The sequence below is a fragment of the Tachysurus vachellii genome, chromosome 1, assembly GCF_030014155.1.
Source record: "Tachysurus vachellii isolate PV-2020 chromosome 1, HZAU_Pvac_v1, whole genome shotgun sequence".
Taxonomy (NCBI): Eukaryota; Metazoa; Chordata; class Actinopteri; order Siluriformes; family Bagridae; genus Tachysurus; species Tachysurus vachellii.
Window position 1 is genome coordinate 22,286,688 of NC_083460.1, and position 144,179 is coordinate 22,430,866.

Here is a 144,179-nt window from a genome sequence, read left to right on the forward strand (position 1 = left end):
ACAGCGGTCAAAGTTTTAAACAGAATTTAATCTCCCAGCAAGTTCAAGCCAAGTCTGTCGGTTAGTGCGTACTGAGGAATTGATAGAAATTGGGTCAAAGGGCAACGGTCATGAATTAGAGGTCAAGGGCCAGAGAGCTGGAAGTCTTTAGGAGGAAGTTTGAGCCCCAGTGAATTTGTTCCAAGCGGATCAATCATGTTTTTATAGCGCTCACCACGATGCTTCATCAGGAAAGGACCCCAGTCAGGCTGAGGAGAACACACAAGCTTCAGTCGCTGTGGAGAGAGGGGGTAGAGAGAGGGGAGGTGTGGGGGGTATGGAGAGAGAAAGAAAGGTGGGGAGAGGGGGGAAGAGGGGAATGGGAGAGAGAAGGATGGGGTGGGAGAGTGGAGGAGGAGGAGGGTGAGAAAGAGAGGGACAGAGAGAGAGAGGGAGAGAGGCAGGGGAGGGTGAGAGAAAGTTGGCAGAGAGAGGGTGGGGTAGGGTGAGAAAGAGTTAGAGAGGGGGGAAAGTGGGAGTGAGATAAAGTGGATGGGGGTGGTAGGGTGAGAAAGAGTTAGAGAGGGGGGGAAGAAGGAGTGAGAGAAAGTGGGGGTGCGAGAGTTGGGGGGTGACACAGGAGTGAGAGAAAGTGGGGGGAAGAGAGTTAGAGAGAAGGGAGACACAGGTGGTGAGAGAAAGTGGGCACAGTGAGAGAGAGAGAGAGAGAGAGAGAGAGATGGGGGGAGGGGTTAGAGGGAGGGAGGAAGGATTCATTTTATTAGTTCCTTGTAAAATATAAAATTCCAAATTGTTCCTTAATTATTATCATCCTATAAATCCCAGATTTCCGAAAATCATATTGTCATTAATGTCAAAACTAAAATTGAGAGAAAGGTTTCAGTTCATGCCTGGCATTTAACTGGTATCATTCATGAACACTGGGTAGATCAGATGGTTTTAAATATACTTTCAGATTCCATCAGTTTACCTGAGATATATGACAGAAGGATGTATATTATACTGACATCCACCCAGCCTTTACCTTCAACTTATAACTTTATATTATACTGAATACATTCTAATGTTTAAGATCCTCCTGTGTTGCTGTACTCACATGTATAATTATTATTGATATTATGATTAGGACTATTGTTACCTCAATGAATGTTCCTGGAGCAATGTACATCTTAATGACAAACATGATGGGGATCCAGATAACGGAGCAGATGACCATGAGCCAGCCGAGCACCATGGACCAGGTGGGGTAGGTGTAGTCCTCATAGGTCATCACCTTCCACTGGTACAAACTCAGTCCCAAAATAAACTACCAGACAAAACAAAATTAAAATAAACTCAACAGAGAATGGAATAAATTGACACTATAATCTAATCAACGCTGTAATGAATACATCGAAAACTAAATCTAAATGATACTCCGCTACTGAACATTTGGACATTTTTACCCTGTAAAAAATCCACACTACAACTGAGTACTGAAGAAATTTAAACTACAACACAGCACTGATGGCTCAAGTGGTTTAGGCTCTGAGTTTCTGATCAGAGGATCAGGTACCAAGCTGCTACTGTTGGGCCCTTGAGCAAGGCCCTTAACCCTCTCTGCTCCAGGGATACTGTATCATGGCTGCCAATGTGCTCTGACCCCAACTTCCAAAGTCAGAATATGTGAAGAAGGAATTTCATTGTGCTGTAATGTATATGTGACGAAATAAAGTCTTCTTAGCAAAAAAATTCACCTGAATCAATCAATCGACAAACCAAACCATGACATGAAAATGTTTTTGTGTCTAAAAACTGAAAATTTTCATCTAATTTCTGGTTTCTGCTTTTCTCATCTTGACCATGTTCACGCTTCATGTTGATCTCCTGACCTTCCCTGCACCTACTGTCTGTTCTTGAATTTTGCATTTGATTGGATTATCACAATTATTAAAAACCCATCACCCCAAGCTTGCGTCCTCGCCTGCTCCTCGCCTGATTCCCTGATCACACATGATTTTTATTTATTATATTTATTTTATCACTTTGCTCTTTAACACAGTTTATGTTGGCTGTATGGGTAAAAATGTAGGACGTTAAAAGACTTTTCTTCTTATTAATATAATCTACTGTTTTAGCCTTTTATTATTATTATTATTATTATTATTATTATTATTATTATTATTATTATTATTATTATATAAATGCAATACAGAACACAAATTTGTCATGTCTTTGCTCTTTTCTTTGTTCTTTCGCAAGAAACTGAAATTCCACTGTCTTCTGTCCTGTAGCTTCAGAAGGCTGCTGTTATGTTCAAACTCACAGCCACCTTGTTTTCTTTCAATCTCAGGCAGTCTCTCTCAGTCAATTTCCAGTCACCAATTTTTTAAAAAAGAATGAAGGATGGGCAAAATGAAGGCAGACAGGTGAGAAAAAAGGAGGGAAATACTGTTATGTGTAGAATCAAACCTACTGTGAGGATAGTAGGTGTTACAAAAGCCCAACAAATCCTCCAGAATCTGTTCGGCTGGAAACCAATCATCATTTCAATGTCCTCACAGAACCGCTGCAAGCCTGCAGAGAGAGAAACAGAGAGAGAGAGAGAGAGAGAGAGAGAGAGAGAGAGAGAGAGAGAGAGAGAAAGGAAATATCGGTTTATTGATGCAGAAGAAAACAACGAATAAAGAACAAAGGAGGAAATAAATTAGGACACTCAAAAACTTTCACTTCAGTAAATTACAGCCACCATTTTTATCTCCTCCAATTTGTGGCCTCAGGCTCCCTCTTTAATTTCAAAGCATAAGCATATTCTTAAGATACCCATTTAATCTTTTCACCAATGATCAGTACAAACAATTTTGAAGGTCTAGATCCACGATAAATAATATATCAAAATCTTAGTCAGAGAAATTATTTCAACCCAATTAGTACAGTGTGGGGGGCACGGTGGCTTAGTGGTTAGCACTTTCGCCTCACACCTCCAGGGTCAGGGTTCGATTCCCGCCTCCACCTTGTGTGTGTGGAGTTTGCATGTTCTCCCCGTGCCTCGGGGGTTTCCTCCGGGTACTCCGGTTTCCTCCCCCGGTCTAAAGACATGCATGGTAGGTTGATTGGCATCTCTGGAAAATTGTCCGTAGTGTGTGAGTGAATGAGAGAGTGTGTGTGCCCTGCGATGGGTTGGCACTCCGTCCAGGGTGTATCCTGCCTTGATGCCCGATGACGCCTGAGGCACAGGCTCCCCGTGACCCGAGGTAGTTGGGATAAGCGGTAGAAGATGAATGAATGAATGAATGAATGAATGAATAGTACAGTCTGTTCAACAGGGAAGGACAAAAGTGACACCTTGTGGCCATAGAAGGGAACGATTGTTTATGTCTCAATAAAAAAAATAGCACAATATTTAAAAAAAAATAAAGAAATAAAGAAATAAAAAAATAATAAGGTGGAAAAGCATTATGGAGCGAGATCGGGTACAGGTATGTTTAAGGAATATTTCATAGTGAAAACTAAAAATACAGAAAAAACTTTATTAATCATTATAAATCTGTTAAGATAGAATGATATATTGAATATATTGAATGAGAAAACAAGACAGAAGATTTAGGGGTTCTGATTATTACAGACTGCGGAGCTGCTTGTTCAAGCGATTATCCAATTAGTGAATCAGACAGATCCAGGTCAAGATCTTGGGTCAATGTTCACAACATCACAACACCAAAATGGGGAAAAGAGATCTCGGGTGACTGTCACGTGCTTTTTGCTGGATTCTTTCTGAATTCTTTCCAGCTAGTGGATGACTTCGATGGGCTGGTCTAGGTATTTCAGAAACTTCTGATCTGCTTGGATTTATCACAAATCAGTGTCTATATTTATATCTTTATATTGCAAAACAAATCCAGTGTGTGACATTTCTATGAGCTGAAATGAATAGAACGGCTGGAGTTCATGTAGTTAATAGGAAGGCTGGAGTAACTTAAAATACCACGCACTCTTGAACACACTCTCACACACTCAGAAAAATCTCAGAATGCACACAATCGAGGTGAAGAATCCACGAAGAGAAGAAAGTGAGAGCAGGGGATGAGTCCGTGTCCAGTGTAGCCTTGTTTCTTTGAACTGAATCACTGAGATGAGGTATTTTCCTCATCTTGATGCCTGAGGTGAACTCTTCATTCGTATCTGCATGAGTTTGTGCAATCTGATGATATATGATTGGCTGATACACAAATGAGGGACGAGCTGCCTGTATTTCCATCTATTCTTAGCTGTACATGAACCTGTTTCCAACTTCTATGACTGTAATGATATTATGATGCAACCTGCTGCAACTTGCACTACGTCCCTTAAGCCAGAATATCCAGGAGAAGTAAAATATAAATAATAATGCACAACAATCACCAGATTAGATTATCCTTGTGTGGTTTGATCTTTATCTCCTTTCTCAACAATACGTGAAAACAGACACCAGCTAATAGTCAGTGAGTGTTGGAAAATAAAGAGAGACGTCAATTAAAGAGACGTCAATTAAATCCTGTATCCAATATTAGTCCATTCACTTAGGCCTAGATGAGTTTACCTCACAATGATAGTACTTTATGTACGAGAAATACTATTATTTATAACTAAACAGTGAATGAAATGAAATGAATAGAATTAAAATTAAGAAAGAAATTAAACTGGCAGGAAGTAGAAATATTTCAAAATGTTCAAAATAATTCTGCTCTTATTTATTTTTTGTTTTTGTCATTCATCTTTGTTAACCATAGGAAGGTCATTTATTCATTTATTCATTCATTCATTGATTCCTCGATTCATTCATGTTTTTGATCCATTAACAAACTCACCGTAGATGTAACTAACTCCAATTAACTCAAAGATGGCGAGTATGACGAGCGAATAAGAGGCTGCATAGGTATCAACCAGCTGAAGCATGTACATGCCACTCTGTAGAGGTAAAATACACACACACACGTACACACACACACACACACACAAAATGCATGAAAAAAATATACAGAATTACAAATGTGACAAACATGTACAGTATACTTTTTTATCGTCTCTGACTTGAAACAAAAGGAAGTCTATTAAAAAAGAAAAGAAAAGTAAAGAAAAGAAAAGAAAAAAAGAAGAGAAGAAAAGAAAAGAAAAGAGTAGAGTAGAGTAGAGTAGAGTAGAGTAGGGGTTGGAGCTTCATTTCTGTGCTTTCTCAATCACCTCACTTTATCCTGCTCAGGTCTGCTGTGGCTCTGGAGCCTATTTCAGGGATGCTGGGTTTAAAGTGGGATTAGACCGTGGATTGGACACCAATTCATCCGGGGGCACGAGGCACACACCTTTACACCTTTACAAGGGCAAGGGGCAATTTAATTTAACCAACCCACCGACTGGTGTGTTTTTATGGAGGGAGTGAAACTGGAGAAAAATCAGGAAAAAAAGCCACACAGACTTGAGGAGGAGGTGCAGAGAAACACCATGAAGCTGGAGAGACCTCAGAGCAGCAATACTGCTGTCTATGGGTTAGGAGAACATTTATAGGTTTTATGTCTTGTCTTGGATATGTTTCTTTTAAGATAACATGCAGGTTTATTCTACATTTAGCCTTTTGGCAGAAGCCTTTTTTTAACGGTCGATAGAAAAAAATCGATGGAGTGATCACAGCCTTACCAAACACTACTCCTACTACCAGCTGTGTTCCAAAGTGGTTCTTAAGCTCATCGACTGCTAAGGCAGGATTCGTTTTGTTGAAGAAATAGCTGTCAATTTCTTGTTATTTCCAGAACAATATTGAAAAGCTTTTCATCACAAATCTTTTAATAATATGACCTAGTGTGCAGCGTTCTCTATTAAAAACACAGCGACTATAACATGTAAGATGTTCCAGTTCAGTGGTCTTTTTTCAAACCTCGTTTATCATTGGAAAGCCCAGGATATAGAAGGACACACAGCATACAAGGGTGAAGAGAGGTTTATGCTTTCGCAGATATTTGGGGAATTCGTCAGCAACAGACGTCACAATAGTCTCGATGGTTGCAAACTGTAGAGGATACAAGAGTGTGTGTGTAAATATAACATACATACTGTATACCAGCATATCTGCAATTCTCTCTCTCTCTCTCGCTCTCTCTCTCTTTCTCTCTCTCTCTCTCTCTCTCTCTCTCTCTCTCTCTCTCTCTCTCTCTCTCTGTCTCACACACACACACACACACACAATAGAGTTTGTTACCATGGTATCCAGCCCAAGCGTGAGGAGCATAAGAAAGAAAATGATGGCCCAAAATGGAGAGATAGGCAGCCTGGTGAGGGCTTCGGGATAAACCACAAATGCAATGCCAGGACCTACACACACACACAGACACAAACAGAATGTAAATATAATTTACATCCTGTCAGTGGCCAAGCAAGAGTTCTTCACAAATACACACAAGTATAAACTGGTGTTCAGATCCACCAGAATACACAGGTAGAAGAGAAGAGTGTTACAGTTTTCACCTGTAATTGTGTCATTTTGTGTCAATGTGATGATTTCAGCGTATAGAAAACAAAAAACTAATCATCGCCATAATTTTTTATCTTTTTTATAAACTCTCCCTATATTGACCTACCCTCATCTGCCACCCTCTCGATCGGCACCTTAAGCTCATGAGCCATGAAGCCGATGACGGAAAAAATCACGAAGCCAGCGAAAATACTGGTAGCACTGTTTGTACATGTCACTATTATAGTGTCCCTGTTGGGAGAAGAATGAGATAAAATGAGACAATGACATAAAATGTTATTTTCTAAACACATTCTGGGTACAAGTCTGTAAAATGATCACAAAAGTTTTACAAACATCTCAAGATAGACGAACTATAGAAGGTGAAAAAAACATCATACAGTAAATGTCTAACATTTATCCACATATGTTTCAATAGTTTGCTAATAAACCTGATGTGATCCCGAACAGCTGTTATGAAAGCACAGATAAATAAATACACAGAATTGAAGGAGGATGTGCTTTCTCTTAGCCATCATAGTATACTGTTCCAAGGAGCAGGTTGAGGATCTTGCAAGCCAGCAGCTCGTCAACTCCATCATTTAGATCCAGCGCACTGCATGATCCTAGAGTGCTATCCTTCATACAGGGACTTTAACTGTATATACTGTAGCAGCTCCTGCATTATGCATGTTATCACCATGGCTAGCATAATAGAAGCAGTTTGGTCTGACTCAGTCTCCCCAGAGGCATACCAAGGACCTCATACTTATACAAAAGTCTCTTTAAATCAATCTCCCAGAGAGCTCAGGTCTCAGAATGGAAATGAGAATCTCTAGCCAGAAGACTGGGAGAACGACATGCAATGGGGATATACTATACTTGGGCATGTTGATGATGAGCTAGGATGACCCAGAGTGGTCATGAGGCAGTGACTTTCATCCAGTGACTTGGGGGGGGAAACCTTGAAATCTCAAAGCAATTTCTTTATAAATGTTAGAGAGTTTTGTTTGCTACCACAGTGAAAAGAAACATCAGAGCTTGATCATTTTCTCTGGCCCCTGAAAAAGTCAAGACTCAATAGCAAGATGTCTTTTAACCCTACTTAATCATGTGGTAAGTATTTATTCCCTCATACTAAGAAGACGTTTCTATAACACTATCACGCTATGAGCTTACTGAAATAACATTCCCTCAATGTTAATCTAACCTTCTTTAATCCTGATCCTCTTATTTCTCCATTGATTGAATCATCTACACAAAATGACTTAGCTGATTAGCATTTTCAGTGGTTCAGTAATTAATTATGTTCATACATTTAAATGGATCAGTGAAGCTTACCTATAACAGTTGTTATGAAATTTATTGTATGAGGAGAGAGTGATTAACCCTCCCCATGCTGCGGAAAGGGAGAAGAAGATCTGAGTGGCAGCATCCTTCCATACCTGAGAGAGAGAGAGAGAGAGAGAGAGAGAGAGAGAGAGAGAGAGAGAGAGAGAGAGAGAGAGAGAGAGAGAGAGTATGCATTAATAAAATTAATAATATACTAATTTCAAACACACACACAAATACTGGAATCTCTACATCACTGAGTCTGAATATGGCACATCAATATGCTAAAATCCTGTATGTGTTTGTCATAATATATTGCAATATTGTACAAAATTGTAAGTATTGCTGCATGCCAGTCTTCATCTTACTTTGGCATCATTGAGTTTTTCCCATTTTGGTGTAATGAAGTAAAGGATCCCGGATCCTGCACCAGGCAGCGTCACGCCACGGATCAACAAAATCACCAAAACCACGTAAGGAAAAGTGGCTGTAAAATACACCACCTATGAAATACAAAAATAAATAAACAAATAAATAAATAGATAAATAAATAGATAAATAAATAGATTAATTAATTAATTACTTAATTAAACACACACAAACAGAAAGAGAAAGAAGAGGAAACTATTTATTTCTCAAGTCTCCACAGTGCGAAATGACCTACATAAGAACACCTACATAAGAATGTTCTGCAAATTTTGCTAATGCTAACACAAAGTTCCTTCAGCAGCTTCCTAACATCGCTTTAAAGAAAATGACATTCCTTAATACAATATTAAATTAACTCAACATTCTCTCAAACACAGTGACATTGGATCAGGAAACTTTTAAACACTCAGGACCCGTCCTGAATGGGATGATGATTATATGTACACACATACATTCACACTAGAGTCATTTATCATAGACAATGGTGTTTTTTTTTTTGGGGGGGGAGCAGAAGGAAACTGAAGAATCTGAAGGAATCCCTTATAGATACTTGGAAATCTTGCACAAAAACTCCACAAAGATGAAGCTCAGGATCAAACTGAGGAAGCTGGAGCTCATCCTGTGCAACCAAATGGGTCAAAATGAGACCGTGAATTAAGGCCTCATCTGCTACCATCAACAAAATTTCCTTATGTGATGCTGAGAAGCAAGAGATATTCCAAAGGCTCTTTTAACAGAAAATCAAAACTAGTCTGTTCATTCATTAGCCTTTTCAAATAAACCTGCTTCATAATATAATATAATATAATATAATATAATATAATATAATATAATATAATATAATATAATATAATATAATATAATATAATATAATATAATATAATATCTCATATTCATCTGTACACGTCTGCATATCCAAATCATTTCATTTCACAACTGATCATTTCAACCATGTCAGCCAAATCAGTTACTACAATGACACCTAATGAACACAAGGGGACAGTGCAGGACACATAAAGAGAAAGTCATTCATTAGTCAATGAAGACATTGTGTTTTTAAACAGAATGAATTAGTCTTTTTTTTACCTTGCCTGATGACTTGATTCCTTTAGCCAGGGAAGCATAGACAATGAGCCATGCTAGAAAAAGGCAAGCAGCCAGAGGCCAGCGGATGTCTCCAGGATACTCAATCCCTTTGGAAATGTGCAACACATTATATCTGATAAGAGAAACAGGATAGAAAAAAAAATCAGCACACTTTTTCATCAATTAAATAAAAACTCTTCTACCATGTATACAAGAATTTAAAATTCTAATTAATTCTATTTTTTTTTTCTTTTTTTTACCTACAAATAATTTGCTTTGAAATACAAAATTGTTTAAAAAAATCCCTCACTTGAAATATTCTTCACTGGGGCTGGCATAGGTTCTGTTATCCGTGGTGAGATTTAGCAGCTTGCTTAAACTCCCAGTGACATTTGCAGACAAACAAAATGTAGTGTTCTTTATAGAGGTGATGTTTCTTTCTCGAAGGATACAGGAATCTGTTACACAGGAAAAAAGCAGATGAATAAGAACCACCAAAGACAGGACAAAAAATTTGTTTTTAAAAAAAAAAAAATGTTTTCATTATTTCTAGGTGACTAAGCAGTGTGTAAAGCAATTCTATATTATAGAATTGAAACTTAAATAATTTCAAAGAGCATTTAGAAACCGAGAAAACAGAAATAGTGAAGGTAAATAACATGAAATAACAAGAAATTCTATAGTGATAATATAATTTAATATTATGACGTCATTATATAGTGAACTAATTACTCATTCACCTGGAGCTGTGAATCCATCCATCTGTTCATTTTTTTTATTTCTTTTACTTCTGTTTTGATAAAACTAACCCAATAATAATAAAGCTGTTAACACTAGATATCAAAATCAAATACTTTCAAGCGAGAGATCATTTTCATGTTGAAGGCTGATATGTAGCAATAGGAACTTATGAGAAGATATATGATGTAGTTATTCATTTAAAATTATATACATTATAAATAAAAATAGCTTAATAACTACCCCTGTCTACTCCTGCCTACAGGTTGAGTACTAATTCTAATCAAAATGTATATTTAATTCAAAACAATTAAATGTTTACTCAAGAAATTGCAAAACAGTTAAAAGCACAACATTAAATATCGAGACAATAGATATTATATATTTAATTCATTAAAAAAACCACAGACATCATTTAAAGATAAAAAACATTACAAATCCAAGTGCAAATTAAAGACCTAAAATATACAGAAAATATAACATAAAAAGTGTGTTTATGTTGATTATGTTTGACATTTTTAGATTTTATACTATTTTATCGATTGTGGATTGTGGTTCTTAAAACAAGTAATAATTCCTGGGTGCACTTTATGTAATAATTCCTATCTGTAAATGATTACATGTTTTATGAATAAATATTCTCAGAGAAAATGAAGCTTTGGCCAAAGATTTAACAACTTGTGTTTCCAGAATAACTACCAGAACGTTATTCTGTTAGCTTTAGAAATAAATCGAAGCAAAAAGGATGTAAAGCTACAAAGCCGGTGCAATTTTCAGGTTTGAAGCCAGATGTCGCCAATGACGCTGATTTTGAGATGCAGTTCTCCGATCTATCGTTAGATGGCGTGTGAGTCTCACTGCAGCTTAACAAAATGTGTCTAGTAAGCAGCATTTACTGCTGAATCCATTAAAACAAAACATACTTAATAGAATATAATCCAATATATATATATATATAAAATAATCTTTTACAGCCAGAACTGTATATTTACTTCCTACATTTCTCATATATATTCCTAATGTGTGCGTGTGTGTGTGTGTGAGTGTGTGTGTGTGTGTGTGTCTGTGTATGTGGACCATAAAAAGAGTGGAGGTTAAAAGGGATAAAAGGTGAACAAAGAAACAATCTTATGACTGTAATTAAGCTTTTTATTAGCCCTTTGTTACAAAAAAGCTTCAGTCCATGTCTTCTATGTCCAATACACGTGTCTGTGTCTTTCCAAAAGCAAAACAAGCTTAAATAGATTATTAAATTCTGATGGGTGGCAAATTGGAGCGAAAGAAAACAGAGGAAAGAGAAACAGAGAGAAAGTATTAGGAAAATGTGAACTGGGTATAAAAAATAAAATAAAAGGCAGAAAAAAGGCAACAGAAATAAAAATATTGCAATGGATAGACAAACTAAAAGAGACAGAGCAAAATAAATGAAGATAAATTCTGTTAAGCAGAAAAACGATAGACAATATTTAAACTGCAATTATTTTGAATTCACTCATTAGAATGAGGCATAGATAGACAGACAGATAGACAGACAGTTAGATAGATAGATAGATAGATAGATAGATAGATAGATAGACAGACAGACAGACAGACAGACAGACTGATGGTCCTTACCTAGCCGCAGCATTTCTTTGTCTTTGCACTCGGCTGTGTTCCATTCGTTTGTACAGTATGTCCATGGCAATAAGCCCTTCAACGAAGTGAACGAAGCGAACAGGTAGTACAGTGTCCAGCACATTATTATATTATAGTATATGGCTATCAAGACTGATATAATCAACATGGCAATCCCGCAACCTAAAATAAATAAACGAGATGAGATACAGTACATTACTGACCGACAGGCAAACAACACTGGAACTCTAAAACATGAAATAATGCAGATTCTGAATATTTACAAGATTGATATACTGATGATATACACACTGATCAGCCATAACATTATAACCTCCTGCATAACAGTGGAGTTCACTTTGTGCTGCCAAAACAGCTCTAAATCTCGAAGGCCTGGTCTCCACAAGGTGTGCTGTGGTATTCACCAGGATGTTAGCAGCAGATCCTTTAAATCCTGTAAGTTGTGAGGTGTTTCCTCCATGGATGAGACTTGTTCGTCCAGCACATCCCACAGACCCTTGATCGGATATGAAGAATTTGAAGGTCGAGTCAACACATTGAACTAATGTGTAATGTTCGTCAAACCTGCTATTTGGCATCACTGTTACAGTGAATGGGTGAACCTCGTCTGTAGAAACATTTAGGAAGGTGATAAGTGTCAAAGAATCATCCACATGAACTCCAGAACCTGAGGTTTCCCCTTCAGAACATTGTACGGGGATCTCATTGTCTCCACCAAGTTGCCTTCTATCTACAGTATAGGCATCCTGTTGCAATCTCTTCCCCCCACACACTTCCTTCACACGATGTAAAATAAAACCTAAGTCATCAGATCAAACATCCTTCTTCCACTGCACCATGGTCCATTGTAGGAGCTTTGGGTGGTGTCCGGGATTCAGCATGGTCACTCTGATGCTCTGCAGCTACACAGCTCCATACACAGCAAGCTGTGATGCTCTGTGTAATCTGACTCCTTTCTATTAGAGCCACCATTCATTTTTCTAGCAGTTTGTGCTGCAGTAGCTCCTCTATGAGATCAGACAAGATGGACTGGACTTCACTCCGCACACATCAGTGAGTTTTGGCTCCACTATGCTGTCACTGGTTCTCTGGTTGTTCTTTTTTGGAGCAGAATCACTGCATACCAGGAATATCACACAAGACCTGGTGTTTTGGTGTTTAAAATTATGGCTCTGATCAGTGTGTATTACAATTTGGTGTGTACCTAATTGTCATGTAAATAAAAGTAAAAGTAATTTTAAATTAGAGGGAAAAGTGAAAAGTAGAAACTTTTAGAGATGCAAAGATTAAATGTGTAAATGTGGTTTGAATATTTGAATTTTTAAAGTTTAAAAGTGTCTAATTAAAAAATAAATATGATTGTAATACACGTGAAATTGTATGTTTTTACCTTGTAAAGCTGGAATAGCTTTCCAAACAGAAACAGGTCCTTGACTGGCAAATTGGCCCAAAGAAACTTCCAGAAGGAAGATGGGAATTCCAGCAAGACCCAACATGATCAGGTATGGGATCAAAAATGCACCTGAACCACACAAACACACACACACACCAGCTTGCTAAATATTAAGTGTTATTTGAAGTGTTTAAATGAACAAATTTCACCTTCTGTTTACGAAAAAAAAAAACATGATCAGGCCTCAGTGCCTTCTGGCTATTGAACTAATTATGCTAATTGTGAATCAAGAATTAACTATGACATAATTTTTATAATTAATGATAATCAATTTGTTAATTGAAATATACATCATGTCAGTTAAGTGACAGTTCAAAAGAACCACAATTTTAAAAACCCTTACTTTTTTTGAGAGATTTTTAGGGTGGAGATTTAATATTTAACAGAAGTATGGCTGCTCAGGTTTGCTGCACAAAAGCAATGTTTTACATAAATATCAATAGTATTGTGTTTGATTTATAGCTGATTGTGTGTCCTGTTCCGTTTATTTGTTCCACTCACCCCCTCCATTTTGAAAGGCGAGGTATGGAAACCTCCAGACGTTTCCTAAACCCACAGCATAACCCACCATAGAAAGAATAAAATCCAGTTTATTGGACCAGTTTCCTCTGGCTTTATTCTCATCACCTTCTTCATCATCGTCTTGCTCTTCCTGTAAGGAGAACAGAGATTTATTTTTAGATATTTCAAGATTAATAGTCACTGTCATTGCTGATGATGAAACCAGTAGGTGTGGTCTCTTCCAGAAAGTCCCCATGGACAGCACACGAGGGCCCAGTGGTGGAAGTTCACCCACAAGTTCACCCACTTGTGAAAGTGATATCTCAGTTGTTAAGGTGTTGGACAGCTAATCGGAAGGTTGTGAGTTCAAATCCCAGGTACACCAATCTGCCACTCCTGGGCTTTAACCCTCAATTGCTCAGCTGTATACATTAGATAAATGTGAGCTGCTCTGGATAAAGGTATCTGTCAAACGCCATAAATGTAAATGGTTTTATAAGGATCAAGACACACAATATTCTTCACAGTCACTCAGTCTCAACACACATGAACACGTTTTGGATCTGGTGGTATTGGATAAGACTGCACTCTCCATCATTCACTCATTAATCTTTATCCTTATGGTTGTTGTAGAGGTTCTGCAGCTTGTACCAGGAACACTAGGTACTATATGATGGTGGAACACACCATAAATGGGACACCAGTCCATATCTTTGCAGAACACCAAGAAGAACCCACATTCCAGCATGTTCTTAAGGAAACCTTAGAGGAAAGGGAAAACATGAAGAATCTGTAGAGTCGGTAATCCAGGCTCAGGTTTTTAAAAAAATGCTGTTCTACCTTGCTGTTGTCTTCATAAACCTCCTCTATCATTGTCAAAACCCAAGGGAAAATTCCATCCATTTCACTAAAAATCTGAGATGTTCAAAAATATTTTCACCAGAATTTAAAAATGGAAATTTCATTTTCACTGAATGGACAGTTGATATTCACAGTCTGTAATGGAGACGTCTTCAGGGTCTGCAGGTATCTCCAGGAGAGACCAACTGGACCAGTTTTGGAAAACAGCAAAGTTCAATCTTTTGGAGGCTAGAAAAGACCTGGAATCATCATCAATCTGTAAGAGAGTTTTAATCTGGTCACAATCTGCTTTTGATGTTGCCATCATTGTCCCAGTATAAGTCTGGTTAAGTGGTAAGTTCCAAGCTGATAATGGTAAAGATGGGCTTTACAACTTAGGCAAGTTCAAAGGACAAATATATTTCTGTAAAGCTTTCAAAAGCTTGTAGGAACACTGAGAGGAACATGGAAGCCTGATTCTAGAATAGGAAGGTAAAATTTGAGGGCAATTTAGAATAAAGTAAAACTAAACTAAGCTGAATTTTCCATCTGACTATAAAGAAGAACCCTGTATTACAGTGTTCCATAAAGTTCTCAAAGAGATCAGCAAATGATGTTGGGAGGAAACAGGAATAAGCAAATAAATAAATAAATAAATCCTTATAAATAAGTCCTTATTTTTTGATTAACTCAATTTGGAGATGAATTTATTTAAAATTTAAATTAAAAAAATCTTTAAATATAAAAAATATATTTAAATTAGAAATATAAAATAAATTAGATACATTTAGATATGACTATTAAGCAACTTTTTAGTAGCAACAATGAAAATAAATAGGAATGATCCGAGGTGAGGAATTAAAAGAAAAACTTAGATAAATGGTGTAGTGTAGTCACGTCTAGTCAGATGTTCTGCATGCTGCAGCTCAGCAGTACCGTGCTCTGTTTGATGCATCAGAACTTTGAGCAGGTCTGGATCACTTGACCTTTAGACCATGTTGCCAAGAGGAAAGTCAAACATGGTTCATTATTGGACTCGTGTAAGTCATGCTTCACTATATTCTCAATAAGTGTCAAGTGCTCAAATGTCGTACACTAAGTGATCTACAGTAAATGCTTGACCCTTACGGTGAAGATGGGTCCAGTGGGGCTGCAATGCTGTGGGACACATTTGTTTTCTGGAAAAATCACATCAATCAGAACAAAGTTATTCTGACTCCACATCTTTATGCCATTCCTTTCCTAAAAGGAGGTCCTTGCCTTCATCCACAAGACACAACGACTCACTAAGAATGAAAATCATCTAGTCAAATCACATGCTGTGGTGTTGCCTCCACAGCCACCAGCAACTCTCAACTGAACTCGATGTGAACACCAGCATATTCTTAGAGACTGTGATTCTTAGAGACTTAGATTCTTCACCAGCTAATGAAATTTACAAGAAGGTTCTGGTAGAGTTTTTTTTTACAAGGATCAATGAAGCTATTCTTGATTGAACACCTTCTAAAAACACTATATGTTGTTTTTTTTTCTCTTTAATTTCTCAGTTGTCTGTATGTAATCATGATAGAGATGATGAGAGGATGGACACATTGCTATGATTTTAATGGATTCATGGACAGAGGTATAAACTGGAAATACAGGAAACTATCTTCTTGAGTTAGCTTCTAGTCTCAGATCAAATCCTTTATAGCTTTATATCCTAGTTATAAAACATGTTTTATCATGTTTTAATGATTTTTACTGCCTCAATTCTCAAACAGCTTGTGCCTTACATGCTAAAACAGATGCTAACGTTTCTGATGAAAGCCTGTCTAGATTTAAGCAGGATATAAATCTTTGGTGAAAAATCTTTATGTACTATTAAATCTGAAGCTTAAATCTAGATCGGGCAAATGGAAATTTATAGAGAAGTCAACTAATAGATTTAACCTACGCCGACACTGCAGGACTAACATCCAGGTGAATAAAGAAGACAAATTTGTGATAGATTTCAGAGTAGAAAGAGAGAAAACACACAATGAAGTAGAACTTAGAGCTGCACAGCTTTTTGTTAGGCAGAAAAACACAATAAAGCCTGGTTATAAATCATATGACACAAGATGCAAAACTTTGACTAAATAACCTGCATCTTGGAGGAAACAACGCTATTTGAAAATCGACACACAGACACACAATCCAAAGTAATCACATATTCCAAAATTACAGAGCGATGTACAGCATGGTTTACATATGAAATCACACACTGCAAATCACTTCAATCTTCAATCAACGGAATCACCCAGAGCTGCTTTTGTGTGTGTTTGTGTGTGTGTGTGTGCATGTTTGTGTGTGTGTGTGTGTACAGCATAAGTGTATTTCCTCTGTATAAAGACAATAGTAATTATACTGCAGTGTCACACAAGCACCGTCACAAATGGTTGGCTCTGTCCCAAACCGCAGTGCACTAAACTGCAGCACTGTAATGTAGTGTTAAACCTGCAGTGCAGTGTTAAGGCTGCTGTACGCTATGTGCCGTGCCTTATTAAAGGTGCAATATAGTACAGCGTTGCAGCTTTACAGTCCGGTACATTGTTTTAGCCTTAACAAAGTAGCACAGTGTTAGTAACACAGTACAGTAGTGCAAATTTAAAGTTAAAGCATTATGAATTTAGTGTTAAACCTGATGCGGTGCAGTGTAGCAATGAGCTGTCGTGTTTATTACTGTAAAACAGTAATGCAGAATTGAGGTACAGTAGTGAAGTGTTTAGATTTCGGTACAGTTGTGCAGTGTTGAGGCTGCAGTATTGTAGTGCAGTCCAGAGGTTATGGTACGATACTGCAGTGTTAAAGCTGCAGTGCAATTATACAGTGTTAAAGCTGCAGTACAGTAGTGTGGAGTAAGAGCACAGGCTTTCACCAGGTCCGGTGCCACAAACTGCATCTATTTCCAAACGCAGTACTAAATATTGTTCAGATATTCAAGATTTATAATCCCCTAAGGCTAAACACACACAAACACACACACACACACAACTTCCACTACCTTCTGCTGACATAATTATTAATGCAGGTAATTAAAGCTGTGCTCCACCTAGATCTAACCCATCAGCAAGCAAATAGAGAGCTATATATAATAATAATAATAATAATAATAATAATAATAATAATAATAATAATAATAATAATAATAATAATAAAAGCTGCTTGTCTTTTTATAAAAGGGCACTTTTTCTTATGGGTCCCCAAAAGGACTAACAGATATAAAAAAAATCTCAATCTCTCTCACTCTCTCTCTCTCTCTCTCTCTCTCTCTCTCTCTCACACACACACACACACACACACACACACACTCCTTGTATAAGAATAATTTTTGTTTAAGTCTCTAAAACAGAGACATGGTTTTACTTCAATGCAGAGAAACAGAATCAGTTGTAGACTGCAGGTGCTAATTAATCACTGTGGGCATGAATTCAATGCTGACAGAATTCATTAAACACTAAGTGTTCATTCAACACTAAACGTTTTTGAATTAATACCCTTTGTGTGTAGATTTTGTCCTCGAGTCACGAACGTACAAGTCAGCTCATGACTGAAGGTGAGATTTTTCTGTATAGTTGCTGAGCTCAGCAGTACTGAACATACTGTACAGCCAGGCATCAATGTCCTACCTCAATTCTGTAGATGTTAATTCTCTAAACTAAGTGTTAATCAGTGCTGTAGGAGTTAATTCAACACTGCATTTTCATTACTGTGAATTAAAACTCTATTATCTACTCTCTCTCTCTCTCTCTCTCTCTCTCTCTCATTCTCTCTCTCTCTCTCTCTCTCTCTCTCTCTCTCTCTCTCTCTCACTCACTTTCTCTCTCTCTCTCTTAAGTACAGATGCTGACCTCAGCACTACAGAAATTATTTCATTAAAATTGTTGTTACCTGAACACTGTAGGATTTCATTCACTGTTGTAAATGTTCAGTTTCACCTCAGAGGGTTTCCGGTTTTGTGAATAAACTCTGGGGATTTTCTTTCCATATGCTGAGCTCAGCAGTGACGAACAGTCTGCAGGTGTAACTCAACATTAACACTAGGAATGTTCATGTGTTAGTGAAGCAAATAATGCATCACTGTAGGTGTTAATTTTGTGACAATAGTTTGAGATTGAAAAAAGGATCCATTTATTTTCCAGTAAACAAAAAACTCTACAGGAAGCTGAGATTTTTTTTTTGGCTGATCTCAGCACTACTTATCACACTTGACAGATACATTATAACAACATCTAGCTTGTGTTGATTCAATTCTAAAGGTGATTCAACAAATTCCCTCCTTTACTGCATGAGCAAAATCTCAGCACTTTGTTTTCATTTTAAATTTCATTTCGATGTTTCATTTTCTGATTCTACTTTAATGCTAATGTTCCATTTTTTCCATTCAGCATTGTAGGTGTTAGTTTGAGACCTCACATTTGTCTTCCTGCGCACACACACACACACATACACACACCTAACAATTATCTTTTATCTCTGTGTTATATATGTTATTTTTGTCTCATATGTTTTGTTTGATGTTGTATTTGCAATTCACATCCTTGCACTTGCATTTGCTGATCTCAGCAGTACAGAACAGATCGCCAGGTGTAGCTGACTTTCCTAATTTTGTATCAGTTAATTTCTTTGTGTGTTAATTCAGTATGTTAAGAGCTTGTGCTACATTACAGCAGTACTTGTAGGTCTGGGGGAAAAACAATAGTGTCGATGAACAGAGTGCAGGTGTATCTGACCACCTCAGTGTCACCACGACTCAAGATCTTATCATCCATGTTCATCCTTAACACTTAATCATGTGTTAATTCTACACTGTATGAATTGTCTTGCCATTCTTATCTCAGCAGTACACAACAGATTGTCAAGGTGTAGTTTTACCACCTCTAATGCCCCTAAAGCTTTGTTCTAGCCCTACATGCTTATAGCCAACCCCTTTTCCCGAGAGGTTAATTCGGGCTTAATTGTCCATAAATGCCTCTCTTTTCAGATACAAAAAGTGAATTTGACATCCACTTACCCGGTTGAGCTGAACAGACGCAGTACCATCTGTGCCCAGAACCACCATTGCCCCCTGTTTCGCGGAGGAGGGGCAGTTATTCTGCGACATGGCTTTATCCGTTTGGGGTAAAAACGGCCCGGAGGCATCCTTAAGAGGGGCAGGAACCGGGGGAGGAACGGGCGCACCGCTCGAAAACGTCCCGTACACTTTATTGGAATCTGTTTCTCCGGATTTCTTTTCCGCGGGGCAGAACATTTTGCGCTCGGTGGCATCAAGGGGCAACTGAACCGCGTCCCCTGGGACACGAGGGGCAACTCCGACCGCGCCTTCGTGCAGCTGCCTCTGCATGTCTCTCTGCTCGGAGAAATCCTGAAAAAAACGTCGGAAATACAGCGTTAATGAACCCAAATACACGTGAGAGCTAAATAAGAATTATTATTATTAGTAGTAGTAGTATTAGTATTATTATAATTATATAATCCAACTGAGATCCTATAATAATAATAATAATAATAATAATAATAATAATAATAATAATAATGATAACGCCAATCGAAATATTAGTCTTTAAAAGATTTTAAGAAACCATTATTTAATCTTTACGGATTTATTTTCGTTTTTTTTTTTTTTTGTATCGCTTCTGAGCTTTCCGTGCGTAATAGTAGGCATATAAAATATTTATATATAAATAAAAATAACAGAATATTAAGAGAAACGCAGAGCTGCAGCCTGGAAAAAAAATCTATCGATTTTTTTGTGATATATCTGCTAGATTTTAGCTCGTTTTCAGAGCACGTGTTCCTCTCGTTTCTCTTTCGCTTCTCGTTTTTTTACCCCTTAGCGAAAGATGCTTTAATTTTCCGCCCCATTTGCGCTGCTGTCACTCAGCAGGCGCTGCGTTTTATGGGCAGCAGAGGAGCGAGAGCGCGCGGGGATCTCGGGGTCTCCTCACCCCCCACACCGGCATTAATGCACCACGAAAAAAGAAAGAAAAAATAACAAAGAAAAAAAAAACACGCAAAAAACATACAAATAATTACAACGCCAGGAGATCAAACGGAATCTCAGTCATCACAACGCACAGTGGTTTAAAACTTTATCTATAAAGCAGCTGGCTTTCGGCTGAACTTATTTCAAATAATTAACAGCTAAAAAACAAATTAAGTTTTAATAATAAAAGCATTAAATAAAAGAAGTTTTACATAAAGACTAAAAGTAAATATTTCTAAAGAGCAGAAGGAAAAAACCTAGATCTTTAAAGACTGGAGGGAAAAGTGATAACATTGACATTAAAGTTACACGTTAAAATGCTATCATACAGACTTTCTTTTTACGAAATAAATCAACTACAAAATAACAACATGCACTTAGGAGCAAGAAGAAGCAAAGGAAAAGAGGACAGTGCACGCGCTCTACTCACCATGTGTGAACCAATGCAGGCGAAATGCGGAGCTAGAATAAAAAAATAAATAATAAAAGGCCGGCCGGTTGGGGAGCAGCACGCGCGCGGGCAGGCAGAAGTGAATTTGGTTTGTGCAAAGTGTGCAAAGCTTTCTATAAGTGTGTGGGTTTGCGTCAGTGAACAGCAAGGTGCCCTTCACCTCGTCATACATTTCCTTCAGCACAGAGTTTAATAAATCATCAGCCTTCAGTGCGCTTTTTTTTTTAAAGGGAACTGTAGTAACTGTTGGAACTAGACTTTGTTCACTGTTTGACAAATAAACCTTTTAATGTGCAACATCTTCACCTGTTCCTTTATTACTTTTCTGTTTAAGCTTTGCCCTTTTCATTAGGTGTAGGATGTAGTAAAAAAAAGAAAAAAGAAAAAAGAAGAAAGGAGAGCAGGGATGAAACCATTTGAGCATGAAAACTAACCCCTGCATTGCGCACCATGTCCATGGCTATCATGTCCACTCTTAAAACCATGCAAATCCACAAAATGAATCAACGCCGATTTGTTTAACGTGTCACTTCCGGGTCTCTAGTGAGTCTAAGTTTTATATATATATATATATATATATATATATATATATATATATATATATATATATATATATATATATATATGCATGCACAACTGCATTGTATTCACTACTGATGAATAAACTGTAATCTTTTCTTTGAAAAAACATTCATCTGGTGCGTTTTTGTTTCTTTGTTTATTTTAACTCCACGTTCATCTACCATTACCTACAATGGAAAGTGACTGTTGTGCACCTTTAAACCTCATTTAGGTGTTTAATTGCATTTTTGGCACATAAACACCTTGGGGCGGAATAAGAACTGTACAGTGTAATCATTCTGATAGCACAAATAGCTAAATAAGTAAATAACTGGATGTGTGGTGCGCCATGGCTATCCTGCAGACCTTGACAGCAATGCAGCATCATAAATGGAACATTGCACTAGCAAATGTCTTGATAGGATTTCCGGCTTTCACAGACTTTTACTCTGTGGGTCTATATTTGGGACCACGGTTGTAGTTCTAATACGGGGTGTAATCTATCCATCAGAACTGGACCTTATTCGTTTTAAGAATAAACTTGATTTTACGCACTTCTCTGTTTGTTAGCTTCAGCGAGCTACAATTCCTCAAGTGTATAAAAACTAACAACTAATAATAAACTAACTAACTGCTACTACTACTACTACTACTACGAATAATAATAATAGTAATAATAATATAATAATAATAATAATAACCTCTGCATCGCACATAATGTTGTTAATAGCCACACCTAAGATTAAAAAACATTAAAAAAATTATACAACTCCATATAAAATAAATTAATATTCAGCTGTGCGTCACTTTTCTCATATATCTGTTTACGCACGTTACATTAAACCAGTAAAGAATCAAATAAATAAAGAAATAAATAAACAAATAAATAAAAATAATAATAATAGCTGGATTCTTTTTATGGCCAGTACATTTTATTGCGATACACTTTATTGATTATTTAAAAGTATACGAACAACCTCGGTACTAAAATTAGTTAAGGCCCGATATCTAAAAAAATATATATTTGCCTCATATTGAAAGATTTGAAAAATTTGAAAAAAAAATTTTAAAGCAATTTTTTTCATCCAATTTTCCTTTTTAAATGGCTAGTGTATCTGCTACCTTAATACTCCTGCTTTGTATATAAACTGTATTAATAAGATCACTTAATCATTTAAAAACTATTGTTCCGAGGTAAAAAAAAAAAAAAAAGTGATACCTCACTGTCTCCAAGAGTATAGAACAAAGTGACTGGGAAGAGAATGAATTTACTGGTTTACGCACGAGTCTGAACAGCCGCAGTAATCCGGCCCCATTCATTGGTTAAGCACATAAAAGCGTGTAAGACTAAAACGTAACTAAAACGCTTGCTTGTACACGGCGTCACGTACAGACACAACGCAACGCATCACTGTAAACTTAATTTATTCTTTGTGCGTCATTCTGTATGTTATTCAGTAGTGTGACGTGTGTAGAGGATTGTGCTTCATTCCCCTCCCTGGACTGCAGTGTGTGAAGGCTATAGGTGCGTTATGAGTGGACTGCGTCTACGCGTGTGTTTGAGAGAGAGAGTTTATGTTCTTCGGGTCTGTGGTCCCATCTGAAAGTGTGTGTCATAGAGGATTCATGTGGGATAGTGTGTCAAGGTCCTGTATTAGTTGCACACGTGCCTTTGTGTGTTTTAGGTCTATTGCTGCAATGTGTGTGTGTAGTGAGGATGATAATCACTCAGGCAGTACATGTCGTAAATCAGAGATAAAGCCACTCCGCCTTTAATTACACTGTCAACACAGAATAATCGTAATTGATTTCTGCTTCTCCATCCCTCCATCCGTCCTTCTAGTCATGCTTCTAGCAGCCCCTATATTCATCCCTCTAATATGTATTCATCTGTCTTTCTAAACTGTGCTTCTATTTATTCCATTACTCCTCTCCCTAGAACTCCTAGCAAATCTTTCTTATCCATATACAATGGATATAATGAAGTTTTTGTGATGTAAAAAAAAAGAAATAATGTATATAAATCATGTCATATACAGTAACCAAAAACATTCAAGAGAAAAAACAAATCATTCCATGAGTATTCTATAGGATTTAGACCTGTGCTCTTTCTGGACCAGAATCTTTAGCATCTTCTTCCAAGTCATTCCTTTGTTGTCTTGAATTTGTGCTGTGGGACATTATTATGCTGGAAGGTGATTTTTTCCCCACAGAACAGATATTTACGTTTCCCTCTATCACAGTCCCAGCTGAAGAGAAGCAGCTCCTTCACATGATGCTGCCACCACCATGCTTCACCTTGGATGTGGTATGTGTGTTTTTTTTAGGTGTTAAGCTGTTTTGTTGTTTAGCATTATGACCTAAAAAGTTATTTTGTGGTCTCATCAGATGAGACACATTTTGCCACATGGTTTGGGGTGATGTGGGTGGACCTGTGATTTTTTCTTTATTTTATAAAAGAAAAAAAACTTTAAATTTTTTTATAAAAAGGTGCTTATGTCTAGCTATCCTACTGTCTGTAGGCTGGACATATGTAGAATATGAGAGATTGTTGTCACATCCAGTGCGTTATCAGTAGTGTCAGATATCCTTACAGTTCCTTTAATGTTGCTCCAGGGCTTTTTGGCAGCCTTTCTTGTATGTTTATTTTCTTGGCCTGTCTTCAGTTTTAGAGGGACATAATGTTTTGTCTCTGTGCTGTCCCATTTTCTCCACAGTGTTGCGTCTAATAATACATAATGTTTTGTATTTTTGACAAGGAGATCTCAGACATACCATGTAAGATCTTTGTGAACCATGGCTTCAGCGCTTGAATGAAAAAAAATGGCAAGAAAATTCTATAAACAGTTGATCTTTATAAGGAGTTAATATGAATCACTTCCTTCATGGCAGGTGTGAGATACTCACTTTTTGAGCACTGTCACAACCCCCATTACAAACTAACCAACCAACCAGATTATTGTGACCAAATAAAATACCTGACATGATTATTTAGCTTGTTTTACTATGATAATTGGCATTAAGCTGCACTGACATCACCTAATGCATGCAAGGAAACACAATCCTGAACCAATTCCAGTAGAAGACCATTTACTGCTTTGACCAGTGCTTTCCCAGTACTTGTGATTGAGCACAAACTTAAATAGTTTAAAAAGTAAATGTATGTAATTCCTATGCAAGTATAAGTTATTCTGTTGGGCAAGTTTTTGATCTAGGAAGAAATCAGAAAGTTTACATTTTACATTTAAGGCATTTGGCAGATGCCCTTATCAAGAGTGACTTTAAAGTGCTTTAAAGTCTTTAGCAATAAGTACTGTATATTCTGATGCTGGTTCACTAGGATACAACCTAAGAATTCCATCAATCTAAAAACTCTGTCAGGAGGCACCTATTTGCCAGTAAAGACAAGAGTCTTAATGGGGGTCTACCTTCATTAGAAGTAGTGCTCAGTCGAACAGTGCTAGAGGATTGGAGGTAGTGATAAAAGCTTTGAGATAGTTGGGGTCTGGTCCGTTTTTGCAAGCGTCTTATGCAGACAGCTACAATAAAGGAAGTTTGTGGATGGACTGCAGCAGTGGGGTGTTGTGGGAGAACTTAGGCAGGTTGAAAACAACTCATGCAGCTGCATCTTTCTTGATCAGGTTGAATGATGGTCAGATGTAAACCTGCCCAGCTGCAGTAGTCCTCAAAATGACAATGGACTAAACAAGCACCTGAGCAACCAGTGTGACTAGAAATGAAGAAACACTTTCAAAAGATGTAAAAGAGGAATCTGCATTTATCCATGATTACCTCCAGGTTGCGTGCAGTCATTTGAAGGTGAGATCAGCGAGTTGTCCAGGAAGATCCTGACACAGGAAAGAATCACCTGGAATGAACAGCAGTCCAGTTTGTTTTATATTGGTCTAAATTCTGACAAATGAATTCAGTCAAGGTCAATTTTTTAATCAGTGGTTTGATAACTGCTAGGGTTTAAAAGATATACTGTAGGTACATGGACCTAAGGGAGGAGTATCACAGGATTAAATTATTCTGGTAATATTTGTTCCAGAAAACAGCTAGATCCAGTGTAGATCCAAACTTTAAAAAGAAAATCAGTGAGATTAATTCAGACTGTTAGATGGAACTAAAGGCTTCGATTTGCACTCATGTGGTATTATTATTGATCTCTAGGTATTAAACTGACACTTTTCTATCAATGCTCTGAATTTTCAGTCCAATGCTATAATTTTTCTCATATCATGCTACTACATACTATTAGTTACTACATACTATTTGTTCTTCTGTGGTGGTCTACTTCTTAGCAATCTTTCCTACTGTATTCTACTGAGAAATTAGGATTATTGAAGTTGTTTTTGATTAGGGTGGAGAGTTATGTCGTTCTAAGATCCTTTCTATAGTTACAGAGGCTCTTCTACCATGAAATCTTGAACATCACCTGTTTATTTGGATGTTATTTCCATTCTAACGTTAAACGGTGCTTATTTTTGTCAATTTATTTTTAATAAAAAATTTTATTTTTTAACTGGGTCTCCATTATCTAGAGTTAAGCAAAATAAGCTTGCAATTTGTCAGCATGATTATTAAAGTCTTACTGCCTTTTATACTAAAACAAATAGATTTCAATGCAAATCTTCAAATTCCTTTAGAAATTCAGAATATGGCCCTGGGGATGTTAACGTGTGTTAATGTTAACTAGCCTTTTATATGGTTTCATAAATTTGTCAAACAAAGTGAATTAAATTCTAATAACGTGTAGTTTCATTCAAGTGTAAAGCTAAAGTATGTAATATTTAGCAGTCCTAGCTTTAGCCTATTTGTCTGCTGTTCCTCATTGGGTCTTAATTATTCCTCTTAGAAGACTATAAGGAATAAGAGCAGCTAGCTTCTCAAGTGAGATTTACATTTCATTATAAGTCTTAACATCCATAAACCCCACATTGTTTTAAAAAAAACACACCCACGTGTTTGTTGAGCGTTCCGTCTAGTGCCTTCTTGGAGGCTTTAGGCGTTTAGGTGGGGTAGAGTCATGGCTCTGTGCAGGACACTCAAGTTCATACATACCATGGAAGGTGCTTCGAGCCTCTTAAACCCAGTGAAAATCGTAACGAATCGAAAAATCGAATCGTAACACTAAAGCGTACAAAGACATTCAATACCGTTGTGTGAACCGGTGTATATCTACAAACATTTAATTTACACACCAACAGAAATGGCGCACAAATGCAGTTCAGGGATTTATGTAAAAGACTTGGCCACAGGGTTTTCTGGTGTATCTACCTGGTGTGAAGTCTGTAGTGTGAATGTTATTAATGTGCTTAGTTTACAATGAGCTATTACTCAATTGTCTAAAATGTGTCGAGGTGCTGTTTTATAGAATGAACAGATTTATTGTGTGTGTGCGTGTGTGAGAAAAGTTTTATCCCTTTTCAAATGATATTAACCTAATAGAAATATATTGCATCCTGCACACAGAATAAAGGAAAAAAGAGGTTAATCTAAAAGCATGCTAATTTAAGCAAACTATCTAGTTGATGGTTCATCTAATCTGAAATAAATCATTGGATACCAAGAAAAAAAACCTTTGGAGGACACTGACCCTCATTAAAATGAGATAATAATCTTAGTGATCAGTTGGTCATTAATTACACACTAAGCCAGTTTAATTTATTTGTCCCACCACCTCTTCATTCTTCACAAGATAAGAGGAAGATATTGAACAGGCAGTGAGACACAAAAACAACTATATTTTAACTGTAGAGAACTTGTGTATCTGTAGCGTGATACTTTCTCTGTATAACGTGTTAATATCTGGAGGTAAATTAACTGTTATCATCATGTTCAAGCTGTACAGATTACAAAATTGTTTTCACCCACAGCAAAGTTTATACAGAATGGTGTGAAAGACTAAAAACACCAAGTTAAAGACAGTTCTGAGGGTGGAAACAGCTTACTGATGAGAGAGATCAGAGGAAAATGAGCAGATTGGTGCAGGCCATAAGGAAGTCTATACTAGTCTATATAGTCTGTATAGCATTGTACAAAACATCAATCCTTGAGGTGGATGAGCTAAAAGAGAGACCTAGCTGAAGATCAGGGGGGAGAAAAAAATCACTTTTGAATGGACTTCTTCCAGCCTTCAGCTGTCCAGTTTGGGCGAATTTATGCTCCTGATTGTTAACCTCAAGGTTTGATGTGTGTTCTGAGATTCTTTTCTTCTCAGCAGGGTTGTACAGAACAATTATTTGAGTTTCTATAGACTTCCTGTCAACTCAACCCAGTCTGATCATTCTCCTCTGAACTTCTCAAGGTGTTTCAGCCAGCAGATCCTATTCTCACGAAACCATTCTTTAACACAGTTTACCATAGAGTCCACACATCTCTGAAACTTTACCAGAGCAATAAAGACCTTTCTTTCAGAAATATTTAAACCATTCTGTGCTCTGAAGAGCTGGGAGAGGGGAAGACTATCCAAAGTCTGCAGAAATTAATCAGTCAGAATAACTTTGTATTGATTTGCATTTAATAAACATCATGCTATCATGCAATGTATGTAAAAAAAACAAAAACAAAAACAAAACCACAAAATTTATATCCTGTGATGACCACCTCCTGCTTCAGCACACAAACACAAACTGATAACCAAATATGGAACGTATATAAAGTAGTTTAAAACAATTGGATTTTAATTCGATTTTCAAATGATTTCAAAGCTTTTGAAAGGATTCAAACACCACAGGTGAGGCTTTGTGTGAAAAATTATTAAGCATCGCATATGCCGCAGTTCCAGTTTACCACTAGAATTTTTGCATGTATGATGTGGAAAGATGATGAGGATGAGTTTTAGCCTCAGCAGTGCTGATCAGTGAAGTATAAATCTCACATCAGCGCTTTGTACATCAGCGACTGAATTTTAAACAGATGGAGGAAAAATGGCCTCAAGACAATCATTCAGATATAAGATCATAATGTTTGAAAGTCTGAATGGCATGTGCTCGGAGGGAGAAAACTCAATCATTTAGTCACGATCAACAACAACAAAAAAAAAACGAGTAAAACTAGTCCAAATTATTTGAGTTTCATTACATACTAAAAGAACGGGACATCAGTTGTGTATGAGAATTTGTTTGAGTCAGTGTTTTACTGCACGCAGTACGTCTGCTTCCCATCAGCAATGTTTAGTGTGACGATTAAAGCTCGCGGGTCCTTCTTGTTTTTACAGACTGTTATTCGCCCGGGCAGTTCGTCACCTGAATATGGAAAAGAGAAGTTTAGATTATTGGAACTGATGATCAAGACTAAAGACTTTACATATCAAATACCAATCAATATAAAGTTCTGACTATGTTAAATACAAAGTAAACATTAAATCACACAGCATATTGAATAAAAAGGTTGTCCAGTTGAAAGATGGATTTTATTTCATCAGAGAATATAACAGAAAAAGAAAAGCTCTGCACTGTGCTCTACCTTTACACACTGTAATACACCATGACACTCCCTGACTGTTCCTGTAAATCATTTTATCCATTACTGATTTCAGAAGTAGAGCAAAACACCAAAAATAGAAAATAAAGCCATTTGATCAACGGCACCAAATATTATAGTATATGCAGAGCAGCAGCACTGCAACCATCAAACACGCAACTCACGAAGAGGGAAGAATGTTAAAAAATGATTTCTGGCTCAGGATCACTGAAGAGCCTGTCGGCTCCAGATGGAGAAGGAGGAGCTTCACAGTTCAGAGAGAGAGAGAGAGAGAGAGGGAGAGAGAGAGAGGGAGAGAGAGAGAGAGAGAACATTGATGATGAAAACAGATAATCACTTTGATTAAGTTCATGTTCCACCGCTGGGGGTAAATGAATGTTTACTCATTTAGCAAACAAGCAAATTACTATTACAGTAGATAGAGAGAGAGAGAGAGAGAGAGAGAGAGAGAGAGGGAGAGAGAGAGGGAGAAAGAGATGAAGAGGAATAAAGAGAGGGAGAGAGAGAGGAAGAAGAAAGAAAGAAAGACTTTGGGAATTTGGGGGAGCATGGGGAATGTGTGTGTGTGTGTCTGTGAGAGAGAGAGACAAAGAGAGAAAAATGGGGACATTGGGGAATGTCACAGTAAATGTCACAGTCCACAGCAGCAGCATTGCCCTCGTTCAGTTATCCAGCGTGGGAAAACGTGACGTGTTTAACAGTTTACTCTTCATCCCATTTTAGTGAAGAAAATTCAAACTTATTCACCAGCTTATGATTATTAAAGCACAGTTAACACTTTGCTTTCTCATCAGGCTAAATGATCAGCTCATCGTCACATTATATTGTTACACAACTGATGCCACGATAACATGTCAGAGAACACGTGAGGTGCGTAAGTACAGCCCGAGCCTTTATCCTTCTGCTGACCAGAACATCAGAAGCATAAAAAAAGTCTTAAAGGAGGATTTAAAGGAAACTTTAGGCCTCCCATAAGCAGCATCTCATTAAACAAAGTAATTCTGGAGGATCTTAAAGCTCTCTCTCTGAGCTGGACGTTGCCCATGCATGGAATTGAAAGAAGGAAGGAAAAAAAACGGAGTCATCCATCATGACGTTATTTGCATTAAACACATAAAAAGCCAACCAAGAGCGACAGAAGCCATAATGAGAAACGAGGAGCTATAAAACACTCCTGTTTTTTAACACACACACACGCACGAACACAATTCAGTGTAAATGGAACACTATATTAATTCGTACAAATTTCCTGATTTTAAGTGGAATAACCCTGAATATTGTCAGTTTTCCTAAATGCCACCTTTGCCCCTGTTCCCTATACACTCTGTAGGACGCTTTGTTAATACACACCCCACTGTTTGTGTGATCTACTGTCACATAAATGCAGATGTACCATACCTGCAGGAGAAGTACACTAAACTGAAACCATTACTGAGCATCCAATACCTGAACTAAACAGACTGTGGTTCACTCCAAGACACATGGATTCTTGAGAGAACGCTTTATGTGTGTATGTGTGTGTGTGTGTGTGTGTGTGTGTGTGTGTGTGTGTGTGTGTGTGGGTGGGTGGGTGTGTTTTATTTATATCTCACTTTATAAACAGCCTGCTCTTACTCCCCACCCACATATCACCCCTCACATCCCTTCATCCATTTTTTTCTCCCCTCCTTTCATCCAAGTTCAGCTTCCTGAAACACCTCAAGGACCTGTGAGCATCTGCATCACAAAAGAACGACCTCTGCTAAGAAGTGGAGCCAGGATGGATGCACAGACTAATCGATTAATACATTCACTGTGAGGTCACCCAGTGTTTGGGGGGTGGGGGGGGTGTATTAGGTGTACAAGTCTTATCACTTTGAGATCACTTTTACTCCTCACACACTGACTCACTCAAACACTGACTCACACATACTGAACACTCACACACTCACACACACACTGACTCACACATACACTCACACACTGACTCACTCACACACACTGACTCACTCACACTCACACACATACTGACTCACTCACACACACACACATACTGAATCACTCACACACATATACTGACTCACTCACACACACACTGACTCACTCACACACACACACTGACTCACTCACACACACACACTGACTCACTCACACACACTGACTCACTCACACACACACTGACTCACTCACACACACACTGACTCACTGGTGTGGTTCGAACGAACTCCCCCTCGCTGCCAAAGGTCCAGAATTTAAGTCGTTTTTTTTTCATGTGATTATTGTCATAATTGTTTTAATCAATGCTTCTGAGAAATATTCTGGGTTGCTGTTTCAAATTAATATGATACATTATTGTATCTGGATGTGGCATGCGAGTTGCTCTTTACATGGGAAACAAGAAACAGCACGCGCCACCCCACGTTCAGCTGAACTCAATCAGAGCGCGCGACTTCGTGTTAAATAGGTTGTAAAATAAAATAAATAAGTTGTGAAATTTAAACGGGTTTCTCTGAACTGAGACCCGTTTAAATTTCACAACTTATTTATTTTGCTTAAGAGTTATGAAAACAGCATTTAAACATACTTATTATGGGTCACAGAATATCGTCTGACGGTAATACAATATCTACAAGGAGCTACGTGAGACAATTGAGGATGACTTCAACCAGATCTACAAGCATCATCAGGATGGCTGCTCAGGTCGATGTTGAGCCTACCAATCAACCACATGTTGCTGGACACAGAGAGAAAATGTACCTGCTGAAACTGTGAAGGATTACTATAGTCGCAACATGGCTATACCTTTCCTAGACCATGTCATCTTGGAGTTTGAATCCAGATTCAGTCCTCTATCTGTAACTGCATCAAGGCTCCTGGGTCTAATTCCGTCTATACAGTGCAACTCAGGTGTGACAGTGGACATTTCTGAAGTAGTCCAACTTTACCAAGATGACTTACTTTCACCAGAGCTGATTGACCAGGAACTGAAACGCTGGATACTGAAGTGGCAAAACAAGCCATCAGAACAAAGGCCAACTTCATGTGCTGAGGTAATCAAACAATGTGATGCGCTGATCTACAAAAACATCTTCAAGCTTCTCAAAATAGCTTGTACTCTGCCAGTCACCTCATGTGAATGTGAACGGTCGGCCAGCACTCTCCGGAGACTGAACACATTCATGTGTAGCAGCATGGGAGATGACCGCTTGTCATCCCTGGCCCTCATGCATACACACTATGACATGGCAGTCAACCTGGATGAAGCTGTGAACATATTCTCCAAATTGCACCCAAGAAAATTGGAACTGACCACTGTACCAAATCCATAAGTGTCAAGACAAATACAGCAACAAGCAAAGAGGCATTGACAGAGTCAAGAAATGATGATGAAAATAATTATTATTAATACTTCAGTAAAGTTCATTAAATCTATTCTGTTGTTAGTGTGGTCTTTAAACTTATGAACTGTGTATGGACTGACAAAGGTGGTACATGAGGAAGCAATTTGACAACAATGAAGTAAATAATTTAGGCGCATCAAAAAGCGTGCTCGTTAAGATACCAGCAGACAAGCTAATCCAGCACAAATTAGTGCATAAAAGGTCACCAAAATGAAGTATTTGAACCTCATAATTAAATACAAAAGGAGGAGGAAAAACTGCAAAAAGGTCCACTTTTTGAAAAAAGACCCCCCCTTTCAATAGGCTGGCTACAGACCTGCACTCTGACTCACACACACACACTCTGACTCACACACACACTCTGACTTACACACACACACACACACACACTCTGACTCACACACTCACACACACACTCTGACTCAAACACACACACTCTGACTCACACACACACACACACACACACACACACACACTCTGACTCACACACACACACACTGACTCACACACACACACACACTCTGACTCACACACACACACACACACACACACACACACTCTGACTCACACACACAGACACACACACTCTGACTCACACACACACACTGACTCTCACACACACACTCTGACTCACAGGTAACTTCATATACAGAATCCACAACTACAAAAAATTGAGTAGTTGATTACTTTCTAGTTTGACTAGAGAAAAAAAAGCCCTGTAACCTGCTAATGGAACTCAGAGCATTCTAGGAAATTCTTCAAGCCAAATAAATTTCTGGGTTTCTCTGAGCCCCTGGAGAGAACTTTTCACGTTTTAATGATCCATGCAAATAAACCAAAGCATGACGAATGACGGTGATTTAACTGATTGAGCTTCAAGAGTGAGTTTTTTCCAGCCAGGGAATTTTCTCACAGGATGTTTGTCTGCGTCTGTTAAGTATATTAAATCACGTTGGCTCTTTTCTCATTAGAGCTCTGAAGTGTACTTCTCAGGAGTACAGGAGTCATTCTTCACTAATAATGGCTTCTTACTGGGGTCACAGCAGCAGGGATGATCCCACCATGGAGGAGTGGACTCAGTCGATATAAGGGTATTATCCCTTTTCACAATTATAATATCATGTGGATTTCCATTTCCTCATGGTGTAGGTTCTCTACAGATAATTTTTTTTCATTTATGGCATTTTGGCAGATGTCTTTAACACGAGTGACTTACATTTTTATCTCGTTTTTTTATACAACTGAGCAGTTGAGTGTTAAGGCCCTCCTCAAGGGCCCAGCAAATGCAGCTTGGTGGACCTGGGATTTGAACTCACAACCTCCCGACCAGCAATCCAACACCTTAACCACTAAGCTACCAAATACCCATTTGATCATTTGTGCATTAGTGGTACTGGATCTATGATTGACTTTTGCACTTTAATGGGATTTGGATGCTCTTACCGTTTCCTGTCAAATCTAGACTTGTGACCTATCAAATGTTCTGTACTAAATGTCCAGTTATAGACTAAAATACTGTTGCAAGCACTATCTATATCTAAAATAAGTTTATTTTCTACATGCACTAACAACAGACTTAAGAAAGTAGATTTTTATTTTGGTGAAACAAAAGGCTGCTGATTTGGAAAATCAATGCAGGTGTGATACAAAATCGATATAAACAACCATCAGGCTTATCAAACTAACATTGACCTGCGATAATGGAATGGATGCCTTTAATAATGAGAAACAGAAGTGACGCATCCCTCACTAAAGTTTTTGGTCTTGAGGTAAAAGTGAGTCTGTAGGAAAAATGGAACTGCAACATACAAGACGCCTTTGGGTTGACTTTGAGAAATTTCTTGTGAAGTGTACTCACATGGGGATTGTGGTGTGTGTGTGTGTGTGTGTATGTGTGAGAGACCTAGTAAGAGCTGTAAAAAAATCCCAGCTAGTGCTGTTAAAATCCTATCGGTGTGTAAACAGTGTGGGATGGGAGACGAGGGGATGCTAGAGCTACTGGAGTGAAGTTAACTGAGGAGTTTGTGATTGAGTGCACGTTCTTCTTCAACCTTCACTTTTAGCCATCACGCACACACACACTCTCACACTCACTCACTCACTTCCCATACAGTTCCTCTGACTGCCAGTGTGTGTTTCTCTCTCTCTCTCTCTCTCTCTGTGTGTTTGTCTGTGTGTGTGAGAAAGAAACTTCTGTTTCAAATATCAGCTGATATGAGAACGTTTACACTCTCCAATACCCTGTGTTTTCCTTACATTTATATGAATCATCCATGAGGTGAGGAGAATCACGTTCTACATCTCAGTCACCTTGCTGTAGAAACTAAAGCGACAGCCTGGGAAGATAAGGCCGTCATGACGCTTGGCTGTTTTATCTTTCGTCCAGGAATACGCAGTAACATCCAACTGCAACACGACCTCTTTATCCAGCACCGTTATCGCCGCAGAGTCAAAACAAACATGGACGACCGAGCGGAATTTTTATCGCAGGCCAAAAATCGTTAATAATCCGGGAGTGGAACGTCATCCGTCTGCACATCAGATGACATTTTCCCGATTCCTATTACGATAAGACAGACTTCTCATCAGTCAGGACAGTTGGCTGAGGGGAACATGTGCGCACACATATATACACACACACACACACACACACACACACACACACCTGTCTCAATGCACAAACTTCTTCTTAACCAAGCTTGTTCCTCTCAAAGTGACCCACTATAAACAAGATTGTGCTACGCTAAGCTACAAATAAAATAAAAATGGGTGTAAAGGGATACGCTAAGCTAATTAAAAGAATACACTAGGCTAATTAAACAAAGCAACAAAAAACAAAGCTTTACAAAGTACAAAGTCATGTCAGAAGCTAACCAAAGACACCACTAGGGAATAAAGTAATAAGTATTAAGTACACTTAGGGTGCTATTAAAAAGTGGAGTCATCTGATTGACTACTAGATATGTTAGCGACTTAAATATAAGCAATTATAAAATTATGTCATGTTATTTTATATGATTTTAAAATGGGCTGCCATGTGGTGTTTATAGCAACACATTAAGTAAATGACAATATCTACAACCTGCTTGTTATTAGCATATTTTCTAATTATATATACAGAACACGTTAAAGCATGTGATAGAAGTATCAGGTTAAATAAGTTAGCGTGTCAGTTAGCTAGGTTAGCATAAATTGCACAGTGTTGTAACATTAATATCCATTAATATACCTGTGTGCGGGAACCACTTGAAGGAGACAGGATTCATTGTCAAATGTTCAAATTATGAGATTCAGTGTATGATTCTGTGGCCCAAGCCTTTGACCCATCGAGAGCTGTCGAGTATTTCTGCAGAACAAGATCCACTCAAAAGAGATGGAAATTTGGATAAAAGACAAATGCAGCCGATCGTGACCGGTATGTCTTTTATATTTTTGTTTGTGGCCATGTTTCCATTTATAGAGCTGGTGTTTCTTGTTCTTAGTTTCTTTAGGTTCGGTTTAATTCAGCTTGAATCTATTCATTTTCACAAATATCAAACAAATGACAAATGTCCCTGTCTGATCTCAAAATACAGGCACTGTTGATGTCTGATCAGACCTTCCTCTGAGGATCAGAATCATCACACACCCACTTCTATATTTTCTGGAACTTTATTTGTATTATTTGTTTTATTATAGTACTGCTTCTACTTAATAATACTTTTAACTACTTTTTCTCTCTTTTTATGCCCTTTGAATTGAATCTTTTTAAGTTCAATTTTCCATCTTTAGCATCCATCCCATCTCTATTACCAAAGCAAGCAACACCAGGGCAGATTGTTCAAACTCAATTTTAAAAAGTATTTGCCCCCTGCTGATTTCCTCTATGATTGCATTTTGTCACAGTAAATGGTTACAGGTTAAAAAAAAAAAAAAAAAGAAAAGAAAAGAAAAGAAAAGAAAATGAAAACATGAAAAAGCAAAACTTTACATTAAAATTATTCTAGGAAAAAAGGTTATGCAGCATCTACTGTACAGTACTTCAGCCAAGTGAAAAACGAATGAATGAAATGTATATTCATTTTATATTTATATGTATATATATTTTGTGTTTTTGCATTTTCTTTTATTGTTAATTTTGAAGATCTACACCATTAAGTCTGACAAATATGCAAAAAAAAAGAGATGAGATTAGAGATGGGGCAAATACTTTTTCAGATCACTGCAATTTGTGTGTAAATGTGTTTGCATATGTTATAAACAATTATGTTTCTGTTTAACAAACCTGATTGGACGGGGATTGGATTCTCCAGAAAGAAGACTGTCTGCTTCCAGTGAGTCTTAGTGCACTGAGGAGATGTGGAGAACATCACCTGGAACCAGAGAGAATAATGAATAATGAAAACAGTTTCAGATTCTGTTAAAAAGTAATTCAGATTCTGATTTTAAAAAAAAACTGATTCAGATTCTGATAAAAAATTATTCAGAATCTAATAAAAAGTGATTCAGAATCTGATAAACCCAGTTTCAGATTCTGATAAAAACTGATTCAAATTCTGCTAAAAAGTGATTCAGATTCTGATAAAAAGTGATTCAGATTCTGATAAATCCAGTTTCAATATCTGATAAAAAATGGATTCATATTCTGATAAAAACTGATTCAAATTCTGATGAAAACTAGTTTCTGTATCTGATAAAAATTTATTCAGATTCTGATATAATCAGTTTCGGTTTCTGATAAAAAATGATTCAGATTCTGATAAAACCAGTTTTAGTATCGGATCATTTATTCAGATTCTGATAAAAAGTGATTTAGATTCTGATAACAACAGTTTCAGATTCTGATAAATACTGATTCAGATTCTGTTATAACCAGTTTCGGTTTCTGATAAAAAGTGATTAAGATTTTGATAAAAAAAAAAAATAACTGTTTCAGATTGTGATTAAAAACTGATTTAGAGTCTAATATAACCAGTTTCCGTCTCTGATAAAAAGTGATTCATATTAATATAAAAAACAGTTTCAGATTCTGATAACTGATTCTGGTCCTGACTATTTCTGATACTAATAATGAATTTAATTAAAAAATGTCCAATTCTTATAAAAAAAGATTACAATCAGACAGGAGCTCTGACTGAGGTTCAGACTGTGGGTTTATATTGGCGCTGTACAGAAGATAAATTGTGCTGTTATTTAACAAAAACGTCAAGGTGGTAAATGTATCATATCACAACGACATGGATGATTACTATACTGTGTTGTGAATGTGTTGTGTCTTGAATGCTGTTTTTATTTCTGTTCTGTGTGGTTGATGGAGAAGCACGGATGCTGAGTGTGAGAAAAGAAAAACAGCTCGGGTGTGACAGGAAAGCATGAGAATGTAATTGTAATTAGTTTGCTGTTAAAGCAAACTCACCTTGTTCGTGCAGGCTCTGTCAAAAAAAATATCAAAATAGCCCACCACAGCCTGGAGAGGGAGAGGGAGAGAGGGAGAGAGAGAGAGAGAGAGAGAGAGAGAGAAATTACAAAAGAAAAAAGTAAATACGTTGCTTTTAAGTCCCTAAAAAATAACTAAGTTGATATCATATTGTATTTACTGTACATGACATTTTGTGCTGAATATTATGTAAAAAAAATTTTTTTACTATCGAAAAACCTTTTTCTTTTATAATTCTATTCTGGATATGTGATTAAGTCCACTCGTCTCATCACCTATTCTCCTCTTCCTGCTCTGCCTCTCATTGATTGTGTTCTTTGTGTCTGCATGCATGTGTGTGTGGTGTTGTCAGCTGTGTCAGGATTAAAAGCTATTAGTTCTGCTTCACTGCAATGGTCCCTGTGTGTGTGTGTGTGTGTGTGTGTGTGTGAGAGAGAGAGAGATTGATAGAGTCACTTTTTTCTCACAGGAAAGGATCAGTGTGTGCCTTCAGTCTGCTGCTACACAAATATATGTAAATATACATTCATGTGGTACGAATACCTACAGTTTTGTAAGTATGCATGAGTATAGTTAATATGGATAATAGCTGCATGTGTGCATCAAACATTACACACACACAAACACGCCCATACACACCTGACAAGGAAAGTGGAAGAATATCATTTTTGTACATTTGTGAGTGAACTGCACATTCTTTTCCATTTTATCCAATTTTGCTCCATGTGCAGTTTCCATATACAGGCATAAAAAGAGCTGAAATTCCCAGGATGAAAGTGTGACCTGCTTTAGCTCGAGCGTCCCAGTAGTCTTTGCTGGAGGCTGTACATATCATCACGCAAACACACATGTTATTTTAGTCCTTGTAATTGTACCGGTATGCGAAAACAAATTCCAGGGTAGAACACCGGTAACAATATGGTCCGTTTTCAGCTAAACTGTCCCAGGAGGCATACACGATTACACACACACACTTTTGTAATTATGACATTGTGAGGACATGAGTTTATGGCCACTCCCTCATGCCCTGTAGATAATTAAAAATTTGTGAATTAACTCTAGCTCCATGAACACAGGGTGAAACAAAGCTAACTAAAATGTTTACATATTTACATATTTCAAATTTGTACACTTCCACTTAAATGAGAGAAACTGTTTCTAATGCAAAGAAGCAGCAGCTTTTGAGATTCCCTGAAGAACCTTTAAGTGCTGGGATACTGAACTATTTTAATGTCAAAGCCGCAAAGACCTTAGACAAGAAATTGTTATGAAATAACAATACAATAATAATTATCTTCAGTTCTTTAATACTTGAGATACTTGAGATCTGTCCCGTGTCAAAATGAACCCTAACCCATTTCTACCACATAAGTTTACCACAGTTTGCATACACACAGATTAGTTACATGTGTATGCGTTCACATTAAAGGTTCAACAATACATGGAAACATCATAAATGCTTACAGTTTACTTCTGTAGTTTATTTCAAACTACTAAATGTGTCGTAAAATGGACATCGATTTTATGTGGCAGACAATAGTTTAGTCAAAACATGCAACAATTTAATCTCAATACATATTTTAAGTGATTTCCGACATAGCTATGATGTTCATAGTAGCTATGACATTTGACATTTGTTATTATCATCATTATTATTAAATTGTTATTATTATTATGATCAGTATATTATTATTACATTATTATTTTACTAATATATTATTATTACTATTCTTCTTCTTATTATTATTAATTCATTAATTTTCTACCGATTATCCGAACTTCTCGAGTCACGGGGCGCCTGTGCCTATCTCAGGCGTCATCGGGCATCAAGGCAGGATTCACCCTGGACGGAGTGCCAACCCATCGCAGGGCACACACACACTCTCATTCACTCACGCAATCACACACTACGGACAATTTTCCAGAGATGCCAATCAACCTACCATGCATGTCTTTGGACTGGGGGAGGAAACCGGAGTACCCGGAGGAAACCCCCGAGGCACAGGGAGAACATGCAAACTCCACACACACAAGGCGGAAGCGGGAATCAAACCCCCAACCCTGGAGGTGTGAGGCGAACGTGCTAACCACTAAGCCACCGTGCCCCCCTTCTTCTTATTATTATTATTATTATTATTATTATTATTAGTAGTAGTAGTAGTAGTAGTATAGTATTATATTATTATCATTATTATTTTTATTATTAATAAGATTCTTATTCTTATTATTATATTAACAGTATATTATTATTATTGTTATTATTATTATTATTGGCAGTCACGTGCGTATAAAACTCAACAAAGACCAGTGGAATCCGAGCACAGAAATGAAAAAGTGCGCGAGAAGAAGGAAAAAAAAAGGACACGTGCGCTTATGTATTATTCTCATTAAAAGTGTCCGGCCTTCAGAGGCGGCGACACGTCGAGGATAAGCAATGAGCGCGCGCTGTCGTGCCCAACCCAGGAGCAACACGACAAGCGGTGGGAAAATTAATAATTATCATCATGGCTAACGGCGACCGGGGAGCAATTCATCATCGCGCTCTTTCCCGGTGCTATCGTGGCGGAGCAGCGCGTGCTGCAGCCAGATACAATTATGCGGCGCGAGCTGCAGAGGAGGGCGGGCAAACGGGGATAATGCGCTTCTGATGGGCTTTATTTGTGCGTGAGAGCGGTCACGCTCGGCCTCACCTCTCTCTCTCACACTCTCTCTCTCTGTGCGCATTTTATGAACACACACGCACACGCGCGCGCGCACACACACACACACTCTCCGTTACGTTCCGCCGCATTGGTAGCGAACAAACAAGGTTTAATTCGAGAGGAAGAACACTTACACGCGCTGGCACCGGCGCGCACATTCACGTGCCAAATAATAAACACAATGCGGACACAATGACCGGTTTCCAACACGCCCCACAGCCCCGTACCCGCTTCTCTCTGTCTCTCTCTCTCTCTCTTTCTGTGTGTGTGTGCATTACCCCTTGTCTTTTTGTTTTTCTTTGTACTCCCTCTATCTCTATCCCTTCCCCAACTCGTTTCCTCTTTTATTTCCTTTTTTTTTCTTCTGCTTCCGATTCTGCTCGGTCTTCCAAATAAATTCGCGTTTTCATTTGTCGTTTTAAAGCATAATATATTTTACAACCGTTTTTTCATGCATTCCGTACATTATTTCTCCTTTTGTTCTTCTATTTTGTCATTCACACGTTCTCTCTCTCTCTCTCTCTCTCTCTCTCTCTCTCTCACACACACATTCTCCCACTCTCTCTCACACACACACACACACACTCTCCCTCTCTCTCACACACACACACACTCTCCCTCTGCTCCCCCCACCCCTCTCTCTCTCCCTCGCGTGTGGTTAATGAAAACCCAGTGTTTATTATTATGATCCGTATAAATGGCCCCATAAGAGAAGTATCTCTTACATTGCGAAGTGTGTGTGCGTGCGCGTGTGTCAGCATGTGTGTGTGTGCGCGCGCGCGTGTGAGAGAGAGCACGCTTCCCGTTGACCGACACTCCGGAGCACGGCGAGTGTTATTTGTCTTCGGTCGGCGCGAGCGCTGCTGTGCTGTTCATTTAATGCAAGGTTAGGCAGCCTGATGTGATGAATGGAGTGTCGGTGAAGGAATAAAAGCAGGCGCTCCATCATCAGGGGAGGTTTTTTCCAGTCTTTTCTTTAAAAAAAAAAAAAAAAAGGGGTCGTTATTGGGTCTCATTTATTGCTACTTGAAACTGTACCAAATTATGCTGAATATCTATCTGAGCCTTTACAGGAAACACACAGCCTTTATGGATACTAGACTGGTTCTGGTGCTGGGGTTCTGAGTGTAAAAGTTCTGCACATGTGCACATACTGTACGCAATGTGGCCAAAAGTTTGTGCACCCCGACCATCGTGCCAATACGTAGACCTTCCTCAAAATTCCCCAAAATGTTGGGGCATTGTTCCCTTCACTAGAACTATGAGACCCAAACCCTGTTCCAGCATGACAATGTGTTAATGATGGTGTGTTAAGAACACAAGTGTCCTGATAGCTTACACATTGCAGAAACAGTGTGTACAGTGTTACTGTTTATAAAAGAAAATGAATGTTAAAATGAAATTTACCCTTTGTTTTTGATTTCAAAATCTGTACATACAATTTAAGTTATTAAAATGTATTAATTTAAATCGAGTATAGTGTCCTTTGAGTAAGGATTCTCTATGATCATTTTTTTTTTGCAATCCATTCTTCATTTTAGTATAAACTCCAAGTAAAACGTTGGATATTATCAGCTATTTAGTCCAATAGTTTCTTTTAACCCAAAGAAACAGACACAGAAACAGAAACAAATTTTTACAAACTCTGTTTCATCTGGTGTAAGACTGCAAAAGTGGGGAAAGAGATAACAGTGTATTGATTAATCTATAAAACTGAGACCAGCATGTTACAGATGCAGATGCGTGACTGCACCGGAATGGGAACGAAAAGAAAAATTTGTCTGTTTAATGCACATGAACATGCACACACACCCACAAAAGTTTAGTTAATAAAGTAACTGTGAAGTGAATTACCTTAGTCACCTGGCAGAGTGGGTAGGACTGGGGTCATCTATCAATCATTCAGGTGTCACCTGACCCATCTCAGCCAATCAAAGGCCTCATCCATCTCCTCTTCCCTTAATTAATCTTCACTCTTGACAACCTTGATTACGGTGTGTTTGTAAGTTACTCACGGTGCAGTACGAGTTTGCTGTTATCTTCAGGGTAAAATCAGCACTAAACTCCAGCTCAGAGAGAGTGACAGCATTACAGTCCAATGTCTGGGGAAAACACACACACACACACACACACACACACACACACACAATTTAATATTGAATGACATCTAATCTTTGGGTCCTATAATGTGTGTGTGTAAGATGAGTTATTGGCACCCCTACTTGCCCCTGGGGGGTGTCGTGTGTGTTTATAATAATTTCAAACGTCTGACACATTTAGTATTTACTGCTGTAATTCCACATTCACTAAAGAGACCAAGTGACCTTTGAGCAATGAGGGAAAAGTTTTTTAGTGTGGAATGTAACGTGTTTGAAGTCGTCGATCGGGATCGATTTTTAGATAGAGGACAGTAATAGTATGTGATGTAAAACGCATAAAAAGGAATGTAATCAATGCCATAACTGCTTAAAAATTCTTAACATTCTTTGGATTTAATCCCTTTCCAGCTTTCCGCATCCCCCGTGTACAGTTACGCACACAGGTATTTAGATATTAATTTTAATGCTAAACATGAAAATGCATGAATTCCGGTCTGCATGAAGAAATGAACTGAAAGAATCAGCATCTGTAGCCGGTGCACCTGAATAACAGTGGACTCTGAGATAACCGTTTCGGGGTTCAAAACCTCGACCACGGCTTCGGGAATCACTGCCTTCTTCATGCAGGACATCTTAAAGCCGTACACGTCGTCCCAGTACGCGATACGATCCTGGTGTTTCTCAGAGTCGCTCACAGCTGCTAGGCTAATGGTGCATAGGTCAGGATAAACTGAAAAAAGCACAAGACAGAAGAAACAACAGGAGTTATACGAAATGTTTTGGGAACAATTATTTCATTTCACCATCACTTGAACGTTACGTTTCTAACTTTCAGCCTTTAACTGCAGTGCATTCTGGGTAATACAGACAGCTACTCAACAGTCAGGAATCCGTCTGAATGCTTGAACGTTAAAATAACCTCCAGTATCATTCACATATCTTCCTTGAGGTCTGGGGAAGAGCCTTCAACCTTAAAAATATTTATTAAGAACACCCAACAGAGGGTTTAGCATTGAGGACAGAAGTTTCTTCTGTGTTTCTAAAGATGGTAAATATTTCCTAGCGTATAATAAAAAAAAAAAAAATAAAAAAAAAAAACAGCTTCTGGCTAGACAAAAGCTGAATTAAGCTGGTCGTAAATGCTTGGTGTACATTCATCAGTTTTAATGCGTTTTTTGGTCATAAGAATAGCGCTTAGAGCTAAACGCCGTTCCTGCTGCGGAAGCTACGTTTGCTACATGCTAATGGTAGATTTACTAATGAAGGCTGAGGTCTCTCTCTCTCTCTCTCTCTCTCTCTCTCCATTCACTCAGATTATAACCATCATGTAACTGCTGACAGACTGCACTGACTGGTTTGCAAATAAAAAACACGGCTTGGAAAAATGAATTAAAAAAAGTAATAAAATAATGTTAGATAAAAATGAATACAATGTGATTCTAGTGAATTAATGAAGTGGGTCAAAATGTAAAATAAAACCTGCACAACAGTAAGAAATTTTTAATAAGGCAATTATGATGTTATAAGAGGAAAAACGGTGCGGCTGCATAAATACACGTCGATTGAAAAAAGAATTAACAGCAGATGCGTTAGAAAGCAGACAGGATATATAAATGAATCAGTCATGTGAGTGCGGTGACCGTGTCTCTCAGAGAAGATAGAGCCGACGGGTTTTAACGGCTCACGGCGTTTTCTACACAAGATCTAGAGTATAATGTGAACAATACAAACATGGCTCTCTGTTAGTTTTTCCCCCTTTCTCATCACTCGAAGGAAAATAACTACATCACACACGCACTTCGGTGACGTGGGAATGCTGAGCAGGTAACAGGACGTCCCACTGCAAGCGTGCGAGTGAGAGAGAGAGGGAGAGAGAGAGAGAGAAAGAGGACGCATTCCAAAGATTCATCGCTTTGACATCATTGTCCTTCTCGAGCCGGTGCTCATGGCCCGTTTATCACCTCACGCTCGGCCATGAAGAGGTGCAGCGGAAAGTGCCTTCATCATGGAGGAAGGATGAAAAAGAGAGAGAGAGAGAGAGAGAGAGAGGTTAAAGATGAAATTTGAAGGAGGGGGTTTAATACTATAAAGGAGAGCAGTAAAAGAGAAAGGAAAGGAAAAAAAAGAGAAAGGTTTTTATTCTTCTTCCACATGTGTGTTTATTCCTCCCCATCGCTCCCTACCTCCATCCCATCTCCACCTTCATAACCTACTCCACCCTTTAACGTGCACCCTTTAACGCATTTAACGTGCGTCTGCGTAGGTTGCTGCATTGACGCCGTCCTCCAACCTACAGGTGATTATTATTTCTGTTCAGATCAGCAGTGTCTGTTTTTCTCTCGCTCGTGATCCCAAAACACCAACTGAGCTTTGGATCTAAATTAGTATTAAAGTATCGATATGTGTAATTTCCTTGTGTGCTAAAAACAAATTCATAAATAAAACATAATAGTGCCATAGTCTGATGTAGGAAGAGGAAATAAAAATAAATAAATAGTGGAAACAATTCAATTAGCGAGACACATTTATTTGGGCCCAAGCACCCAGACTCAGGGAGCCGTACATTTACAGACCTGCTAGAACTGTTGCTGAAAGCAATCGCAGGGAAAAATATTTTTAAAAATGGATTCAAGAGTTATCTGTAGTATCACTCAGGATGTGTGTGTGTTGACTACGAGGAATAAGGGATAAGAAGCAGGGTGCCATCACTGGCCTGTGGTGGATACCTTAAGTCTCAAAATGATGTGAGACAAATATAGTAAACAAAATGAACACACGAGAAGCATAAACAATGGCAGTTAGATGATGAGCCTCACATCCTGTTTGGTGTCTTCCCTGTTAGATTTGTTGGCTCGTTACGGGGAAACTTGGCTGAATTTGGTGTTGATTGCACATAAATTGTAAAAGGAGCATCAATCAAAATATTTGGTGTTTGACCAAATCAAAGTCCAAGGATGGCCAGATTTTACATTTTGGACACACGGTTCAAAGGTTATGACTACAAAAGTACTACAAAAATTGACCCAATAGTGGTGCATGTTCTTTAGATACTCCGGAGTCAGTGGACCAAATTTCACACATTTTTATCAAACGCTTCTATGGGCTCTGACACAACTAGCCAGAAACAAACAGTGTTCTGAAACAGCTTCAGTGCTTGGCTCCTAACAGAAAAGCACACTAGGTATATAATACAGAAATACATACTAGGGAATAAAATACTAAGAACCTGGAATCAAAGGAAGTAAAAAGTGTCGGTATGGGAAACTGAAAAAAGGAATAATGTCCGCAGGAGTAAGAACTGTGGTCAGGGTTAGAAAGAATAACGTTGATCAGAAGGGCAAGCTGGGCCGAAGAATTGCTAGACACTGAGAAGACAACCAGCATCATTAGAAAGTTCTGCTTATGTGATCATGTGACTGCATGTGGCACAAAAGTTCCAGTTTGGAGGATTAGAAACCCCTCATAGAGGAGAAATCATACCAGTGGAGCTTTTCTCTCACAAACACTTTCATTTTTCTTACAGAAATGTCAACATCGAGAGCAGCAATCCTCTCTCTCTCTCTCTCTCTCTCTCTCTCTCCCCAACACCCCCTTCACCACCCCACTCGACCACTATCAGGAGCAATGACCCTGTCTCTTTTTCTCCCCATTCTCACTGAAGCAGTAAAGATCAGGCAGTGGAACTGCTGCTCTACTGCCACTCACAAATCACACACACACACACATAGCTGCATATGCTGTATATGACTACTATCCCCTCCAAATGAATGTCCATACAGCTGAGCGGCACACAGAAAATATCCTTAATCTAACATACAAAAAAAGACATTAATAGGGGACAGGGGCATAAGGGACAGGGGCTTTACATACCTTTTATTAAGAACCTAGTCTGTGGAGAAGACGGAAGTTTTAACAAGACAACAACCTCAAACCGAGACGATCTCTAGAACTGAATCATACTGAGCATTTACCCAAGTCCCAGAGGGAGCCTTAAATCCTCGAGGAACTAAAAATGATTTCTCAAGAGGGACGACACAAAATTGAACCACAATGCAGATAAAAAGCTAATTAGGTTTTCATGTAGCTCTCTCAAGGCTGGAGCGGTCAACAACGGCTTTGTAAAGGAGCAGTAATCTGGATCAGCTGTGGGGATCAATTGTTGAATTTTTTTAAGAGTTATATATGCACTGGAGGTTAAATACCAACAGTGTCTGAAGACCTATTTCCCCCACTGATTAAGAGAAAAGTGAAAATCAAGAAGAAAGAAAGATAGAGAGCATAGTGTGTACTGTGATTAATGTCTGTGTACGGTGTGAATCACTTCAGCGCTGCTACATCAATCTGTGACTTTGTTTATTAATCCAACATGAAGCCATTTTTAATCTCAAAACTCAGTCTTTGCTGAAACTACAGTATAGCATTCACTCTACAGTCTGATTTCACACACACACACGGCTCACCTGAACCTCTCTCTGCGAGGTATCGTTCCCTGGCGAAGATCACCGAATCCAGCATGGACTCAAAAAGCAGGAAATATCCCTGTTGAGAAAAACAGGATTTTTCCATCACACTGCAGAGACTAAGCACAATCACAACTACACTTGAAACCGACACCATGACAAACGTCAGCTACTGACTATAAAATATCAAGGTTTCGATTTAGAAATAATTTTACAGCTCTCTGTACAAAGAAAGAAATATTATTTTATTAAATCATGCAGGATTTCCTTTATCTCCAAATAATAATAGTGCCTCCAAAGGATTTTTCAATAATTAGTCAACGTTGAACGAGGATTAAGGACCTTAATTTGTTATATTGTTTATATATATATATATATATATATATATATATATATAATGTCAGAAATATACTGATGTTAAGCTGCACAGTTGAACAAAAGTTTTTTCATTTATTTTTTATTTTATTTTTTTGTTTTGCTGAGTCAGCATTAGAGTTATCATAGAGTTAGGACGACGTTTGCAGGAGTTTCGTCGGTTTTTGTGTAGCTTCTGAAATATTTAATATTGCTTCTACAGTACTAGGAGGTTACAGCATCAATGGGAAATGTTTGAGGGTGAAACCAAATAAGTATTTGTTAGGGAAAAGTTTTAATTCAAAGCTTTATGAAATCCAAATCAAACAAACACTAAATAAATAAATAAAAAAAAATATATTTTTTTATAGCCTTGTTTATTCAGGTGGGGGAAAAAATACCACGTGTCCAATGATATGGGTATAAACAAAGCACACATAGAATAGAATAAAATAGAATAGAATAGAATATTAATGTTTTTATCAGCCAGCAACCACCAGCAGCACAAATTCACCCTTTACAGATTTATCACCCATGTTCCTACATACATGATTACCCAGCGTCCTCTCTGCCCCCCTCTGACCCCTGGTTGACCCCGGTTCAGCTTCAGGAGACACCATGTTCCTCCTGTTACTCCATATCTGCTGAAACAGTAATTTAGTCACTGGCTTTGTTCTGAAGAGATAAAACGGTGGACAATTCTTTCCCAATTCTTTCTTTCCCACAATCCCCGTCTCCTTCCTACAGCTGTTGTTCCAAACACTTGTATTTGTTCGGTTATAAGAATAAACCCAGAATTATTGGCACCCACGGTACATTAGCTTCATCTTACATACAAACGATTTAAATTGATTTGAAGAGAACTGAAGAAAATCGTGTCGAATTGAATTGTGTAAGCGATGCGTTCCACTGGACTTTATCTTGTCTACATCTTGAGTCAGCTGGCCATCACTGTAACGAGGCATCTTTCTTTATGAGAAATAAATAAATATCTATCTATAAAGCATGTATGCATGTGTGTATCTCACTCTTGCTCATTTATGCAGGTCTGGGGGTTTTGTGTGTGTGTATGTGTGTGTCCTTGCGCTCACTTTCCCTGGGTCGCTTTTTAACAGACTCAGCGTTGGACTGATGGCTAACGCTTCTCCGCCGTGTAATTTAGAACCCAATTTCACACGCGGCTGATTCCTCTGCAGTGAGAGAGCGAGAAAGAGATGGAGAGAGGAAGAGAGACAGAAGGAAGGAAGATCCCACAAAGCAGAGGAGTGACACATCCCAAGGTACTGAAGGCCTTGGAGAGGAGACTCGTTTAATTATTAATTACTAAAACAAGGTGTGATCTCCACCTGGTATTGCTAAGGGGTAAATACAGAGCCGGTGGAGCGGATCGCAATAATCACACACGTTATTGACTCAGCTCAACTCCACACACACAAACACATTCACACACACACACATCACATGCTGCTCTGCATGTAAACACTTTCACATGGCTCCTCTGCCAGATTGGCACGCTCGTTATAGCATGTAAATGCTCATTTGGAGGCTCAACGATCGCACTGAATGAAGCTACGTCTCCATCCAGCGTTTACATTTTTTACAAATTCTTTCAATTTGATCCTTACAAAAGCACCACCGAGGATCCCATCCAACTGGTTATACATCAATTGACAGCGTAACATGAGGCTAATCTAGTTTGATTAGATACAGTGATAGTAGTTAGCTAGACAGGACGATCTCGCCAATAGTCGAGCCTAGCTGTATTAAATCTGGATCAGATCTGATTATGTGTTACATTAAAGAAAATTGACAGAATGACAGAAATATTACTAAATATTACGGGAAAAAAAATTTGACTTAGATAAGTAGTGTGGTATTTATGTGAATGGCCTGTTCAAAAAAGGTTTATGATATTATATAGTATTTATCTTGTGTGTTTATTTGAATTAGTCACACAAAAGTAATCATTTTATGTCGCACTGTTTTCATATTAATATTATCATTATATTAAACGCATAAATGAAGAGTAGGCAATCAATTAAGACAAAATTAATGTCACCTGATAAAAGAACCAAGTGTGTTCATATAGTGTCTTTAGTGCGCACCTACAGTCCATCTATATTTTGTCCATAGTGCGCATTCAGTGCATCTATAGTGTATACACACTAAGTACTTAATGTGGCTGTTGTGTTTATATATACAGAGTGCCCATAGAGTATCTACAGTGGGTCCATAGTGAATATATAGTGTCTATAGAGTATCTACACTGTGGCCATAGCATATCTATAGTGTCTGTAGTAATATAAAATAAATGTCAGGAATATGTGTGAAATCATTGTAAAATTCACATCCTTCAAAGTTCTATACTGATTTACCGCTCCTGAAAAATCCTGACAGAAAAAAAAAACATACACGTGGTGGCTGAAGCTAAACCAGAATCTACGATGCTAAAGAGACGCAAAAATGAAATGCTAATGAATTCTGAATGGCAGCAGTGAGGGTTGTTAAATGAATTATCCCATTATCGGCCATCATGCAAGCACATAAACAGGCACACGCGCACACACACGCACACACACACTGATTTCTGTGCTTGATGCTTCTGAACCAAGACACATGTAACAAATTTTAATATTAAAATGAAACTGTTTTAAAGGTGATCTGAAGCGAGATGCTCGCTCAGGATGACAGCAAATCCTGACAAGGAAATATGATCACATCACTGAGATACGTGAGATCAGATGCTGTATAACAAAAAAGTCTTTCACATATTCATAGGATTTATAATTTAGAAATATTTCAGATTAGGGAAAAGTAGCTTATCTGTAATACTGCAAAACGCTATAATCACATCTTTATTCGAAATAAGTCATTTAAAGGGGTTCAGAACAATGTATACATTTGTAATTATGCATATTACCACTTTTTTGTATTTGTGAAATAAATAAATGTTTCTTGTATAGATTCTTTTCTCTAGAGGGTAAACACACACATACACACACACCCAAAATGGAGTATTATTGCATTAAAAAAGGAATCCTAATGCCACCTATGCAGGCAAAGTTTTCTGTTATGTTTATTTTTTTTATTATTTTGCACCAAGTTTACACCCCTAAAATTTTGGGGGTTTGATTCATGCGATGTAAAAAATGTGGAAAGGTTAATACGTCTGCTAAACACAGTAAACGCTGTAAAAATAGAGTTTAAAATAAAAGTCTTGTAGGTCACATGATACGTGTTCAGTCTGTTTCAGATGAACGTATGTGGGTTTCGAGAAGTGCTTGATGTCTTGGTGGTCAGATTTTTACTGGAGTAAGTGTAATGCTGCTTTAGCAAGGTCTCTAAAGTCAGAAGTGTGGAAGCCGAAGTCAGAGGTGTGGAAGCCAAAGTATTCACTCATCAAAACACCACAATAGCTCTGGTCAAATTTTACTGTGTCTGGTTTTTATGCTTGAAAAATAAATAAATATAATGTTGTTGCATTATATGCTAATCAGCATGCTAATGTTGTGCTTCAAAGCTGGACAGTTGTTTTTTTTTTCCTTTTCACATCTAAAGAAATTCCATTTCCAGTTACTAAAAAGAAGAGAATTTTACCGGCGTGATAAAGGTCCAAGTGTTTAACAATAGTCAGACAGTGTTTTTTTTTCACTCTCTGATACACTAGTAGACAGTGACAAAAAAATGAATTATTGCTTGTAATCTCCCTTATAATAAACTGTTGTAAGGTGGGCAATCCTAAAACTGGCCAAAGCCCAGGGTTGGGTAAGTGTATCCATTGACTTTACATCATATTTGATATCAAACAGTTCATCATAGAGCGTAGGGTTTAGCTGAAAAGAAAATTACAAATTTGCATAAATGCCACTCCATGCGTTTGTGTTTAAAACATGCTGATGGATAAAAGTGAAATCAGCACAATTCCTCCCTGCACAGCGTCATTTTCTCCACAATCCTTTCAATTACAGCGCAACATCAGCTGTATTCTCCAGCTAACTCACACACAGACACGTAAAACAATTATGAACGCCCCAATACACATTTCTGCAGGAGCGACAGCAATGCATACGATGTACACTCGAGGCTGTAGCGATGTCATTCACACTAATGCGAACACACTCACACTGATGCATGTTAGGTGATAAAATAATGCAGCAATTTGTTGTTAAAAAAAAGCAGCCATATTTGTTTCAGACATACTGTAGAAGGTGAGGCTTTCAGTTTACAAAAATATGACATCAGAAACCATTAACATACCACCAATTAGATTTGAAAGTTTTTTTTCTTTTAATAGACATACTATGCTACGATATTAAATTACATACAAGCAGTAACGCTTTAGTGATTTATACGACATTTAAACAAGTCTCCTTTGAGCTTGATTCAATTTTAGTTAAAGACATTTTTCTTTAAAGGTGCCCTTCCACACAAAACCGTTTTTACTTGGGTTTTTTGATATGTGTTAGGTCCATATGTGTTTGTGTTGTGTCGTGAATTTGAAAACGAACTGTTACCTCCCCGGTCAGTTCTAGCCACTTAAAAGAAATAAGGGGAGAAATCAGGTCAGTTGGAAAAGCTGGTCAGTGTGACGTAGTAATGATTGAGCTCATTACTATTCATGAGCTCTCCCACTTGAGACCGCGCCCCCAGAATTCGTGTAGCTCAGTGAGTTTCCTATACATCAAGGATGGCTGAACGTCAGCAGGCTTGTGAAGAAGCCATTCTGCCGCAATTCAAGGTGATTGTAAACAAATTTCCTCTAGCCTAGGCTACTTATTGTGCTGGGTGAATGAATAGTCATGCTCTCATATCCTAGCGGTTAGCCAATCGGAGCCAAGCAGCATAGCTCATTTGAATATTCATGAGAACTGGCGCAAATCGAGCTGAGTCTTCCTGCAGGCTTTCTATACCACACTAGAATGGCTTGAAACAAGGTAACCAATGCATTTTTTCCACAAAAAATGTTACAGAGTCCATGGTAAACTTGCAGGGTACCTTTAATAAGACTTTTTGTACAGCAATTAATGACATTCAGTAAATATGCAACATTAAATAGCACATGAATATAAATTAAATTTTCAATGAATTACTTTGTTAATAAAGCCGTTTGTTAAAGAAAACCACAAGAAAAAAAAACTAAAAATTAAAAAAATAAATAAATAAATAAATAAAAGAGCCATTATCGTATCAGAAAAAAATACTATACATATACATGTTATACAATTCATGGCAGAATACTGCACAGTCAGCTAACTGTAGGTTTTAAGGCCATGATGTACCAGAATGTGAGTAAATGTGAGAATCGAACCCATGAAACAGTGTGTGTATTTCTGCGTATGGTCAGGGGACTGAGTGAGTAATGACTCCTGTCTTGCCCTGAAGGCAGTAAGACCACTATCAGTAGTAGAACACATTAATTTAGCCACACCCACACGTCCCAGCACAATGCACATGCGCACACTTGCAGACATACAGTATGCTAACAGCAGTCAAGGACCAGGATGTGTTCCATCTGCTGAAACTCTCGGTTACTGAGCTGTATTGTTGTGCTCTATATTAATCCCCTAAATTCGCAGTGTCCTGGTGTCTCCCTCCCTGTGTGCACAGTTAGCTCAGCTCAGATGATCTGTTGTATTATTGCGGGAGAGCTTTTAAATACCCCGGGCATTTCTGTAGTTCACATTGAGCTATAAGCCATTAGTCAGAATTAAACCAATAAAACAACAACGAACAGCAATTCAGAGTACAGCAGGATGCTAGGAAAAGAAAGTCAGAGTGCATTACACCAGTTTTATTCTATAAACCGGCAGCTTATTAAATACTAAATGGTTTAACGCTGGTCTATCTTGCTGATCTCCCAAAGCAGAACAGCCCATCACCAGCACTTCAATAAGCAAAGGTGCAGTAACAGATCAGTCAGTGGAAGATGTGTTATGTTCAATGCAATTTTCACATTTCACTGCTAGTTATATATGCTAGCATGTGTAAAAAATGTGAAAAATAAAAATCTTGAATCTTGAATCATCTAACACACTTTAACCTGGCCTGGATTCCTTGATTATTTTCCTTCTTTTTGCTGTAATCAAATTTGCAGTCTTTTTCGTAATTTCTTTAGTCCGTTCATGTGGGTGAAATCGTGTCATGGTGAAAAGGTCTGTGTTCCTCAGTGAACCAAGGGGTACAAGTGTAATAAAGTAGGCCATGGTACGGTCAGCCTTAGTGAATGAATCTGAATGATTCTCATGACCACCATTTCAAAGGTACAAAAAACAGTGTACACTGCCTGGATTAGGGTTACCAGGACCCGCCCCTGGAGACAGGCTGTGAAGGAGGAGAATCTGGTGATTAGGTCACCCACATATTCGGGTACTGCCGTAATTGACAACATATTGTCGGGTCACCACCTGACAGATGATAGGTGGGAATCAAGGTGCACTGGCAGTGGAGAGGGATTTGGGAATGTGGACTGGTGATTCACTAAGGAGAAAAGTGACTGAGTTAGTATAGTATGGTCTATATCGTCGCTGTCGGGCGGAATCCTCGTATCTCCAAAACCATTATTTTTCAGGAAATTAAAAAAAACGCCGTATTTTTTTGAGTTATTAAACATTGTATCGTTAAAGTTGTTATTATACCTTATATTGCTATCATATACTGTTGTGTACCAACATTAACACAACATTTTCCCAAAGTCACGTTTTATCGGAGATACAAGCTTTATGACTTGAGAGCAGGGAGATACGAGATTATGCTGTCATTGATAAGAATGGTACGGACACAGACGTCGCTGCTGCCAGCAGTGTTCAATAAAGTCTGCGGTCACGTTGAGCCTTTTGACAAGAGAAAAGGCTTCAATAGTTAACCAAAGCTAATGACTGTAGTTACATACATCTTCCTAAACTCTATTTAGGTTTAAGAGCTATAAGTGATGCAATACAAAACACGATAAGCTGATTAGGCTGTCTAATAGGTGGAAATTAGTCTAATCTGCTCGCAAACTTACTTTCGTGGCTCACGGGTTTCTTTCTGCACAGAAGCATTACAGCTATCAATTTTTAACAAAACAGACCTACTCAAATGTATCTAACCTAATTATTTTACTTGTTAGTGTCCAAAAATCAGTGTTTTACATGCACAGTGCCAAGAGAGGCATTGTCTATAAGTAGGCTGACTTTAAAGTCAGTAAAATAATAATAAAAACAATAATTTAATAGTGGTATCCAAAACATTCAATTTAATTCAAATATTATATTATAAAAAAACATTTTAAAACGTCAATGAACATGTACAATAAGCAGTAATAAACAGATATTTAAAATACATCAATAACACAGATAATCGATAAAATCATAGTTAAAGGGATAGTTCACCCAAAAAATTAAATTAATAAAGTTCAAATTATCGTTTCACTACGTTATACGGCATGTTTACGTATAATAACGAGGCAAAAAGCCAGCCAGCTTGCTTAAAGTGATGAGCATGACGGTTGAACATAACGGTTTGCCTTGACATTGTAAGATACAATCCTATCTTATCTGCAATGCACAGGGTTTAGTCCGCGTTGCAGTGGATTGTCTTGCGCTAAATTCCTGTCCTCAGACGAGCACCAGAACTAGCGGGGGTCAAGATTTTTTTTTTCTTTGAGCCCCACGAAAATCACTTTAGATAGCACTTTAAGACGTGTTGCTTCGTTGCGACTCTTAATCTTGAGGAGAAATATGCCGCGCAGCTCTCCCGCGGAGTGAAGAAGAGGTGGAGTTACGAGATTTCTCAGACAGTTGAAGTGTCCAATGGAGTTAAGAGATTTGTGTTCAAGCTATTTTCAAGACTTTAGATTGGTTAATAACTTGTAAAAATAACAGACCCATGTGGGGACTGACCAATAGCATCGATATGTGAAAAAATATGAAATTGACCAAATTTGGACATACGAGGTTTCCGCCCGACAGAGACGATATACAACATTCATCCACTAACAGTAAGAAATCCAGTAACACAATTTTTGAGGGAATTTGAACTCTATCCGGCGGCATGGTGGATTAGTGGTTAGCACGTTCGCCTCACACCTCCAGGGTTGGGGGTTCGATTCCCGCCTCCACCTTGTGTGTGTGGAGTTTGCATGTTCTCCCCGTGCCTCGGGGGTTTCCTCCGGGTACTCCGGTTTCCTCCCCCGGTCCAAAGACATGCATGGTAGGTTGATTGGCATCTCTGGAAAATTGTCCGTAGTGTGTGATTGCGTGAGTGAATGAGAGTGTGTGTGTGTGCCCTGCGATGGGTTGGCACTCTGTCCAGGGTGTATCCTGCCTTGATGCCCGATGACGCCTGAGATAGGCACAGGCTCCCCATGACGCTAGAGTATTCAAATGGGAACGGCCTTCAACAAGTAGGTAGCACTTTCTGCCTACCTGGAATGGTTAAACTGCCCTTTGAAGTTCACATGAGTTTATCTACAAGATACCCAATAACCAGGATGATCAAAACAGATAAGGCTCCTGACCACTCTAGAGATTGGGCAAAAGCAGAAAAGATAAGACTGTAAGAAGACAATGGGCCAGATAGTAATCCAAACCTCTGGTGTTTTATCACCAGAAAACATTTTCAGATAAAATTAGGAAATTACTCAGCACATATTTTCATGTGTTGGTGGTGTGACATTTGCATGTTCCATGAACATGATTCATGATCCATGATCATTATATTGTAATTTGACAAACATTTAAAAAGTTGTCCCTGAATTGAAATCAACAACCATTTGTAGCTGCACTAAATTAGGAGAGGCAGAAACACTGACTGACCTTATAAATCCCAGAAACTCAGACACGTGCGAGTTGGTAAAAAGATTTCCATCCATCTATCTAGATCTCTGATCGTTAACATCAGAGTCATGTTTTAGACTCTTATTTCTGGCTGACCAGTCTTTGAAGTCCACTTTGCACTGTTATACACTGGTATACACACTGAGTCAGAATGTTTGTGTCCATGATGTCTCTATAAACCGAATCGACAAAGGCTATGGCCAAGCCTTCAATGTAATTTATGCTGAAAACTGCCCACACAGTGCGAGGTGCTCTGTGATCCTTATAGAAGCAGACATGACACTATGGCTAAAACAAGGGGTGTCCATCTTATCCGGAAAGCTTTCATCCTAACCAAGCAGAGACCACACCTGAGTATGCTGAAAGCAATGATCAACTACTTAATCAGGTGGAAGAAAAAAGAGAAGGAGCCTTTATTTTTGTAACACATACATTATACAGTGAAATTATTTCTTTGCATATCCCAGCTTTGGAAGTTCAAGTTAATCCATTATGCAGTTCCACTGGAGCAGAGAAATCTGAGGGTCTTGCTCAGGGGCCCAACAGAGGTAGCAGTTCGGCAGCTCTGAGGCTTGAATCCTGACTTTCTGATCAACAACTAAGAGCCTTAACCACTGAGCTACCACCGGCTATGCTTGAATGGAAAGAAACCCCCACACCAGCCCTTGTGGATAAGACTGGTCACCACTGGGCTATGCTCTCAACACGACCTCTGAAATGCATTGAGGACTCTCACTGCAATCTCCATCAATGCCATAGCTTCTTAAGCACCTGGAAACAGTACACCACTGATATATTAGTCAGATGGTTTTAATGTAATGGTTGATCAGTGTAAATGAGCGATTTCAGTGTAAGTGAGGCTTCCTGCATTCAACACTAATGCATGCGTTGCATTACATTTTAAATATTACATGACTTTTAAAAATGCACTTCATTCATATCTTCACCTTCACTCATTCTCTTCCAATTTATGACAATTGATCAAACTGTACTGATGATTCCCTCTTTAAAACTAGGTCCAGTGTGCACACTCAAGGACATTGTAATGGATTTGGACAATGGAAAAATGAGCCATATGATTTCAAAGCCATATCAGCAAACACAGGATGCAAATGTAGGTTAAAACAATATGCTGATGTTCCTAAATTTATGGATTATCCTCCAGCAAGCTGTCAGAGCCTCAGGCAACCAGGCTCAGGTGCATCAACCTCATTTCCCCTCTGTAAGGACGTTCTCAGGTACAAACACCATAGTCAAGCCCAGAGTATAATTGTGCATAATACAGAGAGAGTAAAGGTAATAAACACTAAATGCACAATAAATTAACGTGTACAGATGCTTGATGTTCATACTGATGACTATACCTTTACCTTAATAACTGTAGTATGTAACATGCCTAGAGTGAGAGGTACACTATGTGCATTTGTTTTGAAAAAATGACTCCTTTAGATGCACAGAGGCCGGTTATTAAAAAAATCATAATTTTTCTGCAAGACGACAAAGAAGAAAAGGCTTCATCGTTCAATCAGTGAAGTTAAATGCATCAAAAGACAATTCATGCTTTTCCAGCTTCATTAAGAATCCTCAACGGAACGCATTAATCAATAAATCCTTGTTTAAAGGGAAAGCAGTGAGGGGAATTCGACCAAATCTTTCTTTTGCTTTAATATCTATATTCTTAGGTTATTCAAGTGTTGACCTGTTAAGTGAAACTGCATTCTGACCATCTTTATATCATGCCTACACACACTACAAAGTTTTTGTGTTGGTTGATACCAACTACATAAGTCAGGAGAATAGTCAGGGTCTTCACAATAAGACATTAATCAACATAACCATTCTGCTTATATGTCAAAACCAACCAATGTTTGCTAGCAACTAGTGAACTGCTAGATTTAGGTATGTAAAAGTTGCTAAACTATTATATTGGTAATTAAAATCAATATTCTGGTAACACAAAAGAAAATGAGAAAGGGAAATAGAAAAGAACATCAGCATTAATCTTCCTCAATCTGATCAATGCTATCCTCACAGAAATAAGAAGTGACGGGACATTCGCAAAATTATTAATGATCATGGAGTCTTGTGCCATTCTGCATTACGTGTGCCATCCTTCATCACTTTGTGACAGGCCACAACACAATTTCAATTTTCCTCATGATTGAGAGGGAGTGAGGCACAACAAGGGTCAAAACCCCACACTAAACTTAGATAGGTTGATCTACACCTGATATTTGCTCGACTATCACTCTCTTTTTTTTTTTTGGAGAGCAAAAAAGGACAACATAAAAGAAGAGTTTTCTAAACTGTCTGAGTTTAGACTGAAGACATCCTTTTGTGGCTTAGTGTCAGATAACTGTTTAAATAAATCCAGCTCCTGCTTGTGCACTTAAACTGAAGAACACTTTTTCTATTGTCTGCCAGTATACGTGGTTTATTACACAAAATAAAGAAAAGAAACAAGCGCTGACGTGTAGTCACTCACCATCCACTCTGAAATAATGATATCCACTTTCTCCACCGGAAGCTCCACATCCTCTATCCGGCCTTTAATCAGCGTGATTGTGTCTTCGAGATTATTAGCTCTGGCAATCAACAAACACAACCACATATGTCAATGGGAGATAAATTAAAGAACAGTGACTCTTTTACGTGACATGATTTGTGTCCACTTGTCGCCTTAAATGGTAGTCGCTGGAAAAATAATACACATCACATTTATTCAGTAATTAAACATTATCCTGTTGGTCATGGTCTCCAACCAAGATGGCAATGATTCACAGGCACAGGGTATGACGGCACAATGTTTGGTGATGCAGTGGGTAGCATTGCTGACGCGAATCTCCCAGGTCCAGGGACCGATGCTGAGCTCAGATACCGTCCTTGTGGAGTTTCCTCTGCTCTACCCATGGGTTGAAGAGGTTCCTCCAGGTTCTCCTGATTCATTCCTACTGTCCAAAAACACGAATGTAGGACTGTCTACACTAAATGCGTTTGTAAATGGTGCTCTGCAATACACTGATGTCCTATCCAGGATGAATTCCTCTTTGTGCCGAGTGTTACAATACTTAGGATCTCATGCTGTCACCAAGATAAACAAATATATTGTGGTCAATAGAGTCAGTTGATCTCAACCCAACTGAACACTTATAGAAAAAAAAAAACTCGGGGTATAACAGTACACAAGGTTTGATAAAGTGACTTGAATCATCAATGATTTGAATTTTCCAGCCTTAAGGGGCTCAGCCTGGGAAGTGAGTACCTGTCTTCTGCATCTAATCCCTTATACAACGCTTCAATGCAGAACAATCTCACAAGCCCTCCACATTCAGCTCTTTATCATTAAATATTACATCTGGTCATTTGCCTGAAAACCATCAAGGGCTATTTCATTCCTGATTGAAGGGAACTTTAGATGCCTTAGGCATCAGCAACTATTGACTGGAATCCCTCCAAAGAGGTTCCAAAGAGTAATATTGTAAAGGTGTGTAAATTACCTAAGGTGATATCCGATGGAGTAATATGCCCTGGCCCCATCCCAATGCTGGTGATGTAGCTTACACTAGGTTAGGGTTGCTGAACTGCTGGATGTCCAGGTAGTGCTTTAAAACTATTTGAGCTTTACAGATAATTGAAGTAGTTTTTAGAGCAAAAAATATTATTATGATGTCCATCTTACTCGGAACGGTGTTGTTCTCATTTCTGACAGAATAGCCCATAGTTTTGATAGTGAATTTCGGATTTCATTTCAAACCAAAGTCAGCTTTATGTCCCTGGCAACTTTCAAGTCTGTTTCACCTTCTAGATCTCCGTTTTAGTTATGCTGCCATAGCTAGTCTGTTCACAATCCCTGCCTGCATTTTGAACACAAAGTACATTGTCTTTAACCATTACTTTAGTCACAAGCATACCGAATATGCTGTTGCTCTGTCTCTGTGTTGAGCTACATATGCTACTCCTAAAATACCAGTGTTCTTGACCCTTCTGCTCTCTGGACCTGTCTGATCCATCCTGGTGCCCCATTTCTGGTTTGAGTCTCTTGGAAGTGCTCAATGCTGCTGAGGATGGCACCACATGGACTACCTGGTGTTCATGGAACTCCTGTTCCCATGGTCAGTTTGGAATTTGTGTTAAATCTACTACAAATTTTGAAATTATGCTAATGCTCATATCCAATAGTTGCTCGAATGTTCCTGGTTAAACAATTTCACCTGACGTTACTATGTAGACTCACAGGAAACTGTTTAGAATCACTTTCTTCCAGTCACCCAGATGAAGACGGGTTCTCTTTGAGTCTGGCTGTGCTCAATCCTAATGTCATGTCAGAGTTTTTACTTGCCACCATTGTCTTTGGCTTGCTCATTAGGATAAGTTTAAATTTTTATAAATCGATAATTTTTATTCTGAATTTTTATATTCCTGTAAAGCTGCTTGGCAACAAAGTCCATTGTTAAAAGCAATATACAAATAAAATTGCACTGAATTGCATATAACCACAACCAAGTTTTTATACCACTGCTATTCTGAAGCCACTCAGTTTGTCCTCTCAGACACTTATCTTGCTTCCCGGACCTGACAGATATGTCCTCAACAAAATATATTCTAAATCTCAGCAATACTCAGGCTCTATGCCTGAAGAAGCATTCCCATGTCAAGATCCTAAAATCCGTACTGCAACGCGACAGATCATTCTTCATCACGTCACTAACTTGACACAGTCATGTGGGTTTCTTCTTTACATCATCAAATTTACACCCTTTACACCCTTCTTATTTAGCTCCCAAACATTGGAATAGTCTTCCTGATAGTGTTCGGGGCTCAGACACACTTTCCCAGTTTAAATGTAGATTAAAAAGTCAGGCATACACATAATACATCCCATAATATTGTGCACTATTACATCAGACTTGCAAATATTATGAACAGCAGATATGTTAATCCCTCTCCACTGCTTCTCTCTTTCTTCCCATCCCGAGGCATCCAGAAATTGTACCAGCTCAGATCGTCTTCTGTGACATGACGATTTTGGACCTCCACTGAAATGAGGCCGACTTTGAGAATCCTGAGGCATCTAAAGAGCTACCAGCTCCAGTTGGATTCTGCTATACTATTGAGGAGATGTGAACTCCATGTGATCTTTTGCAACAATACAACATTTTTTAGACTGTATATTTATAATCACACCCTCCAGTGTCACCCATATGAGGATGGGTTCCCCTTTGAGTCTGGTTCCTCTCAAGGTTTCTTCCTTACCATCTAAGGGAGTTTTTCCTTGCCACTGCTGCCTGAGTGACCTCAGACTTGCTCATTGGGGATAAATACATACACATTGTGAACTAAATCTATCTAATATTAATCTTGAACTTTGTATTCTATTAATCTACATATTATTCTTTATATTAACCTTTTGTTCTATGTTTATGATCTGTAAAGCTGCTTTGAGACAATGTCAATTGTAAAAAGCGCTATACAAATAAACTTGAATTGAACTGAATTGAATTTAAATTTTGAGACCAGACTACCGAACCACACTTACAGTAGCGCTTCCCTGGTGCATAGGTCCCTGCAACTAATGTATTCCAAGTTCTCTCACACCACCCCACTGATGCACTCCTTATTACTGCCATCCTTTACCTGCTCATATCACATCAGATAACACTGTCATACCATACGTGGAAGCCTTTATCAATGTTCGTCTGAAATCTCGCCTGACTGATAAACAAAGGTGAGATTTCAGAACAATAAAGCTTGTGGTGACCTAAGCCTTGACTACAGAAGGCCATCGACCATGAAAACATCTCAATCAAAGAGTATGGTTTCTATGCATAATAGAAGAGATTCGTATTAACACGATTTTCCACTCAGACATTATATTATGCAGTTTCTTTATTCTGTGCAACAGGATTTCTAGTCAACAACATCCAAGGATAAAAATGCTATGTAAACGTCAGAAGTGGGGTGTACAGACTTACTCACTGTTAACAACCAGCTTTTAATTAGATAAAATCAGTAAGTAGATTCTAATTACTTTGAATTCACCAAAGTAAAGAATACATTTATAAACTAAATGAACAGTTGGATGCCTTGAACCTTAAAAACGACTAAAGTGCATAAAAACAAAGAACAAGAAAACAGGAACATGCTGGGAAATATGTCAATGGTCCTTTAAATACATCAGTTGAGAAAACTGGTGTTAATTACAGCCATTTAGCTCAGTCCAACATGGGGGCCAATGTTTTCCAGTTACACACACACACAACGTAATACAACAAAAGCTCCTCTTGTGACCTTTGCCAGCCCTCCACCTACGTGTGTTAAGCTGTAATGATGATCCCTTAAGAATGTGTATCAATCTCCCTACACACTCTATTATAATGACAGCTAATGTTAGCAAGGACAGGGGCATTATTCAAGGCTGTGTGTGTGTGTGTGTGTGTGTGTGTGTGTGTGTGTGTGTGTGTGTGTGTATGAGGGAAGGGGCTAATGTGTGTGCGCACATAAGCGAGAGAGCTAGAGAGAGAGGTGAAGGGGGGTTGGGGGAGAGAATATTTCTGTCCTAGCTGATCTTTATCTTCACACTATCACACACTCCAGAAATCCGCACTCCCACTGGTGAGATGGTGAAGGAAAAGAAACACTGTAATCTCATTACTACAGGACAATGGCAGCTATGGCAGCTATGGCAGACAATAGAGATGAGGTAGAGAGGGAGAAGCTCTCTACACCTTGTTTTTCCATTTTGAACATGTAAGTCACTCTGGAATAAGGGTTGTGGGATGAGCGATTCAACAAAAAAGGGATTATGTGTTAAGTCAAGTGCTGATCGATAGAGAATGTCTGATTATAGTCATTCCAAATTGATTATTATAGTCATTCCATAGTGATTCCAAAATGCTGATCAATCAGTAAAGATTACTAATTCACAATTTGTGCTAAACCATTTGTCCAAAACCTTTCCCAAAATGCAGTTCAGGAGCCCTGTCATGACCCAAAGATTATTAGCTGATCAGAATTTGTGCAAGCAAAATGCCATAGACATGGCAGCAGGGTGTGTGGACCAAACGAGAAGCAATAGATGCAAAGATTTTTGCAGTCCAGAGCTTGAAATGCCTGAACTTCCAAATCAAGCCTCTGATCCAGTCAATTTACTACCTCCTTCGGAGCCCTTCCAACCGTTTCAGGTAAGGTATGGTGAAAACCACAGAATGGTGGGAACCTCTGTATATAGAAAGAGCTGGTGCCATGATCAGGTGTTAGAAGCAACAGCAGATGCACAGAGATATGCACAAGGATCATTCAGACCAACATATATCCTTCACCAAGACGGATCTTTTTATTTCATCAGGGAAGGAAAGAAGCCTCTGTTGCCACCAACGAAACCAGGCACAGGACTGGAAGCCTAAGATCAACCTAGGACTGGGTTTAAGGTTACTTTCAAATAAAATGTTCAATGTCTAATTGAGTCCTCTTCGTATTCATAACATCAAAATTTTAACTTGCCCACTGCAGCAAACCAAAAATGTGCCTGCTTCTGTGTGTCGGATTTCGCAAGTCGGCAGTTATGACGCATATTTTGAGCGCCAAAAAAATTAAACACGGTTTATTTTAGTGTTACAAGAGCATCATAATCTTAGACTTTACATTTTTTTTAAAAACTAACTAACTAAAATAAAATAAATTTAAATTAAATATTTATTTTCCAAATCTAAAGGAGCCGCAGCAGAGGGATGAAAGAGCCACTTGCGGCACCGGAGCCACGGGTTGCCGACCCCTGATCTAGGAACACAGGCGATGATTCCCATGTTTCTGTGAAATCTGCTGTAATTCACACAATGGTCAGATGTCCAATTGGTCCTGCTGGGACTTTCAGTTCCTTTGGTAGGCCAAAATGAAGATGGTTATAAAAAGACTGTTAGGGTTAGTAAATAAAAAGATAAGAAGGAGGTCTTTAATTAGACTGACTACCATGCCTGGAATTTGAATATTATTTCCCAAGAACAACCTGTGATCTGGACAAGAAGGTTATGGGTGCAAAAGACTCAATGATGCTGGTGGACAAGAGAGCATCAGAATTGGAACATGGAGCAGTTAAAGAAGGAGGCCTAGTCTGATGAATCACGTTTAGTTTTACATCATGTGGAGGACAGGTGTGTCTATTACCTAGAGAGGAGATGGCACCAGAATGCACTATGGGAAAAAGATGGGCCAGCTGAGGAAGTGTGATGCTCTTGACAATGTTCGGGAATGGGGAAAGCTTGGCTCCATGTGAACTTGGAGTTCATGTGGATGATACTTTAACACCTACCACCTACTTAAACGCCAACACTGCAGTGCAAAATCTGTCCGGGAATAAGGAACATGAAAGAGATGAAGGTGTTGACTTGGTTTCCAAATTCCCCAGACCTCAATCCAATCGAGCTTCTATAGGATATGCTGGACAACAAGCCTGATCCATGTAGGAAACTCAAAGGCTTATACATTGTAGTGTCAGATTCCAAAGCACACCATCAGCGGCCTTATGCAGTCCAGGCCTCGACGGCTCAGAGAGGTTTTGTTGGCACAAGTGAAATTTTGTAATATATTAAGCAGGTGGTTTTAATGTTATGTCTGATCATCTAAATTTGAGCTGTAAATTTTACATAAGCCAGGTGAGAACATCAAAATGAAGTTCCTTCTAAAAACAGAGCAGGTATGGTGGCCTTCCCAGTACCTCATCAACAAGTGACGTTTCAAAAGCATCCTCTTCTTCCCAACATCTCTCCCATTTTTGGGCCTTTTTCTCCAAAGCTGAACAGTCTCTTTATGTTTATGTATCTATTTGTATCTGTTCTCTTCTTAGTATGAAATCCTTTTCTTTTTCAGTCTTTTTCTCTGTTTGTAGTGATGTTTGAATAGGGAATGTCTGTGTTGTGTATTTACATTTACGGCATTTAGCAGACACCCTTATCCAGAGTGACTTACAACTGAGGGTTAAGGGCCTTGCTCAGGGGCCCAGCTGTGGCAGCTTGGTGGACCTAGGGTTCGAACCCATGACCTTCCGATCAGTAGCCCAACACCTTAACCACAGAGCTACCACAACCCTACATAGGGTATAGGCCCCACACCTCTGAAACACACTCAGCCACACAGCTGGCCTCACAACGGCCCAATGGCGTGTAAAATTAAACTTCAGTCTTTCTTGTACATCCTGCTGACATTCTAGCATATATAATAATAACAGTCACGATGATAAACTCACCCACAGTTACATACAGGGCCATAAATGCAATACACAAAAACATGAATGCAACACAACCTGAAAGAGATTACACACTTGGCAGAACACTATTACACATCATCTGCAGTGTGTGTGTGTACTGCAAGCAGGTGAGGGAGGAGCAATGTAGCATGCGATGGGGAGACGGATAGATTGGCTGTCTTGTTTCTCTGAAAACTTTGTGTACTATGCTGATTAGCTAATGCAACTACAATGGGAGTATACTGCATTTACGTCCTAGACAGACAAACAGACAGACAGACAGGCAGATAGACACCTCACCTGACAATGTCCATAGCATGGTAGATGATATCCGATTGGTCAACACCAATGACCTTCCTGGCCCCAGAACGAGCAGCGAACATGGACAGGATTCCAGTACCACATCCCACATCTAGCACCACCTAGAGGGAAAACCATAAGCAATAATAAACCTATTGAAATGAAACGTTCAGCTCACTATGTGTGGAATGAGTGACCGAAAAACCATCTGAAATGAACTCTGAATTATAAATTGGTCATTGGAAGACTTTCTCTAAAAAAGACAAACACAGCTGGCTCAATTACCAAATAATACATTAGAACTCACCGACTTAAAAATGTAATCGAGAGCTCCTTATAAAAATGGCAGGATGCTGATTTACAAAAGTATCCCACTCTGGTTAAGTGATTAAAGTGTGTACTGTGTTTGGGATACAGTAAACACCATGCAGTGAATCGAACACTTGCTCACTATGACGCTGTTTATCTCCCAGGTTGTCTTTATGCAACTGATTTTTTATGGTTATTTTTCAAATTCATCTTTAAAACTCCTTGATTCGGTGTTATCAAGCCGACAGGGGCGCGCTGCCTCGCTGATCTGGCAGGCGCTCACCAAATGACCTTTGACCTCTGATACATCAGATAACACAGTGCTTTTCCTTCGCTCCCTCCTTTTCTATATCGGTTTCTAACAGCGGCTGTTTAAAACCGATCTACTTCCTGTCAGCACATAATAAATGGCCTCTATATGAGCTCCTGTGCATTACACTGACTGTGTGTGTGTGTGTGTGTGGGAGAGAGAGAGAGAGAGAGATAGAGAGAGAGAGAGAGAGAGAGAGAGAGAGAGAACATTTCCTGTTATCAGTTCTTTGCAGTCATACACTCTAAATATAAAATGCTGTAGTTCATTATAATAAAATGTTAAATCAGCATTGGTCATCAAGCCTGTTAACCCTTTCCCCCTCCTGCACAAACCATTGTGCTAATGCTAACGTTAACAGAGAAAGAAATGGAAGGCAGAATCTATACACACCGTGTCCTTGAACAAATCTGGGTTGCCGAACATAAAATCCCGGTAGCTTTCAGTGCGCACTTTATCCTGCGAGTGAGAAAAGGGGGGGGAAAAAAAACAAGAGAGAGTTGTAAGTAATGACAGTGTCACCATTACCTTTTCTATTAGGAAGACAAAATGTGTCTCTCTCCAGGCAAAAGTGTAATCCCAGATCGCTAATTCCTGGAAGTTTAATTCTCATACAACGCCACAGTTGGAAAAGACGACTTACTTTGTTTTTGCCAGAGAACTGAGGAATAAAAAGGAAAGAAATTCAAAGAAGGTAAACAAAAAAACTTAATCTGTAGCTCCAGGAGGATGTACCTGTGACTGTTAGGTGTATCTCAGGCTCTAAATAATAGAAGTGAATAGCTAAATAAATAAAGACCAGATTATTTTATAAATTACTCTTTTCCTGACAAACATTCATGTCCTCACAGAAGGAATAACACGGCTCATCCCGACAAAAGCAGACAAAAGCACACTGTGCATAAGAGCTTTCTTTTAATCTAGCATAATTATCACGATACACCGTCAGACAGATTAATATCCAACATCTGGTTATGTCTATATCGCGGTCACGTAGCGAGCGAATCCTAACATATACAGAATTCAATGAAATATTCCACATCCTGTAGCTAAAATGTGGAATTGAAATAGTTTTAATCTTTTGTGTTAAACATTTCCAACCATTTAAAGATGTAAGGTGTTTTTTTTTTTGGAACCAGTTCAATTAAACAGTAAAACAGGGATTTGTTGCTTGCATAAGTATTTACCCCTATTTCAATACATGGGTCGAACTCCTCTTGGCTGGTGTGAAAAGTCTTCTGGCGTATGTCTCTTTCAGCTCTGCTCATCAGCGTTAATGTGGTCTAGATTTAATACATTCAGGCTCTTGGATGTGTATCACTACATCGTAGCTTTGGTTCACTGTTGTATTAGAAGTTGCTCTTCATTCACACTCTCAAGTCTGAAATACAGTTTCTTCTAGGACTGGCTTATAAATAGCTCCGCCCATTTCATTCACTCATTGTAATCCTGGCCAGTTTGCCAGACCCTGCTGATGGGGAGCACCTCCCCCACAACATGATGCTACCATCACCATGCTTTACTCTGTGTGTTCTCAGGGTTAGCGGCAGCCAAACCCGGAGTATTGTGCCGTGGCCAAAATGTCCAGTCTCGGTCTAATCAGACCAAAGAACCTTTTTCCACACGTACAGCAGGAAACAGGATGTGTTTTTGCCGATAGCTTTTTATTTTGCTGCTCTTCTATAAAAAACAGACCTGTCCTGTGAGCACCTCCTCCCATCTGAAGTGTAAATTTCCACCTCCTTCAGAGTTACCCTTGGCATCTGGGTCGCTTCTGTAAATAATACACTCCCAACTGGGTCACGTGACTTTTGCCAGATGATCTCTAAACGTTAAAAGATCGAGCGGATTTAATTGTTATCTGGACGTTCAATACTTTCCAAAACCACATCCGGACTGATACGTTTCATGTTTAGGTCTATAAAAACGGCAATAATATAGACTGATGTTTTTGGGTCATTTGTTTAATTAGGTTGTCTTTTTCTATCTAGTTTATGGGTTTCGGATGAAAACCTGATCATGTTTCATGTCTAATTTGTATAGAAATACAGAACATTCTAAAAGTTCTAGAGGCACTTAATACAGATGGTTTGTTTAGTGTAGATCAGGGGTCTCCGTGCAGGGGTAGTGTGACTGCAGGCTTTCATTACAGCTAAATTAAACGTATATATGAGGACCTGTGTGAGTCACTGCTCTAATCTTTATGACGGCAGTAAAAAGACATCGCCACTGTGACGCACAACTCGGTCTTAACGTACAGGAAAAAAAACACCAATTGGATCAGCTGCAGCTTCTCTCCTGCACTTTACTGCAGTGTCTGTTTCTCCTCTTACAGGCTTAAATCATAGCATTGTAACTAAAATTATGAGAAAATTCAGCCTTAAAACCAAACAGCACACACACACACACACACACACACACACACACACACACTAGGTGTTAATATTATCAAGCACTTTGGAAGCGTGAATTTGAGATACACATCATAAATCAAGCTGGAAGGCCACTTCCTGAAGGAAACATCGCATGTGCAGTTTAACATTTACATAAAACATACATATAAATGTTTTATAACGCTCTACATTATGCATTATGATGATACACGTTTCACCAATACACAGAGGATCCTGAGAAAGATGTCACTGCTTACTCCACGTACTTAAAAGGCTGAATGGATTCTAACTTTTGTACATTAAACACTAAGAAACTGGAAATCAAAATTCTCCGGCTGCTTTATTCATCCATCTCAGAGTGCAACAGTTCCTCCCATCAGTCTACACGTCCTGTAGTCATAGTTTACCGAGCACGTTAACGCTGTAGATCTCCTCAAGTTGCATCGCACCACATGACACCACACCACACCACACGCATCACAAGTAACTGAGTAGCTACTGGTAACTAGCTGGGTAGCTACATCAGTTCATTTACTGTATTAGAATATCCAACTTAGCTAAAGCTAAGACTCGACTCGGATAATTAAGGTTGTCTCCAACCTGGGCTCTATCCTGGGCAAGTTTCACTCGTGTGTGTGTCTTACCTTAAGCATTTCTTCATGGATGCTGTAATGCCCATAAGAACTGAAATAGGCCTCGTCCTCTCGCAGTTCCGCTACACTCCCTACACACTTCTGGATCACGTCCGAATTCAGCACCAGGCCCTGTGCAAAAGTTCTACACACACCGACACGTTTGTGGTGTTATTCATTTTCATTTGGTATTCATTTTAAACAAAAAATGAGAGAAAAAGTTGAGAAAAAAATTGATGAATCACACAGGGGTCAACAGAGTGGACACAGACCCTGTGGTTTTCATCCCAAACAGCACTTCGAACACACACGTGAGTGCACGTGCACTTAAACTTAACCACTGCAGTGGAATTTTCCCCCCAAATTCACTGCGACTCTCTAAGACCAAGAGTAGCCCAACCACGCCCCCTGCTGGACACGCTAGGGAAGACAGGACAGGAAAGATGGATGGATGGATGGATTGATGGAAGGACGGACGGACATTGTGTTTTTGTGATCAGAAACACACAAATGGATCAACTTGCTCCTCTTTACCTGAGCTGCCACAGACTCCATAGATCTATTTTAGATTGTCTGATCACACTCTTAAGAGACATGAGGAAAATCGAATCTTTTGCACAAAACAGTTAACGTGTTTAATATCATACGTTCGCTTACATTAAATATTTAAATAATCAAGACAAAATCTAAAACCTTCTTTCCAATTTTAGAATGAAAAAAATATATCCCAGATTTTCACTGTGCTCTCAGACTTTCAGACCCACTGTAGTATAGGCATGAGTGTGAATTTGTGTAATTTCATTTTGTAGAAATCAGAAGTGTTGTAGCTCTGTAACTTTGCGCATGTGAAATGTGTAGAAATCTGGACACACTGTATACATACTGTATAAAAACAAACCTGTAGCTGATTGTACTTTTTTTCTCATGCATGAAAACGAGGTGTAAATGTCATACTTGAGTTTCCGCAGGTCTTCCATTGCTCGGCTGAGGTTCTCCTCGGCCTGCTGAGCTCTCCGAACCCACGTGGACACGTTGTCGTCCGCTGTGTCACCACCCAGCTCGGTCACGTCTGTATACACACACACACACACACACACACACACACACACAAACTTATATAAAAACACAAACCGCTCAGTTTCTATCCAAAGCATCATGTGGTATAAAATAGTAAAAAGAATTGAGTCAGTGAATCAATACAAGACTCAGGATTAAATACAAAATAGCAACTAACACACAAATGTTAGTTATATTTAAATTAGAATCAGACTAGAAATGTCTAGGAGGACTAACAGAAGATTACTGTAACACTTCAAGCTCTGTGATTAATCGTCTCCTGCATCGATGAACGCCACTAAAAGCTTTCCTACACCTGGATTTGAGAAGCATCTAGCATTCCTCTCTGTAAAGTGAACACAGAGGTCTTATCTGAGGTGTGGAGAACGTAGGGTCCTAAAATGTTCAAAGGTTCCTCAGTTCCTCAGGATAAAATGAGTGGCTTTCAGAGCAAATGGACCACAGAATGGGAGCAGTCACTTGGCTTCTACTGGGTTTTTGTCACATTATAATAAACACCTGAACCTCTGGAGCTCAATTAGTCTGACTTTCAGATTCAATCCCAATCCCAATGATTTCTTTGACCTCATGGTTGTTCTTTGTTGAGAGAATTATGACCGGTTTGTTCCTTATTACTTGCATAGGATGAAAATTCCTTTTTTGCGAGGAATTCTGACCACGGAACCTTCGCCGCAACAGTAACATCTCCGATCAAAGCAAAGACTTAACTCTAACTGAAAAACTCAGATTCAGTGTTTTCATGTCTAACTTTTAGATCTTAACAAAACAGTTGCTGGGGGGAAAAACAGATGATTCAATTAGAATCTGGAGAGTTTGTTGGACAGCTTAGGAAGCTTCAGATTTGATGTTCTGTACCGATCTGCAGCAGCGGGTCATCAGGCAGAGCCGGCTTCATGAACTCGTCTCCGCTCCATGGCAAACCGTCACCTGAACACGACGCCAAACTCTCCACGCTGCACTTCTACAGCACACAGAATACAATAATTAAACTTTTCCTTTTCATATTAAAAGCTGGAAAATCTTACAAAAGCCCCATGAATTATTCAACAACTTTCTGAACGCAATATAACACTAAACTATGACTCTGTGATACTTACAAAGGACGTAATAAATCATATGTCACATTTTCTCTTTATTAATCTCCTTTTCTCTGGATTAGCACAAAAACTGATATCTGGTTAAATTTACTTACTGATTATTTACACAATATGTAATAAAACATGATAGATTTAAATCAATATGTACAGTGGATGTAAAATGTTTACACACCCCTGTTAAAACGGTAGGTTTCGAGAGAAGATAAATCGTGTCAGTACTTTTATCACTTTTCAATTCAGCTTGAGGAAAAACCTCAGTGTCCGGATGAATAAAAGAAGCTCTAAAGCCTGATGCTACCACCACCATGCTGCACCAAACCATCTCATCAGACTATGACACATTGTACCACATGTTTTAAGGTGCTTTCGAGGAGTTTTTCATTAGAAAGGGCTTCGTCTAGTCGTCCTACACCTTGCCCAGACGTGTCAATGATATGAGTAATCAGTAAGCATTGCGTGTCAGATCTTCCTGCAGCCGTTAATGTTGCTGTAAGGCTTCTGTGCAACCTTCTGGGTACATTTTTATCTTGTGTATTTTATAGATGTTTCATACTGTATGTCCTGTTCTTGGTGATGTCACTGTGCTGCTCTATTTTCTCTGTGTGTGGATGAAGGTATGCTTTGTAAGCTCTTTATGGACACGGCTTCGGCAGTCGGATAAAACCGAGGCGACGTGAAGAAAATTATACAGAAACACTCACTCACTCACTCACTCACTCACTCATTTTCTACCGCCTATTCAAACCACCCTGGGGTCACGGGGAGCCTGTGCCTATCTCAGGCGTCATCGGGCATCAAGGCAGGATACACCCTGGACAGAGTGCCAACCCATCGCAGGGCACACACACACACTCTCATTCACTCACGCAATCACACACTACGGACAATTTTCCAGAGTTGCCAATCAACCTACCATGCATGTCTTTGGACCAGGGGAGGAAACCGGAGTACCCGGAGGAAACCCCGGAGGCACAGGGAGAACATGCAAACTCCACACACAGTTTGGAGGTGGGAATCGAACCCCCAACCATAGAGGTGTGAGACAAACGTGCTAACCACTAAGCCACCGTGCCCCTGTACAGAAACAGATGATCTTTATTTGTTGTTAAATAAAATCAGATCACTGATGACAGCTGCACAATAATTACCTTAAAACATGAGATGCATTTGATTTGTTGACTCTGAACACAGCCACACCCCCGCTTAGAAAAGGGTGCGCAAACTTATGTCACCAAGTCAACTGTAAGTTTTTTACTTTCATATGTTTGGTTGTTTTTGACTTCGTTTTTATTCACTGTAACTTCCCACTTCAACTGGGGGGAAAAAAGTTCTGACATCATGATGACGATTTCTCACAAAAACCTGCCGTTTTAATAGCCATAATATATCTATATCCAGGGTATAATCATTAATGAAACAAACCAATCACTTAAACACTTAATAAACACTTACCGCCGTTCTAATGTAGTTTATCATCTTTATGTATCCGTAATCATCGAGCCCTGTTGAAAAAAAATAATTAACAGAAAAAATGGCACACATATCAGCTGTCTACGAGTTAATAAAACAATCTCAGTGTTGACTCTGTAGAATGAAAAAGAAGGCGAATGACTTAAAAGTTTTGTGTGATCAGTGACCAGTCCCTTAAATGTAGTAAAAATTGATCATCCAATAAATATGAATATTTAACTATTTGTTGCTATGACCACCAGGCAGACTCCTATCATCATCACTGTGTGGTTTCTGTAGTAATTAGACACGAACTGAACATGTTCTACTGACTGATGTCATCTTAACTGATTGACTGACATCACAGCTGAACACAAGAAACTTGTGCTGACTGATTCAAGATGGAGCTCATGTTTTAGGCTCCGTTACCTAATTACCGTTGTATTACCTAGACACTGAGTATTATTTTAAAAATGGACACGCAACCTAAGTGTATTTTCGACAACGGCACCATACGGAAGGCAAGACACTGAAAGATCTGGTCAGTCAGAAGAGACTGAATCAAACTGTAAGCATTATTGGCTGTGATTTTGAAACGAATGGGACGTGATTAAAGAAATACTCACTGTGTTTTTTCACCAAATCTGCTACGCTAACGTCGTGATCGACCCGGCAGTGAAGGAGCGTTTCAGAAACCGAGCACAGGAACCTGGGTCCAAATCACACAGAGACAAGGATCATCTTCTTATTTCTAATGATTATTAATATATATGTAGTTCAGTAGAATGAAGTTCAGTAGATTATTGACATGTTTTGTTTGTGGAACACATTCTAGAAGCATAAAACAGTCAAGTCGTAACGACAATAACAAAACACAAAAGTATGTGCTGTATGGAACGCCATAAATCTCTTTCACAGGGAAATAATTCACTTTGTCCACACATATATATAAACAGAACTTTATCATTTACTGTAACAGTAAATATGTGATAAATGACGATCCGCTTCGTTTTCGTTCTTAGCCCTTATAACATAATAACTGCGTGTTTACACACTATGTATTTACATTTCCAGCATTTAGCAGACGCCCTTATCCAGAGAGACTTACATTATCTCATTTGTATACAACTGAGCAATTGAGGGTTAAGGACCTTGCTCAGGGGCCCAGCAGCGGCAGCTTGGTGAACGTGGGAATCGAACTCACAACCCTCCAATTTGTAACCCAACACCTTAACCAGTAGGCTACCACATCCCCTATTCAGCTTTATTTAGATACGTCTGCTCAAGCCGCATTTACAGAACCGCCTTCTTCATCTTTTATATTCTCTTCGAGGTTGCTACCTGTCACAGAAAAGGCACGACACTCTCTCTTCTGTCTCCTGTCCGTCATCTTCCTCCATCCACTGGTCCTCATCCTCGCTGTCAGAGAGTTCTGGAAGTTCGTCGCCTGCACCGCCGAGATCTTTAAAAGTTTAAATTAAGTACATGTGAGAATTAGATTTCTCAACTATGGCTAAAATGTTTTAGCCCCAAACTGATGTACAGAACACATCTTCTGCACAAGTACACAGCAATGCGTTAACATGTAAATCAGTTGGTTTCCTGTAACTTAACCGCATCGTGTTGGTTGTGACAGCAGAGAGAGATGAATCATTTACATTTAACAAACGCCCTTATCCAGAGAGGGCTTTGCTCAGGCAACAGTGGCAGCTTGGTGGACATGGGAATCAAACTTACAACCTTCTGATTGGTACAAGTTCATTCTAACAAAAAGTCTAGAAATGTCAGCTCAACATCTATTCCTTTTGGTTTTAGTTCCTTATGTTAAATAGATTTAGGACCTCCACTGAGATGAGGCCGACTCTGTGAGGATCCTGAGACATCTAGAGATGTTCCAGCTCCAGTAAGACTCTATACTAAAGAGGAGATCCAACTCCATGTGGTCTTTGAGGACAACAACCTCCTCATCAATACAACATTTATCAGACTGTATATTTATAATCACACCCTTCAGCATCACACATATGAGGATGGGTTCCCCTTTGTGTCTGGTTCCTCTCAAGGTTTCTTCCTTTACCATCTAAGGGAGTTTTTCCTCGCCACAGTCACCTGAGTCACCTCAGACTTGCTCATTAGGGATAAATACAAACACATTTAAATATGTCTAATATTAATCTTGAATTTTTGTATTATATTAATCTTTATAATAACCTTTTATTTTATGTTTATGTTCTGTAAAGCTGCTTTGAGACAATGTCAATAGTAAAACGCTCTATATAAATAAATCTGAATTGAATTAAATATACATTGCTACGTTAAAATGTAGAAATCTTACAGTAGCTCTGAGTTATAATTCTTAAATTCTTAATTCATAAATATCCCCAAACTGCTTCTGCACTGATGGAGTAAACGCTGTGAGTCTGAACACATCAAGCAACATGTTTTATTCCATATAACAACACACACTTTATAATTAGACCCAGGAATGCTTCCGATTAGCATTAAATTGTAATTATATCTATTTATACTCATTTGAATGCTTTTCCATAACATCATTTTAAGCACGAGGATTTTCCCCTGAAATTAAACCGAGACATTTGCATTATTGGTTTATTTAACGCCTTTAACAAACACTCGTAAAAAAAACTATAAGGAACAGATTAGTAACAATATTTACATCTTTCACGTGTTACCTGTGTATTCCGCCATTTTTGTTGTTTCTTCTGACTTCTTCCGGTGAGAAAAAGTCGAAACGGAAGTTAATTCAGAATGGCTTCTATAAAAGTCCGCTTTTGAAGAAAAAAAAATCTTAATACAATATAATATGCATAATTTTTTTTTCATGCACATTTACTGCGCCTCTGAACACTTACTGTGACTCTGAACCTTATTCAAAAATCCATAAACTTACCCAAAAAAATGACCTTTATTAATTGTTGTATATTCAGTTCATTGGTTATTGAGCGTCATCACTTTGTAGAACTATAAACTGCTTTTAGTCACAGTGGACCACTGAACCTGGCTTTATTCTTAATTTTCAGAATCCTGTGCTACTGGCATTAAGAGGTGACTTAAAAGAATCGATGAAATATTCTCTATGTTTCAAAAGCAAACCTAAATGTCAGTAGAGTTTGCAAACCTTTAATTGATGCCAAATTCAATGGGAATTTGTTCTGCTTTCAGTGCTTGTTGGTGTTGAATGGGGAGTCACAGAGCAAAAAGAAGCCCCAGGTTTAACCTCTAAGAACCTGTAGTCCACCCTTGGTGAGTATGGCATAGGATAAGAAGGAAGAAGTCACTACTCTCCAAAGTGAACACAGCTGCCTGTCTGTCTAAAGTTCTCGATCCAATTAGCCGAACAGATGAATTCCGAATAAAACCTTTTTATTTAAACAAGAAATATTGTATCTGCTGGAAATAAGACAACATAAGAAGCTTATCCTAACTGTGAATCATGGGGTGGCATCATCATGGTTTTGTAGCAGAGTTCTATTTGCTTCGTCATCATGTCCGTCATTATATTACACCGTGTCGGGATTTCAGGTTACTTGATCAATTGGTTATGAACGGCAAAGTAGTGAGTGCAGCATCTAAGAACTAACAAAAATGTGATATTAATATGTTTATTTTTTGATAAAGAAATAATAATAAAGACCTGTAAAAAATAAATTAAAAAATGCAGGTGTTTTGATAAGTGACTATTCTACAATTCACTCAGATAACTTTAATTAATATTCAAGGAAATAATTCCATTCATCTCCAGAAAATAAAATGTATAAAATTAAATTAAATCATATAGTATAGTAGTGCACAAAACAGACCGTTTCAGGTTTAGGACTGAAGAGCAGCCTTTAGGAAAACTTAAAGCTGTTAAATGCTCACAGATGAACAGAAAATCCCTTATGTTTTTTATGCAAGTGAGATTAAAGTCTCTAGACAGGAAATCACCAAATGAAAAAATGTCCCTTAACGGAGGAAGAAATTAAAGCACTTGTTACACAAGACTCGAACAATCCACATCTTAACGCTTTTCCTCAATCTTGCCGAGGTTGTAAATGGCTTTGTTTTCGAGGATCTCGGTTTTTCGCTCTCCTTTGATGAGTGTGTTGATCAGCATGGCTCGAGCCACAGTGGTGATGGGGATGGACATCGCTGTGGGGAACACGGAGGAGAACGCTCCGAGAAACCTTCGTGCCATCCATTCAGCTGGTCTACTCTCCTCTCTGTTCACCAACAGCACTCTGAAGTCAGAGACATCCATGTAAATGGCTGTAGTGGACTGCAGCATGACATTTAAAAAAATTCCAGAACACGGAAAACGTGGTGTTTTATTTTTAGATAAACTGTATCTGTTAGATTTTTAGATGTTACTGTATCTACATATAGTGTTAAAAATTGTCACATTGTCAATTGTCACATTGTTTCTTTCATAAAATTTGAATATTTTTACTTTTTTAAAAGCCATGTTCTTCAGTTCGCAGCTAAAACCACAACATATACACACACACACACACACACACACACACACGTAAGTGGACTGTAGGTTTTTAGCAAATAACAAATATATTTTTTAAATGATTGTAAATATCTTTCGGTTTTGTTTCAGGTAATCTAAATTTGTCAGTTATGGTCTTTTTGTTTGTTATTAATAATACATGCTTATTATCTGATGGAAAGCTGCTTCACTACAGGCACCGTTACACTGCTATAAAACTTGTGTAATTCTTGTTGAAATATTTCAGAAATATAAGTGAAGAAATAACACCAGTGACCAGTCAGTCTCACTAGCACAGCCTCAGCGATGAATTCAGTCCAGCTGTGACCCCAGTTCTTATTACCCCAGGAGTGAGGAATGGAATTAAACATCAAAAGCATATTATAAAAACTATTGCTTCCATATAAAAAGCAAAGTGTTCAGTTCACACTGTAGCAAATAGCATTTGCTGATTATTTTTACACTCATTATCATGTAACTGTGTAAGCGTTAATGAGTAACATACGCCGGTCTGTAGATGGAGTATCGCTCAAAGCTCAGCTCCTCTATATCTGCTTCAACTTGGCCCTGCAACACAACATCAACACACAGATAATACACAGCCATACTGGATTCAATTACTTCTGCCAAACTGTTTGCTTTTTTTTATTGGCGGTGCTGTGTGTGTGTGTGTGTGTGTTTATGTGTGTGTGTGTGTGTGTGTGTGTATAAATTCACACCTTGGTTTTTAGATAAAGGAAACTGCTTGTTTTGTCAGCTCCTTTAGATGACTCCAGATGGAAGTGTGTGCAACCCCCGGCTTTGGCTAGTTCTGCTGATTTCAGTACGTAGTCGTGATCGACACGGATAAATCCCTCCTGCAACACACACACACTTATTAACACTACAATATTTTTCAGCATAATACATTACTTCATTGGCTTGGGTTCTCTAATGACCACAATAATTTCACACATACACTATCTAACCAAAAGTATGTGCACCCCGACCATCACACCTATATGTGCTTCTTCCCAAAACTGTAGCCACAAAGTCAGAAGTCATACAGTTTCCTTTCTCTGGAACTACTAACGGTCCAGACCCTGTTCCGGCATGACAACGTCCCTGTGCACAAAACAGCTCCATGAAGACCTAGTGTAGAGGTCAAGGCTGTAGTGGATTACTCTAGTGTCCTGGACAGAGCCCTGACTCTGACTCAACCCCATTGGCCACCCTTAAGAAGTACTAAGAAGTGCTAAGGCATTTCACCCAATTACTTGACAAGCTAGTGAATTTGTAGCATAACCTTGTACTAGGTTACTGGGAGTCGTCAACAATACCAGACAAGGACCTTCTTATTTGAAGGTTTTAAACATACTTTTTACTGTGTTCCAGTGAATTCCATTAACCAGGGTTTATAGGTTTGGGCTAATCCTGGAAATCCAATCTCAAAAAAACATACAAATTATTTTAAACTAACCCCTAAACTTGCAAAATGAAAAAGATATATGTTTATTCTTGGTCTTTCCTTTGGAACAAGTATTTCACATATATTTCTGAGCTACAGACATTATCTACACCATGATAACCCTGCTTAATTTTAGAGAAACATATCTTACAATTGCATTGTGTCTGTACATCACTGACACACTGTTTACCCCGGATCTTTGCTAATTGGTGGAAATGTATTTTACTTCTAATAGGTAATGATTCAGAACGGCAGTTTGTATGATGTCCAACAAGATGCTATAAGCCTCCTTTACTTGTTAGTTACCTGAGCCTCGTAATGAGTTAAAAAACGACAACAAATTAAATTGAACACACTTATCCTGGCAGGCTGATTATCTCCAGTGTAAAGTACACGGTAAACACTGTTTACACTTCATCACCAAAAAAAGATTTAAAGTTAGTTAAAAAACAAAAACTCACGGTTCCTGCTTTGGCTTTGGTTGTTCCGAGGCAGCAGTACCCAACGTCGTGACCCTGAAACGCTTGGGCATATTCATCCAGCTTCTCAAAGTCCACCACTTCTTGCACCTTAAAACAAATTAATATCAATCATCAAAGTTTCTTGAACCTACTCAAGCAAATCATGCTCACTGAAACAAACTATGTCGCTGCTAAATTCCCTGTTCTGAATGCTCAAGTGTGACTTGCTGATCTTTTATCTAGAACCAATTGTAATCACATCACTGCTTTTCAAGAAGAATAAAACACTTTGGAACAAATGCTTCACTACTGAGACCTAAAACCCAGAAATGAGTTCAGACTGTTGGGCCTCCAGTTCCAGTCAATGGGTTTTTAATTTGTGTTTTTGGTTAAATGGCTGAAATTTGCTCTATGGTTAATACAAGCTCACGATATTTTCACCTTTTATTCTACAATATAAAATGTATTAGGAATAATCGTTTTATTTTTTACATTTTATTTTTTAAAAAGTTGATTGCTAACATGTAGCTAAATGAGACTACAGAAATCAGGGGCATTAAATTAATTATTTTGATCAACAAAAATGTGTAAGAATCAGAAACGTTTATTGGTCACACAGCATAGTTTGCACAGTACCAATATGGCATTGCCAACATTCCCATTAATGCTTTGTTCCTTAATGGTGATCAATTTCATGCTGAATTCTTGAATGACAGTACACTTTTACATACATATCGTCGCTGACGGGCGGAAACCTCGTATGTCCAAATCGATGCTATTGGTCAGTCCCCACGTGGGTCTGTTATTTTTACAAGTTATTAACCAATCTAAAGTCTTGAAAATAGCTTGAGCAAATCTCATAACTCCATTGGACACTTCAACTGTCCACCTCTTCCTCACTCCGCGGGAGAGCTTCGCAGCATATTTCTCCTTAATAAGAGTTGCAACGAATCAACACGCCTTCTGAGGTAAATGTCTTCCAAACACTGGGCTCAAAGGAAAAAAAAATCTTGACCCCCGCTAGTTCTGGTGCTCATCTGAGGACAGGAATTTAGCGCAAGACAATCCACTCCAACGCGGACTAAACCCTGTGCACTGCAGATAAGGTATGGCGTTTTTTTAATTTCCTGAAAAATAACGGTTTTGGAGATATGAGGATTCCGCCCGACAGCAACGATATAGTAAAGTATATGATATCAATCCTGAGTAAACAGGAACATTAGTATACTTATTATAATAAGGCCAAACAAACAACCTTTATACCTAATGATACTTAAAGGCTAGTTAAGTAGTGACAAGTTGAATTATGATTTCAAAGCTTTAAAGTTAAAATGACTCTATATAGCTGACTACCTACTACTGTGTAATACTGAAGAAAAAACACAACATAAATCCTTCTTCTCACAGATATTTTCTCAGTTTTTGCTTTGACGATGACGGTGGTGGAGTGAGGTATCTGTTTATTATTATTATTTTCATCCTGGTTATACCATTCATTGAGTCCTTGAGTCCTGTAAATGGGAACTTCATCATCTGGGAAGAAGCTAACTGGACCACACTTTCCTCTAATTTGTTGCCTATCTTTAATTTACACTTCATTTTTGGTCTATTGCTAATACAATTTAGCACAATAGCTTCCTCTTTAGCGGTCATGGAAGTGAGAATGACTAATTACCACTTTGTCATACGTTTTATCCTCAAAGCTCAGCTTTCTTCGCCCGATCAGAGTAATTTTGGTGAAAATATTGCACTGTACAATTTCCTTTAACAGTGCTTTCCCTGTCTCTCCAGAAGCACCAAGAATAAAACAACTTTTATTCTTTTGCCTGAAGTTTTCTTCTAATGCAGCCGCATCCATCCTGTTAATTAAAAAACAAAACAGCAGGTTAATTTCATGTTAATGCGTTTCCTATTCACTCTCACACTGATTTGCTCTACGGTGACATTGTGGAGATTATGGGAAAAACTCCCTGTCGTACATTTACGGCATTTGGCAGACTTACATTTATCTCGTTTATACAGCTGAGGGGTAAGGGCCTTGCTCAGGGGCCCAGATGTGACAGCTAGGTGGCCCTGGGATTTAAACTCACAACCTTCCAATCAGTAGTCCAACACCTGAGCCACCACGTCCCCACTGTTGTAGCTATGCACTTACTTCTGAGCAATACATGACTCGCATGTATGCATTTGGTCACATATCTACTGCTTCACAGTCCTTCAAGCCTGGAATTATTCCCCTTTACAGATTTCACACCAACGGACATTACTGAACTTAAAAATGTTGTATCAAATGGCATGCAGCTTTATATGTAAGACATGTACTTGTCGAATTTGTGCAGGTATAGTGTTGTTGTTTTTTTTGTACCATTGTCAGGACCTTACAGTGTTATGTCATGACTGACATGTTAATATTATGTATTTATTAACAGCAGGTAACATTTGCACTCAACATGACCTTTTTTTTGCTCTCCATGATTTTATTCTAGCTTTAGCTAACTAGCTAATATTAACATGCTTATTCAGTACAAGGGTTTCAGGAGTGTAGGAAAGTTTGCGTGCGTGTGCAGAACTCTCAGTACTTTATAAGACACGCCCCCTCCCTTTATTACTCCTCTAAAGACACGCCCACTTCATTATTACTCCTCAATAAGACACGCCCCTTCCTTTATTACCACTCAAGAAGACACGCCCATTTCATTTATTACTCCTCAATAAGACATGCCCCTTCCATTATTACTCCTCAATAAGACACACCCCCTTCCTTTATTACTCCTCAATAAGACACACCCCCTTCCTTTATTACTCCTCAATAAGACACACCCCCTTCCTTTATTACACCTCAATAAGACATGCCCCTTCCGTTATTACTCCTCAAGACACACCCCCTTCCTTTATTATTCCTCAATAAGACACACCCCCTTCCTTTATTACTCCTCAATAAGACACACCCCCTTCCTTTATTACTCCTCAATAAGACACGCCCCCTTCCTTTATTACTCCTCAATAAGACATGCCCCTTCCGTTATTACTCCTCAATAAGAAACACCCTCTTCCTTTATTACACTTCAATAAGACACGTCCACTTCATTTATTACTCCTCAATAAGACACGTCCACTTCCTTTATTACCACTCAATAAAACACGCCCACTTCCTTTATTACTCCTTAGTAAGACATGCCCCCTTCCTTTATTACACCTCTTCAAACATAGATATCTATACTAGATGTCGCCTTGGGGTTCTAAAAATGCATCAAAAAGCCAGATGATGGCAGACTTTTGTGCTGCGTTTGGATGTTCAAATGAACAAAATATAAAAACCAGACAGCAAGGGATTACATTTCACAGGTGAAAATGTGTTTTATGATATTGAATGTTAGGAAATTATATTTCTGGTTACGTTGGTTTGTTTCAGTCCTTGGTTAACGACCGCAGCTAATCCATGCTAGTTACCCATTAGTTTTTGACAGTTAGGAAAACCGACAGTGTTTGTAGATTCCGAAGCTCTTAATAAGGACATTAAACACATTGACCCATGCTTTTTTTGCTTAAAAGGTGAAGACCCAACTTTATGTATGTTCTGTAAGATTCCCTTATCTGTCAAACATATTTTATTAGATTGTCCTGGACTTAACACAAGCAGAATGCTTTTTTATCAAGTTACTTCACTTAAGGACATATTTAATCAGATTATGCCTGAAAAGGTTTTGGATTTTTTTATCGTATGTTAATTAAAAAAAGTATAATATGACATATTTGGTCTTTGTGATCACATTGTAGACAACCATCACTTTAGCTTAATTTCACTGGTTGTCTGTGCCTTTCATAAGTTGAGACAACACCATGTCGCAAAGGTTCGTACTCTGCAATTGCAGAGAAAACGTGTCAGGAAGAAACTGTGTAAGGTCGTGTTGTTGTTGCAGGGATACTAAACACTCAAATCAGCTGACAGTCCTGGAAGGATGTCACCAGTTAGATTGGCAGTGTAACACACAAGTTCACCCTCAAAGTCAAACTTTGTTTTTTTTTGTTTATGTGACTTTAGTACATACTTATTTAATGTGGCAAAAGTATTGCGGGACAGGAATAAAGAAAATATTGAATGGTCTTTGGCACCTCAACTATGTAACTTTCACATTATGATCATTTCAAACATGATTTGCTTCCACCAGCAAATAGCTTTGTGTATTGTATTTAATAAACCAATACAATTTAAATGTTTAAATGAACATGTATAGTCACACCATTGTAGCAGTGTTACATGCAGTAGCTATAAGGTAAGTAGTGATTGTTCATTTGAAGTTTACTCAAGTGGAAGAATATAAGTAATAAACTTACACCTACTAGCACTATGCATTATATTGTGAAAATCAATATTTTGATTATCTTAATATCAAAAACTTAAATTTTCTCTGGACTTAATGATATGTACATGTCTGACCTTTGGAACGAACCAAAAAAAAACTAGAAAATCGCATTCATGACGATTTATGTTGATTTTATTTCTTTGCCTATATTGCCGCTGATGCATTAAGAGGAGGGGGTCCCCTGTACCAAGATGGCGGCTCTATTGACGCATTCGTTCCAATGTACTGCCGTACCCAAGGCGACATCTAGTGTATATATATATATATATGTCCTTCAAAGAGCACTTATTATAGAAGAACAAAAATAACTAAAAACGACAGAATCCGACAATAACCTAACGAACAGTGCAGATGTCCACAATAATGCAGACACAGAACCACATTTTATTCAGCATTATTCATGCAGCGTTAGAGATGTTTATTAAAATGTTACCCTTTATACGTCACGTATTCTCCAGTTGAATTCTCCATGTAGTGTAAAACCGCTGCAATTAACGCGACCAAAACAACAAAAACAGTAAAACCGCCCTCTAAAAGCGACATAGCAGGTTTTACTGCTCAGATTCGCCCACTTCCGTGTTTTGTCTCCTAGTTACGCGCATGCGCAGATCACTGCTAATAGCTTATTAAAAATGTCAGATGTATTATATTTTTAACCTTTTGATTTTATTATTTTTATTTTATTAACGTTTTTATTTGATTTTTTTTAACGTTTTGATTTGATTATTTTTATTTAACTTATGTCAGTAGGCAGTTGAAATATCCATCGTCTCCATTAGCTTCATAGCCATAGCTTATTAAAAATGTCCGATGTATTAATATTATACATGAATTCTTATCGGTCAATGTCACAGGTTGTGACTGGAAGTGTTTTTTTTTTAACGTTTTGATTTAATTAGTTTTTTAACATTTTTATTTTAATTATTTTCTTTTACGTTTTGATTTAATCATTTTTATTTATTTAACATTTTGATTTAATTATTTATATTTTTAACGTTTTGATTTAATTATTTAGATTTTTAACGTTTTGATTTTATAATTTTTATTTTATTAACGTTTTTATTTTATTTTTTTTAACGTTTTGATTTGATTATTTTCATTTAACTTATGTCAGTAGGCAGTTGACATATCCATCGTCTCCAGCGTTTACTCAGAATTAGTTCATTATAAACCTTCTGGTTATTAATGAAACCATGGATATGTTTGAGCTAAAAACAGTCAAACGCGTAAAAAAGTTACCGGACAGTAATTTATTTCAATCCTTCAAACATTCCTGGTATTTATTTCTCTTCGTGTTTAGACCAGATCGCCTGTGGAACTTTATATATACACCACTACATGCCGAACTAAAGTTTGTACACCCCCCTGCTTTAACGGATCTATAAGTCATTGTAGGGGTGAGCTCATGCAGGAGGAGAGAAGGTCAATCGTTTCCTTCCTTCAGAAGCGAGTGAACACACACACACACACACACACACACACACACACACACACAAAATAATGAACTTTTCCCTTTTTTTTAAGTTCTCTGTAAAAAGCTGCTCTTTTGGCACAATCGAGCTCCAAGAGGTAGGAGGGAAACAAAAAAAAACAGTACAAATAAATAAATAAAAAAGATGTCTTCGATCCGTCGGTCCGGTAATTAGCGCGGAGGTTAAATTAAATTGACGTCCCGTTGCTAGGCGCTTGGCGGGACAGCTCGAGCGCAAGCTGCGGGTGGAAGTGTCCGTGAAAGCGGGCGCGTCACACGCACATGTCGAGACAATACAGCCGGTCTAAGATCCCACAGAGACGGAGAATGAAGGTCCGCACATCACGAATGTCAGAAAACAGCATGGACGCGTTAAGACACGAAGCTATCAGAAAAGGCAACGCAATTAGCGGCGTGTTCAATGCATGCGCACTAATCAATGAATATGCATGTGCGCTCAGACAAAGCAGTGTTTCCAATACACATGCGCTTAGTTAGCAATTAGTTCCCTTTTACATAGCACTTTATTAGAAAAGACCTTACCCCTTTACATCCAAGTCAAGAAACTTTAAATGCTCCACCACATAGCTGGGGCAGTAAAAAGGGAAATGCAACAACGTTCTTGGAGGACAATGGTGTGACATGAAAACAACATAGAACTGAGGACTAAGTAAAAACTGACACTGTTTAACAAAAACTGCATTCGTGCAATTATCCAGTCAGTTATCAGAGTTGATCATGTTTCATTAGTACATCAAACATCAAAATACCAACACCAGGGAAAAGCGTTTCATTATATTTTCATAATTTTTTCTATTCTATTTGATTAATTTTGTGTATTTGCAGAGTAAAAATTTCATTGTATGGTCTAAATCACTGTGTTTTCATGCGCTCACCCCTCTCACACACACACTCTTTACCCCAAACACCTCTCACACACACACTCTTTACCCTCCTGCCATCTGGAAAAAGGTACCTAAGCATTCGGGCCCTCACGACTAGACTGTGTAACGGTTTCTTTCCACAAGCCATCAGACACCTTAATAACCGAACTGAACTGAACTGTACTGAGCACAATACACACATCGACTGTATTTACTGCACAGACCTACACCATATACACACTCTTCCAATATACATCCATCAAACTGTTTACATGCTGTTTTACACATTTTTTTTTTTGCTCTTTGCACATGCTGTCTCACATTTCAGTTGATTGCTGTTTTGCACAATACTTTACGGTATCTCATAACTGCTGCTATAATACTAATGTGTTCATTCCAGTATTTCCGCACACGTAATATTGATTGAACATACAGTATTTACACTGGTTGGCGCTGCTTTTGTGTATTGTCTTTTGTGCAATGTCTTGTCCTGCACTGTCCTTTGTCCTGCACTGTCTTGTCTGTCTTGTTTGTCTTGTCTTAGCTCTGTCTTTGTTTTATGTAGCACCATGGTCCTGGAGAAACATTGTCTCATTTCACTGTGTACTGCAACAGCTATATATAAATATATAAATATATGCAGAAGCTATAAAGCTTCTTGACTTGTCTTGACTTGACACCTCTTAAATCTTACTCATGTGCACAGGCTCTCCCACATGGCTGAAGACTCAGATCAACAGGTCAAACTAAACGTGTAGACAGCAAACAAAAATAGCTGCAAGCGGCGCATTAAATCTCCTGTCACTGTGCACAGGAAGGCCGCAGCCTCCGCCTCACTCTGAAAGTTTGTATGTTGTATAGCATTCAAACGGAGCAATCCATGCATCCTTACTTCTTTTTCCACATTCTTCTATCACTTTTCCTGGTCATGGTCACAGTGGATCAGGAAGTTTTCCTCAGTACACTGAGTTTAGATATATACCTCACATGGGACACCAGTTATCACACACACACACACACACACACACACTCACACACACACACACACACACACACACACACACACCTAGGGCAATTTATCATAAACTATCCACTCCCTGGCATGTTTTGTGTGCAGTGAAAGGAACTCTGAGGAACCCTCAGAGACACAGAACATTACCACTGCTGAGCCACTACACGAATCTAATCTTCAACATATACAAACAACTAAAGACATTGTTAGATGTAGTGTAAAATCTGTGTAGTTAAACAAGCAGGCAATATATAGCACTGTACGTTTCAGCAGGTCACGCTTTGATTGGTAGCTCTTGATATCCATCTTCATCTTGGGCACAAATCCAGAACATTCTGGTGTTCTGCGCAGCTTGGAAATAACTGGTCACTGGGGGTCGCTATTCACAATGAGTGCTTGGACCCCACAGATTCCTGCTTGTGGCTATATTTTGGTTGTTATAGTTCTGAACTAAATTTGATATGAGTCGAACAGACTGGAATTATAATTAAACCTCTTGCACCCATGTGTTTTCTGTAGGAGGTCCGATTCAAATCCCAAAAGCTCAGACCTCTCACCAGGAACTGTTTTGATCTCCTTAGTTATTCAGCACTAACACATTATTCCCCTCAATTGCATTATTTAGCACTGAGGCAACTCTTTTGTAATAAATCCAATATTTGACTGGTTATTTTGACAGAACATCAGGGCTAATTAAGTTAATCCTTAGCCGTGGATCAGCTGGGATCTGCTCCAAATCCACTCTGCCCTTCTCTGTAAGCTGACACTAACAAGCCTGATATGATTCTCGCCCTTGTCCATGACCCTTGTGTGAAACAGTCACCTCTGGGGTAAATATCAGGAGCAGATTGTGCTGTCAGCCCCCATTACTAGCCATCATTAGCATTAGGATTAGTATTAGCAAAACTCTGCTGTATAAATCACACAGGAATGGCACATCTCTCTCTCTCTCTCTCTCTCTCTCTCTCTCTCTCTCTCTCTCTCTGAATGTGTGTTACACTGGAATATATTTTTTTATGAGTGACAAAGTTAGTTAACATCTCCATATTTGTAATTTAATCTAGAAGCTAGATAGCAAGATCAAGCTAAAATCTTTAGCCTAAACTGTTTTATTGAAACAAGGAGAAAAGTGTGCTAGCATGCCACTCATATGGACGGAAATGTCCGCAATTTTATTGATGTCTGCAATTTTATATCTTATTTTAGCTCGCTATTAAATAGATTTGAATTACAAACAGTGGCTTGGAGTACCAAGCTGAACAAAAACAAATTAGCTAGCTAATAGCTAAGACGCATATACATAGCTGGCTAGTCATTAGCCAACGCTCAGGATTGAACAGTGGAGCATAAATAAAGGCTTCAAATAATTATTCACCCGGTAAACATTGAGTTGACTAACTACACATACACTTTTAATTCCATTGACATCTGAATAGCTGATCATTGCTGTGTAAGCAAAAGTATTGGCACCCTAATGTAACATTACATCATGGTTCATTTGCTCTTCTACATTTTCCCACCCGAAGTCCCATTTTCTAATTTACACACACATGCTCACATCCGTTGAAAAAATGCTGTAGAAAATTTTCAGTCATCAGGCAGCTGTGCATACAGAGATGCAGAGCCGAGGCCGTGACGTTCTTTCGTTTAGTCACGCTAGACATCAAACCACATCCTGTTATACATCAAAAGCAGAAACTAAGCCTCTGTTCCAAGAGCTCCTCTGTTCCATGGATCTCGACTTCACGTAATATCAGCCATTTGAAAGAACACACAGCATCGGTGTTCTCGGCTGCTTAAACGCTTTGAAACGACTATGGTGTGAAGTACAGCATAAAGTTAGTCACTTTACCTCAAGCATATAGCTCAGATTTCATATGTGTTTAGTATCCTAGATTCAGGCTCATATCATGCTAATCGCTCGACATGCTATCCCTTCATTCTTTCTCTAGTTACTTCACAAAGTTCTCATGACAGCCATTGCTTGTTTTGTGCTAGCTGCAGACTTTAACAGCAGATTAGGCAAATAAGCAAATACTCAGTACTCAGTAAGCACTTGTTTAATAAAATTGCAAACACGACGACATGTGAATGTAGACAGTGTCTGTGAGGTAGACAGCCGTTTCTGTTTATTATGATAAAAATGATAAAAAGTCAAAAATGCTCCTTTTCCAATTTTTTTGTCAGCTCCAGGCCTTTAAAATTACACTTATTAAGGATTTTAGCTTTCAAGGCTGCTTATTTGATATGGATGGAAATCACACCATCTGGATACAATCTGGATCACTGCATGCGATCGAATCATGAGATCCTGTAACATCAGTCGGCACTGATGGATGTCAGTTTATTTGAAATCTACTTGCAAAAGCCGCAGCTGAACATCAGTGAAATAAAGTGAAAGGGTTTTAGCCTAGTCGCTCTTTTCAGAGATAGTTTTTCATGTTTTTCCCAATGCTGTGAATAAAACGATCATGTTTACGAGCTGATACCGAAATGCCTTCGCTTAAAATCGATGGAAATTCGAGGCCAATGTGTTTCACTTAATATCACATTTGCAAACTCTCCCTGACTACAGTAACTGTACTTTGTATTCCATCAATACACATCTCACACACACACAAGAAAATGTAATTAGCCTCAGCCTTCAGTTCACTGAACCCCCCTGCTGTGTGATGCTCCGCTACAATCGCGGTGGAAAGAAAAAGCTGACTCAACACTTTTCTGTTTGTTTTGTCTGAGAATAAGATTAATCCTGTGAACACACAAGGCTTGCCTCCGTCCCACTAATTCTTCATTCTTTGCACTTCTTCCATATCTTCTGTAACAAAAGAGAAGGAGAAGGGAAAGCATAGCGAGACGGTACATCAGAGCCTGTGCAAACAGTGCAGCCTAATGGCTTTCCGATCTTCTCCGCCCCTTAAATTAACTGCGAGGGAATGTTGCATCTTACCCCAATGCTAATTCCCTGCTAATCCCTAACACACACATCCCTCATACTCACTATCATGGGTTGAGGATAATCACCTCCAGCCACCCAGGAAGTGCTGGAAAGAGAGTGAATGGAGGAAAGGCATTCTCTACAATCCCTACAAACCTTCATCCAGCAGCTTCTTCCTTACCAACTAAGAAATTGAGAATATGCAAATGCTTCTTTTTAAGGAGGGAACCTAGTGAGCTTATAGGGATTACCGCTTGTCCTGGCTATGCTCCCTGCCGTGCTAGCATGCTAATACAGGTGTTGGTAAAATGTTATTAGCCTCCAGCTAATTGGTGTGTAGCTTGGCTGTTTGTAGCCATGTTAGAAAAAGTCAGCAGGGAGGTTTCTGTGCTGTGGTGGGTCTGACATGATCCCATTTGAAGGAAAATAACCTGATTGTGATCTGGATCATCTTAATAAGGCTGAAAAAGGATCAGAGGCTGGACAAAAAAAAATCTAAACATTAGATATTTCAATTGTCCTGTTTTGTATCATTTTTATTTCCGTTAGGATCCCTGTACATATCACTCCATCTACTAGTATTTCGGTCATAATATCAGATGCACCAGATTATTTTACTACCTAAAAATGATGGAAATTCTTGTAGGAAATTAATTTTATTTTTGTAAAAGTATCCAGTACACACTAATGACAATTTGGGAAAGAGTGAAGAGGGTAGCGGCCCGGGTGTGTTCGGAGACAAGAGGACGAGATTCAACATCGGCGGTTCAAAGAAGTCTTTCATTTTGTCCGGACAACGCAACAAAAGAGAGATTTGAACAGCAGATGCAACTAAAAGTGAAGATCTACAGCAAACATGGATATGATTTAAGAGCTTTTGTCTCTTCATCAGAAAAAAACTTGCATTTTGTCTCATTTTTAAAATGTCTTTATAAAAAAGCTGACACTATTACTTTCATCCAATGTACTGACCATCATTCATTTTTTTTTAAATTGGTCTAATCAGACAAATTTGTGTGAAAAACCTGCAATGTGAGCCTGCAAATTTATTTGTATAGTGCTTTTAACAATGGATATTGTCTTAAAGCAGCTTTACAGAATATAAGAAACATAATACAAAAGAATTTAATATTATACGAATATTCGATAATTCATGATTATGTTCATCCCAGGTGATTCATCCCCAGGTCATGATCTTGCTATATCCTTGCACAACGATCTGATCTCCCCTTCAGCCACAGCTCGCAACCTTGGGGTAACCATGGACAATTAACTGTCCTTTTCCTGTCATGTTGCTAATGTGACTCGCTCATGTCGGTTTCTCCTCTACAACATTAGAAGGATTCGGCCATTTTTGTCCACACAGGCTGCTCAGGTACTTGTTCAGTCTCTTGTCATTTCTAGACTGGATTACTGCAACGCACTGCTGGCAGGTCTACCTATGAACGCAATCCGTCCTCTGCAAATGATCCAAAATGCAACTGCATGGCTTGTCTTCAACCTGCCTAGGTTCTCGCATACCACCCCACTGCTGCGATCCCTCCACTAGCTTCCGGTAGCTGCACACATCAGATTCAAAACACTGATGCTTGCCTACAAAGCCAAAAATGGACCAGCTCCGTCTTACCTCAAAGCCCTCATCACTCCTCGCACTGCACCCCACACCCTGCGATCTACCAGCACTGCTCGACTGGTTCCACCATCTCTCAGGGTAAGAGGCAAGTATACTACAAGACTCTTCTCTGTTCTGGCACCAAGGTGGTGGAAAGAACTTCCTCTAGAGGTCCGACCAGCTGAGTCACTGGCTATTTTCAAGCGGCGGTTGAAGACCTACTTATTCAGGAAACACTTCAACTAGCACTGCTTTCCTTATCTTTTGCATTTAAAAAGAAAAAAAAATACAACCTTTGACACTGTTTCATTGTAACAAATGTTTTAAACTCATGGTATCTTAAGTATGTAACTTAGTGAGCCAGCACTAATGTATTCATTCATTCATTCATTCATCTTCTACCGCTTATCCGAACTACCTCGGGTCACGGGGAGCCTGTGCCTATCTCAGGCGTCATCGGGCATCAAGGCAGGATACACCCTGGATGGAGTGCCAACCCATCGCAGGGCACAAACACACACACTCTCATTCACTCACACAATCACACACTTGGGACAATTTTCCAGAGATGCCAATCAACCTACCATGCATGTCTTTGGACCGGGGAGGAAACTGGAGTACATGGAGGAAACCCCCGAGGCACGGGGAGAACATGCAAACTCCACACACACAAGGTGGAGGCGGGAATCGAACCCCGACCCTGGAGATGTGAGGCGAACGTGCTAACCACTAAGCCACCGTGCCCCCACAATGTATTCAATGTTAGAGATTTAAGCACTTATGTACGTCGCTCTGGATAAGGGCGTCTGCCAAATGCTGTAAATGTAAATGTAAATGATTAATATTAGACTTATATTTAAATGTGTTTGTATTGACTCCCAATGATTAAACCTGAGGTAACTGAGGCAACTATGGCAAGTTGAACTCCATTGGATGGAAGAGGAAGAAACCTTGAGAGCAACCAGACTCAAAAGGGAACCTCATCCTCATTTGGATGAAACTGGAGGGTGTGCTTATAAATATACAATCTGGCAATTGTGTGTTGTTGTCCACAAAGACCACATGTAGTTGGCTTCTCCTCTTAGAATGTTCGAATACTTCATGAAGCAGAATTCAACCGGAGCTGATACATCTTTAAATGCCTCAGGATCCTCACATTGTTGGCCTCATCTCAACGAAAGTCCAAATCTTCATGACTAACACATAACTCAGGTGTTAGGTAACAACTGTGGGTTAGCAGAACACATTTATTACTCTTTAGCATCTGTTGATCTGTCCCAGTGTTAAGATCATTCATGCACCCAATCATCTGTTGAGGTGAACAAAAATTGTACACTGTATTTAGAGTTAAAATATGAAGAATATATGAAATAAAACTGCAAATAAATAGTGCAGTATAGTGTTGCAGTGGGTGGAGTTGTGGTGTTACAGGTGCAGGGTCCAGGGTTTGATCCAGAGCTCATTGTCTGTGGAGTTTGACATGTTCTGCACATGTTTCCTCCAGGTTCTGTGGTTTCCGCTCACTGACCACAACTATGCAGGTCACCTGGGGGGGGTTGGTTGTACATCATCCTTTGTGAATTGTTCAGTCCAACTGTCCGGTGTTCCTGGGGTAGACTGCAGATCCGCCATAAACCAGGATGAATAATTGATTTTTTTAACTGTATATTCGATTTGAATATAACGTGAAGGCTGAATGTGGTGTAGTGTATGTAGTAGGCAGGCCAGATGTGCCGATGTGTTAATTCAGTATTATCTGAACCTGCTGGGAGGCAGCAGGAGCTTCACCTCCCCCTGGGTGACAAGCTGTGTTAATCTGTTTGCTCATTTAATGAGTGTATTGTTCTGAAAAGCTGGCCGAAGTCCGAGAAGTGTTTAGCTGATGGCATTTCAGGGCAAAAAGACCATCTGAGCTTCAATGATACTAAAGCAGACTTTAAATCTTGGAAACGTAAAAGAAGTCCTGGGTGAAAGCAGCCGGCAGATCCACTCTCTGTCTGTTCAAATAAATGAGCACAAAGCTCAGCGTCATGTACAGAAACGTTTCCGAGGTTTAAACATGAGATTTCACAAATCATTTTTCACAATTAAGAGTTGAATATGAGAAAATCATATATTTTCTTTGAGAAAATAGCTCACAATATCTTACTGTAAAATACACACTGATCAGCCATAAGAGGTAAAGTCACTTCTCTTGATCAATCATCTTGTTATAGTGGCACCTCTCAAGGAGTTTGATATATTACAGCAAGTGAACAGTTAATTCTTAAAGTTGATGTGGTGCAAAAATGTGGTGATATCTAGAACCTGGTTCAGAGCTTCTCCATAAGACCAGGTCTGGGTCATGGAGCCCAAAACTCACTGATGTGTGTGGAGTGAAGTCTAGTCCTGCTGAAACTGCTGAAAAAGTGAATGGTGGCTCTGATAGAAACAAGTCAGGTCACACAGAGCATCACAGTGACCATGCTGAATCCTAGACACCACCCAAAGCTTCTATGATGGACAAGCTTCTACGACGCCACTTTCCTGGGGAAGAGATCCACCCAGGTTGCTCTATGGCTAAAAGACAAGCCGACAGAGGCAGTGTGATGATTTGGACAATGTTCTGAAACCTCTGGTCCTGGAGGTCATAGTGGATGTTCCTTAATGGAAGTGTCCTCTTTCAGCAGAATGATGCTCCCTGAAACACAGCAAACATCATTCAGAAACAGTTTGACGAACATGAACAAGAGTTCATGGTATTGATTCCACAACTTACAGATTTTAAAGGATCTGCTGCTTATGTCTTGGGGCCAGATAACACAACACAACTTGCGGAGTCTCGTGGAGTCCAGGCCTTGAAGAGTTAGAGCTGTTTTGGAGACACAAGGAGACTTACATGATGTTAGGCAGGTGGTTTTAATGTTATGAATGTGTATATAATCATGTGCTTACAATATGTATAGCTGCTCAATATCTAATCATCCTATCATGTAGCTGCTGTCTTTAGAGTTTACAGATAATAGTGGGAAAAACCATCCAGTGAGGAGAGGTTCTGTGGTAGGAGAGAGGGTCAGAGGATAATGACTAGGCAGGGCCAACCTGACAGGAAGGCTATAGATTGAAGGCTACAGACTTAGGACTGCATGCCAAGACTGAAGGTAGAAGAAATCTTATTAGCATCACACAGTAATCACTGTGCAGTGCTTTTACACTGTCAGTGACATCAATATCCCCTGAAGAAAGGTACTGACTACTCACATTCACTGCTGTCATATCCAGCTGACACACACCCACACACCAACACAGGACAATCCTAAAAAAACAGCAGCTGTCTTAGGATGTGATTTTGCTTTATTATGCTCTCTTTCTTTTCTCCTCCTTTGACCATGTTGAGAATGAATCATCACACGTCAGTGTTCAGTCCTGATGAAGCCGATTCAGATCCTCCACAAACATCAGCAGCCATCAGCACTGCGTTTCTTAAGATGTGTCATCTGTTTGTGACACTGTGTTAACAGACCTACAAAGAGGAGTGCAGCTCTTACACACGCCAACAGCCCCCCCACACACACACACACACAAACACATGCACAAACAAATGTCCTTTTTTTTCACCAGCTGAGATACACAATGGTAGTGAACCTTTCTGGGAATATTGTGTGGTTTGTTTTTTTTTTGGAAAAACTACTTGAATCTGTGAAATCACATGCACAAGATTCTTCTTTTTAAACTCCTCCCAATTAAGACACATGTGATGTATATCTAATGTGCATATGTAATGACTTTCTCTGAGTTGTGCTCATGTTCCCACACGTGAGTGTAAGAGGGATTTGGTGGAATGTGTGCTGTGATGTGCACAAATCTGATTGAAAATTGTGCCATTTTGAAAAATTGCAAGATCCTCAGAATATTGCGTAGCGTTTGGGTGTTTATTTCTGCAGTCGTGAAATCCAGCAGGGATTGATTTTTACCCATAGCTTATACCTACATTCACTCGTCCTGTATTACACCATGTGCACTTTGTAAATCTTTTTTTAGTTCCTCTAGCCACAATATAAATTCTTTATTTCATCCTATTTTTTGAGTTTGTCAGGGTTGAGGTGGTCTCCAGAAGAAGTCCCTTCTGAAACAGGAAGAAGTTTCAAAACTCAGCATGCATTAACCTGAACTCCAGCAACATTTCGCACTGCACCACAGTGTCACCTGTAATCTAAAAATATATTTTGTTGTTCCTGTTTGTTCAGGCCAAGCACATCAAGTTTCATCCTTAATATCATTGTACAGAATATAATTAGGTTTAAGTGAGCATCAGATCAGATGTCCTTCTTGTTATTCCCAAAGGCTGCAACCTTGTTAAACACACCTCTGAGCCAATTAGTGAAGAATACGGATGACAGAATATGAGAGCTGAAGGATGAATGGAGTGAATACATGCTGCCCAGCTGGGGCACTAATCCAGCTAGCGGCTGATGCTAATGGCTAATCAGAGAGGAGCTTATTCTTCTCCTCAAGGCCAGATTAAGTTAACTCTGTTGGGGATATATGTCCTAAGAGAGCTGGGTGTTCAATAATTAAAAAAGAAAAATAGATAAAAGGAGGCAAAGATCGTTAAAGTTAAAGGACAACAGAAGAACTACCGAAGACTGTATGTGGAAAGTCACACAGTTTTAAGAAATTATTACTGACAGTGCTGTTTTGGTGCAGAATGTAAATACATTGCTCTAATATAGTGATTGATTCTACTATGGTCTCTGACATTTTAATTCGATTTTCAATTAAGAGTCAATTAAATAAATAAATGATATATTCTTGTTAGAATTCAGGAAATAATAATAATAAAATATGGAAATGGCGTGCATTTTGTTTTCATTACAGATAATGTGTAGTTCACTGAGGTTATGGAGGGTGGTATTTATTCCTTTTTTTTTATCTTTGGATTTGTAATGTTAAATAATGAAAATTGAATAAAGCATCATTTGAAATTTTGAATCAGAGGAAATTGCTATTGTTTGCCATCATGCGATGTTCTACAACCTTGTCAGCTAATCACATTCTGATTTGGTGTTTGCTAAAATATTTTTTTTTGTAAAATTGTATTAGCTAAAGTAATATTTCAAGCAATAACTTTAGCTAACCAATAATACCTCTCCATTCAGTCAGCCATTTAGACTTTCAGTCAGTTAGCCATTAATTTAGTCAGTCAATCAGACAGCCATTCATTCATTCATTCATTCATTCATTCATTCAGTCAGTCAGTCACTCAATCAGACAGCCTTTCAATCAGTCAGTCAGTAAGTCATTCAGTCAGTCAATCACTTAGTCAGACAGTCAGCCATTTAATCATTCAGTCAGTCAGTCAGCCATTCAGTCTTTTAGTCAGTCAGTAAGTCATCTATTCATTCAGTCAGTCAATCAATCAGGTAGCCATTCAGTCAGACAAATAGCCATTCAGTCAGTCAATCATCCATTCAGTCAGTCAGTCAGTCAGCCAGTCAGTCAGTCAGGTAGCCATTCGGTCAGTCAGTCAGCCAGTCAGTCAGTCAGGTAGCCATTCAGACAGTAAGTCAGGGGTGCAAGTTTTTTCTCTTTAATTACTTTCCTTTTCAGCGGAACTACAATATCTATGGTGTAGCGCAACACTGACTCTAAATAGTCAGTCACCTGATGAAGTTCTGTGGGGTCAGACGGCAATCCAATCATGGACGATAATTCTGGGAAACTGTTGCTAAATCTCTCTGCAGTAGAAGACGTAAATGTACGTTTAACACGGTGACATGGCAAAATGAAAATATCATGTCCTAGCGCATTTTAAACGAAATGGTCTGAGATAGCTTCTGATCGAGGCACTGTGACTATATTTTCTATGAGTTTTTAACTGACAAACTCTCTGCTAACTCTGGAACCACACAGTACTAAAACATTTACTGTGTGTATATGGTTTAGTTATTTACTTTGGTAATAGTTTTCTAATATTTTTTCATTGTTATATATAATATAAATTGCATAAGTTTTGATAATGCACAAGATCTTTAGAATTGAGATGGATTGACATGTGATGCAGGCCATAACATTTATGACTGTGTTTGAAGTACATGTGAAACTATTTAAATGAAATATAGAGACTAATATAAAGACACACACACACACACACACACACACACACACACACACACACACACACACAATGCTAGCTGTCCATTATGAACTCCTCTGATCTTGACTTTATTGATTGCTTTATTTGCAGCTCTCTGTATTTGTGAAGGCTTCTCCATCTTCCATTCAGTCCTGTTGTGGCGGGTGAGTGTGTGTGGGGGGATGATGGGCTGGGGGTCACCGTCTGTTGCGCTGTCATGGTGTGTAAAAGTGTGTGTGTCCGAGAAACGGGCAGAGCAGGTGGTGTGACTAAACACAGACTGGTGCAAATGATGTGTGTGTATGTGTAAAGAGATGAGACAGTTTATGTCACTTAGCCCTGTCTGAAAACACTGGAACTGGAACACACCCACCCAACTGTTTGTCATTCAGAAGTAAACCCCCTCCATCCTCCCTCTGTCCTCCCTTCTTCTTTCTCTTCTTTTTCTTTTACCCTTTTTTCCCCCTTTTTGTTCTTAATGCATTGTTAACACAGCCGTTTAAAACAGCATCAGTTCTCTGGAGAGCGAGCGATTTAAGCATATTAATTCAGAGAGAGGGGTGTAAGTGAGCCCCCTTACAATCGCCACATGGGTCACGTCCCAATTTGCTCTTTTCTTTCCTTTTCTAACGTTTCCACACATTAAACACCAATTAGGATCTGTCTAAAAAACATGGAGACGAGATGCTATGATCTTCCTCTATATGCATACGAGTCACACCAATGGCTTGTAGTATACACTCTCATCTTTCCTTCGAATTCATATAATTGTGAAAAATATACTTAAAAAACTATGTACACTCCTAAACTAATACTTTGTTAAAGCACCTTTTGAGTTTATTGGCTTAAGTGTATATCAGCATGAGTCATCCTGACCTTTCGATCACCTCACATTTTTTGGTTGCTTCAGATCTGTAAAGCCACCACCATGCTTTCCCCGTGGATATGCTTTTTGCACCAAACTTTTCTAAAGGTTTTACTTTGGTCTTATAAGATTATTATAACACATTGTACCACATAGTTTTGGGGTAATAGTTGAGTTTTGATGTTTGTTTTTTTTAGTTTTTAATGAGAAAGGGCTTCATCTAGTTGTTCTAGCCCTTGGCCCAGACATGTGAAGGATATGTGTGACTTTCACTCATGCAGACGGTAATCAGTACGTGTCACATTTTCCTGCATCTCCTTTACCTGGCAAGGTTTTTTATCTTGTATTTAAATAAATGTTCTACGGACATCCTGTTCTTGGTGATGTCACTGTGCTGCTCCACAGTGCTGATGATGGACTTTACTCTGTTTTGTGGTACAGTTTTTTTAAATTCTTTTATCCTTCTCCCCTGATCGTTACCTTTTCAGGAAACAGAAAAAAAACAGGAGGAAACCCACACATACATGCTTAGATTTCTTCCAGGATCAGTAAAATATCTATCTATCTATCTATCTATCTATCTATCTATCTATCTATCTATCTATCTATCTATCTATCTGTCTGCCAGACAGTAGCTTGAGCTCAGGATCTAACCACATATGGTGCTATGATCAGTATCTTAATAATAAGGGAGATATTCTGAGAAGAAATAAAAGATCAGCGTATATATAATTACACACACTGTCAGGACTCAGCCTGGACTCTGGCCATGTGCCTTCTGTTTATGTTCTGTCACATGTCTGCCCTGCCTTCGTCTGCTCCTCCCTGTCTGCACACCTGTCCCTCATGTGTCTTGATTGTTAGTAGTATTTAGTTAAGCCGTGTTGCCTGGTGCAGCGCGGCATCTACTGTTGTTTTGTCCTGTTGTTAGTTTGTGTTGTGTTTCGTGTCTTTTGGTTATTAAACCCCGTTTGTGTTTGTCTATCCTGCATCTGGGTCCCTTTTATCCTGTGTCCGTGTTCATTACACACACAAATGTAAATCACAGTTTATAAAAAGCCGATTTTGGTGAATTGCTTTTTATGTACAAGTAACACGGTTCCACATTCCACCTGATACAACATGCTTTTGTATCATAAAGCAATGATTGGATATTTGAAAACATTTGAAATATCTGAAATATTTGGATAATATCTGAATATTTGAAATATCATTCGCTAGATGAACAAAGTGAAAAACTTTATTCAGAATCTGAGCTGATGAACTCTTTTTATTAGCATTGCAAAATCACTTGCACTATTAAAATATTTTTAAATGCATCAGTGTTTCATGGTTGCTGCTTTAGCTCATATTTCAGTTGTAGAATTTACAACAGATGAATCCAAATTTTCAAAAACTCCTGCCTAGCCACTTGAGTGTCAGAAATAGACACTTAAATAGACACATAATAGGTTATGCAAAAAAATGTAAAAAAAGGCCAGAGGCAGTGCTGCAGTCATAGATGGAAGCTAGAGGACGATTAATGCATTGAGAAAAGGTGAGTATACATATACATCCAAGTTGGACCAAGAGCGGACATGTGTGTCTATGATAAGCTGACAGTGTTAATGTGTATCTAAGTAAAAGCCCATGGCGTGTAAGTGCGACCCTGGGGAGAGCCGCAGTGTTAATGAGGCCTGCATTGTGGCCGTCTGCGATTCTCTGACAGCAATAATGAACTGACTGCTTTGAACTGCACTAAACAATATTGACTGGTCACACACAGCAGATGTTTCAGGCCAAAGCAACTGGTAAAGGCACATTAGGTTAACAAAAGGGTCTTTTTATTCCTTGTTTTTTTTTTCTCTTTCAGACGGAGCGAGTTTTAATGCTATTGGGGTTTTAATGTGGGGGCTAACAGAGTTGACACACACCACCAAGCTTCATTTTAAAACAATCCATTTGTCAAAGCGGCTATTCAGGCCTGAAGCTGCTTTGTGTGTGTGTGTGTGTGTGTGTGGTGGGTGGGTGTCTGTGGGTTTGTGAGTAATGAAGGTTGGACTTTTTTTTTTGATAAACGCTAAAGACTAAACCAAATTCCTAAGCAAAGAAAATGAAAATGATAAACTTGCTAACCTTCTACCTTTACTTGCTAGCTTTAGCCCGGCCTCATGCTACAATTATGTATTACTTAGAGTCATTACTGGAATTTGCTAGAAAATGTTTTGTCCCTTTTTCAATGTTTGACTCACAGACCTGTGGCATAATGAGCTAAGAAACGCTCAGCAAATTCGGCACAAATCTCCATTCTTTGCTAAAATTTGAAAGAGGACACACACACGCACACTAAACACATTTGTCCTGCAACAGATAATGTAGCTGCCATTCTGCTTTAGCTACATACACAGATTTGCAAAATCAAATAAACTGGATAAACTGTTTCCTCAAAATGTAGAATGACAAAAAAACAAACCCAAGGGGGACTGATGGCAAAGCCATGATCACTCCTACTAGCATTATTAGCATCATTATTGCACATCATTATCATTTGCACTAAAAGGCCTGGTGTGTTTTTGTGTGCGAGTGTTGAAAACCGGGTTTAAAGCGTGACAGTGCTAATAGTGCAGTAATAAGCCGTGACTAACCACTCTCAGCAGTATGAATGTGAGCTCACACACACATAGAAACACAGAGAAAGAGAGAGAGAGAGAAAGAAACAGAGTGAGAGTGAGGAAGAGAGAGAGAGAGAGGTACATTGATTAGCATATAATTGCTACTATTGTATCGGACACGGGGAATTTGTCCACATTGCTAGGTGGCAAGATGTTCATTCGTCCCAATACATCTCCCTCTCTCTCTCTCTTTCTCTCTTTCTCTCTTTCTTTCTCTCCCTCTGACACACACACACACACACACACACACACACACACATCTGTCTAGGTTCAAAAAGAAAACAGAGATGCACGTGTGCTAATCTGACAGAACAAGAAATTCTCTTTAATGAGGTGATTATTGCTTCGATCATCACTCTACATCATAACCAGCAAGATGCTGGTGTGCGTTCAGAGATTTTACTTCATTATCATGTAATTTGCAAAAGAATTCTCTTGATCAATTATTACAAATGTTTAGAAACTGTTAAAAGTTAGTTATCGTTGCAGTCAAAGCAGTATATAAGGAATATAAGAGAAAATATAAAACCAGTTATTTCCCATTCAAACATAAATCGTTTAATAATATTAATATTAATAATATCTTCTTTTGTCTATCTATCTTTTCCTTCATTTTTTTTCTTCAAACATCCCTTTGCAAAGTTTATTTAATGCCCAAAAGTCTCCAAAATACCTCGCAATAGCCTAATAGATGCAGGGTGTAAAAAAAATCAAGCGTAAATTTTAGATACAGGGTGTAAAAAAATCAAGTGTAAATTCTATATCATTCCAGTGAGGCAGAGGGTTTGTTTACACCTTATGCAATATACACTATCTTACAGAAGATAATAGAAAATAATCCATCATTCTGTACATTTGGCTCCTGTAACAGTGTGTCTGCAACACGATGTGTGACGGATATGCGGTCATGCGGTTGTAGGTGGCTTCAGACCACCAGTTTCCTCTGCATTGTTTTGAAAAACGTTGGATGAACAAATACTTCACTGAAGGAATTCAGTAATTTTTTATTCTGCAGCCAGACAAACATTTCAGATTAGTAGCGTTTTTAATCGAGGTGCCCTCACATGTTCTGCCCCAACCTGTCTAATCTGTTGATGGTTGCGTCAGTCAGCTCTGGTCGGATGTTCGTCAGCGATCATTTGAAGACTACAGCAGGAAGGAAATAAGTGTTGGGTCTGTGTTGGAAATTTGGAAATGTCGCTGACCCGTAGGTTACTCAGGAGCTCTTGGATGCTTTATTCCTCTCAACTATAAACTATTGTAGAAATGACATTTACATTGACATTATTTTCTGTCCAGTGTCACCCAAATGAGGATGAGGTTCCCTTCTGAGTCTGGTTCCTCTTGAGGTTTCACCTCAAGCTTGATCATTATGTTTCGATGTTATAGTAGTAGATGTTATAGATCGATATATGGTAACTTAATTTTAACTTTAAACTTTAACATTTTATTCTGTTTCTATGCTTGTGTAAAGCTGCTTTAAGACGATGTGAGTTTGAGTAAAGAAAAAAAATCACCTTAAACAGAAAACGTCTATAAACAGAAAAATGTACCTGACACAGATTAAGAATAAACATATCTTAATTATCATACGCTACAATTTCCAGACTTGGTTAAAGGGTACAAAAAAACTTAAAATGTGTAAAATAGTAAATATCACTGCATTTAATGAAAATAACATTAAATACATAAGTGATAAATAATTAAAAAGATGAAACAAGATTGTTAAGGGCACAAATTAAACCTAATTCTTCCTTAAAATTACATAATGGAAAGGGAAAAGGTAGGGACAAAACAGGAAATTACATTTTTTGTGGACAATTTGTGCAGATTCTATATATATTTAACAATATCATTTCTATACCAATTTCTATACACTTTATCATAAATGTATCAGATGTACAGGATTTCTGGATGATGATGGTGCTTTGCTGATAGTCAGTGTGTTGTATCATACATATGGATGATGTATGTTTTCATGGCAGAAGAACGTGATGAAAGGTGTTGAAAACACCAGCAGGTTTTCTTCACACACACACACACACACACACACACACACACACACACACACACACACACACACACACACACACATCCTGTTAGTGCATCTTAAATGCACAAGGTTTAACAGGACCACTTTTACGTATGTACACATTTGCTGTATTGATCCGTAAAGAAATACATTTTTGCTGCCATGTAAAAAAAACTTCTGCAGGGACTGAATTTTTAAGACTGATAACTAAACACTGCCCTGATTAGTACCCTCAACACATGCAACTGATGAAGAACACATGAAAAATGGTGAACTCATAGTTACACTTTTTTTGCACATCTTTATGTCCCCATGCTGAGCAAAAGCACATATGTGTAAAATCAGAGAGAGACAGAGAGAGAGAGAGAGAGAGAGAGAGAGAGAGAGAGAGAGAGATACAACTGAGGAGTGAATGGTAACAAAGCCTGATTGGTCATGCTGGATTGTGGGTAATGGGCCAAAAAGAAGCAACCTTTCTGTGTGTGTGTGTGTGTGTGTGTGTGTGTGTGTGTGTGTGTGTGTGTGTGTGTGTGTGTGTGTGTGTGTGTGTGTGTGTGTGTGTGTATGTGTGTGTGTGTGTATGTGTGTGTGTCCCAGTTTAAGTGTGGCACCAAATCAACACCAGATGTAACACAAATGCACAAGAAGGGAGCCATATGGGCAGCTTTAACTCTCTCTCTCTCTCTCTCTCTCTCTCTCTCTCTCTCTCTCTCTCTCTCTCTCTCTCACTCCTAATAATAATAATAGGAGTGAAGGGTTTGGGGTTGAAGGGTCTCATTCTCTTACATTGGTGTCTAGATAAGTGGAGAATGATGCATCCTCCCTCCCTCACTCCCTCCCTCACTCCCTCACTCACTCACTCACTCACTCACTCACTCACTCACTTCTTGTTCTTGGCCCTTCAATTGATTGCCCCCTTATTTAAAAACTGTTCTCAACCTCACAAAAGCACCCAGACGTTGGTGAAAATGCATAGCACCGCCCACTCATCTTGAATAGCACACAGGAAGTGCAATTTGCACATACAGGGTGTCTGCTTTTCTGGCTACTGAGCCTTATTTCATTTATGTTGTTTCTTTGGAAAAGATAGAGTGGTGCTGAGATGATGAGAGAACTCCAACTCCAGCTGAGATGGCGTTAATTACCGTCTGAGACGTCATTAGAAATTGGACATATGAATATTTAGAAAGAGAAAAAATCTGGAATTCACATCTTCACTTTCCAAAAAGTTTCCTCTTTTCTAAAGTCGAATTTCATTCGGCTTTGTTACACTTTTACTTTAATATTGAAATAATAGAAATGTGTGTAAACAGTCTGTTTCTTGATTTAGTTCAATTCTATTCTCTCAATTCAATTTTATTTGTATAGCGCTTTTAATAATGGACATTATCTTAAAGCAGCTTTACAGAACATAAGAAATATAGAACAAAGAGCTCAAGATTTCTTATCAGTCTTATATTTAAATTTATTCGTGAATCCTTGAGCAACTCATAAATTATCATCGGAGTTAATTATAGATTTAACACTAACTCCTCCATGCCGGAGCCTTTAAGCGTTCAGTGACAACAGCATATGTAGAATGTTACTTTGTGTATTGATTAAGAGGTTTTTATCATCCTAATCCATACAAATTCAACTGGAATTCTACTGGAGCTGGTCCATCTCTAGATGCCTCAGGAGTCTATATTAAGTGTGCCTTTAAAAACTTTTAATCTTAACACTTAATACATATTTTAACTTGTATGTAATTTCTGTATTTAAACTGCATTTAAATTGTAATTAAGCTATGTTAAGTGGTGTTTTGTTTTTTTATATATACAGAGTATACAGTACATTAAACACTCTTAGAAGAAAGGCTTCTATAAAGAATACTAAAGCTTTCTCTCAGGGGTTCAATTTTTAAACCCTAAAAGATTCAATATAAAACTCTTTATATATTTATTCTTTTTCATGGATTAAATTTTTCGTTGTGTTGTCCTTTTATTGAAAATTGTACAAAACTAAATATTTCATATTTCTGACAGCTGAAATAATCACAGAAGAATTATATTTTTAATTAATAAGTAATATTTAATAGAAGCATAGGATAGATTTCAATGGCTGAAAACATGATACAAATATCACTCAAATAATTAAATTAAATTAATGATCAGAGTTAATACACCTCAGTTAATAGTATACAGTGTAGGAAGATAGGAAATATATTAACTAGAAGAATTATTACTTTATGTTGCAAACCACAAACACTAATTTAAAGTGTTCAAAATGTAAGTGTTAAATGTACAAACTGGTATTAAAATATTAACCAGTAATTCATATCCGAATTAAAGTTTAAAATTACGGCTTTGTACAATGTGTGCAGAAAGTTATTTTACAATACAAATAAAAAAATAACAGAATAATTTATGGATACAATAGGGATGCTGACTATAGGGACTTAGAACCTCAAAAAAACTTGTATTGCAGTGTATAGTATTGAAGTATCATTAAATATATTTGAATATATTTATTAAAATATACTTTTACTAGCCTGTATGCATAACTTTTTTCAAGCTCCAACATTTTTTCATTTTAAATAAAGAATTTTAATAAAAGAAAATTTTTATATTTTTGTGCCTGACAGTCCTAGAGAAATGATTGAAAGTGTTGCTCTGGCAAAAAATAAAGGAAAAATATGCAGTAGAATGTAGTAGTAGTAATTACTGTGTCCTTTATATCATTAACTGTGTGTGAGCTACAACAGTCTTTGCTGTCCCCTTCATTAAATGCTCTTGAGAAAATGCCATGTTTATTGTACCCCCTAAGCCGAAACGAGATTTTCGCCCTTCCATCCACTCTCCTGCATTGAGCACTCTTCATTCTATGCCTCGGAATCACTAAATAATAAACTAGCACAGAGAAGTGCACTTCATTATGCTGAAGTGACCCTCGAGTGGCCTCGTCTCATTCACGCCCAGAGAGAATGCAGCCAAATGACAGTGACATGTCTTAAATACGGTAATTTCCATTTAAAAGCAATGCATTGTTGCATGTAATGGAAATGTGGAGGAGAGGGAGAGAGGAAAGCTGGGAATACGAGGGTTTTAATTAATGCCACCTTAAAGTTAATCTGATGTATACACACTACAGTCAACTTATACATTTGTTTATGCTGATTAAACCTGGGCAACTTCTTTTTATTGGAAATTCCAAAGCATAAAGGGTACAATATTGAGTCTTGGTGCACTACCAAAGGCTAAACAAATTGCTTGATCGTCACTCACCTAAAGTAGTATGTACTCATAAGATAAGTATGTAACTGTGGTTGACTGAACCCTGGATAACGATGAGGAAATCACCTAGCTACATTCTTAAAACGAAAGTCATGTTGTCATGTAATAAGACTTAATGTAGTATTTGTAATAAGTACTACCGTCATTCAGCCATCTTTCCTTAGAACCTTCTCTCATTACTATTTCTCACCAGGCTGTTGCCAGCTCGGAAAGACAAAAAACTTCACAGACCTTCAGAGTAGTCACAGAATCCCAGTTACATAGATAAGGTAACTGGCTCAGTTTAACAATATGACAAAAAATAGGACTTAGAAACTCGTCAGAAAGTTGCACAAAGATAACGGCAGCAATCTAGATGGCCGGGGTTAACCTTGTAAAACATGGACCAAGTAAAATGTTCTGTCCAGGAAGCAAAAGCAGAAACTTCCCCTAGTGTCAGACCTCAGCTGCATCCCATTCAATCCATCAACAGGTACAGTATCTGTTTAGTCAAAGGAGCCTCATGGGTCTTACCTCTATTACATGTGAGCTGTATATACAATGGTCACCATCCTGTTAAAAGAGTTTCACAGGGTCCACACCAGGCACAGCAAGGAACACTCTGCAATGGCAGATCAATCAACTGACTCATTAAATTAAGTCATAAACGTAGGGCAGGAACTCTGAATAAAGCCACCCTGGTTCTTTTATTCTATTGTCAAAAAGATCTCACATGGATTCATAGTTAAAGAACATAAAAGATTAAAAAGATCCCACACAGACCTTTAAAGGAACTGTGTTTGATATTGCGGATTGCATTCATATGGGCACCCTTGAGACCCATCCACAGTACTGTGTTCTGCTGAGTTGGCAGTCAAATCCATCTTAATGATGTATATTTGCTGATGTCTGGCAATACCTTTAGAAGATTTGGTGTTTTTTGAATCTGACAATGCACTGGACCCATCAGCTTCCACATAAAAGTGTATACAGGACCTGTGTACATGTTTTCTGGATAGCTGAGTGGCAGCCCTTAGTTGAAAATGTATACAAATCCCAGCTGGGGGTGCCAAGTCACTATTTGGGACAGCGGATCTGGCCAGGGAGGAAGATACCAGGTTGTTCATACCACCAGTAAAAGTAAAGGAAAGTAGAGGATGCAAAACAACTCTTGCAACAAGTATATATAAGTACACTAGTTGCTTATTTTTGAAAATGTGGGAAATACAGCAGTAGTAGAGGAAATGCATAGTATATGATGAGGTCAGTCACATTAATAGATAGTGTTCTAGTGTATATTTTCTCATTGGGCTCTCTAGGTCTGACAGGGAGAACCGTAATCACCAGTGTGTTGACTTGACATTAGAAAAGGTGTAGAGAAATGCCCAACCTTGTGCCATCCTCACCACATTTATTGAGTGAACCAACACATCTTAACTAGATACACTCAAGCCTAGGGAAATTACTAGGGGCTTAGTTGGAGAAATACCTTGGGGCATTCATAGGGCAGAAAAAACACTGTACATGTCCATTGATGTGAACCAGTCACTGGTTGCATGGCCAGCACTACATTTGATATCCTTAGTAGTTGCCTAGTAGTTGGGAGGGTAAATAAAGCAAATAAAGCTTCACTGATCATTTTATGACTTTGCTTAAAGGTATACAGATTTCTCAGAAGAGGAGCTTTGGTATGATATTTATCTGTATAATTTATTTAGTGTTATATGTTGTGGTTTAACTTATTTACGTTTTCATTTTTTGGCAGATACACTTATCTAGAGCAACTTACATTTAATCTCATTCTATACAACTGAGGGTTAAGGACCTTGCTCAAGAGCCCAGCAGTGGATACTTGGTGGGCCTGAAAATCAAACTCACAACCTTAACCACTAAACTACCACATCCCCTTATTTTAGTTATGCAGATCTCTTTACCCATCATGTTCCAGCTATGTTTCATTTGATTCAACTTAGTTAACCAGTGACTCAGATTAATTTAGCGTTTGCTCCCCTACCCGTTTATTCAGCGTATTCAGATTTATTCTTCAATAGCCAAATCTGTGTGCCAAGTTCAGTTTGCCAAACAAAAGGCCAGAGCAGGTGTTTGGTGGCTACGGAGTGCTGTGTTTGAATTAAAAATGTTTTTTGATAAGCCTCTTTGAGAAAATCCTCTTATACATTTACTTAAATGGAGAATATGTTCATTTTCAAAATTCCCTTAATAAAAGAATTTACAAAGTAATTAACGGGGACAAACATATGGACATATATCTAGCACTGGTAAAATTAGAAGGTTCAAGGGTCTTTAATACTAAATGTGATTATGAATGAAATTCTTTCAATTAAATTTGATTTGTATGGCACCTTTAACAATGGACAATGTCTCAAAGCAGCTTTACAGAACATAAGAAATTAATTACATTAGATTATTAATTAATTAGACTGAACTGAATGTCATTTCAATACTTATTTGATAAAATACTAAGTATTTTAGTATTATATTTGAGAAAAAGATAAAAATAGATGAGTGGCATGAGTGGCAAATGGGAAATGTTAGTAACTTTAACTAAGTACTACAGTAATTTAGGTTATTGTGAATTTAGTCCTAATTATGTAGCTAGCTAATTAAAGTGTTTAAAGTTAACATTGTTTTTATTTAGCATTCTTAGCTACCATTAAATTCATTGTCATTCATTGTCATGTTTGTAACAAAGTATTTTAAACATGCGCAATAACAGAAATTTTGAAAAACGTGCAATAACAGAAATAAAAAAAATGTGCTATATTACCTATGTGCAATATACATCTTTTTATACATTTTATTTTGTATATACTGTATATTATATTATGTCTCTATTCTTTTTATATATTTGCATTTTCTTACTCTTTGCTGCTGTAACAGTGAAATTTCCCCATTGTGGGACCAATAAAGGTATATCTTATCTTATCTTATCTTATCTTATCTTATCTTATCTTATCTTATCTTATCTTATCTTATTAGCAAGGTTGCTAGCAAATATAGCTATAAACTACACTAATCTAAAACTGATACAGTATTGAAGGTTTTGTTATTCAAGGTTGAATATTTCATAAATACTAAACTTATTAACTTATAAATCTGCTGCCTTGTTAGCTGTGTAGCGTAGGTACGAGGGTTCTGTCATGTACAGATGATAGAAAGTTTCAATGTTTTAGTTTGAAAGTTTAAAAATAAAAGTAAAAAGTTAGTTTAAAAATAAGCTTTTTAGTGTTCTTTTCTTTCACCTTTTTGTAGAAGTAAAGACATTCTGGGCCCTACTGAAGTCGGCAACGTTTCCAGCTTTTCTGTTGGTCAGGTCCCAAGTGTCGGACACACGTCATAAAGATAAACGTGTTTCTAAGCTTTCCAGCCTTTATATCTGTCTCTGGTTCATCCACCCATCTGTGTGTGGTGTGTGTGACCAACACTATGAAACGAGTGTGCATACTGGAACCAGTGGGAAAGAATTCAGTGGGAACCAGGGGTTAGAAAATTAAGTGTGTGTGTGTGTGTGTGTGTGTGTGTGTGTGTGTGTGTGTACTCATGCATGTGTTTGCTTCATGTGTGTGTCTGTCTGTGTCTGTGTCTACTTGCGTGTATAAGTCTGTTTGTGCATGTCTGTGTGTGTGTGTGTGTGTGTGTGTGTGTGTGTATGTGTGTGTCTGTTTGTGTGCTTGCGCATGTGTTTGCATTTATGTGTGTGTGTCTGTGCATTTCTGTATGTGCATCTGTGTGCCTGCATGCGTGTGACAGTCTGTATGTGTGTCTGTGTGTGCATCTGTGTATTTGTGTGTGTGTGTGTGTGTACATCTGTGTATTTGTGTGTATGCGTGTGTGTGCATGTGTGTGTACATCTGTGTATTTGTGTGAATGTGTGTTTGTCTGTGTCTGTCTGTGTGTGTATGTGTGTCTGTGTGCGTGCATCTTTGTATTTGTGTGTGTCTGTTTGTGTGTGCATCTTTTTGTGAGTGTCTATCTGTGTATTTATGTATGTGTGTGTGTGTGTGTGAGAGAGAGAGAGAGAGAGAGAGAGAGAGAGAGAGGGACTTTGACCAGATTGCATTACCGAAAAGCTCAATCACATTATAGTTCTCGTAACACAGCTTTATCTCCTGGTGCGTGCGTACGTGTGTTTGTGTTTGTGTTTGTGTGTGTTTGTGTGTGTGTGTGTGTTTGTGTGTGTGTATGTGTGTGTGTGTGTGTGTGTTTTAATGCATTTTTTTTGATGTCTTGAGGAATTGTGTCTGATGTTTAACCCCTGTTCTTTCACTTCACTAACAAATATAATGAGATCAGTCACAAAGAGTGTAGCTGCTCATGTGAGTGTTATAATGTAGACACTTCTTTAGTCGCACCAGGATCCTCGTGCCAGAGGGGGGCAGGTTCCACCACACCGCTGAGCTCCAGTCAAAAGGACTAAATCAGTCAGAACCTGTTAGGAGTGTGTGTGTGTGTCTGTGTGTCTGTGTGTGTGTGATGCACCCTTCAACCCCAGTGGAACACAATATAATGATCCACATCCGGGTTTAAGCATTATGACTTCTAACACACACACACACACACACACACACACACACACACACACACACACACATGCACAGACACTCACACACACTAACGATTGGAATAAAATCTACCGGTGTATATATATACAGTCATACCTGCTGGTTTGGTTAAAGTCATATAAGAGCATGAGAACTGATCACAGCTTTGTTTGATTGCTAAGCGATTTGGTTTATTGTAACCTTTTATTAATAATAAATCGTTCATTCATTCCTTCATGGTGATGACTTAATGAATATGTCTGTGTAAGGTCTGCTGATCAGTCCTAATCTCTTCTTCATGATTGTTTCAGTCTTTGAAGCTAAGCAATAGATAGATAGATAGATAGATAGATAGATAGATAGATAGATAGATAGATAGATAGATAGATAGATAGATAGACAGACAGACAGACAGATAGATAGATAGATAGATAGATAGCTGATAGATAGAGCACACACACTTACTAAATACTAAATATATTCAAGATGCCTTTCATCCACACACACACACAGACACATGCACCGAGCCAGTGAAAAGGCAGCGCGTCATCCTGCTGTTATGCTAATATGTCCAAACGCTTGAGTGAGAATCAGATATGAATTAAATGAGGCCTTGGGCCTTTTTAAAGAGAGTGGAGTGTGAGATTAAGGCCCCGTGTGTGTGTGTGTGTGTGTGTGTGTGTGTGTGTGTGTGTGTGTGTGTGTGTGTGTGTGTGTGTGTGTGTGTTATATTAATCCAATGACATGCAAACTGACACAAGTAGCCACTCTCACTTACAATCCGATTACACACCCAGAAGCATGTCAATAGTGAATTTAAAATTCTATATTTGCGTATTTAGAATTTTAAAAAGTTTTTTTTAAATCCCTGACTGATGCATGGAACCTGCAGTTGCTGAAATGAATAGTAAACGCCACCTACATTATCAACTCTATATATAACGAAAGATTAGCTTGAGCTGGCTAATAAGGATTTTAGCTAGCTTTAGTATGTTAATTCATACATTTCCATCTACATGGTTAGCTATTTAGCAAAAACAGAACTTTCATACTTCATAAGATTTGTCTAGCTAAACTAGCATATCCTGCTAACACTCAGTTAGCTAACGTCTTACCTGTATATGTTTCTGCAGCTTGGATGTTGTGCTTTGCAATGCTGATATCAACATAAGGTTTTATTTTTCATGATTTGCGCATCTGTATTCTGTGGTGTATAAATACAGCACTGGTTTTTAAACTGAATGATAAAGGGTCTATTAATTACCTCACAGACTCCTGGTATTAAATATATCATTATTTTTTACTCTGTAAGTCGTATGCTATGTTGTGTTACTGATGTTAAGATATGATCATCGATGTTTTGACGTGAATCTCTTTATTTCACCAAGAGAAACCAAGAGAAAGAAGGGAGTGGTTCAGAACTTAAGATGGCAGAAGGGATTCAAACATAAGGAGTTGGATGAGGTGAATAATAAAAACTTATTCTATATTTACAATTCTTAACACATTATTAGGATTTTCAGTGCCTCAGTGTGCTAAAATACCTAAAGTGAATGTCTTTATATTGTATTTTTTCATTATGTGTGAAGGGAAAAGGATGTTTTATTATTATGTTTTTAATCAAACTTTTTTTTTGAATGATTGAATAAATGAATGAATACATTTTCACAGTTTTCTGTGTAATTCATTTTTAATCCCGCTGTATAATATGTTCAAATTTATAAAGTAAGTTAATTTTATACAAAGAAACTGAAATCATATTTTAAGTTTAAATTCAATTTTAAAATTTCAATTTTAAAATTGCACTTGAATATTTATTAAGGTTGGTTATAAAGTCTTAGTTCACGTCTGTGTGTCAGTGTGCGTTAGGCTGCATTCAAATACGCAATACGTACAATAGATCTGCCTGAAGAGACAGAAATGCATTTCGAATAAAATATTAAATGCGTATTTGGAGGATTAGGGACTGCACCTGTTATACGCGCTGCCAAATTTTCCTTTAATAGCCTTGATGCTTAACTTTTCAATGTTTTTTTTTTCCTTTTTATTCTTTGAAACTCTTTTCTTTCTGACACACACTCGCAATGGTGTGGGTCAGTGAGAGAGAAAAAAACACACTCCCTAATCCCTGCAGTGAGGAATATCAGAGAACAGGTGCAGCGAGACAACACACACTGAACGCTTTGTGCGAAGAGAAGAAAGCCCAAGCGATGTTAAACGCCGAGTTAATATGGATTTAATGCCTGTCAGGGCGCTTCGGTGTGTGAGCAGCACTCCAAATCCTCTCCGGGTGTTCAACAGGGTGCTTTCAGGCCACACTAAAAGCCTACAAATAGAAATATGATTATTCAAAATATTTAATATACATAATTGTATGTATAGGGTATGTTTAATAAAGTCTGATATGGATTTGAGTTGAAAAAGCAGGAAAGTGAGCAGTGGACTTTCTCAGCGTGTGTTGGTATGTGTAGTATTTAACAAAATGTATCTCAAAAAAGCTCTCACCTTCCTCAGAGCCTCAAGATTCATCATGCAGATCTAAATCATCACAAACCTTCCTCAAAACCTTGCAGGAAATTTGATTATTTTGGTTAACATTGTAACATTATACTTTATCTACTTTATACTGTAATGTTTGTCTTTATCATATCTAAAACCAACTCTGATTCAGTTCAAATGAATCACTTCTCCATTCAAAACTTGAGTCACATCTTCACTGATTATAACAATTGGAGTAACATAATTAATGATTAATAGTGTTAATGGTAAATAAAAGAAATAAACACAATAAAATTAATCACACCCCCTGGCTATGCTTCTTGGACCCCTGGGGCTCTCAGTGAACTAAAACAGATGAGACACTGAATCTCACACACATTGTAGTGGAATTGTGTTCAACTGATATTTTAGTAAATACACAAATCTACAAACTCTAAAAGTTGTAATGCACATGAACGGAGCATCCTAAACAAGGTTCCTGTTTAATTCAAACATTCAAACAATAGTTTGATGTGTGTTTAAGTTCAGTGTTATTATTAAATTATTTTAGGTTTAAAGAGCTTCACATGAGTTTAAAAGTCTCACATGTGCACTTTGATTCTGAATAAAGGCCACGGTCAGGAGCAGGACAGCTTGCACTGCGGTTTATTCTTGAACACAGCAGCTGAGGGTGACACTTCACGCTCCAACAGGATGAGACACACACACACACACACCATCACTTCTGCTCCCTGTGTTGCTGAAATGAATAAAGACTTTTTTTCATATCTAACACATCTGTTATAAAGCGATTCAGTTACAGATCCATTTAGAAGCTTAAAGCCGTAACAGAGTGCGGATCGGATTTGAGCAAATGGAAGCATAAGTGATTTTTAAATGGGGATTTAATCTGTCTTTTATTCTGTGTGAGGGGGGAAAAAACCAGATGAGTTATAGAGAAATAAACAGGCTTATGTGGATTAAAGTTAGAAATAATCTCTGTATAAATAATTGTTACATATATATATATATATATATATATATATATATATATATATATATATATATATATATATACACATATATATATATATATATATATATATATATATATATATATATATGTATATATATATATATATATATATATATATAACAATTATATATTTTAAATTGCATGTAAATTTACTAAACACATATGCTACATATATGTTACATATTATTCATAAGATTTACATAGTACTAAATTTATATTACATTCAGCTATAATATATATCAAAATCTTTTGAGAAAATATTCATTCTTATTTATAAGAGTATATTTATTTATAAGCCCATTAGAGTATAATATAAATTAAACTTAAAATCGTGGTGTTTGAGATGAATTTGAGTGCAATTTGAAAGGAATCTGCACAGAATTTTACAATTTGCAAATTCTGATTGTTCACAGTTTTTGCTACTGATTTTGTTTTTGTTTTTGTTGTTGTTTATTAGAGGTTTCTCAGCTTCCATACCACAGCCATAAATTAAATATAAGGGTCAGATTGCTCGAGTTTTGTTCTGCCCTGGTGAAGATGAGTACATGAAAAATTTACAAAATCAAAATGTTTTAAAGAAATTAGATGAGTTCAATTAAAGACAGAAACGTTCAATTAATAAAGCAGGTGCAAAACAGTGAAGTTTTCAGTAAATTCATCACAGCTAATTCAATTCTTTAAAAAGCAGTGAGTGATAGATGTGAAGACTTATTTTCTAAAGTTATAGCATAAGAGAAAATAAATGAATTAAGAATTTCTAAATGCTCTATGTTAACACAAAGATCTTAAAGAAACTGGTTCATTTTAGGACAAAAGCAAAATAAAAATTTGTTTTTGTTTTTTTGTTCTGTCCTCAGATTGGATTATACCTGAAATTAAAGCTGTTCTGGACTTAAAATACAAAGTTTGTTAATATTACAGGGTTTTTAGAATAACTAAGAACTTTCCACCGAACAGAGATTTAAATTCTAAGCTGCACATGTGTTTGAACGCTAAGAGAACACACCGGTTTCCTTATATTGCATTTTATTTTTGTCTTCATTCTTTAGCAATATTAGTGATTTATTAGCAGTTTATTTTTGAGAGGTGTTAATGATTTGAAGTCTGAAGTCTCACAGGTGTTATTTGTGCTTCTCGAGTGAAGGAATCGCAGTGTGAACGCTGTCGGTTTGTTGTTTAGAGTCATTTGGACGTGTGTTTAACGCACTGAGATGAGTTGTTAATGTAGCACCGAGTTCAATTAAAGATGAATGTGTGCATGAACTTCTGCTCCGAAATTGAATCGCTGGTGTAAAGAGAGTGTAAAATTGATGTGTCTAATCCAGTCATAAATCTCTCTCTCTCTCTCTCTCTCTCTCTCTCTCTCTCTCGTGTGTGTGTGTGTGAGAGTGTGTGTGTGTGCGTGTGTGTGTCCTCCGTGTGAAAGCGGCTCAATTGGAGCTCTTCATTCACTTCATCCCCTTTTATTCTCTTTATGTGGGCTCCTTTTGTTGCCGGTGTCCCTCCCTGAAACCTCTCAGCGCGTATAAAAGGACCACAGTTGAGTCTAGCCGAAACTCACTGCACACTCTGATTAGCGCATCCCTGGAGGACTGTCTTCTCTCACTCACGCATCTTGTCCTCTGCCGTGTCATTTCCATCATGATGACGATGATGCCCGGTCTCGTGGCTATGTACCCGAGCTTGGTGCATCATCCCGCGGGCGCGTTTCATTCCCCCACGCCGCCAACGTTCCATGCGCACTCTGGGTTTCGGGCTCGCTCCGGCTTTCTGGTGGAGGATTTGTTGCGCATCAGCTCTTCTTCTCCTTCTTCTTCTTCATCCCCTCTTTCCTCCACGATCATTCCATCCGAGCCTCCCGTAGAAGGATTTTCTTCTCCAAAGACTCCGGGCAAAGACCAGACCCACCTTAAATTCGGTGTTAATGCCATCCTGGCACACACCCCCAATAAACGTGAGTTATTTATTTTATTTTATTTATTAATATGTCTCTGCATAAATCTCTACGATTTTGTTTAAAAGTTATATAGAACATTTAAATAAAATGATGTATTTAAAAAGTACAGTCAATAATTACAATTCAGTAGAGTTCCTCTTCCTGTCTGGGGAAAAAAATGCAGCCTAGAGTGTAGAGTTGTGCAATGTTTACCTTTGTGTCAACTTTAACTTAGTTCAATAGAACAATAGTTCAGCTATGTTAAATCACAGCTTTGATTCGTCACAGTGTTAAACTCCAGCCACACTGACAGCCTGTAGTGTTCAGTGTAAAAGTAAAGTGTCTCTCACATGGTTTCATTAACACCTATGCAGTTTTGCAGTGTTAAACTGAAACAGGAAGTGTTAACTAAACAGAGTTTTTCATTCCATTATTTCATTTATTCCACATGGATTGTTACCACTGTAATAGGTCATTCCACTTGTAAGAGTAGAAATGTGTGTTGGACAATGGAAACCAAGAGAAAGACGTGTGTTTGCTGTTTGTTTTGTTATTGATTAATGAGTATCAGAGACACAATTTTATGTGATGTATATTCATGTCGGTGTGTGTGTTTGTGTGTATTTAGACTCAGTTGCTCGTCCTCTTCCTGAAGTTCACTCTAAAGCTCTCACAGTTCCTTATTTCGATGGATCTTTCTATCCTTTTCTTCGCTCGTCCTACTTCCCTGGTGAGTAACACAAAAAAACAACACAAATGTGTGTCTAATTGTCAGAATTTGTACGATTTGTCCAAACAAATTTGGTGAAATGCATGACCGATCTGCTCGTCACTCACACACGCACGCACGCACGCACACAGGCACGCACGCACGCACATTAGAATTGTTAATTGAAATCTAATGTTATTCAGGTTTTTTTTTTACTATCAATGTTTGATTAAAATTAATCTTAATACCCGCACATAAATACCTGAGTAAATTTTGATGACGGGGATATTTAAAGAATGAATCAATTGGATGTGTATCAAATACGCATTACAAAAGGTAAATTTTCGTTATCCAAAATTAATTAAATTAAAGAAAATAAATTCAAATTAAATTAATTGATTAAAAAATAATTCATTATAAAGCAATGATTTAGGAATTTCTTAGAGCTGTGGTTTTATTATACAACAAATTTTGACGTCAAGAACAAAATCCAGTTAAAATATTATAATTAATATGTGTGTAATTTGGTGCTATTAAAAAAAATCACAAAATCCAAACCTATGCAACTGATAATGACTATAATCTGAGGATTCATTGTATGTTGCTCAAGATTAAATAACACACGTTATACTGTATATATGTTTGTGTGTGTGTGTGTGTGTGTGTGTGTGTGTGTGTGTGTGTGTGTGTGTAAATAGAGTTTATATTAGAATTAATTTACGAATAAAGCAATAATGTACAAATATATAAATGTATATATTCCCACGATTAAGAGTGAAGTGAGTGTTATTTAGGTATGAAATAAGAATGAAAGAAACTTTGCCCCTTCCTGCCTGTTTTTGAGTGTCATTAGGGTGGAGTGCGCACTTCAGCTTCAGCCCTTCACATGGTTGCTTTTACTTATTTATTTATTTATTTATTTTAAGTGCAAGACAGAACAGGCATTTGAGGCTGCGCTTTTCTTCAGGGTGAATAATAAACTGCCTTGCTTTTCGCCCACAAGCCTTTCTCGTGTTCGTCTTATGAAAGCGCTCGGAGGCCCTGCGCGTCTCCGGTGTCCCTGCGCGTTCCCGCGGCTCGTTCATGCTTTAGCTTTCAGAGTGGGGTTTAGTAAATAGTCTCGCGCGGCTCTTTTCTCTGCCACTTCATTAGGACACAGTTGCCGTTTCACGCTTTATTAAGCTGTGTGTGTGTGTGTGTGTGTGTGTGTGAGTGAGTGTGTGAGTGTGAGTGAGTGTGTGTTCGCGCCTCCTGCTTAACATACGAATATATAGAGCAGCGCTCTTGTGCTAATTGGTCACCGCGTGTCTTTCTCACTCCAGAAGACAGACAAACAGAGCAAGACAGAGAGAGAGAGCGAGAGAGAGGGAGAGAGAGAGAGAGAGTCTCAAATAATTGTAAGACTACTTAGGGAAAAGACGGGGTTAAAGTAAAATCATCATCATTATAATCACCACCACTCTTTATTAAATTTCTGCTCTTCTTGTGTATCGGTGTTCAGGCTCCTCCTCGGTGGTCCCGGTTCCTGGGACGTTCTCATGGCCACTGGCCTCCAGGGGAAAGCCGAGGAGAGGGATGCTGCGCAGGGCCGTGTTTTCCGACGTGCAGCGTAAAGCACTTGAGAAAATGTTCCAAAAGCAGAAGTACATCAGCAAACCGGATCGGAAAAAATTGGCCACCAAACTGGCCCTTAAAGATTCTCAGGTAATTTAATTTACTCTGTTTTAGGGTGCTTTTTATTGGACTGATGCAATGAACCAACCTGGTCACGTCACCAACATGGGGTTTGATGTTAATATTAGTTGAAGCTTCTGAATTGTAGTATTTGCATCATTTAATTCATTGAACTGATGCCACACAGTTTTGTGTTCCTATTAAAATGATAGAGACTTAAAAGCACTTTTTTTTGTACGTGGCTCTGAATAAGGGTGTCAGCCAGATGCTGTAAGTGTAAATGTAAATGTTTTCTGTCGCCCAGGTGAAGATCTGGTTTCAGAATCGGCGGATGAAGTGGAGGAACTCCAAGGAGCGTGAGCTTCTGTCGTCTGGAGGATGCAGGGAGCAGACACTGCCCACACGGACCAACCCTCATCCTGACCTGAGCGACGTGCGGGATAAATCGTTAGGCCACGAAGAGTTTGAAGAGGAGGACGGAGTGAGGATCGAAGACACGACAAACTCGTACCATTCGCCCAAGTCTGAGTGCTCACATTTTACCATGTCGTCGCCTTCATGCAAACACTCAGACTCTTCTGACTCTGAGGATGAGATCATGGTTTCATAAGTGTGTGTGTGTGTGTGTGTGCATGGGAGCGTGTGTGAGTGTGTGTGTGATCTTAGTAATCAGCACACGGGTGGCTCTTGCTGTGTTGCACAGCGATTTTGGAACTGTACAGTATTTTGTACAAATATTTTTGTATGGATATTTTATACCAAGAATGTTGATTTACTTACATTTATATTTCACATAGATATTTTTATTAAAGCCTGTAGACTTGTGTATAATTTATACAAACGCACGTGTGTCTCGTTGTACGCATATTTGTTTGTTTATGTTTTTGTTGAAATAAAAAAATAAAAAAATCAACAAATTGTAACATTCAGATGAGAATAAATTTTGAGTACTGTTAAATTATTAACTGAAATAGATCCGAATGACTGAATAAACCACTTCTCCTGGAGAAACATGAGTGTGTATGTACCGTCTGTGCTGTGTGTATGTGTGTGTGAGAGAGAGAGAGAGAGAGAGAGAGAGTGTGTGTGTGTGTGTGTATGTGTGTGTGTGTGTGTGTGTGAGTGTCTGTGTCTGTCTGTGTGTGTGTGTGTGTGTGTGTGTGTTTGAGTGTGTTTTTGTGTGTGTGTTCTATTACAGGTGAACGATGGTACATTAGATTGAATTCATGTGTAAATTTGTCTTGTTTTCTCACCACTAGCAATTCTCATTTGTAAGTTTTTTTCATACATTTGCTTTTAAATAAATATCGGTTTTCTATCAAATGATGCATGTTTTCAGTGTTAGAAAATTTTAAAATACTTTCCGCCAAATATGCCATTAAAATTATAACTAACCCTCACTGGAAAAGCGTTTGTCCGGTTTTATAAAAACTGATCTACTTTGCCTTTGTATCTAGGAAGTGCTTCAGATTCACATGAGATCAGTATAACATAAATGGAGATACTAAAAGAACTGAAATCCACAAAAAAAATATACAATCTGTCTGCACTAAAGCTATTTTTTTGCGACACCTTTCCTTTCCCTCTATGCATAACCCTACCCTTTCCTTTACCTTTACATCCTACCACAACATTTCTTTACTCTTAGCCCTAACTATAACCTTTGCATTACCTTAATACCTAACAATAGTCTTTCCTTTACCGCCACACTCCCTAATCTTCTCTAACTGTAACCTCTCCTTTACCTTTATACATAACTCTTACTTTTCCTTTTGGTATATTTAACCATAAACTTTACTTTTGCTTTAGTTGTGGTAGCCTAGTGGTTAAGGTGTTGGGCTACCACTCTGTTCGATCCCAGGTACACCAAGCTGCCACTGTTGGGCCCCTGACCAAGGCTCTTAACCCTCAATTGCTCAGTTGTATAAAATGAAAAAAAAAATGCTGTCTGTTAAAGGTTTTGGGCTACCAATCAGAAGGTTGTGAGTTCGATCCCAGGTCCACCAGGTTGCCACTGTTGGGCACCTGAGTGAGGCCCTTAACCCTCAATTGCTCAGTTGTATACATAATGAGATAATGGATAAAGAGTGTAACTGGATAAAGAGTGTAACTTTAAAAAAATGTAACTTTAAAAACCCAGTGGATTATTGCAATTAATGAATTATTATATGTCACAAATATCTAACCTCAACACTATTCAAATCATAACCTTAAGAAAATAGAAAAATGCCGCATTTTTTTTGCCCCACTTGTGTAGAATGATCTAAAGTTTCCCTGTGGAATTGAATTTTCCATTCAGTGTCATGATAGAGATATCATACTACAGTAAAATAATAACACATCTGTATATGTACATCCATGTAAAATCGACTGTGTTTGTTGATCGTGTTAAAATGTTTTGTAAGTGAATGTTATGTAAGTGATGTGATGAAGTAAATGAACGATGTATGTGGTTATGATGATTACAGGGAAGTGTGCGCACTGATTTAATTAGCATCCGTAGAGTTATTATTATAATATAATATAATATAATATAATATAATATAATATAATATAATATAATATAATACCGGAAAAGGGTGGCTTGCCCCCTTCAGGTTGGTGGAAAGCCCCTGCCTCAAGTGGAGGAGTTTAAGTATCCTTGGGGTCTTGTTCACGAGTGAGGGAAGGATGGAGCGGGAGATCGACAGGCGGATCGGTGTATCTTCTGCAGTGATGCGGTCGATATACCGGTCTGTTGTGGTGAAGAAAGAGCTGAGCCGCAAGGCGAAGCTCTCTATTTACCAGTCGATCTACGTTCCTACCCTCACCTATGGTCATGAGCTTTGGGTCATGACCGAAAGGACAAGATCCCGGATACAGGCGGCCGAAATGCGTTTCCTCCGCAGGGTGGCTGGGCGCTCCCTTAGAGATAGGGTGAGGAGCTCGGTCACTCAGGAGGAGCTCAGAGCTCCTCCACATCGAGATGAGTACGGATGCCTCCTGGACGCCTCCCTGGGGAGGTGTTCCGGGCTTGTCCAACCGGGAGGAGGCCCCGGGGAAGACCTAGGACACGCTGGAGGGACTATGTCTCTCGACTGGACTGGGAACGCCTCGGTATTCCCCCGGAGGAGCTGGAGGAAGTGTCTGGGGAGAGGGAAGTCTAGGTGTCCCTGCTCAGACTGCTGCCCCCGCGACCCGGCCCCGGATAAGCGGTAGAAGATGGATGGATGGATGGACAATACAGTGCAATATAATATAATATAATATAATGTAATATAATATAATATAATATAATATAATATGATATGATATAATAGAGACCCATTTTGGCGGGAATGTCGCTGCTCCATACTTGATGATGGAGAAATGGAGAAAAACTGGTAATGGTGTTGTAAATGTGATATGTGGGCTGGTATAAATTACTCTGGATGAGTCAAACACCGCTAAAACACGTTTTTTTCATCTAACCAATTCTGCTATTCTATATAAAATCTACAGGTGGCGCTGTGACACTGTCAGTCTTTCTATGTGTGACAGTGTTTGTATTTGAATTAGGATTTATAAATAGCGTAATATTTCTATTTTAGGTTCTACTGTATCATTCAGTTCGATCTATGGTATGCCTTTGATGTAATTTGTAATTAAATACAAATCAATTTTTATAATTAATGCTTATCATGTGTGGCCCTTGGATTATTTCATAAAAACGGCCCCAGGCCCAAAACTCTTTCAACCACTTATCTATACTTGTGTACAGTATAATAATGTATCATATAGTGTAGAATTAATCTAGAGTGGTTCTCGGCTATAATAAATAGAAATATTAAAATATAATTCGTATAATTAAAATATAAGGGGGGCATGGTGGCTTAGTGGTTAGCACGTTCGCCTCACACCTCCAGGGTTGGGGGTTCGATTCCCGCCTCCGCCTTGTGTGTGTGGAGTTTGCATGTTCTCCCCATGCCTCAGGGGTTTCCTCCGGGTACTCCAGTTTCCTCCCCCGGTCCAAAGACATGCATGGTAGGTTGATTGGCATCTCTGGAAAAATTGTCCGTAGTGTGTGATTGCGTGAGTGAATGAGAGTATGTGTGTGTGCCCTGCGATGGGTTGGCACTCCGTCCAGGATGTATCCTGCCTTGATGCCCGATGACGCCTGAGATAGGCACAGGCTCCCCGTGACCCGAGGTAGTTCAGATAAGCGGTAGAAAATGAGTGAGTGGGTAATTAAAATATAAATAATAAATGCTCAGTATCCTTAATGTAAATAGTTTTTTTTTTCTTTTGTCTGTTATTTTAAGGATTACGGAAAAAGCACTGTACACAAAATATGTTGTTATAAACATGTAAGTAAACATTTATTCATCCAAATGCAGGATTTTTAAAAAAATTAATGTTGCCGTTTTTAAATCATTTACACAGGAAATAAACATTCAGTAATGAGAATAAAATTAAAACATGTCTGTGCTTGAATCGACTTACATCCAACTTTATAAAATGTAGGCACATCATAATCTGGGAGTTATTCACAGAGTATATACAGAGTGTACAATCCGTATTTATATAAATACACACACACATATACACACAGACACACACACACTTGGCAGTGCTGATACCTTATTTGGCTTCCATATAAAATCTGAACATTGTTGCATAGGATCAAAATGCTGAAGGTAAGCGACATTATTAACATAAAACTGCACAAATTCAACAGCACAAGAAATCCATGAGGAATTAAAACAGAACCACAATCAATTCCTGATATCAAGTCAACACTTCTTTCTCCTGTCGTTCCATTCACTCAACTCTTCCTAAAAGACTATAACAGCAGCGGAAGAGTCATCTGATATGGTATCAGTTAGCATTAAGGTCCTGTATCCTACGTTGTTTTTGTATTCGATCTTTTTCCCTGAAATCCACTTATAATATTTGCGTAGTTTTATGTACAAAAAGTCATCATTCAATTTAGCATTTCCCTTCCTCTCTTCACCTCTCAGAACGGAACAAAGAGATAAAAATATGTGACTGTTATCGACATGAATAGCTACAGAATTAGCAGATTAGAAAGGCTGACTGTAGCTGGCTAGAGTTAGCTCATTAAGTACAATGCATATGTTGTTAGATAAAGCTGCCCCAGTCAGTGTTCATACTGAAGTCATGAGTCAATGAGATATTAGATGGAATTTCTGCGTCCAGGTTATGGGTCTGCTGTTGGGTCCAGTATAGTCATCCTTCAGCAGTAGAGTCGTGTCATAACATGCTATCATTCAGAACACTCATGTGGACACTTTTGTAGGTTATTTGCTTTCTGACGGCTAGGTTTACCTGCATGCTGCAACATCTATCAATCAAATACTCCTACAAAATTTGTGGAAGTGGGTGGGGCTTACCTGCTGTAAAGTGAACAGTTGGGGCTCACCTGCTATAAAGTACTGTAAATGGGTAGAGTTAAACTTTCAGTGGGAGAGGGTGGGGCTTACCTGCTGTAAAGTACTGTACATGGGTGGAGTTAAACTTTCAGTGGGAGAGGGTGGGGCTTACCTGCTATAAAGTACTGTACATGGGTGGAGTTAAACTTTCAGTGGGAGAGGGTGGGGCTTACCTGCTGTAAAGTACTGTAAATGGGTGGAGTTAAACTTTCAGTGGGAGAGGGTGGGGCTTACCTGCTGTAAAGTGAACAGGTTGGGGCTTACCTGTAAATGGGCTGAGCTATAAACTTGCGCTAAAATGAATAAGGGTTAATCTGCTAAAAAATAAATGGGCGGAGCTAACTGCCTGCTGTAAAGTAAATGGGTCAAGTGTTTCAATGAGGTTTGATATGTAGGAAACAAGAATTCTAAAATGGGCTGTTTTTTTGCAGCTTAGTTTTTTAAACAGACCTCCTGGACTGGGCAGGCTTTTACAAACTGTTTACAGGTAATCATACACTATATGAAGCTATTTTATTTTAGAAAACCGGTGAACAATTGTGACTTCATGATAAGCACTCTTTAAGTTATTCCCCTTCACAGTGGTGTCACATGGGATTTAAGGCCAAAGTAAAGTTCTGAACAGTCGATGAGGTATAAACATGCACATCTGCGCATGCTCCTTCTAAGCATCACAGGGTTTTTGTGCCTAATGTTTTCATTCCTCCTCTGCATTTTATAAGCTATAAGACGAGTTGAAGCGTCATTAAAATGATGAAGCCACTCTGAGCTGCTTCAGGTCTGCAGCATGAAGCCCTTTTGCAAAAAACACAGTAAGGCACTGGGCTCTTCAGCACCAAAATGAAGGGATGAAAGAAAGAACAAGGGAGTTCAATGATGAACAAGTGCCTGCGAGACACAAACCAAGTGAAAACTCCATGCTGGTGATGGACCTTGTTCTTACTGATCATGCAAACGAACAGGAAAATCACGTCGCCTCGTCCTCCAGGAAAGTCTCCCAGAACGTGTCAATCCTTTGACTTTAAGTTATAAAATGATGGCCAGCATCAGGAGCAACTTTTGTGAGCTATCGTCATTTGAGTCCAGACATTCACAGTAGCGAAGAAAATCATTCATAGCACCAATTTTGTCAACACAACGTTGTTGAGAAGTGACAGACACATTTGATGTTTCTCCAAAAAAAAAAGCTGCAGGGCTATGAAAGGCAGAACTAGGATATGAAGATATTTAGCAAAACTTTAAAACTTATTATTATTATTATTATTATTATTATTATTAGACATTATAGGTGGACATTAGTGAGGTAAGGATTCTGGAAAATCTCTGTCTGATGCCATGTGCTATTCTTTAATCCATCCATCACAGCAGGATCTGTCATGGTAGTGCAGTTTCTGTCTTCTTCCTGTCTTCATCCTCATCATCGTCGTCATCTTCTTCATGAAGCTTGTTCATGTCCATGATTGGTTTTACATTACGCTGAATTATGAGTAGTGCAGTTAATTTCACTCCTGCCTGAATAAGAGGAAACATTCAAAGGAGGTTTTTGAAGGAAATTTATAAAAGTACGCATCAGAGAGTTGACTCCAGGGACGGGTCAAGGATGTCGTCATGATGACCGTTGCTGTTGGAGTCGCTGTCGTAACTCTGAGTGCTGGAGAAGTTTGCTGCCTCCTTCAGACGCATTAGCATGTTCATCTGAAAGGGGGAATACAAAATGTTTAGACCTATATATCTGTGTGTGTGTGTGTGTATGTGTGTATCTTTCTCACCAGTGGATCAGCATCACTGTCACTCTGGATGCTCTGTTTGGTAGCTCCCTCTTTAGAGGTTGAGCCACCATCCAAACCCACATCCTCTGGGCGGAGTTTTAGCAGCGCAGGCCAATCAGGCTGCTTGGTGCTTGATCGCCATGGAAACGTCTCCATCACCCAACGAGCAGGATCATCCCATGCAGCTCTGCGTCCGTACAACTGTTGGAGCAAAGAGGCATACATTTTGAAGTTAAAGCATGAGAAAAGCAGCTGATTGTGTGGACCATTATGTCGTTGTGATCTCAGGTGTGTTTATGTCAGAAAACCCTTTATTTTAAATAATATACGATCCTGTAATGATTTACCTGCAAACCCTCTCTGACAGCTTCCAGCATGTATGGGATGATGCTGTAATTCCACAGATCAGTAAACCAAATGCGTGACCCGTCCATGTCCATGGGACATGACAGGAACAGACGCGGACCTGCAGCAAAACACACACATACGCACATGCACTTAGACTTCAATAGGCAAAAATTCTACTTAACAGAACTGTGTCATGATCGTCTTTCTCACCAATAGTGACGTCTGATGAGCTGTGAGCCTCGAGGAAACAGTTAAGATGATGCCAAAGGCGAGGAATCCACTCAACAATCTTCACCAGCTCTGGATTCCGTGTCCGGCTGCTGATCTCGGTCTCAATAAGCTTCCTCCTCAGAAAACGGCCCAGAAAGCCCTTCACTGGCTCAGTGTGATTTGCACACAAAACCCACCTGCAGCACATCAGAGCAGTTCAGCATTAGAGGTTTGTTGTTACTCCAGTGTAAGACATGTGGTTGAAGATACAAATTTGAGCTTCTTATGAACATGGGCTTGATCTCATCATGACAAAGACAATGCCAAATAATGTCATAAAAATCCTGGTGCTAGATCACTAGGTCCAAGACTAAGACAGTATTAGATCATTAGCATGATCAGGAACGGTAATATGGAAATCCTAGTGTGTGTGTGTTTTTGATCTGCTCTGACTAGGAGCAACACGGTGCAACATGATGGTGACACTGGAACATTATACATTATTCACTGTGATCTCTTTATCCACAGTTTTTTTTTTACATATTTCTATGTATTCTAAAATGGTATAACAAATATATCCATACACACAGATCTTCAGTATGACAGATCTGTTTTTTATTGCACTGTTTTTTCTTTACCTGAAGTTATGATGAAGCTGCAAATTAGGAGACGAAGACGTCGTCTGACTCATGGTGCCGATAATATATGGGCTAGAGAACAGAGAACATTCAAAAGAAATGAACAAAACTAGTCACATGTTAAGATTATATTTAGGAAGAGATCACAACTATTACATGTTTGTGGACTATATTTTCTGCTAATATGAAAAAAATTTGTAAAATGTAACATACAATTATACATGAAACCTACTACACATTTTTCATTATCAGTTATCAGGAGAGTGAGTAAATTGTGTGTGTGTGTGTGCGTGTTACCAGTGCTGGCGTGTTTGGTTAAGTAGTCCATTGAATATCTCCCCCAGTGAGCTGATGTGATGCAAGTTGTCCAGTATGATGACTAAAGGAGCTGCACTTTGATCCACACTGCACTGTTCCACTACAGTCAACAAATACTGCCGTAACTCCTACAGAGAGAGAGAGTGAGAGAGAGAGAGAGAGAGAGAAATACAGGGGGAGAGAGAGATATAGACAGAGAGAAGGGGAGAGAGGGATGTCGACAGAGAGACAGAAAGAGAAAAAGGGAAATAGACAGAGAGACAAGAAAAGAGAGCATGATATAGACAGACAGACAGAAGGAGAGGGGGATATAGATAGAGAGACGGGGTGAGAGATGGATATAGACAGAGAGACAGATAAAAAGAGGGATATAGACAGAGAGAAAGAAAGATAGAGAGGAATATATACAGTATAGAGAGACAGGGGTGAGATAAGGATATAAACAGAGAGACAGAAGAAGAATATGAAATTCACAGAGATGGTAATTCACAGATCCTATTAACAGATTTTCTATCATCAAACAGTAATGCGTTCCATGATGTGTCCTGTGCAGCAGCATGTGTGCTAACCTTGCTCGACTTGTGGTCTACGCTGAAGTTAGCGATGGCAGTGTGTGTATCGGTGCGTCCCTCGAGCAGTGTCAGGTGTTCAGCCAGACGCTGGGCCAAATATGTTTTCCCTGTGCCACTTGGACCTGCAGGACAGTTAGTCAGAACAGACAGTTTTACACTGGGGCAAAGACAGAGCATGGCAAAATGACACCTGTAGGGTCTCCGATTTTTGAAAGCCAATGTCGACATTTGAAATCACCAAAACAAACACGCCCCTAACTCAAATGGGTCCCACCCCTGTATTGATAGCTCCGCCCACACATACATAACTTAACCCAGGCAACTAATGGAAAGAAATGTGTCTTTATCATAGCTGAAGGGAAGAACAATACGATTGTAGATAAGCAAACAAGCAAAAATGACACACAAGCATAATCATGCAAAGGACGGCATATATTAGTTCTGTGAAACAAAGCAAAACCAACGTTACTCACCTATCGAGAAGGAAAAAAGCAACCTCGGCTTCTTAAGTAAAGTTTGCCGCATATTCACAGATTGGAGTTTCCCGAGTCAATAACTCCTGAGCTAAACGCTGTGACTAGCAAAACGCGGTTGTAGCTGCCTCTCTACATTACTATGATAGAAAAGAGGTGTTATTTGTGTAGTAACAGCGTTTAGCTCAGGAGTTATTGACTCGGGAAACTCCAATCTGTTAATATGCGGCCAACTTCCCGCTCCATCAGTTCTCTCCAGCGCTGGAAATCTGATCCTATATTAACACGGTCCTACTTTTTGCCTTATCGTAAGCCTTTCTTTCACTTTCTTTGTTTTTATCCTCCATGTCATTGTTAAAACCGCTTTCTGCTAATGTCACACATGCGCACTGAACACTCTCTCCGCCGCATATTGACAAGCCCCGCCCCTTTCTGCTCATTGGCTACACGTTTGTTTTGATTTTTGTTTTGATTTTTTTTTATTATTCGGCCCGACTCAATTTTCTGAAGCATTTCTCAAAAATCGGAGACCCTGCCTTTAATGCACAGTTATACAGTCAGCAAGCTGATAAATTACTATACTGAGTGCGTACTTAATAATAGTCATAATAGTACAGTAGAGTACATTGCAGCATAGGATTAATATAGTACAGTAGAGTTCAGTACAGTAAAGTGTATTATAGTATAGGCTAATACTGTAAAGTATAGCACAGTACAGTATAGTATTGTGTGGTATAGCACAGTGACATATAGTATTGTGTAGTACAGTACAGTACAGCCTATTATAGAAAGTATAGTATAGTACAGTACAGTGTACTACATTATAGACTTGGTGTTTGTATAGTAAAGTATAGTATGGTATAGAATAGCCTAATACAGTGCACAATAACATTTGAGTGCAGTATAGTATAGTGCAGTATAGTATAGTATAGTATAGTATAGTATAGTATAGTATAGTATAGTATAGTGAAGTAGAGTAGCAGTATAGTGCAATATAGTACAGTATAGTATAGTATAGTATTGATGATTATAATATGCAACACACCAGACAAAATGAGCCGGCGATGTTCTTGCAGCAGTGACACGTAGCGCTGCAACACAGGCTTCGGGATTAACATCTCAAACACAAGAGAGTCAGTCGACTGGGAGCTCACACCTGTATATACATAGACACAAATGCATGCATTCACACACACACACACACACACACACACACAGACACACACCTTAGATGAGATTTTTAAATGCCTGAACATACATCCCCTTAAAGCTTTTAGTTTTTTTTACATGTGTGTGTATGTTTTTGGTACCTTTCAGTTTAATGTTTATTGTGTTGTTTTCCCCTACTAAATATCCACAGGGTAGTAGTTCTGGAGTTTTTGCTCTACCAGGCCTGATTACGTCTCCAATACGGTACGCCTCCACACTGTCAGAGCTTAGCCCCAGCTGACTGACTGGATCTACATGCCTGATGTATTCCTACACAAAGGAAACACAAATAAATGACAGGATGACTGATCTGCATTCATTGATGGAATTTGTTAAGAAGAATACCTCAGGTCATTAAACAAATCATATTTCATGGTGTCTGTGAAGCTGAGTATTCATGATTTATTATTATTATTGTTTTATTACAGTGATGATCTAACCCGAACCTGAGCATCTAGAATGATGGTTACTATAACATGAAAGATAAGGATAATCGTGTAACATGAGCTTTACTTTAAACAGCCGTTTCACTACTCCATCCAAAACGTCCCATTTGGTTTTCCCACTAACTCCAATACAGCCGATGAGGAAGTCCCGAGGTCTGCAATCCTAAAACACACAAAACATCATCACACGTATAAGTGCTGAACGGTGTAGTATAATACAGTACAGACAAAATGTTATTATATTAGTATAGTATAGTACAGCAAAATATAGTATAGTACAAGTGTACTTCAGCGCCTTACAGTATAGTATAATAATCACAGTGGAAGTATAATATATTATTGTACAGTTTAGTATAATACAGTACACAACATAATTATTATAGTAGCATAGTACATCATAGTATAGTATATTATATTACTGGAGGGTGTAGTGTAGTGAAATACAGTACAGAATAGTATTAGTACTAATACAGTATTAGTAAAGTATAGTGGGAAAAATAATAATTCGCAACACAACAGACAGAATTATATGGCGAAGTTCTGCCCCAAATTGCCCTTTTTGCACTGTATATGTTGTATATGTATATATACTTTACTATGTAATACTTTTTAACCTTACCTAACCTAAAGTATATATATATATATATATATATATATATATATATATATATATACCTGTTATATAACTGTTTACTCTCTGAAAATTGTGTTGGTTCCTGATATGTCCAGTCATCTAGTTCCTAACTGTGTCCTTGTGTCCTGGTCCTCAGACATCAGAGAAATATAACAACTAGAAGTGCAGATCTGGAAGCTATGCTATAAGTGTCACTGTTCACATACTGACCTGAGTACCTTTCATACATCCAGACGACTACAAGCTCTGTCCACTACTGAGCAAGTAAGACAATAGTGTCTTCACCACTTCCTGTGACTGCTGTTGAAGCTATGGTAATGTTTATGTTGAGAAACCAATCATGAACAACAACAGAGTTTTTATTAAGAAGAATAAGACTGAACCTCTTTCCAGGGAGCATCTTCTCTCTGTAAACTGACTGCAATCTTTACATGTTGGCCATCTTTATGGAAACTGCCGTCTCCTCCTCCAGAATCATCCAGCAATATATCTGCAGAGGAAGAGGATCTTTATTAATATAATATACACACTCATGTCAAATACGCAATGCAGCGTCAAACACGCTGCCTTCCTATTACTGTATAAGAATATACAAAGTTTTTTTTACCAAGGTTTGTGGACTCGTGGAGGTTTTGTTGCATGAGTTCAGTCGATGGAGTTGTGATAGAGCTTGGTGTGATTAACACTCGGCCACCGTTCGCCGTTTGGTTCTCCAATTTTAATCTGTCATTTTCCGCTTTCAGCTTCTCAATCTCAGACTATACAACATATACACACACATACACAAACACGCACTAGTATGAAACTTTTTCTCAGTGTGACCTGCATTGCATTATGTGTAAAGTGTAAACACAGTAAATTTATATGAGTAGAAATCTTTTTTTTTACCTGCATCCGATTCATGGCCTCTCGCAATTGGTCGAGTTGGTGGGCGGAGCTAAGCGCCTCTAACCGGATGTCTGTCAATTTCATTTCTTTCTCTCTCAACTCGCTCCGCAGCTGCATTACAGTCTCTGCCTCACCATCTAAACCCTCTGGCAACCTGTGAGTTAACATTAATCATGAAACAGCCATAGTGTTATATGGACAATATCATGAAAAATGATAAATCAGTAAAACACATACACACATACACACACACACACACACACACATACAGTGAGTTGGAGTTCCTGAGCATGGGTGTTGAGCTGCTGGATCCATTATGAGGAAGTTTAGGAGATGAAGGGAGCGAGTCGTTCATTTCCTCGATGTCTGAATGGGACGAGGCGGATTTAGGTGACTTCTTTTTTGTGAAAGCCTGCTTAAAGGAGCTGCGCAGCTGAAAAGAAAAAACAGAGAAGAAAAAAGAAAGAGTGAATTGTTGGAAACAATAAAGAGGGAAATATTAGGTAAAGTGTAGCAGAGAGGAGGAAAAGGGAAAATAAATAAGACAAAGAAGAAAAGTGCAGATGGAGAGTAAATGGTTTTGTTTCTTAAAGGTGTAACATGCACTGTATAAAAGCCCTGTTTCAGGGAGCTAAAAACGTATTAAGCCGCAGTGACTTCATGTTTTCTTCCACAAGATTCTCATGTTTTCTTCACATTGTAAATATTTCCTGATCATGTGACCATGAAAACACTATGCGAGATTGGATTCTTTGTAAATCTTGTGTTGGCAGAAAAAATCCCTACTGCAATAGACCAAATAAAAGGAGGAAAGCATCAGCAAGAGAAAAGGCAGAGCACAAGGGTAACTGAAGCTAACAGGGTAGCGGTTATCATACAGCAAATAATGTTGGCTAAGCTGATTTATGCTAACACGCTTACTCTTACCTCAGAAACCTGCCAACATGAAGCGACAAGGAAACAGGGAACACACAGAAAGCAGACTTAGCTGGTGTGTGTGTGTGTGTGTGTGTGTGTGTGTGTATATACGTGTGTTGTGTGTGTGTGTGTGCACGTGCGTGTGTGTACGTGTTTGTGTGTGCGTTTTTTTGTGTGGGTGTGTGGTGTATACATGTGTGTTTGTGTGTACATGTGTTTGTGTGTGTACATGTGTATGTGTGTGTATGTGTGTTTGTGGTGTGTGTGTACGCATGTGTGTGTGTGCGTGTGTACGTGTGTTTGTGTGTGTGTTTGTGTGTGTGTGGTGTGAGTGTGTGTGTGTGTGCGTGTGTGTGTGGTGTGTATGTGTGTGTGGTGTGTACGTGTGTGTTTGGTGCGGTGTGTACGTGTGGTGTGTGTGTATGTGTGTGTGTGGTGTGTACATACGTGTGTGTGTGTGTGTGGTGTGTATGTGTGTGTACGTGTGGTGAGTGTGTGTGTGTGGTGTGGTGTGTACGTGTGTGTGTGCATGTGTGTGTGTATGTGTGTGGTGTGTGTGTGTGTGCATACAGTTTCACACACCCAGTTTTTCTTCTTTTTCCTGTTGCAGTTGTCTGTATTCTCCATGCTGGAGTGGCTGGTGATGCTGGACACACTGTCTGATGAGTGCTGTCTGCGCATACACATCTCTGCCTGTACTGAGACTGAGCCCACAGAAGCTTTAAATGCACACACACACACAATACAAACACATGTTAACAAACACAATTATAAAATGTTTCCACAGTCATCACACATTCAAATTAAATGCACAATAAAAATTCTTAGCTCAGATCCAGTCTGTTTATCTTATCAGACTCTTATAATTCTTTAAAGTGACTGCACCTGTCCCTGAAAAATATCCTGCAGGACAGATGGACAAATCCTGCTAAGCTCTTATCTTATTTAAACCTAGCATTAACCTTAGATCTAGTCCACCTAGCTAATCTTGCAGTGTCTGATGATGGAAACATGGCAGTGTGATGATACTACAGCTTTGTCTCACCTGTACGTTCAGGTTTACAGGTGAGTTCAGGAGTGTTAATGACACCGTTAATGGCAGCTTGAGCCACAGCGTTCTGCTTCTTTAGCAACTCGATGGTCTTTCTCAATTCGTTCAGCTCAGTGTCCTACACACACACACAATTATGGTTGATTACACAACTTATAGATTATAGAAAAATCTGATGGGATACACTTACAGTGCAGCAGTACAGTTACAGTTCTGTAGGTTGGTTTTTTTTGATGAATTTAAATATTCTGTAGCAGCAGAAATACATTTCTTTTGTTTGTACAGAAACAGGGTAGAAAAAATTGTTTTATTTTAAAAGAAAGGTTAGTTGTTTAACAAGTTACTGATGAGCAGCATTGCCAGGTTTCATGTATAATATCCACAAGTCAGAAATGTTTGTGCATTTACCTTCTGCTCTGCAGTCATTGTGAGGCTCTTTAGTCTGATGGTCATGTTGGCCAGGCTTTGCTCAAATGCTGCTACCAGGTGGGCCTGAAAAATGTGTAAACACACACACACACACACACACACACACACACACACACACCAGATATGGTTTTGGAGTTCTTGATTCGGTCACTACTATTCGGTTTGTTCATCACTGCACACTCTTTGACAGAGACAGGTGATGGTGTTTATGTGTGAGCTTTGGGACATAGAAGACGGCTCACAGTGAGACATTTCACTGCTGTTATCAAATTCCCCTGATCCACAGATATCTCAGAAAGGCAAAACACTGATGATACGCCATGTGACCTGCTCTCATCCACCGCAGTGAGAGTCGCCGTCTCCGTGATAAATAATTCGCAGACAAAGCAATGACAGCAATCTCACAAGCCTCCAGTGAGGAACAGAGAGTCTCAAGGTAATCTGTCCCTTTTCTATTTGGAAACGCGGACAGTGAGTCGAAGCATGCAGAGAAGCTTGTGTGTGAGCATACTTCTGTTCTGCACATGCTCAGCATTAACACACAACATTAATGATATTTTTAAGCTCAATACTCCTTCTTCTGTAATTCTATCTCTCTATCTTCTATAGGATCCTCTGACTTATTTATGTGCGGCTCTTCCTTTCTGTTCTTTTGCTCTCTTTACTCCCAACTCTACACTAATCCACACTATGTGTCTTCAAATTCACACATGGAGCTTGACCTCAATGAGTAAAATATTTATTGGTCTAATACAGAGGCCACGCCTCCTTCACTGAGACAAATAGACACCAAGGGCCACACCTCCCTTACTGAGATAAATAAACAGTGAGGCCACACCTCCTGAACTGAGATAAATAGTCACTGAGGCCACGCCTCCTTCACTGAGACAAATAGACACCAAGGGCCACACCTCCCTTACTGAGATAAATAAACACTGAGGCCACACCTCCTGAACTGAGATAAATAGTCACTGAGGCCACGCCTCCTTCACTGAGACAAATAGACACCCAGGGCCACACCTCCTTCACTGAGACAAATAGAGGCCACGACTCCTTCACTGAGATAAACAGACACTGTGGCCACGCCTCCTTCACTGAGACAAATAGACACTGAGGCCACATCTCCTTCACTGAGACAAATAGACACAGAGGCCACGTCTCCTTCACTGAGATAAATAGGCACTGAGGCCACGCCTCTTTCACTGAGATAAATAGACACTGATGCCACGCCTCCTTCACTGAGACAAATAGACACCCAGGGCCACACCTCCTTTACTGAGATAAATAAACACTGAGGCCACGCCTCCTTCACTGAGACAAATAGACACTGAGGCCACGCCTCCTTCACTGAGGCAAATAGACACCCAGGGCCACACCTCCTTTACTGAGACAAATAGACACTGAGGCCACTCTTCCTTCAGAGGTGGAGAAATCAGTTTTTTGAGGCGATTACACCTTCCTTATTATTATTACTATTATTATTATTAGAACAATGTGTATCACTTTATGAGGAACAAAACAACAGTAGTTAAAATGAGTGACAGCGTAATTCACTAATTGAGCTCACACAATAACACCCTCACGCACGCTATGAAGAACCGGTTACATACACCCTGTCTGCTGCTCAATAACACAACCAAAGCAGGATTAGTGCTCTGTGTGCATGCGTGTGTGTGTGCGTGTGCGCACGTGTGTGTGTGCGCTCACATTAGCACTCAGCTGTGTTGTCAGTGCTGACACTTTCTCTTGCGAGGCATCCAGCTCTCTGCGTAACTTCCGAATCTGAAAAACAAATATATCACCATCATTATTATTATTGTTTCTATGGTGGATCAAAGTGGATCAAAAGAGAGAGGGGGAAAAAAGAGAGTCTGACAAAAATAGACAAAAAGAGACACACAGAGATACAAAGAGAAAAGAAGGGAATGATACAAATAAAGATGACAATAAAACGTAAACGTTAAAGAGAGCTCACGTGCGAGTGAATGTAGGTGGGGCATAAAACACTTACCTGCACAGGTGTGTTAAAGTGAACAGAAATAGAATAAAAGAAGAGTTGCAGGTGTGTGTGTGTGTGTGTGTGTGTGTGTGTGTGTGTGTGTGTGTGTGTGTGTGTGTGTGTGTGTGAACAACACACAAGTTAAGATCAGAGAAAAACAGACACTATGCTTCTGAGTGATGTGTAAACACACACTGGTGCTTTAAGTAACGTTCTCTTTTCCAGAATGAAGAGAAGTCACAGTCAGAGGTGAGTGAATGCACACATGCACTCACACACACACACACACACAAACACACACACACATACACACACAGGGAGCAAGTATCTACAAGTATACGTTTATAAGTGATATTCACACAAGTAGGGGAAATCCCTTAGTGAGAGAGAGAGAGAGAGAGAGAGAGAGAGAGAGAGTGTGTGTGTGTGTGTGTGTGTGTGTGTGTGTGTGTGTGTGTGTGTGTGTGTGTGTGTGTGAGTGCATGTGTGCATTCACTCACCTCTGACTGTGACTTCTCTTCATTCTGGAAAAGAACAAATAACAAAATGATTTACAAGATTTAAGACACACACATTACACACACACACACACATTACACACACATTACACACACACACTCTCTCTTACACATTATACATTTATACAAAGGTCCTTATGCTCCTCATCTACTGTATATACATGTTTTTTGGGTCATACATTCCAGTCACACACACACACAGTATTGTACTACTGTTTTCATGCAAACACACACATTGTGTTATGACAACAAGCTGATTGATCATTCGTCTCCACCTACACTTGTCTGTGTTTTTGTTTTGGTGCTTGCATGACAGCACATGCTGCTTTTCACCACACACACACACACACACACACACACACACACACACACACACACACACACACACACACACACCCTGCAGCAGCACCCATCCAAATATTATCACCAAGAAAATAGCTTGAGGTATGAAACACGCACTCCATTACGCATGAGAGACGCAATAAGAGAAACTTATTTTTTAAGTTTATGATTCTAGTCTTCTGTCTGCCCTAGATTAAAGACACATACAGACACACACAAACACACACAAAGAGGACAGCTGCCTTTCTAATTCAAGTAATGACTTAAATACATACACAAATCTATAAAAACAACAGATTATAGTGTGTGTGTGTGTGTGTCTGTGTGTGTGTGTGTGTGTGTGTGTGTGATCTTACCGTATTATGCCGAGTACTCACATCACCACAGATAGTCATGGCAGTCATCATCTCTGCACTTAATGGTTTTATTCCTCAGCAATTGTTTTTTTTACTCTCTCCCTCTCTTTCTCTGTTTGTCTGTCTGTCTCTTGTTCTCTTCTATCTATCTCACTCTCTCTCTTCCACAGATGAAGTACTCTACTCTGTCAGCACTCTCTCTCTCTCTCTCTCTCTCTCTCTCACTCTCTCTCAGTGAGACACTCCTTTAGCTCTGCCCCCGATGGCAAGTTCAATGTCAAGGATGAGGCACAGTTTTATTATACTCGTTCTTTCTACACTCTCTCTCTCTCTCTCTCCCTCTCTCTCTCCCTCTCTCTCTCTCTCTCTCTCTCTCTCTCTATATATATATATATATATATATATATATATATATATATATATATATATGTATCTGTTCACTCTCATTCCAGCAGAAAATTCCATTACCTACACACATAGCAAACAGACTCAGGTTTGTTCTTGTTGTTTACATGAATTGATATCTCGAGTACGGAAAAGAAAGAAATTGAAAAATTCTCACCGTGGAGTAGATGGAAGACGTGCTCGAGACCAGAGAAAGAGATGAACCATGTACTGGAAAGGGAAAAAAACGAACGTATAAATGAAATATTAAATATTTTTACTTGAACTCTAATGAATAAATCTTAACTGAGGATTTCAGCAATTATTAAGTGCTAATTATTATTATTATTATTATTATTACTAGCTATAATATGCTAGTTGATACAGTTGAATTCCACTCAGATCTTCATGGTAACAGTGTTGCTATGGTTACAGTGTTGCGTGAGCTGCTTTTTCCATATCATCATCAGAAAGAAAAACGCTCAAGGCAGCACTTTTTCTCAACAATTACACACCCGGCATGAACACAGGCTTACAAAGATAATGTTCAGCTTACTGTGAGCTGAGATACACAGGGGTGTGTAGGGTCAGATTACACGCCGTGGCAAATCACGCACTATCAGTCCAAGAGCAAGACCTTCCTGACAATGCGACGCCCCGCGGGAGAACGGGAGGCAGAGAGGTGATGACACACAGGCTAGAGATCAGACAGGAGAACCACCCAGAGTGTGTGTGTGTGTGTGTGTGTGTGTGTGTGTGTGTATGTGTGATGTTCTTTATACCTGATACACACTGATCCTGATCCTGTTTTACAAAACCACTAACACATCGTTGTTGCCCAGAGGCTTTTTTATGAATAGACGGATTATGTAACACTGCACACAGCAGACGGAGAAGTGGAGAGAGGGAGGAAAGATAGAGTGAATGAAAGAAAAGACTTTCTTTAATGAATGACACGGCAGCTCATTGATTCGTCACCATTAAATGATTCAGTGACTGGCACTTTTCCTGATTCCCTCCACCACAGCATCCATGTATACTTATCTATCCTTTTCTCCTTTCTGATACTCTTCCACTCCTCCTCTATTTATCACCCAGGGATCTAACTGGCTGATGCTTTTATCCGAAGCCACTTGCAGTTGAGAAGCGGAGCAGGAGAGAGTTAAGTGACTTCTTCAAAGCATTGTTGAGATTTGAGCTCGTAACCTGCTACTCGACACCACAAAAGATGCCCACATCTCTCCATCACTCTATTAATCTTTCCTCACCTTCTTCAAACCCGTCTCTGAAGGAGGCCGAGCGACTCATGATGCGAGTTTTCTCGTCCAAAGAGACGCAGGAGTTTCTCAAGCGGCCCTCGTTGCATGTGTCCAGAACTGCATCCTGATTGGTCAGACCGCTGTTGCGCAGACTCAAAATGTTGAGCTGAGCTGCTGTGGTGGGACTGGCTACAAACACATACACACACACTGTCCGTTATAAAAATATCTTTGTGCACATCTGATTTATCGACAAACATAAAGCGATCCATGTTACCAAGTTGCCCGAAATTGAACCGCGTCCCAGACGGTGAGGTCACGCTGGAGCCGGTAGAAAACGGCGAGTTACTGGCTGAGTCCTGCAATCCGCTGATGGAATGCGAGCGCAGCCAATCACGTGCCTCCTCTGGGCGCAGATGCAGTGATGGGGTGTACCTGCACGAAAACATCACAGGTCCTCCAAGTGTCACTGTTTCAGCCATAATAGACTCTCAATAGTGTGTGTGTGTCTGTGTGTGTGTGTGTGTGTGTGTGTGTGTGTGATGTAAAAGCTGTTTTTATGTCTAATTGACCTGATTTACTCAAGATTCACTCAAAATCAGCATGCTTGCAGGAGAAAACTACACAACAAAACAAAGGGACATCATAAAGCTGAACGTAAACATAAAGTGCTGGGACAGCTTGCACACACACCCACACACACACACTCACACACACACACACACACACACTTAATGAACATGCACAAATGCTTAATAAGTTGATGTAAGCTGGCAATATTGTTTCTAAGGCAGCCTCATCAACTTCTTTTAAAGGAACAGTGTGACAAAAAATGTCCCCTGTTTTTTATTAGACTTCTAAGAAGAAGCACTCGAGGAAGCACTCGCACACACACACACACACACACACACACACACACACACACACACACACACACACACACACACACACACACACACACACACATTCTTACGCAAATTAAATCAAGAAGCTGTTACATTTGTGGGGATCAGCAACGCATTTAGGCAAAGTAACCACCAGGGGGCGCCAATAGATTAATGAATGCAAGGACAAAAGGCAAGACACAGGTGTTAGTTAGCACCAGTTAAGCACACAAACACCGTTACCTGTCTTGCTTCCGAGGCAAGGTGTTGCGGCTGAATTTGGGACTAGCAGAAGGGGAAGAGAAGGGACTAATAGAGGATTTAGGGATTAGAGTAAAAGAGAAAAATAGAATAAGAGAGAGGAAAAGAAACACTAACTCAATTTCCCAACCTGAACATCAATAACAATTAACAACACACACACTAACATTAACACACAGACTAACATCAATGCACACAAACACACACGCTAACATCAACGCACAGACTAACATCCACACACAAACACAGACACTCACTAACAATACACGAACACCAATACATGAACACCAATACACAAAGACTAACATCAACACGCAAGCACACACACACAAACAAAAAAATATCAACAGACATTAACACCCACACACAGACTAACATTAACACACACAGTAACATCAACACACACACACACATTTACACACACAGACACATACACACAGTTATAACATCAACACACAGTAACATCAACACACACACAATAACATCAAGACACACACATATTATCCACAATACACACAGATGCACATCAGCACACACTTCCTGTGTGAAGGTCAGTAAGTTGTATAACTGTGTTAAATAAATCCATCAAACCATTTTCCTTCCCAATATTTCCACACACACCTCAGTCATCCTGATTAAATACCTCTATTAACTAGGTATGTATGTATTATATAAATATCACAGCTAAATTCTAAAATCCAAAACCTCAAATATAAACATCCTGAATACCCCACTGAACAGGGCTTCTGACACTTTACACAAATGCATCTCACACCCCTATTTGAAAACCCCATCTGGATCCCTACAATAGATAGAAAAGTTTACACAACCCTGAAAACTTGAACCAAGATAAACCATGTCAGAGCTTTTCCCATCTTTCATATGAAACTTCAATATAGAAACAAAAAAAAACTTGTTTTCTTCTTCCACTTTCAGCTTTTCCCGTTAGGAGACACCACAGCAAATCTTCTCTTTGGCCTTCCTCTTGACCTCTTACATGGCAGCTCCATCTCTGACATCCTTCTACCAATATAATCATCTCTCTCATCTGTTCATGTCCAAACCATCTCAATCTAGCCTCTCTGACCTTGTCCCCAAAACAGCCAACCTGAGCTGTCCCTCTGATGTGCTTGTTCCTAATCCTGTCCATCCTTGTCACTCCTAAAGAGAACCTCAACATCCTCATCTCTGCTACCTCCAACTCTGCCTCATGTTTTTTCCTCACTGCTGCAGTCTCTAACCCATACAGCAGAGCTGCTCTCACTACTGACTTGTACACCTTTCCTTTTAATTCTTGCTGACACTCTTCTGTCACACACAACACTCCTGACCCTTTTCTCCACCCACTCCAACCCTCCTGTACTTGCCTCCTCACCTCTTTTCCACACCCCCTGTCGCACTGGATGGTTTACCCCAAAAGCTTAGCCAAAACTCATTTTAAGGGTTAAAATTGTTAATCATGGATTTGGGGATTTTCCCTAGTGTGGCTGAACCACTGATGACCATGACTGTGCTGGAGGTCATCACCGTGGAAGCAGAGATGGACCCTGAGCTGGGTTTCTTTAAGCCGAAGGAAATGCAGGAAGGGGAGGAGTCAGAGCTCTGGATTTTGTTCGCGTGGGGAGAAACGCAGAAACTGTTGTAATTTCACACCAAGACTTGAAGGTCTGACATGATTGATCTTGGTTGAATTTTTTACATCACAAAAACCTGCATCTCCCATTCAGAGACCTTTGATGCTTGCTTCTTCTCATCTGACTCTTACCTTTCCGTCTTGGTGCTGCCGGTGCGAGTGATTGGCTGGTGGCTGCTGTCATGCTGCTTCCCGCTGCTGACTGACATGTCGATGGATTCAGAGCTGGTGTGCATGCTGCTGACTGATGGGTGGCCCCATGTCCCCGTACCCCCAGAGTAACCCGAGCCCGGGCTGGACATCTGCTCACTGCCCCCTGCAACCAGGCTGCTGCCCACTGAGGAGGAGTCTAGGAGCCCAGAAGAGGGCACAGAGTGGTGTCCTAATGTGGCATGAGGGTTTGAAATGACCACAGAGTTCTTCAGGTTCTCTGAGGCAGTGGCCTGCTTGGCAGCTTTACCTCCAAAAAGTCTAAAATAGACCAGAAGGCAAAAAGCAAAAACAGTATAACTCCGGGAAAAAATCACATTTAAATTATTTCCCTAAACTTTCCAGTCCAAATTACAAAAAATATGCACTAGTACCTTACAGGCCACTAGGGGGCAGCAGATCACATGTTTATATATCATGGTGAGGACTAAATGTCCACACATGGATGGGAATATCAGACAGTTTTAACCTTTTTGTGGGGACATCTGACTGGCCTTAAGAGGAAAAATGCCTTTTTCTAACTTTTAAAGAAAAGATATTTCCTTTTGGTTACTGAAGTTAGGGTTAGGTTTAGATTTGGGAATAACAAACAGCAATTAAAAAGATTTCATTTGCTAGGACTGAAAATTTGTGTGTGTGTGTGTGTGTGTACCTGCGCAGTGTGGGTGATGAAACCTCTGTATATTTACTCCCTTGTCTCGCTGTCTGTGGAATTGTCGAACTTGAGCCAACCACGTTTGCTCTTAAGTTGTCCGCATCAGAGACTCCACCCTTTTCCTTGTCGGTCTGATTGGTTTTCATGTTGGGCACAGACTCTCGCGTCTTATTGGCTGAGACAGACAGACTGATGGCAGGACCTCGGCTACTTGGTCCTGATTCGATGCTACTGATGGACGCGCGGTTGTGGGAGGAGCGTGAAGGTCGAGGCAGGCTGCGGTACTGCAGAGTCGACCGGACACCAGGCGTTAGGCCGCCGTCTTCCTGAGTCACCATGGCACACTCTAGTGTTGACCCTTTCAGACCAGATCTGACTCCACCCACCATCAGAGCTGTGGACTTGGGGATTTTCCCCAGTGTGGCTGAACCACTGATGACCGTGACTCTGCTGACTGTGCTGGAGGTCGTCGCTGTGGCAGCAGGACCCGAGATGGACCCTGAGCTGGGTTTCTTTAAGCCAAAGGAAACGCGGGAAGGGGCGGAGTCAGAGCTCTGGATTTTGTTCGCGTGGGGAGAAACGCGGCCTTTCTCTGAAACTTTAGCGTCATCTGTTTTAGCTACAACAGACACATGGCACAAATAAAAGTCTTGTATATTCATCACTGTATTTGTAAAACATTTTTATGTAATAAAGCCTGCTAGCTAATAAAGTCAGCTAATACACACAGTAACGTAAATAAAGCCCACACACCTGTCCCAGGTGTTTTCATCACGCCTGGTCCTGAGGTAACTGTGGTGTTTTTGGTGCGTGGTGTCGTCACGCCAACCTGTGCAGTCATGCCCCTCCTCCATGAGCCGGTCTGAGAAACGGCACCTGCCCTTTTCCCGGATCCTCCCTTATCTGACTCATCTGATATGTCAGAAGGGTTTTGGTGCCATTTTAACCCAGACTCCATTTTCACACCACTGTCTGAATTACCGTCAGATTTCTTGACTTCATCGCAGGACCAACTTGAGTGTCGCTCGACTGCCGAATGTTTCTCAGCGTCAGTCACAGGAGAAAGCTAGGAACAGGAGAAATTTAAGAAAGATTATTTAACAGATATTGGGTTACTTTTGTAGACACACACGTGTGTGTGTGTGTGTGTGTTCACCTGGGTGTTCAGAGCTCTGCATGAAGCAGATGTGTGTGTGTATGAGCTGATAGAGGAACTTGTGTTGATGTCATCAGTGTCGATCGTGTCACTAATCCCACTGCTGACGGAGCTGCTGTCATCCCAACTGAGAGAGAGAGAGAGAGAGAGAGAGAGAGATCAATAAATATGGAAATCACACTAATAACAACGCTGTCCATCA

General features: G+C 38.9%; 5 protein-coding genes across 10 annotated transcripts in view; 1 reads left to right on the top strand and 4 right to left on the bottom strand.

Moving 5' to 3' along the window:
- Nucleotides 1-122: 122 nt before the first annotated feature.
- Nucleotides 123-21,399, bottom strand: slc6a5 (solute carrier family 6 member 5). Its single transcript, XM_060879594.1, has 16 exons — nt 21,367-21,399; nt 19,510-19,860; nt 13,635-13,785; nt 13,071-13,202; nt 11,660-11,842; nt 9,618-9,765; nt 9,308-9,440; nt 8,161-8,295; nt 7,802-7,905; nt 6,588-6,712; nt 6,209-6,321; nt 5,888-6,019; nt 4,827-4,926; nt 2,456-2,556; nt 1,139-1,306; nt 123-275 (listed from the first exon to the last, which is right to left on the bottom strand). Exons 1-16 carry the CDS (start codon nt 21,397-21,399, stop codon nt 123-125), a joined length of 2,262 nt encoding a protein of 753 aa, XP_060735577.1.
- A 6,599-nt stretch (nt 21,400-27,998) lies between these two features.
- prmt3 (protein arginine methyltransferase 3) lies at nt 27,999-75,754 on the bottom strand. Of its 2 annotated transcripts, none has more exons than XM_060877330.1 (16): nt 75,707-75,754; nt 74,355-74,475; nt 73,640-73,722; nt 73,017-73,066; nt 71,323-71,428; nt 70,345-70,459; nt 69,403-69,535; nt 66,759-66,824; nt 65,747-65,868; nt 58,694-58,793; nt 47,039-47,117; nt 43,121-43,308; nt 42,495-42,581; nt 37,757-37,807; nt 36,626-36,713; nt 27,999-28,743 (listed from the first exon to the last, which is right to left on the bottom strand). In XM_060877330.1, exons 1-16 carry the CDS (start codon nt 75,720-75,722, stop codon nt 28,634-28,636), a joined length of 1,515 nt encoding a protein of 504 aa, XP_060733313.1. In that variant the 5' UTR covers nt 75,723-75,754; the 3' UTR covers nt 27,999-28,633. The 2 variants fall into 2 exon arrangements, with proteins under 2 accessions (XP_060733313.1, XP_060733321.1); XM_060877338.1 differs by having other exon boundaries at nt 75,691-75,737.
- Nucleotides 75,755-76,380: 626 nt separating this feature from the next.
- On the bottom strand, nt 76,381-84,366 carry htatip2 (HIV-1 Tat interactive protein 2). 2 transcript variants are annotated; one of them, XM_060877267.1, is made up of 6 exons: nt 84,214-84,366; nt 81,092-81,275; nt 79,417-79,524; nt 78,228-78,365; nt 78,014-78,075; nt 76,381-77,254 (listed from the first exon to the last, which is right to left on the bottom strand). In XM_060877267.1, exons 1-6 carry the CDS (start codon nt 84,321-84,323, stop codon nt 77,035-77,037), a joined length of 822 nt encoding a protein of 273 aa, XP_060733250.1. In that variant the 5' UTR covers nt 84,324-84,366; the 3' UTR covers nt 76,381-77,034. The 2 variants fall into 2 exon arrangements, with proteins under 2 accessions (XP_060733250.1, XP_060733258.1); XM_060877275.1 differs by lacking the exon at nt 84,214-84,366 and adding an exon at nt 81,572-81,668.
- Nucleotides 84,367-116,324: 31,958 nt separating this feature from the next.
- On the top strand, nt 116,325-119,767 carry dbx1a (developing brain homeobox 1a). The gene is made up of 4 exons (XM_060864194.1): nt 116,325-116,641; nt 117,252-117,353; nt 118,834-119,036; nt 119,311-119,767. Exons 1-4 carry the CDS (start codon nt 116,329-116,331, stop codon nt 119,614-119,616), a joined length of 924 nt encoding a protein of 307 aa, XP_060720177.1. The 5' UTR covers nt 116,325-116,328; the 3' UTR covers nt 119,617-119,767.
- A 3,549-nt stretch (nt 119,768-123,316) lies between these two features.
- nav2a (neuron navigator 2a) overlaps nt 123,317-144,179 on the bottom strand; it is a 79,299-nt gene continuing 58,436 nt past the window's right edge. For 3 of the 4 annotated variants that reach the window (XM_060877287.1, XM_060877308.1, XM_060877292.1), the window contains 27 exons: nt 143,978-144,104; nt 143,575-143,887; nt 142,819-143,440; nt 142,089-142,427; nt 140,306-140,371; nt 139,456-139,613; nt 139,188-139,367; nt 138,098-138,150; nt 136,820-136,843; nt 136,028-136,102; nt 134,300-134,383; nt 133,886-134,009; nt 133,423-133,559; nt 132,192-132,355; nt 131,923-132,076; nt 131,642-131,792; nt 131,418-131,524; nt 130,468-130,563; nt 130,056-130,224; nt 129,791-129,901; nt 128,270-128,394; nt 127,680-127,828; nt 127,383-127,454; nt 126,745-126,941; nt 126,534-126,652; nt 126,187-126,387; nt 123,317-126,112 (listed from right to left, as the gene is read on the bottom strand). In XM_060877287.1, coding sequence (XP_060733270.1) covers nt 125,987-126,112; nt 126,187-126,387; nt 126,534-126,652; nt 126,745-126,941; nt 127,383-127,454; nt 127,680-127,828; nt 128,270-128,394; nt 129,791-129,901; nt 130,056-130,224; nt 130,468-130,563; nt 131,418-131,524; nt 131,642-131,792; nt 131,923-132,076; nt 132,192-132,355; nt 133,423-133,559; nt 133,886-134,009; nt 134,300-134,383; nt 136,028-136,102; nt 136,820-136,843; nt 138,098-138,150; nt 139,188-139,367; nt 139,456-139,613; nt 140,306-140,371; nt 142,089-142,427; nt 142,819-143,440; nt 143,575-143,887; nt 143,978-144,104 — 4,243 coding nt within the window. In that variant the 3' untranslated portion in view covers nt 123,317-125,986. The remainder of the gene's footprint in view (nt 126,113-126,186; nt 126,388-126,533; nt 126,653-126,744; nt 126,942-127,382; nt 127,455-127,679; nt 127,829-128,269; nt 128,395-129,790; nt 129,902-130,055; nt 130,225-130,467; nt 130,564-131,417; nt 131,525-131,641; nt 131,793-131,922; nt 132,077-132,191; nt 132,356-133,422; nt 133,560-133,885; nt 134,010-134,299; nt 134,384-136,027; nt 136,103-136,819; nt 136,844-138,097; nt 138,151-139,187; nt 139,368-139,455; nt 139,614-140,305; nt 140,372-142,088; nt 142,428-142,818; nt 143,441-143,574; nt 143,888-143,977; nt 144,105-144,179) is intronic. The other variant, XM_060877300.1, reaches the window with a different exon arrangement.

Excerpts from the sequence above, each read along its gene's own strand:
- slc6a5 (XM_060879594.1), bottom strand. The coding sequence starts at position 21,399 with ATGATAGCCATGGACATGGTGCGCAATGCAGGG. Across the intron at positions 11,843-13,070 it reads AGCTATTCCAGCTTTACAAG|GTTGCGGGATTGCCATGTTG; the intron begins GTAAAAACATAC and ends TATTTATTTTAG. Across the intron at positions 7,906-8,160 it reads AAAAACTCAATGATGCCAAA|GTATGGAAGGATGCTGCCAC; the intron begins GTAAGATGAAGA and ends TCTCTCTCTCAG.
- prmt3 (XM_060877330.1), bottom strand. Across the intron at positions 71,429-73,016 it reads TAAACTACATTAGAACGGCG|AAGTGCAGCGTGGAGAGTTT; the intron begins GTAAGTGTTTAT and ends TGTGTGCTGTAG. Across the intron at positions 69,536-70,344 it reads GAAGACCTGCGGAAACTCAA|AACTTTTGCACAGGGCCTGG; the intron begins GTATGACATTTA and ends CGGTGTGTGTAG.
- htatip2 (XM_060877267.1), bottom strand. The coding sequence starts at position 84,323 with ATGTCGCTTTTAGAGGGCGGTTTTACTGTTTTTGTTGTTTTGGTCGCG. Across the intron at positions 79,525-81,091 it reads ATAAAACGTATGACAAAGTG|GTGCAAGAAGTGGTGGACTT; the intron begins GTAATTAGTCAT and ends ATTTGTTTTAAG. Across the intron at positions 78,366-79,416 it reads CCAAAGCCAAAGCAGGAACC|GAGGGATTTATCCGTGTCGA; the intron begins GTGAGTTTTTGT and ends TGTGTGTTGCAG.
- dbx1a (XM_060864194.1), top strand. The coding sequence starts at position 116,329 with ATGATGACGATGATGCCCGGTCTCGTGGCTATGTACCCGAGCTTGGTG. Across the intron at positions 117,354-118,833 it reads TCGCTCGTCCTACTTCCCTG|GCTCCTCCTCGGTGGTCCCG; the intron begins GTGAGTAACACA and ends ATCGGTGTTCAG. Across the intron at positions 119,037-119,310 it reads TGGCCCTTAAAGATTCTCAG|GTGAAGATCTGGTTTCAGAA; the intron begins GTAATTTAATTT and ends TCTGTCGCCCAG.